Here is a 144,179-nt window from a genome sequence, read left to right as displayed (position 1 = left end):
CAACATTAACCTCTAAAACAACGTTTAAAATGTATCTTCAATGAATAAAATAAATATAAAAGCAAGTTTATACTATAGATTAATAACAATCTCTCAGCAACTGCTATCATCTGGGATATAAATATTTGGAAGAACTTTATCTTTCTTTAAGTAAGCTTTGGGCATTTTTTCCTAGTAGAGCATAATATTACCTGAGACATCCCAATACACTCTTCACCTAAAAGTTGCCATTTTAATGAGCTGTCAGGAGTAAACCTATTTGAAAACTTTTCTGTAGCATCACTTTAATGAAATAATGGGTTGGTACATCCACAGAGATGTTGCCATGACAACATCCTCATAGAAAACCAATGGAATTGAATACTTGTTGATAATCCAGTGTAACCAGCTAACTTTCTACCATCAAAGAGAGGATGATTAAGGCCAGATTATACAAGAACATCAGCAGTTTATTTTTCAGTTTGTTTCTAGATACATATTTCTCATTACATTTTCTTTACATAGTTTACATATTAATCTGATATTAGCAGATACCTTAAAATATATTTACACAGTAAGATTAATATACTTTGTTTTGTCTCTCTGATTATTTATAAGGAGGAAATAGAATGTCTATTAGGGTAAATAGCCTGAATAATCTAATTTTGTAATAAATGATAAAAGAATAGAGCACAAAATGGTTATTTGTATATTAATAGAAATATTATAAATATAACTATATATTACTCATATATTTATGATAGCATACAAAATAAAAGTTAAGCAGTTTTCTAATGATACTATATGTATTCATGGTGAAACTCTTTACACTAGAGAGTTACTACAAATACCCATGTTGCCTGAAGGTTGGACTTATCCTTTTGTCTTTCTTTCCATGTGCCGAAACATTTATCCATTTACTTCTAAGCAATTTCCTGATTTAATTACAATAAAATATTTGATGGAATGAATAATAAATGAAAATAGAGACTATCAGTAAATAAATGAAGACAATGAATATCTAGGTTTGTATATTAAATAAATATAACATGCTTTTCTCCCATAAGAATAAATATAATCACCGATGTAATTTGAAGCTCAAATTTCTGTAAATTTGATTATGTTTTTGGATTATAGAGATAACTAAAATATATAAAGAAGACAGTTTACAAATGTGTGAAAAAATAAAGAAAAGATGGTTACAGAATGGAAAAGAAGTCTGAATATATATATATATATATCTATCTTTCCATTTCCTCTAATAATAAATTTTTTAAAAATTGAATATTTCATCATAAGAATACACTTTAATAATCATTTTAGTTGGTTTTACAATCTGTTACCTTACATTATTATTTACATAAAAGTTGATGCCATTTGTCCAGCTAATCTGTGTATTTTCTATTAATAAAAGAATTATTACCTTGTCTATTAAAAATAATGCTTATGTTTTCTTACAAGGCTCTTCTTTACTTTATTTGCAATATTGCTGTACTACAATACTAGTGAATTTTCTACATCTCAGCATTTTAAATCAATTTAAATCTTTCATTTCATAATTTAGTTGTACACAGCATCCTAATACAACCTAAGAAGTTCTGTTTATTTTTTCAAAGGCTATAACTAAAGAATATGCTAGCGATTCTGTGATAAGTGATCAGGACACATATCCTGATAACTGCAGATGTTAAGAACATAGTTTCTGATCTATGTCAGTATTGGAGCTTGTTAAAATGTTTTAGAGAGGTGGTATGAAGGAAACTATTTTAGGAATTCTAATACTATTTTCTCCTTTTTGTCTCCAATGTGTCTTGATGTGAGCAGCATCTTCTTCATAAGCTCTTGATACAATGGACTGCCTTTTTTCTGTCATGAACTCTTGCCATGGTGATCTTACAGGACACAGACTCTAATACTGTTCTTTGATCACCAAGGTCTACAATCATCCAAGCTCAGTAAAAACAACACTTTCTTATTTGAAATCCAATAATTAAGGGAAATGTTCTAGTATTCGAATATTGGGTATTATTTCTAAGTTTTGATATGGAATACTTCATTCTCACGATCATAAGGTTGGTAGAACATTTATTTGCACTTAGAATACTGAAATATTTAGTTTTATTGAAGATCTTATGCTAAAAGTAAGCTTTGATTCTCAAGAGACTCACAGCTCATTTATATCCCATCAGAAAAATCAATCATGTTTTCAAATGATAAAAGAAATTCTAATTTGTCATGGATATCAATTTCTTGTTTAATACATCAAACCAAGTGAAATGGTTTTAGTCAAATTTATCCAGTGCAATATAAATAAATCTTTTCTACTCATATATGTTTGTATGTAAACATATCTAAGATAATTTAAAGTGTTAACATTGGCAAATGTATAAAGACTAAGAGAATTTTTTTAATAAGCAAATATTCTTCTATTATATAGGTTTGCTAATACAGCCTATATGAACAGTGCTCATCAGAAAAATATTAGATGTGTTTGAAATTAATATTCAGTGAATTCTTTACAAACTTTCCTTCACTTAATATTCCATATGTGAATAAGATAGAAAGTACATGTTGCAAATTGATATTTATGAATTTTGTGTTTGTTGTATAAAGCAGATATATCTGTATGCATGTACAAATTTTTAAAAATGGATACATTGTTTCTTTTATTTAAAAACTTATATTTTTAAAAACTTGATTGACTTTCACAAGTACTAAATTTGAGATGTTAGTCTTACTAAAGTAAATGTAAAAATCTGCAGAGAGAACTGAACCAAGTTTGGAGGAACTCATGAAATCTAGAACTACAGCTGTTTAGCCTCCATAGGACCAAACTAGTCCCTTTTTATACAAACTGGGAAACAGTTGTGTAGCTTGATCTAATTGAAGGGCCCCTAAGTAGGACCAGGATCTATCCCTGGTGCGTGAGCTAGCTTGTTGGAGCCCATTCACTGTGGTGGGATGCCATGCTCAATCTTATTGCAGAGGGGAGGAGCCTGGTGGTGCCTCAGATAACTGGGCCAGGCTTTCTTGACTCCCCATGGGAGGCCTTACCGTTTGGGAGGAGTGGATCATGGGAGAGCTGGGGGCGGGGGGACGTGGGAGGAGCAGAAGGTGAGCAGAAGGAGAACTGGGGTTGGAATGTAAAATTAAAAAATAAATATATAAAAAGTAAAAATAAATCTACTTAAAATTTATAACAATTATAAATTTTATATGAGCCAAAGGGAGAGTGAAATTTTCTGTGACAAAATAAAACATATCAAGAATGTTCTAAATATGTACAGGAAACATCTGTTTGAAAATTAAAATATTTCTAAATTTTGCAGCTTAGATTTATAATATATTTAAAGTAGGGTATCTGATGTTACATAAAATATTATTCTTTATTGCTAAAATGATGATGAAAACAATATTTTGAGAGAAGCTATTTGTTTAAATTGTAGTATAAGGGGCTAAAATATACCTCCTGATTTATGATAAGAGTCAATATGGTAAGTGTGACACCAAGTAGTCATTCATGAATAACAGAAATACTGTGTCCTGTAAGTACAATCTCACCTCTGAAATGGTATTCTTGAATGTCTTGGCCTCCAGCCAGTCAAACTCCTGTCAGGATAGTTTTGAATTATGCAACTAAATCTTAAATCTTAAATTAAACAATAAGATTGCAGGCAAACCTGAAGTGCATGCAGCATCATAAAAGCACCATAAACTGCCCAATATCCAAGCATAGTGCTCACAATTAGTATCTATTGAGAATGGATCTTGTGGATAGATTAGCATTAATCTTTTATTTCATTTTCCCAAGCCCCATATGTTATCTGGGGTTTGGTAATGCACAGAACGTGTGAGTGCTTTGAATACCTTATAAGTAATTCATTTCCTTAAGAGAACCCTGAGAAAATCTCTAAATGCTAATATAGACCATCTACAAGGGTTTTCTTCTCCGTAAAATAGGAAGTGTACAGCTTATAAATTAGTCATCACAAACACCAGGATAATTTAGACTGAGAAACATTCTCCATGTAACATTCCTCCTTTAATAGTTCATTTCTCTAGTGTGATTAGAAACTAGCTGAGAAAATATATACAGTCCATTTTACTTCCTGTATTTTTATGCCAAAAATAATTTAGCTTGTGTCACTTTGGGAGACAGGTGGATAGATTTGTCTTTAACCTATTAAATAATTACATACTTGATTTGTAGTAATGGACATGTAGGAATTAATCTTTTATGTATGCATACTTATGTATTATATGAGGAAATTTCATAACATTTGCTTGTACAAAACAATAATAAATTATTTTGGTTGCCTTATGCAATTGCAATATGAATTAAATAGAGAAAGAATATTAGATAACTATCAATGACATGGGATCATGTCACAGTACTCTTTAATCAAATTTCTAATGGATTTCAGCAACTTCTGAAGGAAAGTTTGAAGGATGTGAGCACAGAGCATGCAGCTGACACACTCCTTCCTTCAGGTTGTTCAGGATACATTGAGTTCTTTGATGATCACACGTCTGTGTCAAATTGCTGTGAGACACAAGAAGATTTCTGTAGGGATTTTTACATAACTGAATGTTGGGAACTGAGAACAGTGTAAAGGAAGTAGAAGAGTGTACCTGACAGAATTTCAGCTTCTCCATAGTTCTGCTTACCTCTCTCTGCTTACCTGATACTTGAACATTCAAATGTTTTCATTGAATACATTGTATACATTTGTATGTATGTATGTATGTATTTATGTATGCATGTATGATGCTAAAAATCAGAGGAAGTGTTTTTCAGGTGTCTTACTTTTTAAAATCAATGTATTAAAGTTTAATGATACAAGTATGTTCGTCATTTGTATATAGGAAGACTACTGATCATTGTGTACTATTATTATATCCTGCTACTTTGCTGAAAGATTTGTCAGCTATAGACATTTTCTGGGGGTTTATTTATGTTCCTTTTGTATAAATTTATATCATTTGAAAACACACATATTTTTGCTTCTTTTTTATTGGTATTTGTTCTTCTTTGTCTTTTTGCTCTAAACAAGACTTCAATGATTATATTTCTGGAAATTACTCTTTTTATATTCTTTGTGTGATATGTTTTGATTTCTCTCTCTTTAGGTTGAAGTTGGCTGTGCTACAGCTATATACCATCTTTATTATGTTGAGGTGTATCCCTTTCTCCTGGACTTTTATTATGAAGAATACTGAATAGGGCCAAAGACTTTTGGGGATATAATGAGATGATAACACAGTTTTTGTCTTCAGTATGTTTAGGTAATGATTTATATTTGGTGCTTTACTTACATTGCATTGTCCCTAAATCTCAGAGGTGGATAAACTGATCATAGTGAATTATCTTTTCATGTGTACTAGGGTTCAGTATATAAATATTTTATTCAGAATATTTATAGTCATAAAAAGAATTTTATGTAATCTTCTTTTCTTTTGTTTAGGTTGTTCTAATATCAGAATGGTAGTGACCTCACAAAAAGAATATGGAAATGTTCTATCAATGCATATTTGACAAAATTATTTCAGAAATACTGGTATTTGGTCTCTTTTGAAAGTCTGGAAATTTTGTTATAAAATCATCTGACCTAGGTTTTTTGAAGGAATTTTGTTATTTTTGCTATTACTTCTGATCCACAGTGAGTTAATAGCTTCCAATACTCATTCATAAGTAAAATTAATAGTTTGAAAATACCATCCTTTAGTGGCCCTCTACAGATTTAATGTAATCATCAAAATCTCAACATCACTATAGCATTTGAAAACATAACAACAAAAAACAAGATGGCTAAAAAAAAACCCCACATAGTAAGAGAACTTCTGGAGATACCATTATATCAGATTTCAAGTTGTAACATAGGGCTACAACATTTAAAAGACATGGTAGTGGCATGAAAACTGAAAACTTGATCAATAGAAGATAATGGAGGACCAAGGCATAGCTCCACACACCACATGCACTTGAATTCTCAATATCAAACGTATAATGAATACCTTTTAAAAAGAATCATATGCAGCAAATGGTTCTGCTCAAATTGGATCGCTTTGTGTAGAACCTACTTTCATACCTGTCATTCCACAAAAAAAAAAACTTAATGGATTAAATAAAGACCTCAGAATAAGACAAGAATCCCTGGATAAAATAAGAGAGAATATGAGGAAAGGTCTTGAATTAATCAGCATAAGAAAGCCTTTTCTGAATAGGATATTGAAAACATAGGAATTTATAAATGGTACCTCATGAACCTGAAAAGACTCTGTCCAGCCCAGGACACTGTTATTCAGGGAAAGTTGCAGTCTACAGATTGGGAAAACATCTTGACCAATTATGCATCTAACATAGGGTTACTATTTAGAACATACAACACTAAATATCAAAAAACAGTAATTTTAGTTAAAATTTGGTACAAAACTATGCAGAACTTTTACAAAAAAGAAGCCTAATTGGCTTAGAAACATTTTATGAAATACTCAGCATCTTTAGAAATCAGAGAAACAAAATTTAATTACTTTAGAATTTCATCTTATCCCAGTGAGAATAGCCAAGATAAATAAAATAAAAAACATCATATGCTGGCAGGAATGTATAAAAAGGGAAACACTTAATCTTTTCTGTTATGAGCGAAAACTTTACAGCCATTATGAAAATCGGTATGGAGTTTGCTCCAAAGCTGAGAATCAGTCCACCTCAGGGTTTCGATATACCACTCTTGAGCATAAAAGCAAAGGACTCTAAGCCTTACTGAAGAAGTGTAGTGGGGAGGCGAGCAGGCCTGCTTATCATCCTACCCGGTTCCTGCATAGCTAGCTTTACACCCAAAATAACACCACACATATTGTATTCATTTAAACACTGCTTGGCCCATTAGCTCTAGCCTCTTACTGGCCAATTCTCACATCTTGATTAACCCATTTCTAATAATGTGTGTAGCACCATGAGGTGGTGGTTTACCAGGAAAGATTCAGCATGTCTGACCTGGCAGCTAGCTCCATGGCGTCTGACCCAGAGAGGAGAGGCATGCAATTGCCTCACTTCCCTTCTTCCCAGCATTCTGTTCTGTCTACTCTGCCAAGCTAATTTTCTGTCCTATCAGGCCAAGCAGTTTTCTTTATTAATTAACCAATAGATAGAAGACCCTCTCACATCAAAGAAGCACATGCTTATACATGTTCAATGTAACTCTAGTCATTATAGCCAAAATAAAAGCCTAGGTGTCCTTCAGCTAATGAATAAGAAAAATCAAGTCATGAATTTCTAGGTAAGTTAATCAAATTGGAAAACAATATACATAGAAACTAGGGTAGTCCAGATAGATGCTTATGATGCCTTTGACAGGTCACATTCTAATGCTCTTTTAATACATTAAATATATTCTAACTCAAATAACATTATTATTTTAAATTTAAATACATGAATATGCAATATGTATCCCTCATAGTATTGCTGGTACAAATGATTCGTTTAAAAATGTGCATATTCTACAAGAACAATGTTAAACTATTTGACCTCTCTACACTAAAACATACTTGTTTTGAACTTGTTTTTATAATACAGCACCCTAATGATAGTGAAATATGCCTATGCAGGCTTTATAATATTTCATATTTGCTTAGCATCTTTGTTTCTGTAATAAGATGAACACAATTTTTTATTATTTAGTGAAAAGCATGATACAATTGTAATAAAAAACAGTAAATAAATTGGAGATCTCAAAATATACCTATGAATAATAAAAAATATTTTCTATAGAGTACGGTGGTATTTTGAATGAGGGATGTCACCTGTAATTTTAAGCATTTGAATACTTGTTTTTTAGTTTATGGCTCTGATAAAGAGGAGAAGTAGAAGGGAAAAAATTGTTGAAGATATTTTATCAGTGATAAAGATCTTACAGAGTATATTACATTGGCTCCTGGTTTGTTCATGATGCTTATGTCTTTGTTGATAATATGGTATCTCAGCTCCTGCTCTTGGCATCATTCCTGCCTGCTTTCATTACTACTTCCCATAATGGATTCTTGCCCCGAGAATGGTTAACACAAAATCTATAGGTTGTCTTGTTCATGGTGTTTATCACAGGAAGAGAAATATAACTAATACAAATATGCTATAATCCATATTTTGTCACTTTTGATTCCCTTTTTTCTCTCATTGGTCAGATTTATTGTTTAAAAAATAATAGGATCAATAGTTCTTCATCCAAATATGCGATATACCAACTTTTCTACAGTTTCACTTTTTACTTCTCCTGAAACATGACTTAAGAGAGATTTTATTTAAAGTAATAAGGTGTAATGACTATTTTTAATGAATAAACATTGTGGGAGGTGTTTAAATACTGACTACTAAGATGTTGAATTTAAGTTGAAATTAAAATTTCCACTTCCTTAGACTGACTTTCCATGGTAATATAATGAAATACATATGTAAGAAAATTGAAAACAATGCAAAAATTTGTCTATTATTATAACAAATGGACTTTGAAATTTATGAATCATAGCTTCCCCTGATCACAAAGTTTGAAATACAAACACATTTGTTCTTTTATTTGTCATTTTTTAAGAGAAAGAAAAAGATAGCAATATCCTGATCTTAAATTTGAGGATTACTTTTTACATTATTAATACCAATATAATGTGTACTTCATAACTCATTGACTCCAATGATACCCCAATTCTTCAGGAGGTAAGACTTTCTACTGGAGCACATTTGGCCTAGCTGGAACCACGCTGTTAAAGAAAAGACTCTTCTCCCTCAAAAGCCATATTTCCACAATCGGAATGCATAAGAACCGAGGACATGTTGGTTGTTTTTACTTTGTCTTTTTGGGGGGCTGCCAGTCAGCTCTTAAATAAATCACACACTGGGGTATGTTATTACTTAAAAATGCCCAGCCTAGCTTGGCTTGTTTCTTGCCTTCTTTTCCTAACTTAAATTATCCCACATACAATTTGCCTCTCAGCTTTTACCTTTCACTATTTCTGTATATCTCTTCACTCCTTCTTTTTTTATATTTTATATGGTTTATTTTTTATATTTAAAAATTTCCATCTCATCCCCTTCTCCTCCCCCTTCCATCCCCTCCCCTCCCCTCCACCCATACCCTCCCTCCCTCCCTCTCCAGGCCAAGGAGCCATCAGGGTTCCCTACTCTATGTTAAGACCAAGATCCTTCCAACTCCCAGCAGGTCCAGGAAGGTGATCGACCAAGCTGAGAAGGCTCCCACAGAGCCCATCCATGCAGAAGAATCAGAGCCCATCGCCATTGTCCTTGGCTGCTCAGTCAGCCTCCACCGTCGGCCACATTCAGAGAGTCCGGTTTGGTCCCCTGTTCCATCAGTCCCATTCCAACTGGAGTTGGTGATCTCCCGTTAGTTCTGTCCCACCGTCTCCATGGGTGAACGCACCCCTCATGGTCCTGACTTTCTTTCTCATGTTCTCCCTCCTTCTTCTCCTCATCAGGACCTGTTTTCACTCCTTCTTATGCCTGACTGTGTGGCTGTGTGGTTGGCCCCTTCTGCTCTCACCCCTTGAACTCTATTGCTCCTTGATTTTTCCGGCCCTCCCTATCCTTTGTCTTGCCTAACTACTGGCTGCTCAGCTCTTTATTAGAACAATTAGGTGTTTTAGACAGGCAAAATTCCACAGTTTCTCAGAGTTAAACAAACCGAACATAAAAGAATAGAACATATCTTTGCATCATCAATCAAATGTTCCACTGCATAAACGAATGTAAGAAGTCTTAGATAATATTCCACAGCAAAGACATATGAGGACATCTGGATCTAGAAGAATAAATAATATTCTCTATGATATGTAACCAAGTTTTTTCTAAGCACCTGTTGGTTAACTATCACTATAATCTGAACAACTTTTTTTTAGCTGTTTAATATTTGTTTTATTTTTTCTTTTTTAAAAAATTTTAATTGAAATAGAATTACATCACTTCTCAATTCCTTTTCTCCCTCCAGCCCCTCCGAACTACATTCTCTCAAACCTTTCCCTCTCATATCCCCCATACACTCTCAAATTATTCTCATTATATTTGTTACATGATGGAGGAGAGTCATCTGTCTATGTGTTACTTTCATTGGCTAATAAAAAAACTGCCTTGGCTCTTTAATGGAACATAAAATTAGGTAGGGGGAATAGACAAAACAAAATTCTGAGAGAGAGAAGGCAGTCGCCATGACTCTCCTCTCCGAGATGGACACTGGCTAAGATCTCTCCTGGTAAACGACCACCACAACTTTTTAAAGGATTAATAGAAAAACTCTCTAAATATTACATGCATAATTTGTGTCAAATAACCACAAATTAAAGATTTTTTCAATTGCTAGTCCACAATTTGGGTTTACATTTTTGAGGATAATTCCATTTTTATTGGAAATAAACCAAAAAGTATTATTAAATATAAGTGATGAAAAGTTTCTCTTGTAAGCACTGGTGTTAGTGTATTTAAAAAATTAGACAAATATTAATTTATTAGAGGATCATGATTCAAATATGAAACTTATCAGCTAGAAACTGACAAAGGAGGTCACTGTATTTCAATATCACATGTATATACAATATATAACAGATTCATAATTTGCATCTTATTTTTTATTGTCCCTTTTCAAAATTATCCCCATCTTTTTCAAAGTTTAAATCTCATGAGTTTTAATTGTTTATATATTTAGCTATAAGAGCTAAAACACAATGTCATTTATATTCTTAGCATGTACTATTGTTTGACTTAAAGTTAATACACAAAATGAAAATAGTTTCAAGAAAAAAATCATTTAATGATAATGTTGGATACAAGATTCACTTAATTTTATTGTCAAGCATGTGTATATTTTCTCTTAATATGGGACTCACATCTTAATAGATCACACCAAAGAAAAATGAGCAAAACATTTTTCTTTTCAAGATAATTTATAATGTCAAGTCATGCATAAGAGTAATGAGATTAATAATAGAAAGTATAGATTTATTCATCCTCGGGATGATAAATCATGACAAGTCATTAGAGTCGTTTAATTCTGATGCAGTGAAATCATGTGATGGCTGAGAGAATAGATGGTACTATTTAGAACAGTTCATGTCTAGTTGATGAGTTAAAATGAAACAAGAGTTGCTAGCAGTGTTCTTAAATTGTTTTACATTAATAGAAGTCTGACAACTTGGGTAGAATGCAAATCGTGTAAGAAAAGAATGCTCCGTTTAAAGATTTCAATGTGATACAGTCTAGGGGGAGCTAGTGCCTCTTATAATTCCTAACTCGGATTGATGGAATGCTGGCATGAAGCATATCACTTGTTTTAGCAAATTAAAATACCATAACCAATAAAAATAGGGTGAAGTTGTTTGCATGCAGAAACTATATCATATTTTTGCTCATTTATTTGTATTTTGAGACAGGGTCTCACTATGTCATCTTGACTGTCCTAAATCTCACTATGTTAATGATGTTGTCCTTGAACTCAAAGAGATCTACGCGCCTCTGACTCTTGAGTTTTGAGACTATCAATGCCATAGTAACTATCTGGTTATGAAGTTATTTAAGCCATAGGCTCACAACTCAAAAACATGCAAAGAGATGAATGATGTTTGTCGCTTCCATCAACATACTTGGTTCATTCTCTTGAAATTTTCAGGGTTGTGAGCTTGCAAAACGCCTTTCAGAAAATTTAACAAACATAAATTATATACATTTTCTATGTATTCATTTTTCCACTGTGCCTTTAAAACCATATATAGTATAAACAACATTAAATATAATTTGTATTAAATTTTATTTTATTTAGTAAATATGTAACACATTTCTCATAGTATATTAACAATACTTTCATTTCCTTAGTTTCTTCTTATATTTTTTTGGTGGAGATTACATTTTAGTAGCCACATTTATTAGGCAAGTGCTTTATAAGTGAACCATATTTTCATTCAGCTAAGGTTTTTAAATAATTTTTAAATAATTAACTATTTCTTAATTTTCTTGATAGCAGAAACATTGATCTAAACTGAGTGAATTTTTAGATATAAGCTGGAAGAGTATTGTTAGGGATGACCCAATGCCTGACCTAAAATAACATTATAGATCCGTAGTATGCACAGAGCTGCATAGTACCATCATTGAGAGACATGTTACAAATTAAATAGAACAAATGATGTTAAAATGTACACACACAGCTACTATGTTTGTGCATAATTTTTATTTATTCTTTGGAAATTTCATATTATATACCCCAATCCCACTCACCTCCCAGTCCCTTCTTTTCTACCTCACACCTTTGCAGGTACCCTTTTCCACAATTATTTAAAATCATACAAACAAATAAAAACACCACACCACTCGCCCATCCTTTTCTTCTTTTTTAAAAATTCTTTTCTCTTTTTTCTTCTTATTTTGTTAGTGAGATTAAGAACCTCAAAAAGGTAAATTCAATTTTGTATGGATTGTAATATTGAAATAGAGCCCAATAAAGATCTCAATAAAATATAATACTGCAGCATCTGAAGGAGATGAGGATAATGTCTTAACCCATACAGAGGGCATTTTTCTTGAGTTTAACTTGGAAAAAATATTATTAAGCTTTGCAATAGAACACTTTATACTGTATCTTCTAATAAATGTGTCCTTTAATATGGAAGAATGCATTCTAATAAAATGATAAAATGGCCTTTATTAATTTATTACACAGATTTGTTGCAAACAATTTAAGCACAAGAAACCCGCTGTTATTTCAATATATCTGAAGATTATATTTATGTTCATATAATAATGACTAAAAGAGTAATTTGTCCTAGGTAATTACATTATCTACCATGTGTCTGTATTACTTTCAATGTGTTTGTGATAATTCAACAATCATGTGCAAATAACATATTTTCCACAAAGCAATCCTTTAGCAAGATATTTTATTTTTATGAATACTAATAAAATCTCACTAACAGCAATGGTAAAATAATAGCAAGTCTTTTGTCTTTGCTTTTACATTGTCATAGGTAAATGTAGAAAGAACAGTGGTTTCCTTATATTTGTATAAATCCATTGTTTTTATGCATCTCCATTCTCTACTGCCCCCATGCAGGCCTTTTGCCCTTCCAGGTGGGATTACTCTTCCCTGTTAATAGCACAAATTGTTCATTTGTGTAGCATGTTCTCTATTATCTTCTTTTCATTTTGTTTTTCTAGACTCCCTGCTCCTTTTAGGACTCTTCATTTTTCATGATCCTTTTAAGTGGCTATGAAGAGCAGCTCTGTAAATTGTGACATTCCCTTAAATGGAGGGATACCACCGAGATACCCACTGGCTCTTAATCTGAATGCCCAGATGTTCTGCTCAACCATTTGTACTCAATTCTCCACTAACTGCACATAACCTGAAACTCTTGGGAGCACCATGAGTGTACTATGCCAGTAAAAGGGATGGTCATGCTTGTGTCTCCCAATGATTTTAAAAAGTATTGAAAAGGAATAAATTCACAAGATTGATATTTGAGCACAACAATTTGTCATATAATATCAGTTATATTGGTACCTGGCTAAGATTAATGAAGGTTTTTTCTATTGTAACATTAATTATTAATATTAATCTTGATATCACATATAATATGGCATATAGTAATCTCACTTTCTTTTCACATACATATACATGTAGTTTATAGAGTTGATATAAGTTTTAGACTACCACAGATCTCAGGAGATTTCATAGGTGGATTTATAGTTCTATATCCATAAGATAATGATCAAGACCATCGACATGAGGGAGTTGCAGTTGTAGATGCTAGTTAATATTTGAGAACAAATTTGCAGAATATAATTAAAAGATTTAAAGTTGAGTTAGAGCCTCACAACAAGAAACAACAAGTTCAGGTCCTAGTAAATATGAGCAATAAACCTATTTGAATTATTAGATCATGTCAAGTGTGGGAGAACCAGCAGGGAGGTTTTTCTGCTTGTCTGTCCTTGATCCAAACACAAGGTTTCAGGTAATAGTATTATTAAGCATATTGTCATCACAAAGTCAATTTTTCATCACTTTCTGGGATCCTGGAATTTATAAGGTGCTATGTCATTGCAAGGAATAATTTCTCATATGACATGCCTTAGATGCCAAGCCTTGTAATCAATTGTTTTATTATATTTCATTCTTATTGAAAATATAATCAGTTACACCCTATACTCTCATTGATTGAAAAAGTAAGAATATGGAAAAATATTTCTTACTTATCTCCTGACATACAACTTGAGATCCATAATAATCTTATATTTGAGTACTGCTCAGACACACAAGAAAACTTTCCATTGTTAATGCTACATCTACACTTAGGTGTGCCACATCCTTTCCTGGTGAATCTCTTTTTCTACTAATCTAAGTGTTCAAATATGCTAAAATGGGATTCATCTAATTTCTACAGTAAAATCAAGAATTCTGACTTTGGGACTAGAGGGGTAGTTAAATGATTGCTAGCAAATACTATTCTTCCAGAGGACAAGAATTTAGTTCCAAGCATCCATTTCAGGTTTCTTATAATCCATAAATTCCTGAAAATGCAGTTCCAGGAGATCTATCATGCTCTTTATCCTTCATGGGACCCATGCACATGTGATATACTATGGAGGGCTAGCTTTGAATGGCATAGAAACTATGTGCAGGAATGACTTGTAGCATTCTTGCTGACATGCTTGGCAGGCCAAGAAAGGAGGAGGCAAACCTCCCCTATCAATAGAATGCACTGCCAATAGTCAGTCCTTGAGTACACAGATGTGCACTGTAGTTGAAAGACTGTGATTAGGTTCTGGTTTGTCTCCTGAGGAAGTGCTCTGTATATTATATTATGGCAGAAATTATTCCCATAACAACACGCTTCTTGTTTAGATTAACAAAGGCACAAAGCTCTTGAAATAATTTGTAACAAAGTTAATAGTTTATGTAACTATTTCCAAGTATTGTGAGAACCTAGCTTGCATTGTGTTTTGAATGTTATAAAAGAGCACTGGCTTTGAAATAAAGTATGCAGTTGTGTCTCCTACTCTGCATTCCCTGTGTCCTGATTTCTGCGGCACTTTTCAGGGTCATCCATAACCGAGGTAGTTGGGGAAGTGTCCCCAACCATATACAACTATCATAGTAATAATAAAGAAGATGAGGAGGGGGGAGAGGAATAAGTAGAAGAAGAAGGAGAAGAAGAAATAGAAAAAGGAGGAGAAGAAAAAGGAGGAGGAGGAAGAGAAGAAGGAGGAGGAGGAGGAGAAGGAGTAAGAGGAAAGGGAGAAGGAGGAGGAGGGGGAGGAGGAGGAGAAGGAGACAACAAAATTAAAATTAATCCTGGCATCCTCTGAGTAAACCTTTCTAAGAAACACTCCCCAAGAGCCAGTTGCTGTTACTGTCTACTGCCCCTAATTACTTTTTGTTGCCTTTACCTTTTGATTTTTCTTGTGGTTTTTGTTGTTATTTAAACTCTGCAATGCTATTTTTAGTATAGCTTAATGCAGGACTTGGTAAAGGAGATGAGATTATCAGCTTATTCATTTTCTAGTTCTGATACTACATGCATGTTCCTCAATATATTATATAAGTATTTCAATCAATAGACACTGCATAAACATATATATCTATGCATCTGTATCAACTGGTAGATAGTGAATAATAGAAAGTATATACACAATAAATAGATAATAATACATAATACTAATAGATAATATTAGTGTATACTAATAGAAAGCATTGTACAAGCAAAGTGGATTCTTTGTGTCAAACAAGGTATATTGTCTTATTTGCTTCATGAAATAATCTTCTTAGCTACCAAAATTTTGAATGAAAACTACCTATCATCTGTTGAAATACATTTGCCCACACATTAAAACTAATACATGATGCTCATATTCTAGCATACCTAAATACTCTTAGGGTTGTTAAACCAAGAGTACAGAATGTTGATATTATTTCAAAAATTATATTTAAAAGTATTTAAAATATATGCATACAAAAAGCTTCTGGAAATAGTATATAAAACTTACTTCCTGTAGTAATACTAGACACCACACTTCATATTAATGCTGAGAAATGCAACCATTATGAGGATTAGGGTCCCAAAAGCAAGGAAAAAGTCAGAAATATGCCCTTTGTCCCACTGTTAGGAGTCCTATAAGAAGACCAAGCTACAAAACTGTCACATACATTTAGAGGACATAGATGAGTCCTATGCAGTCTTCCTGGGTCACCAGCCCAGTCTCAAGGAGATCCTAGGAGTCTAGGTTAGTTGAGTTTGTGGGGTTTTGTGATGCCATTGATCCCTCTAGCTCCTACAATATTTCCTCTCTTTCTTCAGTAGAATTCTTTGAGCTCGAATGAGCCCCTGACAACTCAAATAACTCATAGCACTTCTGTCTTCCATGCTCCTACTTTATGTTGTGCTTAAAGCATTTCACTACCTTCCTAACTTCAAAGTACCAGTGTCCAAATTCCATCAACTAAAAGCATATTTAGGCTTATGAAAACAATATCCCAGTCCTTGGTACCAGCTTCTGTCTTTGTTAGGGTTTCTATATCTGTGAAAAGTTAACATGACTATGGCAACTCTTAAAAAAGAAAACGTTTAAATGGGGTGGCTTCTTTACAGTTCAAATGTTCAATCCTTTATCATCATGGTGGGATGGGGAAGTGTACATTGCACTGGAGAAGAAGCTGAGGGTCCTACATCTTGCAGACAACAGGAAGTGGTCTGTGATGCTGGGAAGTATCTTCCTCCTTTCCAGAATTCTGCTGTTCTCATTGACCTGTCTCTACTTCTTGTCCGGTTGTCCCACCTATACTTCCTGCCTGGCTACTGGCCAATCAGAGTTTATTTAAAATATAATTAATAGAATATAGACAATTGTCCCACACCAGGTTTGCATTAAATAATCTGTTATTTCTTAATAATTCCACATAATTTATACTATATATTTTCTAAACATTGTATAGATCAAACTTTTTTCTCTGTAATTTTGTATTGGTGTATGTGTCTTCTGTATGCATATTTCTTCTTGTCTGTAGATTGGATTTCAAACTGTACTAACGATTTTGTTAATACAAACTTGAAAGAGAGCTTCCCTAATGAAAATACTATAAAGGATTCTTTGGAAGTTCATAAGATTTTACTCTTATATAAAGGCAGAATAGGAAACAGATCTAACCAAAACATTCCTAAATAATTTAGCATTTTAATCATGGCAGTTATGCTACCAATAATACATATTCCCTCATTATATAATTGTCTAATATTCACAAGATATTCTAAATTCCTATTTGAATAACTATTGGAAAGAAATTGTATGTGCTTGTGTATGTTAAATTTAGTATCTAATTTTTTAGAATAACTTCAAAATAATTTTGTTCACCAAATAATTAATTGTTATATGCTGTGTTAGCTTGAATTAAAATGGTTCCCATACACTCATATATTTGAATGCTTGCTCATGAACAACTGGCATACTTGGGAGAGATTAAGCAGTATGACCCTCTCAGAGTAGGAATGGTCTTGTTGGAGGAAGTCACTGATGATGAGCTTTGAAGTTTCAAGGTCCCAAACCAGGCTCAATGAGTTCCTCTTCTCCTACTGACAGTCAATTGGATGTAGAACTCTCTATATTCCAATACCATTCTGCCTACTTGTCACGATACTTCCTACCATAATGACAATGGACTAGACCCCAGAAATCTGTATGTAAGCCCCAATTAAATTCTTTCCCCTATAATAACTGGAATATTCATGATATGTCTTCAGAGCAATAGAACATTAACATTAACTAAGATAGAGTTGATATCAGGGATTAGGAAACTGTTACAAAAGGACTTACATTCTTCTTGTGGGCAGAATATGGATTTTGGGATATTGGATTAAGTGAGGCTTAATGGGCCACACTTGTAGGATCTTCAAAGACAGTGATGCTGATAAACACATTGACTGAATTGGCAAATAAGAGCCATTTCAATATAAGTTTTGAGTTGCTTTTAAATATTGTGATTAATTTTCCTAAAAAATTTTGAAAAGAAAATATATTTTAAATTCTTAAATAGAAAATAATATAATGTTTGTAATTTCAAAAGAAGGGTCCAAATATGTTGCAGCAGGCCACTTGTTGGTTCCCAGCCACTTAGCTCTGACATAATCATACAGAAACTGTATTATTTAAATTACTTCTTGGCCCATTAGCTCTAGTTTCTTATTGTCTAATTGTTACATATTAATTTAACCCATTTTGGATAATCTGTGTATTATCATGTGGTTGTGGCTTGGTGGCAAGATTTCAACTGGAATCTGTCTCCAGTGGCTCTATGGCTTCTCTCTGACTCTACCCTTCTTTCTCCCAGCATTCAGTTTAGTTCTCCCCAGCTAACTAAGTTTTGCCCTGCTATGGGTCCAAAGCAGTTTCTTTATTCATTAATGGTAGTCACAGCATACAGAGGGAAATCCCACATCACAGATATGAATATGCTCCAATAGAAAAACATTCTTCTATGAACTAGTATATATAAAATTAGTTTTAAAATTCTAATCTTAAAATATTTCATTTAATTTTACTCATATTTACCAATAATTACATGTTAATATATACTTACATATATGTAACAGTTACTTGTACATATGCTTATGTGTATGCATGTACACAGAAATGGGATTTGTGGATATATTCATAAATGTCTTCAGCTATCTCAGAAAATTTTCACAGTAAATTCTTAAAAATCAGCAAAATCAAAAAACTTTCCATCCTTATATCTATAAATATTTGGTGATTTTATAAGACAGACTTTTATTCTGCATCATACCTCTGAATAATTGTATGATTGCTCTCTTCATACAGCTAATACTTGATAGGATTTCACAAAGACAAATTTCAGTCATCTGAAATTCATCAGCAGTATTTCCCGCACATACATCAATAGTGCAGTGAAGCACTGAATTTATTCCGAAAGAAGTAATCATAAAATGATACCATAATGAAACTCATGTCACAAAATGTCATCACCATGCTTATGTTAATGCAAGCCCAGGCAGTTGTAACCATTAAGAGGGCAAATTTGGAAAGGCAGTTTAAATTCTAAAGCTGAGTAACCTCACATGCTTCCAGAGTTCAATTGCAAGGGCAAGATTGTGAATCAGTACATGCCTCAAAGTGCTAATGTCAAATAAAACTCAAAATAAGGAAAACTATATGATGATGGGGCAGAAGCCATAGGGATGGCTGGTTTGGTCAGCATTTTCAAAACACAGTCAGTTCTCTGGGCTGGACTCCCAGAGATGAAAAGGAAAAGAAAGAAAGTTTTCCCCCAAGGTGCTAAAATTGATGTCAGTTCTGTGGTAGATGCCTTTATTTCAACAGTTTTAAAATTTTTATTATGTTTTAACTGAAATAAAATGAATTCACTCTCTCTTCTCTGTTTCCTCTGTGCAGCCGCTCTAGGCTCCTTTGTGCAAGGAACAACAACAAAATATTTCCACAGTGCTTAGAATTATCTTTTAAAATTTCAAGAAACACAATTAGTAGAGATGAAATTCAGAAAAGGGACATCAAATGAAAGTAGAATATAGATTTGACTTGAAATATTTTCATGAATCTGAAAAAATAATGTCAGAGAGAATTAAAATACAATTCAAAAGCTGAAGAAATCTATTTTAAATAATATCGTTAATCAAGGTATGCTATCAAAAATCAATACAGAATTCCCCAAAGAGAAAGTTGAAATGATTTCTAATGCATACAGAAATTATTTTAAAATGCAAAGGGAAAGTACTCTTTATGCTCAACAGGAAAGCAGGAACACATTGACTCAGACACACCATACAGACAAAAGATTTTGGATATTTTCCTTCAATGCATTGATAAATATTCTAACGCAAAAGTTTTAAGAACTCTATTGGTGTAAAACAAAAACAGTATTATGATATACAGAGGCATGGACCATTATAAGGATTTTGAAGTCTGCTTTTTAATAAATAGCTTATTTTGTAAAGTCCTTTTTTGAAAGTATGTTATTGTAGTTTGCATTACTATAACCCATGTTAAGAGAAGCTCAGCATGTTGCTGTGTATTTCTATATTCTCATTATCAATAAGGTCAAAAAAATCCTCATGCTCACTGTTCTGCTGGTTTAGGCATTTTGCAAATTTATATCAGTTCGGGGATATGTAGTATATTCTTAAATATGCATAGATATATGCATGGATAATAAAAACATGAGTTTAGTGTGATATTTTGTTTGTGTTCTTACACATAATGCTTGCCTGGAGATCAGAGGAATGAGCTAGCCCGTAGATAAACATGGAAGTTGGGCACTGCTGGCACTCACTCACCTTTCATCCCAGCCCTTGTGCGGTGGAGGCAGGAAGTGATAAGTTCAGGTGAAGATAGCATCTGAATCGTTTGGATGCAGGAATGGACTGAGACAGATAGGACGCCCCAATATCTGACTCCTGTGTTTTATTGAATAAGATGAATTAGATTAGCAACTCACAAGAGGACATAAGCTTGAAGGAAAACAAGAAGGTGACTATGGGAGGATTTGGAGGCAAGAAAGGCCTCCAAAGTAATTAAAAGAATGCAAAATTATTTTTTATTTGAGGAAGTAATTGAAATTATGAAAAATGTATTTTAATGACACTGTATATGACCATATTTATTGAGAGAAAAGTGTAATACAAACATCCTGTTTAGTAATCAGTGCTCCAAAATCTGCGTGTTTCTAGTTGTAAATCTCTACATTAAGTTCCCATGTACTTCAAGGAGAATCTTCAAAAAGTGCTGAGTGAGGCACTGATTTATGAGCAGAGTATGATATCTTTAGGAACCAATTTATTATAGTTTCTTTATAAGACAATGTTAGCATATTTCCCCGAGGTCCACAAATAGTGACTATTTTGATCTCATCAACAATGTCAAGTATTGCTTCTACTTCCTGGTGATGGGCCTTAAATTTAACCAAAAGTGTTTAACCATCAAACATTTATGTTACTATTGAACCAGTAAGTATGTCTTGCAGTGGGCACAAGATGAGAACTCAAAATGTTTATAGGGTTTGTTTAAATCAATCTAGTACAACATGTGCTGCCTTTATATCCTTGGATGCATGGGCATCCAGCTGACTCTTCAAGGAAACACTGTGGAAACAAAATGAGGATGCTTTTTTTTTTCATTTTCTCTTTAAAAATCTTTTTATCTTTTTATTCATTCTAACCATCTGTGTGTGCATGTGTGTGTGTGTGTGTGTGCGTGTGTGTGTGTGTGTGTGTGTGTGTGTGTGTGTGTATGTGTATTAGTGGCTAAAGGTTTAGAAGAGTATTGATAATATTAACTAAATTCCCTTGCTGAAAAATAAGATTTCTTGAACATGTCACTTTTACACAAATATTCTTTATAGGTTTTATCACCATTTTGTCCCACATATTATATTTCAACCCCTGAAGTTTCAACTGTTTAAGAATCTCCTCTTGTAATATGAATCATACAAGACAGAAAGCCAAAAGTTGCATCAACAATTAAATAATCAAATGGTTTCCACTATATATCTGAGAATGGACAGTGGGCAGTTTCTTCAAAAAACAGAATTTGAAAAGCTACACATGAGCAGGAAAACAAATGAAATATATTTATCTTATGCAATTTGTAACATCAACTAATAAAATCAAAAGTAAATATGAGACCTGAAATCAGAAAACTCTAGTTGTCTTTGAATTTCTGTAGTTAAGTCAATTCACAACACATTTTGTACAATAAAAATCTACATTGTTTTCTATTAATTAAAATAGTGTATTGAATAGCACAATTAATTATAGGTAAATAAAAAAAACTTTTGGCAATTTAGTAAGAGCAAAACTTCTTGAAATATTGTTTTCTTTTAAATTCTAATCATCTTTAGCACAAGAAAATCGCCATTATGACATGATTATCAGTGCAATGTTTCTTTCTGATGTGTCTGTAATTTCTTAATAAATTCATATTCTCTAACTGTCTCTTAAATACATACTGTGTATTCGCTTTGACCTCTTAACAAGTGCAGAGGTATTCACAGCAAATCATATTTGAGAAGCTTGTAATTGTCTTTAGCAGTACTGGATGATTTACTTGTCAAAGATGAACATTTAGCTATACACCTTTTAGGGGTCTCCAGTGTAAGATGAATCACAGTGTTCTTTGTTGATCTTAGTAGGTACCTCTGCAGAGATTAGTGAAAAATTATTATCTTTTCTGACTTAAGAGCTCTTTCTTATGATAATGGTAAAGGAAAAGTAACATATTTCATGTGGGTTATAAAAAATGTTAACCTTTTTTATATTCTCAAAAATTATAGTCAGCTGTAAAATCAGTTAAAGAGATGAGATCATTCCTTTTTGTGAGTGAGACCCTTTCAAGAGAAGACATATGAAGACATGAAAACTTAATATCAAGGCTTTTTTTGAAAACCTAATGTCAAATTACAGACATTAAATGTAACTTTTATAATGCAGTTATAAATTTATTCAAGATGTTTATGCTGCTTTGAGCTTTTGAATTTTGGGATTACAGGCATACTCAGGCATCCTCATCTACCCTGGACCAAGAGATATAAAATGACCTACAACATATAATTTGTGATCCCTCAATATCCTTAATCACTATTTTAAAATTTAAACACTTTGGAAAACCTTTTAAAAACAAAGGAATTTGTTAAGAGAACAAACTTGAACTTACCAGTGCTGTAGACTGAATGTGGACTATTCCCCCATGGACTAGTGTAGTTAAATACATGAACTCCACCTGATCATGCTGTCGGAAGAGGAACCTTCTGAGTAAAAGAGAATTTCATCAAGTTAACCAATCAAGCAAACTACCTAGCTTACCAAGGCAAATGAAAACAGTCTATGAGACTGAGAAAAAGCCTTTTCAGATTCCATTTTTCATTCAGTGGTGGGACATGCAATAAAATAGTTAAAAATCTGTGTAAAGATAGAGCCCTCACTTTTATTAAGTTAATTGCTTCACTTTATGTACATTTGCCCCATTGGTCAGCACAGCTTCTCTTGATCCCATGAGCGTTTCTCCTTTAATGTCTTCAAGATGCCTAGAGGATTCTTTATGAAGATAAAGCTATTAGTTTGAATAATATTTAATTAAAAGGTATTTTTGGCTTTGTAATCATTCTCTGGAGTGTAAGTGTCAGAGACTGATAATAATTGTGTTGAGGGCAAATGTCAGTGAAGGAAAGAAGTGTGCATAGACACTGATAAGTTAGGAAATGGGCTTCATTGGTAGTACCTAACTTCTTAATTTAGTGACAATGAATGAAGTGAAGAAAAAATTGTAGAATCTGTTAAATAATGTAAAATGTAGAGTTGTATGTTAAAACTGCATTCGGAAATGAACTGAACACTAAAGAGAAAGCCATCACTAATTCAGAGTCACTTAAGTTTTTGCCAAAAGCACCATGCTATCCTATACTAGCATAAGGGGATCTTAAGAAAATAGGGATTACACTGTGCCCAGATGGACAGTTGTAAACCTTGTACATTAGCATGTACAGCCTGGATCACTAGTCCAAGTCAAATAAATGTAAAGATCAATAAAAGTATAAATATAGACACATAGTGCATTATATTATTGAATACACTGCATGAGTTAGTCTTATACTTTGCTTTCTGAGACTGTTGTTGACTATTTATGACTACTATAGTCATAAATGTTGGCAGAGATTTGTGTCCTACCTGGTCCCGCAGTTGTTCAGTCTACATTAATTATAAACTGGTTTGCCTAGTAACTTGAATTCTTATTAACTAATTCTTACATCTTAAATTAGCCTATAATTATTCTCTGTGTTAGCCACATGGCTTAGTATATTATATCAGCAAGGCACTCCCATCTTGCTTCCTCTGTGTCTGTGTGATGACTGCACATTGAGTCTTTCCTCTTCCCAGAATTCTTCTATCCTCATTGCCCACCTCTACTTCCTGCCTAGCTACTGGCCAATCAGCATTTATTAAAGCAATATAAGTGACAGGGTACAAGATCATTGTCCCACAACACTTTTCCCCCACTTTTTTTTTCCCAAAACTGGGCCTCTGAATCTAATCTCTTTTGTTTAGCTTTTTTCCTGACCATTATCCACAATTGTTGATAGAAGTTTCTTTCCCACCCAGTCCAACAATCATTCAGTCCCAGAGAAACGCACAAAGGCCTACATTAATTATAATCTGGTTGGTCTAGAAGCTCAGGCTTCCTATAAACTAACTCTTACATCTTAAATTAGTCTATAATTCTTGTCTGTTATAGCCACGTGGCTTTGTAACTTTTATCACTGAGGCCTTCTCACCTTGCTTCCCTGTGTCTGGATGATTACTGTAGAGTGAGCTTTTCCTCTTCCTCGAATTCTCTTCTTCTTGTCACCCTGCCTAGACTTCCTGCCTGGTTACTAGCCAATCAGCATTTATTAAAGCAATACAAGTGCCAATGCTTTACAGGTTATACGACTATTGTCCCACAGCAATTCCCCTCTCTTTTTTCAAAACAAAAACTCTGAATCTATCTTTTGTTTAGCTTTTTTCCTGACCATTATCCAGAATAACTTATAACCAACAGTATAAACAAAGACAAACATTCATAATCCATTTTGGGGAAATATAGGCATAGATTCCAAGGATATTTCCTGCTAATTGGGGACCCAAAGAAAATTTAGGATTATGGTCAAGTCCTCATTGGAAAATTCTGTAAGGCTTGATCATCTCAACCAGCAGTTATGAAGTTGTTGTGGATGTAGAACTCAGAGGGAACTCCAACTGAGGTCCTCCAAAATGGTGGATCATCTGGGTCATCTGCTCCTATTGGAAAGTCCTCAGGGGATCTAACCTGATCAAATCTGATTTTTCTTAAACCAGAATGAATCCATTGCCTCTCAGTTCCTGTGGAAATAATAGCAAAACCTTTTCTCCAATGTAACATATCTTTTGATTAAATTTTGAAATCAAGGCATTCTCAAAAATATATATGCTGGGATAATCCAGCAGCATTTATAATCAAATGTATTTTAGCAGCTGTTGCTTTTTCCTCAGCCATCAAACAATTCAAAGACAACACAATAACATACACTATCCCGATTCTCTGTCTATTTTTCATCTTTATATGCCTATGTTTTAACTTCTATTTCTTATATTTATATTTTTAATTTTTTTAGATACAAGGTTTCTCTGTGTATCTTTGGCTATCCTAAAAATCACCCTGAAGACCAGGCAGTCCTTGAACTCACAGCGATCCCCTTGCTTCTGCCATCCCAAGTGCTGCGATTAAAGGTGTGTGCCACCACAGCCAACTTCTCGCTACCTCTCTTTCTTTCTCTGTCTCTCTCTCTCTGTCTCTCTCTCTCTCTGTCTCTCTCTGTCTCTCCCCCTCCCTCCCTCCCTCCCTCCCTCCCTCCCTCCCTCCCTCCCTCCCTCTCTCTCTCTCTCTCTCTCTCTCTCTCTCTCTCTCTCTTTCTCTTTCCTTTTTAGGACTTTATCTTTTTTCTCCCAATCCTACATATATTTTTCAATACACTGTAATCTGTTTAGAGGTTTTCTTCGTCTGAATCTATCTTTACTGTGTATCTCTTTTCCAGATCACATGAGTCTTTAATTTACTAGGTGATATTGCTAGGATTAAAGCTGTGGCCTTAACAGCTGATTCACCCCATTAAGTAGCTATCTAAGAGTCTAACTTCATGTCAGAGGTAGTGCTGGGAGCCATGTTTATTGCCAGAACTATATGGAGTTTTAAAGTCTGTGCTGCCACCAAGAAGCATGCTGTCGGCTATTAAGAAACACCATTTAAATGTTTACTGGTGGGTCCTCTTAAAATAGCTGCAAGATTTCTATAGCTTAAACTGGGTTAGGAAGCCTCTCTTAAATGAGATGTGCTTGCCTCTAGCAAACACAGCCCACCTGAGACAATGTTGTTACTAAGAAGCAGTGCTTAACTCTGTTCTTTGGTGTCTTGAATTACTTCCAAAACACTCTCAGGTTTTAAGGGGATTTAGCTGTCCATGTTGGCATCATTTGCCAACACAGGTTTCTGTCCTGCCTGGGCCCACTGCTATTCAGTTCCAAAGAAACACACAGAGGCTTACATTAATTATAAACTGTTTGGACTGGTAGCTCAGTCTTTTTATTTACTAATTCTTATATCTTAAATTAGCCCATAATTCTTGTCTGTGTTAGCCACGCTTTTTTTTTTCAGTAAGGCCTTCTCATTTTGCTACCTCTGTTTCTAGATTACATCATCAGACTAAGCCTTTCCTCTTCCCAGAATTCTCATTTTTGGTTGCCCCACCTCTACTTCCATCCTGGCTACTGGCCAATCAGCATTTATTAAAACAATATAAGTGACAGAGTACAAGACCACTATTCCACAGCACAAAAGCAACTTGGAGAAGAAGAGGGTTATTGAACTTATCCTGCTAGGTAACAATTCATCAACAATGTAAATCAGGGTAGGAGTTTAAGCAAGAAATCAAAGAAAAAAATCTACTGATCAGCTGTTTGTGTATCAACCAATGATCGAGACAATTTTACACAGACATGGCCACAGCAATTCAGTGTAATCATTCAAGTGGTTCTCCTCTTTCCAGAGTATATCTCTTAATTGAATTGAGCATAAAATTTACTAGGACAATTTATATATTAATTTAAATGCTCATAGTGTGCTTTCCAAGTATAACAGAGAGGGGAGGAGGGTATTTGTGTGTTTGTGTGTGTGTGTGTGTGTGCGCAGGTATGTGCAAGTCAAGGACAAATTTGGGGTAATTTTATTCTTTATTTTGGAATTCTGGGGTGGAACAAGTTATCAGCATTTATGACAAAATCTTTTTTTATCAGCCTTCATTCATGTATTTATGAGGTATAGTATTGCTATATAAATCCAATCTGAACTCACATTTATATTTTTTATATTCCAGATTGTGTTCCAACACATCCACCTAAACATTAGGTAGTATATGCAAGATTGAAGGGAATGGAAACTCAATGATAGAAATTACTAACTGCTAATGAAGGCCTTCATAGAATGTGTGCATAACTTTTAGAAAAATAAAATTGGTGAATCTCATAAGATATTCACAAAATAAAATATTTGTGATAATAGAGAAATTTCAAAAATCTATATCCTTGACATAGAGGCAAGAAACAGAGAAATGAGAAGGTGAAGCAGTGTTTGTTGCCCTTTTGTGCACTGTGAATTTTTGTTGCTTTTTATTAGTTGATGAGTAAAGCTACTTTGACCTATGGCAGGGCAAAATATATAAAGGTGGGAAATCCAAGCAGAGAAATAAGTGAAGGAGGATAGGGTCAAGAAAGATGCCAGTTAGCCTCCAAAGCAGCAAAATGTATGAGAGAATAGGCACTGTCACTAAACCAGTTGCTGATACATGGATTAAAAGAAATAGGCTAATTTAAATGCAAGAGCTAGTCATTAATATGCCAATGACCAGATAATTATAATCTATATTGAGCCACTGAGTGATAATTTTTTAAGCAGCTGTAGAAACTAGTGGGTGGGAAGGAAACACATCTAGCAATACCAATTGGGACAGAGAAAAGCATGCAGCTTCACTTCATTGACTGTTATCTAGTGTGCAGAGCCACATAATCCACACCTATGTGCATGGGGAGATATATATTATAAAGGTCAAATTATGTTGAGAATAATTTGTTTGAAAAATAATTAAGAGAAAGATTAAAATTAGTATTTTTTTGTTTTTGGTTGGAAATAGGACTTTGTTGGTAGAGATCTTAAGGATCTTCCACAGGATTTCAGTTTGTTTTAGAATTGAATTAGAAACACCTAATTCCTATGGTAACAACTTCCTGTAACTCCAGCTCCAGGTATTATGACAGTTTTAGCTTTTATAGATGCTTACAACTGGTGGGCACCTACTTATACAAAGATAGAGCCATATATACGTAATTACAAAAAACAAAAGAAAACATTAGCTATTTGCCTAACTGTCCTTCATAACACACTCAAGTTTGACAGACAGAATGGTGTATAGAGACCTTGAACAAAAGATATGGGAAAACAAACTCCCTTTAATGTAATGAAAATAAGAAATATATAAATAAATCAGGCAATGGATACAGAACATTTTATTAATGATGTGTGAAGAAACAAAAATAATAGTACTTAATATTTTCTGATATCCCTCATATCTTCCCAGCCTTCATTATGAATATTTTAACAATATTCATTTTGCAAATTCTTAATATTTTCTCTATAATGATGGTTGTAAAGCATGTGTTAAGTGGATTTAAAAGAAGCACACAAAATGAGTTATGTACATAATTAATATCCAGCAAAAGAAAAAATTCAGGTTGACAGAAGTAAATTAACCCATATTGCTAATAAAACTTAAGAATTAACCTGGATTCATCAGGCTATGAATCAAGGTAAGAGTAAAGACTAGGTATGTAGAGTCAGTCGATCTAAGGGAGAGAGTACTAAGGTCTTGTAATACAAAGCATATCTTTCAAGACAACAGGATTAATCAATGGACTGCCCATTGACTAGCACTTTTTAGTCTGATGTTATATTTTCCACTAAATGTTACACAGCAAAAACGTACAGAAAGGAAACAGAAAAATATGTCAAAACTGCATTTTGCTTATACACATTTACCTTGACTTCATCATCCTTCTTTTTGCTATGTCATTTATTGTACTTGCTCTATTTGCATTAGTAGTTTTCAAAGTGTGAGTTGTGACTTGTTTGAAAGTCACATATAAGATTGCATCTGCATCGAGCGCAGACATGGGGGCGCGGTGCGTGGCATAAGATATCCTGAATATAAGGAATTTATATTACAATTCATAACAATAGAAAAATTACAGTTATGAAGTAGCAAACAAATAATTTTATGGTTGGGGATTACCACACCATAAGAAACTGTATTAAAGGGCCATAGAATTGGGAATGGGAACCACCAATTTACAAGTACATGTGCAGTGTTTATATTGACAATCTTAAGGTCTCTGCTTGAGTCTTAAATATGAAAAAGAAATTAGTCATTAATTGTTTGTTAGTAACTTAGAGTTTCAAAAATAAATATTGGAAATCACATATGTTGATATAAAAATACAAATACAATATTAGTGTATTTGAAACTTTCAATTTTTATCCATTTAGTTAATTTTGAACAGTTTAATTTTCAATATGAAATATCCCCTAACATTTTATTACATTTAATGCTACACCTTGTCGAATAAGCAAAATTTACCACAAGCAATAAAGCTACCTAGACTCATTTTTATGACTAACATAATAAGAAAAGCATTTCAAGGTATCTCTTTCATGTTATAATCCAAAATGAACAAATAAGCTATCTATGGTGATATTATTATTATTTAAAAGTTTCCTGGTGATTGGGACTAAAACTTTTATCAGTATAATATATAGTAAAATGTTAAAGAATTTTTTTTGCTTTAGAATGTTTAATTTTCTCAAGTGTAACATGATTATCACTGTGACTCACTACTTTGGGCTGTTTTTCTGGTTTGTGACTAATTTCTTCAGTCATAGAACTGGCCAACCCAGCACACAATATCCAGCTGTTCACCTAACAGAAATAGTGCCTGGAGGCACAAACCAGCTTGATGAAGTAAAGTAAATAAGAATGCACATCTGAATGTTTCTCTGGTGTCAGATGATTAATCAGTATGAATAAGTTAGTTAAAGATTTTATATAACACTTCTAGGATACTAAAATAGGTTTAAAAGACAATAGGATTCAATCAATATTCACTATATAAAATTCACAATTGTTGTTGAAATTGGCAACGAAATCTGATAAACATCTGTGTTCCCAACGCTCTTATAATCACTAAATTACTCTAAAAATGATTTGGAGAATTAGCTAAAATTTATGTCTAATGTATGCTAAAAACAGTTCCCATTACAAGAGATTCATTTCATGTGTCTTTGAGATAAAAAGGTATTCTCAGCATGTGAGACTTTACTGATTTTGAAAAATGGAAGAATTTATAAACAGAAAAAAATGAAAAAGTATACGTCTAATAAGAAAATTCAACGGAATAGAAAATGCCATGATGGAAAAATACTACTTTAAGAACATAGATGGAAAAAAAGGTATCACCTGGTGGTATGAAAAAAGGCAATAACTATACTGTCCTAGGGAGAAAACATTCTGTGACAGGAACAGTATGAAAGCGGCAGCAATTATTCAATCACAAAGTAACGAGAGGCTGAGGAAACAAATGAGAGCAAAACGGAGAAGGCAGATGTGAGAAATCCTGCATGTGATGCAGTTATAGTCTCCAAAATAGCCCACCAGTTAAACGTGCTGATAATACAAATTTATGGGAGGGGTAAACATGAAGTAATGTAAATGAGAATTTGAAAGGGCCTGGAATGTTTTGATAAACAAGTTAGTTGGCAAGCACGCTTAACTGACAGCTCTTGTGAAGAAAAAATATGTTCAATAATAATTAAGCACCATCAAGAATTAATGGATTGATTTATGTGAGAACAGTTCTTGACTTGAATCAAAAGAACCTATAGTTAGAGTTTTCCTCTGCTCAAAATAAACACTTATCCTATTTTACAGCTTATGAAACATTTCAAAATATGTCATCTATGTTAACATAGAAAGGCCACTGTAAGACAGATGTAAGTGCTATTGTAAAATGCAATTCAGAAATATAGTCACTCACAGATTTCACTTAGTGCATGTCTTGTACCGTGTGAGGATGTGTAGTTAGTGCATACTGTTTGCTGGGGATGCTGAATTAAACAGAGACAAAAATTTCAATTTCAAGTTAAAAAAGTTAGTTGCATTTGTTGTTACCCTGGAAACACAAACAAGATATTTGTGTGAGTTTGAAATTTTAATATATACAATGGCCTTAAAGACAGAGAGCAGTGGACTTTCATCTCAAAGTTAAGAAAGGAGACATTGCATAATTTTCCCCACAAAGGATGCCATTTAAAAGATAAATGGAGTCAGCCTGTGAGCACTCAGAAAGGAGTAAACTAGAAAATCAACACTCAAACCTGATCTATTTATAGCATATCTGCTATACATATCTGTAATTTTCTGTGTCTCCTAAGTACCCAGACACAACAGTAATCAATAGACAAATGAATGTGTCAGGTTAGGGTGTTTGATCAACTTCCCAGAGCTAAAGAAAAATAAAGCAATGCAGAAATTTTTGAAAAAGAATATAAAAGGAAAATAACCAGTGAAGACTCTGGGATGTGGACTTCTGGAAAGGAGTCAGAAGAACCAGAGTGAATCATATGAGAAGATATGCAGCTTCTCTCACCCATAGATTGAATTTAGCAAACTGACAAAATAATTTTCCCAAAGAAGATTGCTTACCTTTTTATATATTATGTTTGCGAAGTAAAAGTATGCTAGTCTGACTGAATTAGGAAATGTGTCCTGGCAGCACATATTGGTCTGGCTGAGTGGAGCTCTGCATTTCTGATAAGACCACATACTCAAATTACACAAAAATAAGAAATCAGGGTCATATAAAAGCACTATATGTTAGGTTTTGAATCGAAGTAAGTATTTGTTTTTATGGCCTTATTTTCACTTTCTTCTTCTTTGTATTATTGTAGACATACTAACACTTCATGATCCCTTCTGAGCATCTCAAATTTATTTCTAGAGATTTCTTAGTAATACATCACTCACAAATTAAATATTAATCAAAATAGAAATTTTCATAAATTACTTTGTCCACTATCCTATTTAATAAATAAATTATTCAACTTAAATATTGAAAAGTGTTTAACTCATGATAAAATTCTCGAAGGATCTGTAAGCATTGCTATATACATAGTTTGGGTTCTCACTCTGTTACTAACCCCACATCAAATGTGGTCCTCCACAAGATTGGCTTTGGCAATTTAAAAATGAAATGAATGATACCCATCCCTTCATAAGAGAAAGTGCACAATTATCTAGTTATCTTCATTCATTATGGTGAGGACTGGATTTCTGACACCAAACTTAATGATCTGAAGCATGAGAGAAGAAGCTTTCAGCTGAAATCCCGACTTGTAAAAGGTTTAAAATTTAAGATTTGATTTTTCAAGACGTGGAGATTCTTTGAATTGTTTTATACCACACTGAAAGTAGTGCCCATTTGCCTCATAATCTCTATATGGAGTAATCGATTAAAATTATTATGTACAGACTCATTAATTAAATACATATTTTCTAAAATTTGTGGTCTGTCAAAAAATAAACAGAACTTTTCTCACACATAGAATTGTGTCTATTCAATTGAAAGAGAAATATGTGTAGCAGAATATATTACTTCTACATGATATAGCTACCTTAATAAATCTATTATGTCCCTTGCTGTTTATTTCACTGACTTTATTGAAGGAAAGTATTGTAGTTTTACCAGCACAGGGCAGTCTAGGAAGGGAAAGTGTTAAATTTTCAGCAGCCTTAAAATTTAATTTTAAATACCCCAACACTGTACATAGACTATCTGTACAAATAAATTAAATTGTACTAAATAATAACAAATAAATTGTACTAAAACAGTAAATGCATATTAGATTTTGTGAGAAGGTACCTGTTTATTTGAGTTCTCCAGAGAGTGATACAGAATAATTGTGGTTGAGAGAAATATGGGTTACATATTGAAAATTTATATTAAAAGTATAACACTTTACTACTTTTTAGTTTTACTAATATTGTATTTTAGACAATTTTATTTCAAATTATATGCTGAAAACAGTATTATACATATTTGTGCTTCTTGTCCAACTTCAATGCCAATGATCTCAGATTAAGAGATTGAAATGAAGAAGAGTGTTAGCCATTCCATAACAAAAGAAAAGAGAGAATATAAAATCCAGGCTATGATTTATTCTCCTAAGAAATGAAGTGGTGAAAATATGTTAATAAAGTATTCTCCAGAATTAAATTCCTCTCATTAGCATGTGATCCTGGGCATTCACATTTACAGAATTGCCAGGAATATATCTATTTTGGTTAAACTCCATTTAAGCTATGTTTGTTATTATGGTTCACAGTTCCAGAGAGTTTCAGAGCATGGTAGTAAAATAAGTAATGCTGTCATTAAAATGTGGTAAATACAGTTCATATTACAGTAGATCAGACTTTAAATGGTAAGGACAGACTTCTCTCAACAGTGCCCATAGAAACTGTGATATTCCTCCCAACCCCTGAAGATTTTCTTCTTTTCTACATCAAAAGCCAAGATAGAATAGATGTCCATTGAATATTGTGATGCTTTTCTTAGATTCCATTCCTTCTTTAGAATAACATTATCAAATTACTTATTGTAGAAAAGGTTCTCTATCACCACCAGTACAAACAGCTGTTAAATACAGTTTTGGAAATGTAAAAGCTAGAAGTAACATTTGAATGAATTAGAAACTTCTTAGCCCTTATGATGATTATACTCTATGGTAGAGAGAAGAATATAATTGATAGAGGGAGCATGTGATCGAAAAACAAAGACAAAAGAAGCACTAGTTTAAGGATTCACCCTAAAGAGGGGGTTTTGTAAAGAGAAAGCATTGACTTAACTTTGAAATAAGCACCTTGTTTCCCTCCCAAATCTCAATTCTCTGCCTTCAAGAGTGACATATTTTCTCCCTAGCTATTGCAAGTGCCTGGCATGGACTTGCCAAGCCTGATTTTCCCTGTGAATCTTGACTTTAGCTGGAAGAAGACATCTCTTTAAATAAAATCTCTCTCCCTTGCTGGCAGCACATATCCAATGACTGAGAAATACATGTTTAAAGGGGCTTGGCTTAATTCTTTTAGTTTGAAGCAATCTGTAATGACTGCATCAGCGCCAATGTCCCATGTAAAATGCTGAAGCTTTTGTATCCCTCAATCAGCAATCAACTGTTCTTGTATGACTGCATCATCAGCAATCCATATTTCCCCCTGCCTGATACTGTTTCCTAATTCACTACAGCTGTTAATCTTGAAAGCAGAGTGCTAATATTTCTCCATGGAAATATATCTGCCTCCAACACTGTTTTCTGAGGACATCAAACAACAATAGTTTCCAAAAACAAGTAATTTAAATGCAAAGATGGTAAAATAATATTTATTTTTTTGTAGCGGGTGTGGTCGGTCGGCTTTGGAAATAACCAAACTAGCCTTATATAAAATACTCAGCTTTAATAAAAGAAGAAAATGGGAGAAACTTACAGAGACAGAGTTCCAACGAAGAGCAGGGAACCAAGAGGGCAAAACAAACAAACACGGATCTTTTAAAGGTACTTTATGCCCTGGAGGGGTCACGCCCCTCAGACAAGGGATTGGCTAGCTTCCCCATCAATTTTTACCTTTATCATCGTTTCTTTTTTTTTGATTATGTTACAATTTTATTAATTCACAAAATGCTTATCTTAACTTGGGTGAAGTAGGCTGTAAAGAATTTTGACTGGTGTGCTATTATTAAGAGTTCCATTAGTCCCGAGACGGTACTATATAACAGTGGAAGTAACGAAGAATTTGTCTAGAAAACCTAGGAATTTTTTGTTTGTTTATCAAGACGGGGTTTCTCTGTAGCTTTGGAGCCTGTCCTGGAATAAACTCTGGTATGCCAATCTCACCTCGAACTCAAAGAGTTCTGCCTGCTTCTGCCTCCTGACTGCTGGGATTAAAGGTGTGTGCCACCATTGCCCAGCCAGAAAATTTAGAAAGTTTTTAGTCTTCATAAAAGGAGAATTCTATGGTTGTGGCTGTAGAAAAGTGATGCCATGCAGTAAAACACTGCAAAAGGAGACTTTATACCATCAAATAAATAGAATTAATCTCTGATGACATGTAAGTATAAACAAAGATAAGCATCAGATATATGCTCTAATGTGTTATTTAAAAATTTTTGAGTAGGTTGAATATTTATTCCAATATATTTTCAGCAAATTATAGAAGAGAGTATGGACAAGTGTTTGAGATAACAGGAGAATGTGTCATACTGACCTACAAACAATGGTCCCATTCTAATCAACTAAATGGGAGAAATCACAGTTAACCTTGTTTGAAAAATGTTCCTAGTAGAATAACACATTCACTTTTTGGATGGACCAACAACTTACCTCCTTATGGCTAAAGCAAATTATCAGAAAGGAATAAAAGTAAAACTCTGATACATAGGAAGAATGCAAACAAATAAAATGTATAATATTCTCAAAGGACAACTCAATGTGCATCTCAATGAGGTGGAAGAATATGGTTGAAAGTAAATTGTGGGTGCTAGAGAGATTGATGGAATCTAAATATAATGTTAGAAAGGAAAAGATTAGCATTTTGAAAATATTCTCTTAGAATGCATTCCTTGATACTGTGGAGAGAGTAGTGTTGTTCATGATTAGACTTGTTCTTAGTGATATAAGAAAAGTCTTTTAAATAGGAATTACAAAATGGTTATTTTAACTGAAATAAGTATAGCTCAGAAAAATAATGCATGCATGCTGATTCAATGCAACAAATCCACTAAATACTGTTTCATGCCTAAAACAGCACTCCATTTGCCAAAGGAATCTCAAAAGATGCCATTTTGAAAGAAGCCTGGGTGTGACTGAAAATCAGCATGTTGTATGAGAAAGTAGAAAGTGTACATTAGAATGATAAGAATGATGCTCTCAAAGAAAGATGCTGGCACTTATCCATCACCACAAAATGAGACAAAGGAAGCACGGTAATTCTTCAGACGAGTAGTTCTTAGGTAAGAATTATATTCAGATTTTTGGGAATTTACCATTCTGGGTAGAGTTGGCATTGCTGTTCAGAGATTTTTCTTGTTTTAAAGAAAGGAAAGGACCTCAAATAATAAGCAATATTCTAGCGGAGCTTCATAGCAGAAAACTATTTGAACTGATTCCTACATGAGGCATATGTGAATATCACACTGTTTTATTATATTTGGGTAGTATGCTAATCAGAACAAATTAAAAGAAAGAGACATTACTCCCAATACTTTGGAGCCAGAGATCAACTTCATTATATAATGAGATTCATGTCAGCCAAAGTTAGAATAGAGAAATACTTGCTTAAAAAATAAAAAAGTGTGTGAGACAGAATCTGTTATGGTTCAGAAATCACAGAGCTTTCAAAGACTTTTTTTCTGGTTAAATCAGTTCCAGGTATTATAGAGGAGTATTCTTTAAGTATAGTAATCAGTGATCCTTAAACAGTGTTTGATAATTATGTTTAAAATTGCATAATTAAAGTCTGTAATATTCATTGATACAAGTTGCAGGGTGATATTTCAGAGTTCAGTTTATAAGTATGAAACAAAAGCAAAAGAAGAAATTTGAAAGTACAAAGTTTTGCAAAGTCTAACTTATATTTCATGCAACATAACTTAATACAATAGATTAAGGATACTCTCAAATTCTTTTATCTTCTTAAACTGTGGAAATATCATATACAATAAAATAAATACAATTTTGGAGAAGTATTTAGGATTAAACTGAATTCTGTGTTCTTGAAAATTCCTGTTATTCATAAATCCCAGTGGGGATAAGAAGGAATAATTGGAAAAATAAATTTGAAATACTGTATGCATGTAGAAAATTTGGAAACCCAAAGCTATATTCAATAGTATAGTTAAAGAACCTTACCAGGCTGTTATAGTTTTAAAGAAAAGAAACAACAGTTAGACCTCTGAATATCACAACAGTGTTTGCTGAAAAGACTGGGAACAGGAATGTAAAGACATTTTACAGACAGGAAGCTTAAAGCTAAAGGCAGTATTACAGTCCTGATAGTTGGTGATTGGAAATCATGAAGACAAGTACAATTTAATGTATGCTCAGCATGCTGAGCCTGCAATTGAAACAAAAATGTAAACGAAGTTTTGGTCATCAAAGTTTGATATTGTTGTTTTCACATTCATAGGAAAGGAAGGCAGATATAGACCCAGAGAAATGGACACAATTAAAGGAAGCTGAGGTGGAGCCAACAAACATATTTGGGAAAGATGTCTTCAATAAGAATGAAAAATGTCATGGGGATATTGAGATTGGAGATGACTTAAATGCCTATGAGGATAAATTTGCTTATTTCAACTAGGAAAAACAGCTCATGCTCACATCGAGTTAGCATCACTCAGTAAAGGATAGATTAATAAAAAATGTAAAAACATAGTTATAGAATAATTTCATTCTCAAAAGAAAAATTAAAAATGTGTCCCTCTTATCAAACCATGAGAAACAGTGTGCATATTAGTATTTCTAATTACACTTTATTTAAGTGTTAATAAATAACTCTACTGTGATATTATTTATTTGTACTGCAGCATTTTATTTTCTATCTTTAAATCTCACACTGAAGTGATTTAAGCAACTCATATTTCTTTAGTTTTCGTGTATTTTATTGCTTGCAATTATTTTAGCTAAGAAAACTCTGTTTCCCCTTGTATATTATATCAATATATTTATGGTCACCAGTAAAATGGATCATATATTAAATCTTGTTTTGTTTTTTTATTAATATTTTTATAGAAGGTATTTGATGAAATGTATTTTGTGAATCTCCCAACTCCTCCCAAATCCTCTATGTTGACTTATTAAAATGTTGCATGATTTTTGACTTATGATATTTCTTCTATGTTTTTTTGTTGTATTGCTTCCAATTGGGCTTCTCCTATTAGCATCTCTTCTCTGTTCTTATATTCAATCAAGTCACTAGAGAAGATAATTCCATTTAGGTGATTTCTGATTGAAACAATCTTCACATTACTGCAATGTTTCTATAATCTCATTGTGTGAAATCTTCCTTTTGCCTTCGTATTTCCTGTGGAAACATTAAAATCTCAAAATATTGTGTGCCCAGAAATATGTCAAATTTGTGGAGGTTTTACTCTTTTAAAAAAGCTGTCAATTTGTCAATTTTGTCAATGTTGTTTAGTCTACAGTGTAATCCAAAGACTATTCTCTAAGAATAGACAATAGTAAAGGAAGAACATTCTTATTTATGCTCTTTCTTTCCTGGATTGCAGTATCTCTCAAAAATATACATGCTTTCTAAAGGTAATTGATTTGGAAGTGAGTAAAGTGCTCCTTATTCTCATTATATTTTCAGGCCTTTAATAAGAAACTAAGTTCAATGTAAATAATAATCTTTTTTTTCTCAGTAAGAGACTTAAAAAATAAAGTATGGCCGGGTGGTGGGGGCACACGCCTTTAATCCCAGCACTCGGGAGGCAGAGGCAGGCGGATCTCTGTGAGTTCGAGACAAGCCTGGTCTACAAGAGCTAGCTCCAGGACAGGCTCTAAAGCTGCAGAGAAACCCTGTCTTGAAAAACAAAAACAAAAAAAACAACAACAAAAAAGTATGTATACAATTGAACTGCATTGTCCAAAATATTGAAAAATATAATAAGCAAGAGAAGCACAGTAAATATATCAAAGAATTTAGAAACAATTCATGTGGAACTGAAGAATCTGCTTGGCTTTTGAGAGTGTCCAGCTCTTGCAGAAGACTCAAGTCAATATAGCCCTATAACAAATAAAGAAGTAGAGAATGACACAAATAAATATACATAGTTACAAAAAGATGATTGGCTAACATTTTTGGAAAAAATACATATTAAAAATGTTCATCCACACAAGCCATCATGGAAGTTAAAATCAAAGCTCCCAATCAAGTAATAAAAATACTTAATACAATAAAAAAAAATTAACTGCATACCTAAACAGAGAACTCTCAACAGAAAATTCTAAAATGGCTGAAAGACACTTAAGGATATGTTCAACATACTTAGTCATCAGAGAAATGCAAATCAAAACAACTCTGAGATTCCATCTTACACTTATAAGAATGACCAAGATCAAAGGCACTGATGACAACTTATGCTGGAGGTATTGTGGGGTAAAGGGAACACTCCTGCATTGCTGGTAGGAATGCAAGCTGGTACAGCTTCTTTGGTTGTCAGTGTGGTGATTTCTCGGAAAATTAGGAAACAACCTTCCTCATGACCCAATAATATCACTTTTTGGTATATAGCCAATGAATGTTCAATCATGCCACAAAGACATGTGCTCAGCTGTGTTCACAAAAACATTGTTTTTCATAGCCAGAAACTGGAAACAATGAAAATGTCCTTCAACCAAAAATGGATAAGGAAAATGTGGTATATTTACACAATGGAGTACTACACAGCAGAAAAAATAATGACATCTTGAATTTTGCAGAAAAATGGACAGAGCAAGAAAATATCATTTTGAGTGAGGTAGCCGAGATACAGAAAGACAACTATCACATGTATTCACTCATAAATGGTTTTTAAACATACAGCAAGGAACACCAGCCCACAAATCACAACCCCAGAGAACCTAAACAACAATGAGGACCCTAAGAGAGACATACATAGATCTAATCCACATGGGCAGTAGAAAAAGAGAAGATCTCCTGAGTAAATTGGGAGCATGGGGACCTTGAGAAAGGGTTAAAGGTGAGGGAAGAGGTAGGGAGCAGAGCAGAGAAAAATGTAGAGCTCAATAAAAATTTAAAATAAGAAAAAGAATCTTAAGCTCTAATTTACTTAAACATTATTCAGTGTATATAAATTGGAAAGTCAGAGTACACCAATACAAAATTTTTATTTTTCATTTATTTTTATTTTAATATTTTTTCATTTATTTTCTTGTTTTTACATCCTAAACAAAACATCCTATCTCTTTTCTCTTCTCAGTCCATCCTACACACTTCCTTTTACTCCATCCTCTCCTTCTCCACTTTTAGTCTTCAGATACAGGCAGACATACCATGGATATCAACCAGTCATGGTTTATCATGCTTCAGTGAGACAAGTCACCACCGGTCACCTTCACCAAGTTAGGATAAGGCAATCTAGAAAGAGGAGTGGGTCCCCAAATCAGGCAAAAATATAATTTATGTTATGGAAACTTCCCTAGTTTGCTACCATGAAGGATCCCTGGTTGTTGGCTCAGTCTCTGTGAGGCCCTATGGGTCCAGATTCGTTGGTTCTGTGGGTTTTCTTGTGGTGGTCTTGACCCAGGGAATTCTACAATTCTCCCTCCCCTTCTTCTGAAAGATTCTATGAGCTCTACCTACTGTTTGGCTAAGAATCTCTCCATCTGTTCCCATTGGTTTCTTGGTGAAGCCTCTCTAATGACAATTAACCTAGGCACTAATTTATGAGTATAGCAGAGTAACACTAGGAGTCATATCTCTATTTGTCATCATCATCATCATCATCATCATCATCATCATTATCATTATTATTATTATTATTATTATTTGTGTTTGATTCTATACATCTCTGTTTAGGGTATCCTGGTTCTGAGTCCTGGCACACAATAGGAAGCTATCTTTTAGGGTATGGGTCCCCAGTCATTCTAGTTGTCTGGTAGATCACTTCATCTTTCTGTACCATCTTTATCACAGCTCATCTTGTAGGTAAGACAATTTGTAGGCTGAAGTGTTTACGGCTGATTTGGTGTCTCAGTCCATTTTTGGGAAATCTTGCCTGGTTACAGGAGATGACCAAATCAGGCTCTATATTCCCCATTATTATGAGCCTTAACTGGGGTCAAGTTAATATATTGCTTTGAATTTCCATTGCTCTAGGTTTCTAGCTCAGCCCGGAGATGCTCCAAGATTCCAGTTTTCTAAACTGGTACTCTTTCCCTCCGTTGTCCCCTACCTAAATCTTCCTGCCCCCATCAACATTTCCCCTTTCATGTCTCTCCCCATCCACCAGTAATGACCATCCTATTTCCCCTACACGTGGATATTCATCCACCTCCCTTAAGCCCTCCTTATTACTTTGCATCTCTGGGTCTGTGGGTTCTAGTTGGTCCTCCTTTGAGTGCCTGTCTAGTATTTATTTTTGCTTTTATTAGAAATAGAGTCTTCTTTCATAAGTATATCCAATCACATTTTCCCTCTCTCTACTCCTCCTAGTTTCATTTCCTTCTGTCCTCCCTATATCAGTTCCTCCTCTCTTTATGAATAGTGTATTAACATCATTTATATCTCTCTGTTTTCCCATTTAACTCCTCTCATGTCCCCAAATTCTGACTTAAAAAATACTAAATGTTTTTCTGTACTAAGTATCACTACACAAAACACACACACATTTATGATGACAAGTTATTGATTCCCTTTAGATTTCTTCATTTTAACATTTATATGAATTGAGGAAATGCCACAATATCCAACCTCTAAATAAAGAGCAATGGGCAATCCATAGTAGGTGGGAGGCAGATTCAGTGTTCTCTCTGCAATCCAGTCCAGAGTATTCAGGCTTGAAGACATTCAAAATCCTTATGTCTTATATAAGTGTTCATATTCAACTCCACTTCTGTTCATCCGTCTATTTTAGAATAAATTATCTAAGTTCTTAAATATTCTATTTTCTGTAACTATCAATGAAGTTTTATTACCTAGTCTTCTAGTTCTCATTTCTATTCCTCTATTTTCCTCCTGTCAATATATTTTCAATCCATTACCCCAAATACAGTCCTTCCAAACTTTCTCCAACCTAAATGCTTTCAGTTTTGCATTGCTACGCAAGACATAACTTACTGTAATTGCCTGTGGATCCTATTGTTATCTTGACTACTCTTATCTTTACTATACTTACTATTGCATCTCCATTTTCCTTTATTTCCATTCCAGCACTTAAGCAATATGGAACTACTTGCACTTTACCCTGTCTAGTAATTGGTTGTGGTTAAGGCCTGATATTTTGCTATTTTTGTGATGACTTCTTCCTGTACTTTTCGCTTTCATCTGACTAAAGGGCTCCTATTTTCCAAGGCTCATTTGTAGCTGTTATATTAATTTACCAGAATCCTTTCTAAAACAGGTTTAGATGTACAGGCAGAGCGACTCAGTATCTTTTTAAGAGAATCAAAAAGGAAGTTTGAAGTCTCAATGATACTTGTTCTCATTGTTTATATGTAATAGAGCTCTATATATTATTAACTGAATGGGCTATTTGAAACCTTTTATAAAGCATGAATATCACCCTTAAAACTTTCAAATAATTACTTTCATATTTCACAAGCATTCTATGAGGTAATGTGTCTTACTTACTGTTCTTTTTTAAGGACAAAACTCTGTGTCAAAGATAATTTATAAAATAAAGCATTTCATTGAGAGCTTGATTACTGTTTCAGAGAGTTATACTGTGATTATCATGGAAGAGAACTTTGTGGTAGCCAGGCAGGCATGGTGATGGAGCAACCTGTTATCATCTTGTAACTTAGTTCACAGAAAGCAGGTTGACAAAGTTAGAATTGGCTTGAGATTTGCTTTTGAAAACACAAAGCCCACCCTCAGTGACACACTTTTTATAACCAGGTCATATTTCTAATCCTTCAAAAACTGTTTGCCAATTGGGAAACAAGCATTCAAATATATGAGCATATGTTGGTGGACATTCTCACTGAAATAACAAAAAAAACTCTGTTTATTTATATCCTTTATGGGTTGATATGTTTATACTTTTCAGTCCACTGGGGAATACATGTAATCTCTAATTAATAATATTTTACTTTTAAAAGTTAATTTTTATATTCTGAAAAATTACTGATTCACATTATTTCTTATGCAAATCACAGTTTATTCTTCATAAAATTTCTCTTGTCAACATTTTATATTCCTTAAATATTTAAATAAAATTTTCAAAGTTTTAAATTAGATTGATTTATCAGTTTATATGTATGAGTGAAGGCATAAGTCACAAAACAATCCCACACCAGTTTAGAATTATGATTAATAAAAGGGTTATTTATTTAAGGAAAAAACTTACAGATCACTGTCGAAGACAACAGCCTTCTCCAGAACTAGGAACAGAGTCTAGCAGCTGGAATTTGGACCCGGAAGCAAGAGAGCGAGCACACAGCTACTGCTGCTTTTTAAAGCAAAAGAGACCACACCCTAATGTGCTTATATCTTAAAGGCTATTGTTTGAAACAGCAGAATGTGCTCTCACAACATATGAGTATTTTCCCTGACTATATATACATATATATATATGTGTGTGTGTGTGTGTGTGTGTGTGTGTGTGTGTGTGTATGTGTGTGTGTGTATTCACAATATGCATGTATTGTGTCTACAGAGGACAAAAGAGGACATCAGATTCCCCTGGAAATGGGGTTATGGATGTTAGGAACACTCCAGGGAACTAAGTCTATGCCCTTAGCAAGAGCAGCCTACACTTTAAACCACTGAGAAATCCTCTAAACCCTAAAGTTCCTTAGATTTTTAATGAATTCTTATATCTAGATATAACCTATAATTAAAATATGATCATTAAATTAAAAACACACGATAAAATGAACAATAGAAGTAGAGGTACAGTCTTTCCTCTGAAAATCATAATTTGTTTAACATAGTTTTAGATTAAATTAAATAAAAAAACATGACTTGGTGAGCTTTTGCTAATAGTGACATAATTATATGAAATGAAATATTAGTCAGTATTTTGTTCACTTTAGAGAAGAGGAAATGATAGAAGGTTTACCAGATACCAGAAGTTATAACATTAGTTTAATTTTAGCTATGGAATGCAATATGAGAACGGAATCCCAGTCATCAGAACTCTTTACAAGCCTGTTTCTCAAGGAGTCTCACTTGTCAGTCTTAGAACCAAAACCAAGATTTTATAGATTCTCTGTGTAATCATAAGGAGCTTTTACATGAAAAAATATGGAATTTCTTAAAATATAGATATAACCAGTCAACAAGTCTGGACTATTCTTGTTGTAGATTTTTGAAGATGTTATGTCATATGCTGCCTTCATTTGCCAGACACATTAAGTTTAAGCCCCACATTTCTGTATGTCAGTCAGCCTGCAGTAAAGGCTTTCGTTTAACTTCAAAGTTCAGAGAGACAATAGGATATTTTGAGCACAGTTGATCAAATAAATATGCTTGTTAATAAAAATATTAAAATGGATTTTTTTATCTGAGTTATTTATTTTTGCCAAAAATCCAATGAAACTTATATGGTATATCAAATTGTAATGGCACACAATGTTCACCTTGACATTTTATTAATTGTGATACCGCTGTGAAGCTGAGTAAACAGACTCAGAATTTGAAATCCAAACATGTATTTCTTCTAAATGGTCATTCTGCGCAACACAGTAAAGGAGCACATCCCCTCTTAGTCATACAGCATGAAGTGATAAAAAATGGAAAATGTCAATCATTCTCAAAAAATCATTAAGTATAAAGATATCTTTTTCAGTATTTTAGAATTTCTGTATTATTGTATTAGTAGCCATAAAATACATAAAATCTAGAGAGTTATTTTAAAAATATTGGATATGTCTCTACATACATACTCTCTTAAAACAAACCGCATTCATTCATTCATTCATTTGTGTGCACAGGTGCACATTTTCTGTGGTGCACATGTATAGAGCAGAAGACAAATTGTTTTTCTCCTTCCACATTGTGAGTTCCCTAGTATTAAGGATATCAGATTTTGAAGAAAGAAACTTTACTCACTGAGGCCTCTAGTCAACCCTCTACTCATTTTCTTAATTTTTACCACCATTTGGCCTTTTATTAAAATATATTCATTTCTCAGACAATATAGCCCAATTACCATCGTTTGTCCCATTGTTCCTCCTAGTTTCTTCCAATGTCCGTCCTTGTCCTGAAGCAATCACTTTCTGTCTCTCATTAGTAAAGTATAATCTTCTAAAGATAACAATTAAACATAACAACATAAAATACAATAGATAAAAAGAGCAACATGTCAAAATAAGACAAGGAAAGCAAGAGAAGAAAAAGATCCTAAGAGAAGGCATAAGTGTAAGTGACCTAATCATTTACACTCCAAATATTAATAAAGTGAAAACTTTAATTATATACACAGAAGACCTGATGCAGACCTGTCAGTCCTATGCTTGCTGCCTCTGTTTCTGTGAGTTCATAGGCTCTTTGCTGAGTTTAGACAGACTTCTCTTGCTATCCTTCATCAACTCAGACACTTATACACTTTCCACCTTCTCTTCTGCAGGGTTTAGTCATCTCTGTGGGGTGAATTTTGATAGAGACACCAGATTTAGAGCTGTATGTTTTAAGGTCTCACACTCTTCAAAATGCCTCATTATGGGTCTCTGTATTGGTTCCATCCTGCTGCAGGAGACAAAAATGAATCGTATTTGGTTTTGCCCTATGTCTCTGGGTTATCTATTCTCTGGTTCTTGATCGCTCACCGTTTACGGTCTGTGTTCCATCTCTAGGAGAATTCCTTAAGTCAAACCAGATATAGTTTGTTACTCTGACAAGAATTGTGCCACCTTTGCCATTTTGTGTGATATTTTAAAAACAAGAGAGATTGTACACCAAAGTTTCTTGGTTAGATTCATGTTTACAGTTATTTATTTATTTATTTATTTATTTTTGCTACCTTACGCAGTTCATCCTCCTCAATGAGTTGTCTTGGTGCTATCTTCAGCAATAGGATCTTGCTTTCATATCTGAGGAAGGAAACGACTGTCTTGTCAATAACCTGGGTTGTCTGGGAAATTGCATGGGATACTATTGTCCTATAACTCAATTGAAAGGAACCCAATACCAATATTCTAACTATTCTTGGTGAAAATAGATGGCCATTTGGGACTCTGTCTCCCTCACAATTTCAAGACTCCATTAAGATCACCTTTATATATTTTAGGAAGTATCTACTGTAGTAGGTATCCACACTGTCCCTAAAATGCCTCTCAGTTCTATGTGTCTTTCCCATAAGTACTTTCCTCAACTCTAACTCTCTTTCCCCCTTCCACATGTTCCTCCCATTCCTATTCCCCTTATGCCAATATGTACATATTATATCTTTAACAGTGATCAAAGAAGATTTATTTGTAGAACTATGCTAGAATAAAAACAGTTTTGTTAACTTAAATTTTGAAATATTGAAAGTTATTAAATATATATTCCTTGAACATTTCCCATCCCATTAGATAATTACTTTTTCATTTTTAATATCTAATCAATTCAAGTAATAATACAAAACTTTGTGTGACTTCCACATAGGCATTGTCACAGTTCCATACCCACTCTTCAATAACCCATGGAAAGTAAAACAGAAAAACAAACCAGCACATCATTGGTTCATTTTAGAAGCACATTACTACAATAATGCAATTTGATGCAGAAAGAGATTTTCAAGTATTTTAGATCATTGTTAAACATTAACTACTTTTTGGCTTATCATTTGCATTACTGTATTTCACTTGAGTAAATTTTAAGGCAGTTTGAAAATCAGCTTGGTTATTACATTCACTAATGGTAAACGCTATTTTGGTATGGCATTTTGTTTTCATTTTCTTAAATTAAAGTAGTGAAAACTAAAAATCAGAGCCCTTGATCTGTTGAAATTGCTTTAACGTGTGCATAGTGATTTATATCACTGCGAGGCTTTATATTTTATAGGTACTCTACAGTGGAATTTAGAGCACTTCAATAATTTTAAATTACTCCCCACTATACAAAGCAATTTAAATTTATTGGAAATGAAATCTGGAAGAGTTCAAATGCTGGGCAATGTTGTACATATTCCTTGAAAATTACAAAGAGCACTTAAATGCTTTTTATAAGCACTTAACTTAAAGGTGAGTCAAGCTTTTGTGTGGAATGATGTAGAAACATTTGAAGGTGTTGGATTCACTCCAACTTCAATTCTAATTCAGAAAATTACATTTAACCAATGTACTATTTAGTACTGCCTTTAAAACCATTATAAAAATATATTTAAATATAAATATTATATATATATGTATGTTCAAAATAATCACAATTCTTTTCAATTACATATGTCTATTTCTATGAATCAGCTTTTAATTCTCATAATTTAAAGCAAAAACTCAAGTAGAGTTAAAATGCAATAAGATTAGTGTGACCAGATCATTTCTCACTATATATTATGTGATATACATTTACAAAAGCTATGATATTATCATTTGTTTACGATCACATATCAAAATGTACAATATAATGCATACAAATCAATATCAGTGCAACATTCCTTTGGAATATACCTAAGACTTTATAAGCATGATAATAATTAAAAACTAAAAGATTCAAACATGAACAGGTTATTTTAACAATGGATATAATCTTGGGGAACTGGTTATGAAAATGTGGGTATTAAGTGTGTGTTTAAACTTTACAATATTTTGTCAGTTTGATTTTCATCTCTCTGATGTAGGATTTTATACCCCAAACAGCATGCTGACAAATAGCAATAGCTAAGCTATGTTTTTGCCCATATGCTACTCGATACAAACAGACATAGCTACTCACAGTATCTCCCTATCTTGAAAGAACAGGGGATTTTCTAGCTTTACCTAAGTGCAGAAGTGGGCCTTTAACACGCTTGCCAGTGTTTCCGGCATGATAAATAAGCTGGCTTGCAGGACTTCATGCATGCATTTTAATGATTAGAAGGGACTATAATTCTTCCTACTCTGCTCCAAGTTCCACAGGAGTGAAGTTCTGAGCCTGAACGTCCATTATCGAGTAAGCATTTTTATAAATGAATCTAGAGATGTTGTTCACAGTATTTGCCTATCTTGACAGTTATTCTAATTGAATTGTAAATGAAGCAGTCAGAGGATAAACTAACCTTAAGCCTTTTCCATCACTGAAATCCAGGAGAAACCCTTAAAGAGATCTTTCCTCAATGCTATTTGTACTAAAGTGACACTGGGAGCTGTCCATACATGGAGCTTTCATGGGAAGGTCGTCAGCTTGCAATGCCTGTCTCAAGACACTCTACACGACTCTCGAAACAAACGGACACTCACGTATACAAAGGTTCAGTGGAAAGACCAAGACTGTGATCTGTGTCCAAAATGCATGCCATCCAGAAAAGGATGGTCCTGTGCCTCTTTTTGCCTCTCCCTGCCTCCTCGTCATCTCTTTATGTGTTGCTGCAGAGAACCCCTCCTTTTTGGATGCTAGAGTCCACTGTAGAGCAGTGAGAGGATGGATCTGAATAATGGAGACTCTCCCTCAGAGATAAATTTCCTGCTCATTGTGCCACTGAACTGATGTAGATTCTTGTCTGAAACACCCTGATTACAATTTGTAACAGTGGCTCCAATATCTCTATTATAGTTAGCTACTCAGGTTAAATATGCCCCTTTGTACCATCAACTTCTGTCTCCTAGGCACTTTACAGAGGAATAATTAGTAAAGGCATTCATTATAGCAAGAGTAGCTTTATTAATAAACCGCAAGTTACATGCTTTAACAGAAAATGGAACATGGAAGTGGCTGTGATGAAGACATTAAAATTAGTCTTCCTTTGGATTCATACTGGAAGTTCTTAATATTTTTCCTATTAATCTTATAGAACTCTATTTAAAAGATAGGTGTATTTATAAAATGAATATATATTTATGTTAGATATTAAAATTGGCATCATTATGTGTTAGTGTTACAAAGAATTATTGAATCCACTGGTGATTTTCAGGTCCTTGGGATCTTATTTAAAGTATTTAAAATGGACAGGCAGATTGAAAACTGTGCAAATGGACTTTTTTCAGAAGTAAAATAATAACTTAGATTAAAATGATAGTACACAAGAACAACTGGCTAATACTTTTGGGTTATATCTGTGGGTTATAGGAGGATGAGGACCAGGTTATTAAGGGGCATAGAGTGAACAATACTCTGATTGACGATCTTGGATTATGAAATCTAGTTCACTAAGCATGATGTTCTTTTTGGTATATCTAATTTGAGTCCTTGTACATTCTTTTTGGTTGTTGTGGTTGTTTATTTGGTTTTGATTTTGCTTTTATCACTAAGAATTTCAGACAGTTTATTAGACAAGGATTCAACATTGTTTCAGAAAAAAAATGTTCCAATTCCTTCTGTACACAGATACGTTCCTGAATATATTTGAATGCATAGTGATCATGAAAGGAGAGTAATTAAATTTTCTAGGATGGTGTAATTCTATTGTTGATATGGAGTATGTGGAAGTGAGGATCATGTTTCTAGGAACATTAAAACAGAAGAATATAATCATAACCCAAGAAAAGTGTTGCTATCTGCCTATCTCAATAAGAATATTTTCTTGATGGGAAAGAGATGTCTGGTTTTAACAGGAACAACAGATTGAACCAATAAGAGTCCCTAGGGCACAGACACTGAGACAACAATCATGGAGCCTATATGGGTCATAGCTAGGTTTTCTGCATAGATCTTGTGGTTGTGTATCTTGGTGTTCTTACATTAGAAGTGTTTTCAGGGAAGTCTGACTATTTTGCCTGTGATTAGGAGCCTTCCCCTTATACTAGGTTGCTTCATCTAGCCTTGAAATAAGGATCTGTGTCTAGTCTTACTGTAAATTGTTATTCTATATTCAGTTGACATCTTTGAGAGGCATATTCCTTTTTGAAAAGAAATGGAATAATAGATCTGGGGAAGACTGCAGATGTGAAGGGTGGAGCAAAGACTAGTAGGAGTAAAGGGAGAGGAGACTGTGGTCGGGATATAATATAAAAACGATAAATAATTAATCATAAAATAAATTATCTACTGTGGATTTCAAAGAGAAACTACTGATGTTCAATCACAGTGAGTAGAAGAATCAGGCTGGTGGTCACTGGGTGCACCATTTAAAATTATAGACCTGTGGATCTCAAACCATGGCCCACAATCCCTTTGAGAGTTTCATATCAGATATCCTGCACACCAGATACTTACATTACTATGCACAACAGTAGCAAAATTAGTTGTTAAGTAGCAATGAAACAATTTTATGTTTGGAGTTCACCTCAGCAAGAAGAACTGTATTAAAGGGTGTCAGTCTTAGGATGTTTGACAAACAGTGCAATGGACAATCTAACTTTAAGATTCCTTTATTAGCTAAACTATAGCTATGGTTAACTAGAATTGATATCTGCCTTTAGGTTTATATGACTTAAACTCATTTTATGCCAGCAACAAGAACAAAACATACACAATTTCTCAATTCAAATTACAGATAAAAATGATACGTATCAAAGTTCATAATAAGAATATCATAGAATACATACAAGTGAGGACAGGAGAGAAGTACTTAGAACAAAGTTGTTTCAAACTTGTATTTTAAAGATTATCCCTTTGTGATACTATATTATATGCTGAGAAAATGCATTACTCAAAATTCCTTGCTAATTTCAAAATGTTTAAGAACAAAAGTTTAGTAAAAATACCCGGTGTCAATTTCTCAGAGTAAGCTGTTTGTGTCTGTGAGTTGAGAAGTCATGCTTCTTAGTGAAAATAATGCTTGGGAGTTGTGATGAGATGTGGTCAGTCATTCGCAAAGCTTGTGGTTCTATCATTGCTCTTCTCTAAATCGGGTCAACTGGCCCTTAGCGTACAGTGCAGAGATAGAAGGCAAAATAATATGTGTATACAATGCACATAATAAGGCATGAATATACTTTAATTAAAAATTGAATTAACATTATGAGCATGTGATAGTAGCACATCATGGAGTATTTATTAAAAGTGACTTTGTTATAGACTTAATTATTTCATTCAATCAATAAAATATTTTAAATTGGTTTCGGGGTTGTTCTCCCACAAAAAAAAAATTGGAAACAGGTCACATGGCTATTCTCCACGTCATCTTCTTAAAGCAAGAACTGCCAGAGCCACAGGAAGACTTCAGCTGTGAAGCCGTCCAGCAACCCCTTAGCAGAGCTCAGGGGAGACCTGCACTCTGGCCATGAACTTTCACCTCTATGATCCAAGTTCCTTTTCTTTAAAGGTCTCTCCTCTTGGACAATTGTTAAGGTAACCAAAAATATGAACGCACTTTTACACAGAACTATAAACAATGAGATTATGATAAAATAAAATGTGTGATGTTATGTCTCCCACTAATTTTAGGGATGTCCTTATTTTACATATAAATGTTGCTTGTTGAACTCCAAAATTTAATGAAACTTTTGTCTTCTTCTTTTTTTTTTTTAGAAAAGATAATGTTTATATAGAAGAAATTTCTTATAAAATAGGTTTGAGCTGAGTTTAAAATGTGCTTATTAAAAAAATCATTATAAATCAGGAATGTTGCATTTCTCTTATGATACTGCTGATTTAAGCTAAGCTAAAACTTTTACTCTATTTAAACAGTGAATTTAACCTTTCATATAGATATTAAGTGTTATATGAAAAGATAATTATAACTACTATTCAAGCGAAAGTATGGTGAAATACTAAGACATGTAAACATAATTAAGATTTAGATGTAATTAGAACAAAAATGTACAAATCATAGTGCATAACTCCTGTGAGGACGGCAGCTTTCATAACTTCTGAAGCATTTGAATGCTTCATTGTGTTCTTGGCTCTAAACTTCACTATTGACTGAGCAAAGCATTAATAATATGTTCCTGTTTCCTCTAATAGTTTCAGGAATGACTTAATAATTCCATCCAAGTATAGATTGCTGCAGAAGTGCCTTGGGATTGACAGAGGACTATAAAGATTTCACTGTATTATGACGCTTCCCTAGTGTACTCTGTGTCTTGGTTATTGCATGCATAGTGCTACTTGCCAGAAAAGTTTCTCTTCCTTCTAAATCTCTATAAGTTAAGAAGTAAAGAGAATCAAAATAAATACTACTTAAACATGAATATCATGAGAAAAATTATAGAATGAGGCCCAAAGAAAGAGAAAGAGAATTGTCTGAAATTTTATGTAATGTTTAGAGTTTTCAAAAATTTATCCCCTAATGGTATATTCTCATATTAGTTTATGGACTTTGAAAAGAATGTGAACTTTAGCTTGCATGAATTTCAATTGTTCTAAATAGACAATAGATGAACACTGTAGTTCCTAGTGCCTCATGTGTCTTTTCCATGTTTATCATCTGCTATGTTGAGATTTTATTTTCCATTGTTTAGAACATGAAGCTTTTTAAAATTTGACAACACACTACAAATAGAGTTCAATGTGTAAGGCACAAAGAGATTATTTGTCCATTTCTTGTTTCGTAGCCACATATAAAAAGATGTTTTTAGTATGGTGTGAACAACAGAAACTTTGTGTCAGGAAACTAGTTTAAAATATTGTATTCAACCATAAAGAACATAGTTGTAGAAAATAATGTGAAGTTTTTATGTTATTGATGAATTAAACATTTTACAATTTGGATATCATCATACTCCTATAATTAGTAATTTAAATAATATCTATTACCTACAATATTACTTGTATAAAGTGTTAGGTATATGAGAGGAATGTTAGGTTTCCCTGGAAGTTGTATATAAAATAATTTTATGCTATTTTTTGTCTAATGTAATGTAATGTAATAAAGGATTAATAGTAAAGAAGTAGAAAAAGACTTACTATTTATTCTCAGAAGTTTCATGTTATAGATACAATTAAATATTATTTAAAAAAAAACCTTATTTTTGTGAGTGGCAAAACAGCACCCCTGACGTGACTTTGTAGCCATAACAGCTCACTCGACATATGTGAACAAAGTATCAGAGAAGGACCCACCTATTTCAAGCTTTCTATCTTGTCCAAAGAGAAAAATTGGACTGTTCATTATTCCATATTAATTGTATAAGTTGTCAATTACAACATTTGTCTTGACCTATATTTAATGTTACACATTCCTGCCATTACTCCAAACGTCGGGTTGGTTGCCTTAGTGCCTGTACAACAGCATATGATCAAATTAATTAGATACACATTATGATTATATTGCAAGAGCAATAATATGATGGATATAATTCATTTCAACAAAATGAAGTCATACAAAATTACTGGATATATGTTACTTACAGTTATATATTTGTTTAAATAAATAAGAAAACTCAGCTTCTCACAGTGACATCTAGAACTTTTCATCTTTTCTACTTTATGTATGTCTGGACCCTTACCATACAAAAGGTTACTCAAATGTGCAAATTTCTTTTGCTAAATGAACTCTAGTATTTGAAATTTGGTGAACAGCATCAAATTGCCAGATGAAAAAAAAAACCAACATTGGTGAAAAGAAGTTTATTTCTTAACTCTTTATATCTTCGCATCTCTAAGTTAAAAGAGTTCTTCTATGGTTGCTACCAGTGTGAAATTCCCAAATCTGACCAGGAGAACATTTCAAATATCTCTCATAACAGATAACAGAGCTGTTTCTAGGCAATGTGAACCTAATCACATCTAGGCTGTCAAAAGGCAAATATATATTTGGGTAAGGAATAAATCCATGCTGAAAATTGGAACTGGCAAAGGTGCTACTGAAGGTGAGATAATGTGAAACCTGATTTCACTTGTGTGCTACGGTGATTCTATATTTATAACAAAATATTGTTTTTTTCCCGTAAAGCTATTTTAAAATACTTTGGATTTCATAATACTGAACCTCCTTATTTTTCAGCCTTATATCATGGAAATAAGCAAGTCATAATGATTTTAATCAGTATTTTATTAGCATTTTATAATGAAAAGTAGAGCATTCATTTATTTTCTTTAAACATGGGTCTGTGGTAGAGAATACCCTAGACTAACAATATATAAAGGAGACATACAAAAATCCTGTCATTTTCCAGCTTTCATGTGCACCATACACATGCGCGTTGCATATCACAGATACGAACAAATAAGAGAAAATAAAATAAAATGAAATATTTTAATAGCAAAAGAATTTGCCTTTCAACTTAGTTTTTGCAATACTTACTTCAATAGATGTAAAATTATTTGGCCTTTCTGTCTCTTGACAGCTTTACAAAGAAGCTTGATTTAAAATTTTTTTTTATCTCATAAAGGTTTTTCTTACAAAATAGCATAAGGTATTTCTGCTTGTTTTTATTGAATTATAAGGCACATTGTAACTTTTTAATAACTTTTTGTATATGCACTGAAACATTTTTCACAAAATATGGTTATTCAAGTATTAAATGATTATACTATATATTTAAAAGACAACAGAACTTTTTTAACTGTCAAATATATTTTATTCATCTGTTTCCTTATAAAAACAATTGTCAAAACCTGTGTCTTCACACTTATGGTTTCCTTTAAAGGTTGATGTGAGATATTGAAGATCTCAACTTTTTTATGGATATTTATTGAGCTCTATATTTTTCTCTGCTCCTCTCCCTGCCTCTCCTCTCCCAAGGCCCCCATGCTCCCAGTTTACTCAGGAGATCTTGTCTTCTTCTACTATCCATGTAGATTAGATCTACATATGTCTCTCTTCAGGTCCTCATTGTTGTCTAGGTTCTCTGGGATTATGATTTTTAGGCTGGATTTCTTTGCTTTATTTTTAAAAACCACTTAGGAGTGAGCACATGTGATAATTGTTCTTCTGGGTCTGTGTTACCTCACTCAAAATAATGTTTTCTAGCTCCATCCATTTGCCTCAAAACTCAAGATGTCGTTATTTTTCTGCTGTGTGGTACTCCATTGTGTAAATATGCCACATTTTCCTTATCCATTCTTTGGTTGAGGAGTATTTAGTTTGTTTCCAGGTTCTGGCTATGACAAAAAATTCTGCTTTGAACATAGTTGAGCACATGTCCTTGTGGCCTGGTTGAGTATCTTTTGGATGTATACCCAAAAGTGGTATTGCTCAATCTTGACAAAGGTTGTTTCCTAATTTACTGAGAAATCACCACATTGACATCCAAAGGGACTGTACCAGCTTGCATTCCATCCAGCAATGCAGGAGTGTTCCTTTTACCCCACAACCCCTCCAGCATAAGTTCTCATGAGTGTTATGATCTTGGCCATTCTTACAGGTGTAAGATGTAATCTCAGAGTTGTTTTGATTTGCATTTCTCTGATGACTAAGAATGTTGAACATTGCCTTAGAGTCTTTCAGCCATTTTAAATTCCTCTGTTTGCGTCTGTACTCCATTATTTTTATTTGATTATTTGTTCTTTTGATGACCAATTTCTTGAGTTCTTTGTATATTTTGGAGATCAGACCTCTCTCTGATGTGGGGTTAGTGAAGATCTTTTCCCATTCTGCAGGCAGTCATTTTGCCTTGTTGACCATGTTGTTCGCTTTACAGAATCATCTCAGTTTCAGGAGGTCCCATTTATTAATTGTTTCTCTCAGTGTCTGTGCTACTGGGGTTATATTTAGGAAGTGCTCTCCTGTACCAATGCATTCAAATTTACTTCCCACTTTCTCTTCTATGAAGTTCAGTGTAGCTGGCTTTATATTGAGGTCTTTAATCCATTTGGACTTGAGTTTTGTGCATGATGATAGATATGGATCTATTTTAATTATTATACATGTTGATATCCAGTTATGCCAGCACCATTTGCTAAACAAAGACAATAGATTTTTTTTTTTTTTGGTTTTTCGAGACAGGGTTTCTCTGTAGCTTTGGAGCCTGTCCTGGAACTAGCTCTTGTAGACCAGGCTGGTCTCGAACTCACAGAGATCCGCCTGCCTCTGCCTCCCGAGTGCTGGGATTAAAGGCGTGCGCCACCACCGCCCGGCCAAAGACAATAGATTTTTAAAATCAAGCTTAGTGCACTTTAACTCAGGGTGCTTACGCCACCTTCAGGACTGCTTTCCTTGCCTTAATGGTGTCAACCTAGCAATTTTCCTATATTTTATATATTTCTATTTTGTAGCTTCATATCACCTCCTTCAGAAGTATAAAAGTTTCTCAAGAAAAGCACTGGATTGTGTCATATTTTTTGAGGATAACATTTTATTTAGTACACTGACTTATGACAAAAAGGCTTGGAAATAAATAGAATAAAACCTATAACAAAGGATGTTTGGCTGTGTATCTGTATGGTGGTTATTTATCATTTTGTTACCATTTCCTTGTTGGGGACTTGAACTACAACAGGAAGCAATGATATATTGCATTAATTATAATATTGAATGAATGGGTGTATGAGATAATACTCATGCCAAACGACAAATGAAGGCTTCTTTCAAAAAAATAGTCAAAGTAATTTTGAAAGTTAAAATTGTAAAATTAAACTATTAATTGATCTTCTGGTGAAGATGCTTCCTTTAATTTAATACAAAAGCTGGTGTTACATATAGAAAATAATGGACTCCTTTCTTAGTATTATGGTGGGCGATGGAAAGAATCCTCATGAAGCTTATTTTTTTCCACTTCTCTCGTGTTTGCCCATCAGGCTAACACCTAAAGGGTCTATGATCCTATAGACCTTTTTGCCAACATTTCCTTGTCTAATCATCCTATCTTATCATGAACTCTAAGGACTAGATAATGGTCAATGAATCACTATATTTAATTTCAGGTACTATCATCTTGCTCTTTTTCTGTTTTTATGATGTTGAAACCTTCTCATTTTGGAAGAATTGCTTAGGGCAAAGCACCATTAACCTGCTGTGAAATAAAATGGTCTTTATAAGCATCCCTGACCTGGAAAACATCCCTGACTGTGCTCTGCTCTATCCCATGATGAATACTTGCTATTATCCTCTTTTAAAATCTTAAAATCCTGAACAATTGGCACAGTCTGGGAACCCATTTACAATGTCATCACTAAAAAATGATAGATCATGAAATAAGAAATGAAAGAAAGAAAGTGGAGGGAGGAGGAGAAGGAAGAAGGAAAATGAAAAAGAAAGAAAGAGATGGGGAGAAAGGAAGGAAGAATGAAAGTAAGGAAGGAAGGGAGGGAGGAAAGAAAAAAGGAAGGCAGGAAGGAAGGAAGGAAGGAAGGAAAGAAGGAAGGAAGGAAGGAAGGAAGGAAGGAAGGAAAGACACAGCAAGTTTCTGCTTGAAATGTATAGAATAAAATTCAAAATATTTAATGCTAGTTTAGAAATCATTTAAAAATTAATTTTAAGTCTCATGCTCAACAAAGTGGTACCTTGTTTGATATCTTGCTTAAAACAGACTTTTGGAACTTGATGTGCTCTATATCAGCCTACAGAAAATAATGACAATGTAACTTACTTCACTTCACTAATATTTTGTGTTTTCCATATCATGTGAGGCTTGATTTAAATGATGGTAATAGGAATTTGAACAAAATATACACATCCCTTCTTTAAACTTAGAACCAAACAGATGTAGAGCAAAATGAGACAATAGTAAGTGTTCTGTGAAACTGAGAATGTGGGTAGCTATAACAGTTTCGTCATGTTTTACATAAGATAGAGCTCAGAAATTTAACTATCAGAAAATTAAAGTGATATTCATAACTATACCTACAAAACTAAGAGAACAAGACGGACAGATATAAAGACATCACACCGGAAATATCATGCCTTTCCCTTTATTTGGAGAGGACAGGCAGGTAAGAGAATGCTAGTGAACAAAGATGGGACAATTGACAAGGGGGAAAAGTGGAATCATGAATAACAAGAGCTGCATTTTTCTTTCTCTTTGTTTTTGAGTCTCTCCCTTCCCTTCATCCTTGAATCATAATAGGAGGTTTTTCCCTAAGGGAAAGAGGTTATGAGCTCCCTACCCACAAACTGATTTCATTGAAAGTGTAAGGGATTGGTTCCATCTATTGGAGTAGGTTCCACACCTAATAAACATTGTTAGTTACTCATATAACAATCATACCGCTGCTATTCCACCTAACATGTATTGTCAGGCAGGTGGTTTTGTAGCTTTCAGGGCTCATGTAGTAGGGGTGAGGTTGATGATTCTTTTCCTCCTCTGGTAGAATGTATGGCACCTTCTACAACTATGGTTGCTAGTCATAAGGGATGAAAATTCTCATCAAGTATCTGCTAGACTTGCTCTGTTCTATGACTAAAGAAGATGCTACCTTAAGTAAGAGAGGATTTTCTGTACAAATTTTAAGGAGATACAACAGCATCAAAAATAATGTATAATATTTGGGTGGTGTGTATGGGATCTCTTTAACCAATAATCCTTCCCTGGTACTACTGGTTTCCACTGGTAACGTATAATGGAGTACCCCCCCCCCCCACCAATTTAAGTTAACTGCCTATGAATAACCTGTGTCATCTATTTATCTGCTTGTTCATCTGTCTATTTGTATATCCATCTATCTACCAACCTACCTATCTATATATCCCTATATCCATCATCTGTAGAAAATTATATAATAAATAGTATATTCCTATATTCATGGAAATGCTGTTTAAGGTAAGTTTTCCAGAGGTAAAAGACACCAAAAGCAGACTTCTTAGAGAGAACCAAAGATTACTAATCTGTGGATAGTTCAAATTAGGTTTGTTCCACTGTTGCAAATATAATTACCTTCTTCATAAAGTGTGGTTCAAATTTTGAATTTAGATATTTTCATGAGGTCATGATAGAGTACTGCCCTGTGACGTAAACAGTGTTACAAAGCCAAAGCACAGCTGTCTGTACAATCATAAGTGGAAACATGCAATACTCTACTATTCAGAGTGCTAGTAAACAATGACATTTGGTCATCTCAATATGTAAGGACATTTTTAATAATGGTATGTTCAAATGAATATGAATTGATGAAAATTAACCATCTTCCTGAGTCAAATATATCCGAAGTTGCACATTCCTATTCACTGGGTAATTACACATACATATTTTCTCTCATCTCATTTGTTTTGAGTTTTTTAGTGAAGAGTTTCCAGCAAGAAGATGCCTTACAGAGCTGGAGGGAATCTACAATACTTAATACTTAAGTGCTGATGAATTCCTATGAGCCATGCCCTATTTAGAAAACTTCAGGAGTCATTTTTAAATGAAAGTTCACATTTTAATTATGATATAAGATACATCCAAATACTAAATTGACACAGTATGTTTGCACCTTAATGTCACAAGGATGATTATTATCTGAGGGTAATGAAGAGTTGATTTATGTAGTTAACTTTTCCATTAGTAAGGAAATAGAATTCCCTCCTTAAAAACAAAAAGATGAAAAGCCACATAAAGACAAAAATAAAGTGTCCTCTTGAACACAGGCCATTAATTCACACATTAAGGCAAATACTAAGTATTAACATTTTCAAACTTAATGTTGCTATTTTATTTATCATATTCATATTATCAAGAACCAACAAAAACTTATAGCCATTTTAAATTTAATTTTAATTTAAGAAAGATATATCATTATTTCCTTGGTTTTTACTGTTATGGCTTATTCAGCCTTCAATAATGAGTAAGACATATATGTCATAAAACAGGATTTCAAAACCCAACAATTAAAAGCGATTGGATGATAACTAGGTTATTAATTGCACTAACTGATTAATGTAGGTGTATTGCTATTTTAGCTGAATTAAGTTAATTATAAGTAATAATATTTTACATGAAAATTATACAAGCATCTTCCTCTCAGAGCGGCAGCTTCGCTTCTGCCTCTCTCCCCACTTCTCTGCTTCCCCCTGGTCCCTTTCTCTCTCCAAAATCCTCTCTCGATCTTGGAGGGAGAGAGAGCGAGTCTGATGAGAGGGGCTCTGTCTGCTCGAGGGCGTCTAGACGTCTTCTCTCTCTCTCTTTTCTCTCTCTCTCTCTCTCTCTCTCTCTCTCTCTCTCTCTCTCTCTCTCTCTCTCTCTCTCTCTCTCTCTCTCTCTCCCTCTCCCTCTCTCCTTTAATAAATGTTTAGCTTTATGCCAAAAAAAAGAAATGTCAAATTTTTGAGATTTTGTTAATTTTTAATATATAGTGTCCAATTCCTCATTTTGATAAACTACAAACACAATATTATATTAGATGATGAATACAGTTTGGAAACACAAAAGTAAAATTCAAGTAAGTTTTTCCTTTCATCAGGAATAATGTATTTATATTATTTTAATTATGTGTTATGATAGTGTAAGGTCCTCAAACACAGAGGAACACAGCAGAGAGTGGATGGACTTTCTATTATGTGATAACATTCTGTCAACAAAGATTTATAGCCCTGTTAAGAAGTATTGGGACAAATATTTGTGTATAATTTTAAATATAACCAGTGCATATACATAGTGAAATATATCTTATTTAGACAACAAAAGGTATCATAAGAAAGCATCAACATTTTTAGATCAAGTTTTATCAAAGTGATTCTCATCTTTGGTATTTAAAAAAATCAGGCCACCTTGCTTGGATCAGAATTGATACATGCTTCACTTACAAAATATATAACCTGACTTATTGAAAGTCAAGTTTTACATTCATCCATGTTTTATCTTATAGAATATTTAATGAATAGTGTTTAATGATAGAAAATGCAATATGTATTATGGATTTAATTTGAATAACAACTATATATGCTAAAATTAATATTACTTTCATTTATTTTCATTTCCTTCCACTAAGTGTATAATTGCTAGACACTGTGACAAGAGCTGAATTTTCTGATTTTTAAAACTGAGCGCTTGTTTTTTAGAAGCAGATTATAGGTGATATTCTGAGAAGTATTTTGAGTAGAGGAAGTATTAACTCTTTATTGCTATATGCATCTATGGGTATTGGGTTGGGGTGAGGGTAACTGGAGATGGGGAGAGAAATTAAGAAGGGGAGGATGGGGAGAGCTTGGGGGAATGGGACGGTTGGGATGGAGGAAGGGTGGACATGGGAGCAGGGAAGTATATATCTTAATTAAGGGAGCCATTTTAGGGTTGGCAAGAGACTTGACTCTAGAGGGGTTCCCAGGTGTCCAAGGAGATGTCCCCAGCCAGTTCCTTGGGCAGCTGAGGAGATGGAGCCTGAAATGGCCTTATCCTATAGCCATACTGATGAATATCTTGCATATCACCATAGAACCTTCATCTGGTGATGGATGGAGGTAGAGACAGAGACCCACACTGGAGCACTGGACTGAGCTCCGAAGGTCCAAATGAGGAGCAGAAGGAGAGAGAACATGAGCAAGGAAGTCAGGACAGGTCGAGGGGTGCGCCCACTCACTGAGACAATTGGATTGATCTAATGGGAGCTCACCAAGGCCAGCTGAACTGGAACTGATGGAGCATGTGATCAAACTGGACTCTCTGAACATGGCAGACAATGTGGGCTGACTGAGAAGCCAAGGACAATGGCACTGGGTTTTGATCCTACTGCATGTACTGGCTTTGTGGGAGCCTAGTCTGTTTGGATGCTCACCTTCCTAGACCTGGATGGGGGGGGGGGGACCTTGGACTTCCCACAGGGCAGGGAACCCTGATTGCTGTTTGGACTGGAAAGGGAGGAGGAGGGGAATGGGGGAGGGGGAGGGAAATGGGAGGAGGGGAGGAGGTGGAAATTTTTAATAATAATAGTAAAAAGAAAAAAGAAAAAAAAGAAATTGAATGCTGGAAGGTTAGCAACCTTACCCTCATTAGTCTCATTGCAGGGCTCTCCTTCACTCAAGAAAAAATTATTTTCTCTGTTTATACAACTTGTCTTAATTTTATGGTGATAAACCATATGATTATAACAGATTAACCATATGATAACAACAGAACTCAAAAATCAAGCAAATAAGCAATATATTATGCTTCCACATATACTCTATCCTGGTTATAGTTTACAAAGCAGAGAAATAAATTTAAATACAGCTAAATTAACATATTGCTATTTGGCTAGGTTGGTGGTACTAGGTTAAACTGCCCAGAAGAAGGCTGTTGTGAATGCTGTTTAAATTTTGTTTCTGCTGCTGCGATGAAATGCCTTAGAAAAGCATCTTGAGGTAGCAAAAGTTTATATTGGCTTACAGTTGCAGAGTGGACAGAATTCATCATGGTGAAGAGGGAATAGCATAGCAGTATCTTTGCTAGTGTTTAAGAGCTGGAGTATGGGCATAGGCAGGCATGAAGGCATGCTGCTGGAGCAGTAGTGGACATTTCATATCCTGATCTATAGACAAAAGAGAGAAAGATACAGACAGATAGACAGACAGACAAAGACAGAGACAGAGTCTGGGCCTTCCCTCTCTACCCCCATTGACAAACCTCCTCCAGCAAGACTGCAGTTCATAATCTTCCCTAAACCTACAAAATGGAGAAACAATTGCACATATATGAGTCTAAGGATGACATCTTTTTCCAAACCATCATAAGAGGATAAGGAGTGAGGCAGTTAAACTTAAAAAGTTGGTCTCAGAGGTGTCCTTGCTTCAGCAAAGTTCTAGTTTCTAAACGTTATAGCACAACCAATGGGTATGTTTCATATTCAAAGGAAGGAAGAGTTTATGATTGCTTCCCATTTGCAGACACACCATGCCTGCTACAGAGCAGTGTCTACTCTGTTTCCAGCTTATGCAGTATACTTGCCTCTAAGTTCTGCTTTTGAATTCAAGTTGTGCTTGATTCAGATTGGTAACAATGACACAGCTATTGTGTAGTCCACAAGAGCAATGTCAAAGACATACTTGTTTTACCTATCCGCATATCTTTTGGGGATTCTTGTAATTTTAATTGTGTGCATTTAAACAATCTTTAGAACTTTTGTGTGTCTACAGTGATTTGCTTGTTTTCCTTTGCAATGCAGCTCAAGTTTAATTCCCATCTGCAAAATTAGATTGTATTCTCCACATTACACTAGCCTTTCTTTCTGTAGTTTATACATTAACTTTACCTTTTCAACTTGTTTCATGTTACTTTTTTAAAATCTTGTTTTGTACATGTTTCCTTCCTAACAGATAACCACAGGCTAAGGATAAATGTTTTTAAACAGAAATGTTGTTTTTTGGGTAAATTTTACTAATGTAAACTCAGGAGATTCATTAGTTTCCTATCTCAAAGAAAAATATTTTTTTTTTTTGCATAGCCGCCACATATATCCTACTGTCTCAAAGTGTCAGGAAATCAATAGAGCTTAGTATATTTAATAAGAGAATAGTACTGTAAGATATATAAACCATTATTTCCATATTGTTCCTTTGCCATAGAAGCATCCTTCCTAAGTAACTAGGTCATTTATAAACTAAAACCTGGTTAATAAATGAGAAATTATACTTTTCATATTCTTTCTGCTTCAAGGGCAGATTAGCTAGGAAATAAGCAATAAAGGGAGATGAGTGTCTCTTTCATCACAAATGTGGGTGGACATAAACCTAGCTACTAACCGTAGGAATAGGAGTCTTCTGTGTGTGTGTATGTGTGTGTGTGTAGATTACATTAATATATAACATACATTTATATATAATTATAAATATATGGCTCACAGATTTTATATATAATTATAATATAAATTTCATATTATTTGTGAGTGTTTGTATAAATAAACCAGGTATGTACAGGTGTGTTAGAGGTCAGATGAGTTTGTCTTACTCAATGAGCTTCCTAAAGTGTAGTATTTCTTATGATTTAATATATCCCACACTGGAGTGAAGCTTTTAACACACAGGAGATTCTGAAAGGACACACCTGAAGACTCAGGGAGTGAACAACTCAGAAGCTGTCAAGGCATCCCTGAAACTGATGATGACGTCAACACTTCTATAAGTAGTAACAACTTCAGAGAGGCATTGGTATCCAAGCAAACCTGTCTAGAAGAGGCATAGAACAGCCAAACTGACTGGAGGGTACTGAGCACATGAGTTGCCTGAAATATATGCAGCGAGCTACATATGTCTAGCCTTCCTGAGCAGTTACACCATTTCTGTGATGTAGCTGCCTTTCAGTCAGTTCCATGAGTGTAAGTAGCCTCTCACCTTTAAACATATAAATAGCAAAAGGAGCAACATCTTTTTTGTTGTCATTGGTACTGAGCCATCCCGAAAGAAGATAGTTACCAGACAGCAGCATTTGACTCCATTTTTGTGTGTTTAGAACCTTTTTTAAAACCTTTGTCAGGTCTTATGTAAAGTGTGTTCTCCACTTTGGGTGTCATTTGTAGGCTGTGAATTTTGTCAGGACTACTGGCTCCCCAATAACCCAATAGAGAATAAAGGCTCAGCTGATAGTTTAGGTTTGTTACTAACTAGCTCTTACAACTTAAGCCATATTTCTTATCTATGCTCTACCACATGGCGATACATTTTTTCATCATCACATATTCATCTCCCATATATTTTGTGTCTCGTTGTAACCATTAGATTCTTCAAAGAAAGCCCATCTTCTTCCCAGTGTCCGCTCTGCCCCCAAGTCCTGCCTACCTGGTGGTCAGTCAACTCTTTATTTACAAAAAGCAAAACATCTTCACAGTGTACAACAGGATTAATTCACAGCACACAACTGTTGACTAGGTAATAACAATATAATCTAAATGAAGGAAAGGCAAAAAGGTGATACAATTCATTGAAATTAAAAATTGATGTTGATTTTCTTTATTAGAAAAATAGATAGTAAGGAAAATGTGGAGGCACCTAGTCAGATTGTATCGAAACACAATACATCTGAAAATTAGGAAGGAAATATCAATATTTCCAACATTGAGGGCATATGGGAACATAAAAAACATTGCCATGGTATTGAAAAGCATGCTTCATGCTATTTATGGTTATATTTAAATAATATTAGTAACAATTAATATATGGAAATAGGCAAGAAATGGAATTTTTAGAACTTTACTACCTAGATTTTGACATCATACTATTTAGACCTTCAGAAAGTGTGTCAACACAGAGTGTGGATATCAACTTCAGTTTAGTTTCTTCAGGTGAGTTGACACAGATCAAGGCTACTGTTGTGCATTCTCTCCAGAGAAACCAGATGTTCACCCCTTATGCTCAATACTAAATGTTGTTCCTGGACAGAAAAGAGAACTCACAGTAGATTTGTTGGAGGGGAATTCATTTTCCTTTTGGCAATTAGCTGATTTAATTTTAACCTGCTTATTTTACTTCCATTCCATGCCTATTTCCATATATTAATTGTTACTAATATTATTTAAATACAACAGTTTCCTGCAAGGGGTAATTATGATTTATGAGGCAAGAATTCAAAAGAAAAACCTGGAAATTATATTTAGTAAGGTTTTCTAACTTTTTTTTACAATTAATCCTCAAATTAATTGCTACAGAATGGTATTTTGTTTGCTAAAAGTATTAATATTCTCAGTCATTTGATCTTATATTCCTTTGAGTAAATCTAGTGAGTCATGGTTAGGTGTGAAATCCACTTGTACTTCAGTCTCAGAAAATTTCCCATTGAGTAGTTTTTCTTCTGTGATTCAGAGTTTAGGTTCATCTGGAAAAAACTAGAAACATGCTGTCGATTTAAGTATGATAATAAAATTATTTAAAATAAAATTTAGGACTATGAAGTATAATAGCTATATCCAATATATTTACCCATTTTTTGAAACACTGAGTTACTAAATTAAAAGCTATATCTTGTAGTTGATATTCTGTTTTACCTGTTATAAAGTAAGTTAATCTAAAATTAATCATTTGTAATTTCTCGTACAGCATTTAAATTGCTAAAAATATAAATCTTTTGTTTAACATATATCTTTTCTGATGAATTACTTAGTCATGAATTAAGTATTTTTTCCCCTACACTATAACAAAAATAAATCTTAAATATTATCTGAAGCACAAACAGTACATGATAAATAAAATAATAAATGAGTATTAATTGTCTGTTTTCATGCAGTTTAAACTCCACAGAAGAAATTAGATGATTAATCAAGAAACAGTTTGGGACATACAAATTTAGAAATTTTATTTTCCCTTCTTAGTATTGGAAGTTATTTTGAGTAACACACGTCAAAGAAAACATGTACGTGAACTCTGAAGCTCTCCAGGTCAGTGAAGACTTTTTGGAAAAGCACAAATGACGTTATGAAGAACATATTCCGGGAACTAAAGCATTTACAAAGAAGTAATAAATAAGTAAATAAATGATGGGGTATATGAAAAAGCAAGGGACAATGAATCTCTCAGTAGGCCACTCATTGAATTTATCTTAACGTAGCTCGAGAGTAGGAAAATGGCAATAGAAAGGCAAGTGGAGCATGATGTAATGCTCAAAGATATGTTTACCTATACTTAAGAGATGAATTAAGGTAAAGGCTGTAAGGTATCAGTGGAGATATTTATCCACCTTTCATGTTATCATCCATCTATGCTTTTAATGGCCTTTAAGTCACTGCTTTAGTTTCACACGGTGTGTGTATGAATATAAATATTTATATGATAGCAAATAGCAAAGCTGTAGGAGATACATGAAAATGATTTACTAGCATGATGGAAAGAATACAAAGATATTAGAAAAATGTGTGATAGAAGGAGGAGCAGTGAAGCATTGACTGCGGTCTCATAAAAACAGCAACTACTCTTCATTAAATATTAAATAACAATGCCCATCGAGCTTATGAAGAGAAAACCCAAAATTCTGACAATTAAATCAAACAGAATGTCAAAGTAAACATTCTTCAGGTAAGTCAAATGGAACAGGTTCCATTACACTGGTATAATTAGATTAAGAAGAACCATTGACTTATCTTGCAAATACTACAGTTTGCATACTTAATTCAAAGTTCGCATAATTAAATTCAATATTGTGTTATAATAAATAGTCAAACATACATATAAGAAAAACCAGTTAAATGACGGCTTAACTTGTGAACATGTAACCTGCCAGAAGGGACCCAAGATTTATGAATGGGAAGAAGAAAAGGTAGTATTGGATTTTGTAAAATTCTGGACTTCTAAATCTTATCCTTATAACAACAGATAACTATGGCCACCATTCTTCATCAAAACAAAATAAATCAAAACAACACTGTCTCTTTGCAGCTAATGAAGATGATCACGGAAAACAACAAATCATCGAACTGCAGAGATCCCCAGATCATAAGGATGCCAGCCTCAGGGGGAACAGCTCCATCGCAGATCCTTCATCTCTAACTCAGGGAACGCTGCAGAAAAATTTCATGGTCCAGAAATCCAGGCACTCTCCTGAGAAACAGTCTTTCTTTGAACGCTTGCATAAAAGTACTTAACAAAGCACTATAAGTAAAGTTTTAACGTACATACTGAATGATGTAGTGAAATACCTTTAAATTCAAACACAGAATACCATACAGGCAAATAAAATAAATGTGTGTGTGTTTATGTGTGTGTTTGGTTTCAATTTTTTATTTTAAAATATCCACCTATGAAATCCATCCTTTCTTATTCTGATCATAATATCATAAGTACATTTTAGTGTGCCATGCATTTCATTTATATTTTGAGTCCATATCAAGTGTATAAAATATCACATAAATATCAAGTGAACAAATATTTACTTTTGAGAAAAGGCTAGATGTGTTACCTAAGCTATACTTGAATTCACAGTCCTCTTCCCTAACCCTCTTGAGTGCTTTGATTATAAACATAACTACTGTACCTGGCTCAGGCTTCTTAAAATAAAGTGTGTATAAAATTTGAAACTTCATTTGGAAATCTTAATAGTATAGTAATACATCTTGAACACTTTTAATTATGTTTACTAAATATAAAATGACTTAAATGATCATTACATAATATTTATATTAATTCTGAAAGATCCAACTTTCAAGGATGTGAGCTATATTCCACGCATATGATTACATTCTTTATGCTTACAGGGACTGCGTTCATATTAAAAGAACAATGGGTACCTGAAAAATTTCTCATTTCATCAGTAGGGCAAACATCAAATATAAACATTTATATCTGTAATCAGTGAACTCAAAGCACTAACTACCTACATAAAAAATGGAGAGATCTCATAGTAGCAAGTTAACAAGACACCTGAAAGCTTTAGAACAAAAAGTAAGCACATAGCAAAGAGGAGTAGATGGCGAGAAATATAAAAAATTTAGGGCTGAAATCAATTAAAAGAATCAGTTATAGAATATAATTGGTTTTTGGAGAAAATCAACGTAATAGACAAACCCTTATCTAAGGTAACTGAAGGACAGAGAAAGAATATGTAAATTACATTAGAAATGAAAAGGAATCATAGCAACGCACATTGAAGAAATAGAGAGAAACAAAGGTCATACTTTAAAATCTTGTACTCCAGAAAATGGGAAATTTTAACAGAAATGGATAATTTTTCTATGATAAGTACCACTTATCAGTATTAAATGATGATCAGATATCAGTTTAAATATACCTATCCCCTAGTGAATCAGAATCAGTCACAAAATCTAACAACCAAAACAAAACAAAAGAGACAAAAATAGTACTTTAGGCCTGATGATTATATAACATAATGCTACCAGATTTACAAAGAAGAGTTAATGCACATACTCCTCAAATCATTCCACAAAATAGAAAAAGGAGGAATGTTGTCCAATTCATTTATGAGGAAAAAGTTACCATGATCTAAAATAGTGTAAACACTCAATAAAAGAGATAATTACAGACCAGTTTCCCCCATGAAAATATATGCAAAGCTACTCATTAAATACTTGTAAACTAAATCCAAGATTACATCAAAAAGATCATCCATGATCAAGTATATTTTATTCCATAGATTCAAGGATGGTTCAGTTTTTGAATATCAGAAAATGTAAGTCACCTTGTATATAAACGGAAAATAAATAAAACAAAAAAAAATGATCATCTCATTAGATGGTGAAAAATCCTTTGACAAAATCCAAAACCCCTTCATGATAAAAGTCTCGGGAGGATTAGAAATACAAGGGACATGATTAAACATAATAAAACTAAGTATAGCAAACCTACAGCAAACATCAAATTAAATGAAGTGAAATGCCGAGAGCCTTGCTCTTAATAGGTCCGATGACCTAGGGTTGATGTGTGAAGTTAACAAAAGGATAAAGGTGACACCTGTTTCAAACAGGTTGCTCTTGTAGCCATTCCCTTCCACACAGTTTCAACAGTTTGCCCGAACAGCTCCACAATCACATTTTTTCCCCAAGTTTCCAAGAATAAGTACAAAAAAATCCAGCCTGTGCTTTCATCTCCCTCTCTTTTGGTCCCTCAGCTTCCCCACCAGCAATCACCACCTGCCCAATTTGCAGCCTTGACATTAGAAGCACAAGCAGTATAGCAAGCAACAAAGAAAGTTTTCCAACTAGGCACACCTACAGGTGGAACAGTGTGCCATCCGGCAGGCAGCATCAGCAGTCAATGCTTCAGGCAAAGAGAAAGAAAGAAAGAAAGAAAGAAAGAAAGAAAGAAAGAAAGAAAGAAAGAAAGAAAGAAAGAAAGAAAGAAAGAAAGGAAGGAAGGTCCAGCGTATTCACTTGCATGCAGGTGCACATAATCCCACTGTCAATCCATGACAGCTCCGTTCATAAATTAACCCTTTGTGATACAGCTAAATCAGAACTACAACTACGTATGTCAGCTTAAAGATTTAGTGACAGCAATGAATGCTATCCTAAAGAAAAGAACAATTCTCAACTTCATATGAACTCAATATTGAAAACCAGAGGTGAGTCAATTTTTTCTTTTTAATTTTATATTCAGATATATTAGGCATAATTAAAATAAGAAAGATGACAATACTAATTATAAATTGGAGAATTTTATTTATTACATTGTGTATAATGAGTTTGAAACTCTGTGGATTGTGTATCTAAATTATGCTTCAATCAAATCTATAATATTGGATATGTAACTATGGAAAATGAAACATCTGATTTTCTCAATTTGCAAACACAATTTAAATATAGATCGTATGCACAATGAAAAAGCTTATTTGCTTTTGTATTTTTGATGAATACCTGAATCCAATAAATTTTTTTTTTTTTTTTTGGTTTTTCGAGACAGAGTTTCTCTGTGGCTTTGGAGCCTGTCCTGGAACTAGCTCTTGTAGACCAGGCTGGCCTCGAACTCACAGAGATCCGCCTGCCTCTGCCTCCCGAGTGCTGGGATTAAAGGCGTGTGCCACCACCGCCCGGCCCAATAAATTTTTTTAAGCTTTATGCATAAATGTTTTTTTTACATAGCTCTTATTTCTCTTTTTGTAGATTGTTTAGAAGTTATTCCTATTAGTAGTATACTATGACCTTATTTTTTGAATATGTGTGTGTATGTGTGTGTCTGTGTTTGTGTGTTGTGTGTGTGTATACATGTTAAATTAAAACTTAAGAAACTAAAAGAAATAATAAATGAGTTTTGGTCTTAAATTTATTTGGTTTACTTGTGTTCAGATGTTCAGAATCTGAGATTTTAAAAGGAAAATTTAGAAGAAGAAACGTACTTTAACCAATGTTCTTTACAGTATAATTTCTTATATTAAGAAAGAAAGATTGAGTCTGGGTTACCTCATTCAGGATAGTGTTTACTAATTTCCTCCAATTGCATGCAAAATTCAAGATTTCATTGTTGAGTATTTTTTTATGCCACTGAGCAGTATTCTAATGTGTAAATGTGTCACATTTTCTTTATCCATTCTTCGGTTGAAGGGCATCTAGGTTGTTTCCAGGTTCTGGCTACTACAAATAATGGTGCTATGAACATAGGTGAACAAATGCTTTTGTAGTATGATTGATCATCTTTTGGGGATACACCCAAGAGTGGTATTGCTGAATCCTGAGGTAGGTAGATTCCCAATTTTCTGAGAAACTGCCATACTTATTTCCAAACCAATTGTACAAGTTTGCATGCCCACAAGCAATTAATAAGTGTTCCCCTTACTCCACTTCCTCTCCAGCATAAGCTATCTTGCTGTTTTTGATCTTAGCCATTCTTACAGGTGTAAAATGGTATCTCAGAGTTGTTTTGACTTGCATTTCCCTGATGGTTAAGGATGTTGAACATTTCCTTAAGTATCTTTCTGCCATTTGATATTCCTTTGTTTAGAATTCTCTGTTTAGTTTTGTACCCAATTTTTAATTGGGTTATTTAGAACTTTAATGTCTAATTTTATGTATTTTGGAGATCAGTACCTTGGTATGTACTCACTCATAAGTGGCTACTAGTTATAAACAAAGGTCTTTGAGCCTATAGTTCATGATCGAAGAGAAGCTAAGTAATAAGATGAGCACAAAGAAAAAATATATAGATTCACCTGGAAATATGAAACAGACAAGATCGCCAGACAAAATGGGAGAATGGGGGTGGAGGAAGGGTGGAAGGAAGGAAGGAAGGAAGGCTTCATGGAATGTTATTCTCTTTGGATGTAAACCTTGCTCAACCTAGACATAGTAGGGAGGGCCTTGAAATTTCCACAGGGCCGGGTGCATGGCCCTCCCTTAGGGTTGGAGAGGTGGGGGGAGGGTCTGTGGAGGGAGAAGGAAGGGACTGGGAAGAGGGGAGGAAGTGGGAATTTAGATTGGTATTTTTTTTTAGTAATAAAAAAAGGGAAACAAAAAGAAACAATAAATGTGTTTCTATCAAAGAGTAGTTTAATACTTTCCAAACTGACATGACATAATTTTGAGGAATATCTTATTCAGCTTAGGTATAGTACGGAGGGCCTTGGTCTTTCCTTAAAGTAATATTCTAGGTTTTTTACTGCCCATGGGAGGCCATGCCCTCTCTGAGGAGTAGATAGGGACTGGGGTGGTAGGAAGGTAGAGTGAATGGGAGGTATGGAGAGACTGGAAAATAGAATTGGTATATAAAAGAAGAAAAGAGAGCTTTTTTTTAAAATAATGCATAATAAATAGTATTTAGAGTAAAAAAATCAGCAATAAATTATTGTTTCATTCCACTCTTTTTCTAATAGGCATAAATGCAGTTTAGAATTCTTTCTTAGCTGCTGATGACTGAAGTAATATGATTAAAGTAATATGAAATCAATCAAGTTTTTCTTTCCTTAAAAGAGATAATTAACCAAATATGAATATTCAAGATACACCAGAAAACATTATAAATGCTCTTAACTTGTCTAGATTTCTTTTTAGTAATTTTTAAGTGAACAAAATTATTCTACTGCTTGGGGAAAGGAGAAAAAAATCAAAATAATGAAGACATAACTCCTTAAAGCATAGTGATCTTTTTATTTCCAAAATCTTGATATAATAACTGAAATGGAAATGAAAATTGAATATGGCAAGGAATGAAATTTTGTATGTAATAAGTTGTATATTTACATAATTATCTGACCAGTAGTAATGTCTAGTTTTGGGGGGCATTTGAGTAACAATTGTAGGGCTTCCATTATAACTATGACAAAATTAAAATAAAAACTATTTGAGTTAAATCTATTTAAATCCAACCACAATTAAAATAATTTTAATGATTATATTTTATATAGTATTTAAACTTTTAGAACTCACAAATGATTATTGTTAAATAAGGAAGCACTTTTATTTCTTTCCATGTAAAAAATTTCCTAGAAATACATGTTTACCTTATACTACAAATAAAACTTGGTACCTAAATTCAAAATTTACTGAAACAAAGTAGATTTTTCTATTTTCCTTAGGTTTCTTAATATAATTGAACTTTTTCACTTTTAATTTATCTCAAACTGCATTATAAACTATTTTTATCCCTTGGAAAGAATTAGGAAACACACTGCTCATTGATGACAGGAAAAGTCATAACACACTGACTAGCCTTTCATATAGAAGATAAGGAAGCCCCAGGTTTCTCTCTTCTCTATGCACATTCAATACAAAACATTGATTCATACTGTGATAAAACATGGGAGCTATTTTAATAATCTTGGCTTTATAGAACTGAGTCTTTTTTTTTCACTGTTTAAGGAATTTTTATTAAAGCAAGAATTTTATTTTTTTTTTTTTTTTTTTTTTTTTTTTTTTTTTTTTTTTTTTTTTAGGTTTTGATTATATATATATTTCTTTTTTTTTTTTCCTCATGGTTTATTTTTTTTATATTTAAAAATTTCCATCTCCTTCCCTCCTCCTCCCCCCTCCCTCCCCTCCTTCTCCCCCTTCTCTCCCCTCCTTCTCCCCCTTCCCCCCCCCTCCCCTCCACCCATACCTCCCCTCCCTCCCTCTCAAGGCCAAGGAGCCATCAGGGTTCCCCACTCTATGCTAAGACCAAGGTCCTCCCAACTCCCCCCAGGTCCAGGAAGGTGATCGACCAAGCTGAGAAGGCTCCCACAGAGCCCGTCCATGAAGAACAATCAGAGCCCAGAGCCATTGTCACCATAGAACCTCCACCTGACGTTAGATGAAGAAAATGACAGAGCCCCACCTTGGAGCACCGGACTGAGCTCCCAAGGTCCTGATGAGGAGCAGAAGGAGAGAGAACATGAGAAAGAAAGTCAGGACCGTGAGGGAACCTCCAGCTGGCGACAGATGGGGAAGGTGACTGAGCCCCACATTGGAGCACTGGACTGAGCTCCCAAGGTCCTGATGAGGAGCAGAAGGAGTGAGAACTTGAGGGAGAAAGTCAGGAACGAGAGGGGTGCGTTCACTCATGGAGACGGTGGGACAGAACTAATGGGAGATCACCAACTCCAGTTGGAATGGGACTGATGGATCATGCGACCAAACCCGTCTCTCTGAGTGTGGCCAACAGCGGGGGCTGACTGAGAAGTAAAGCAAGAATTTTATAATCCAAATTACGTTTCCTTGCTTAGTTATCAGTTCTGCTACTTAAAACAGAACTGACATCCCAAGCTATTCCACGGTAAAGAATTACAAAATTAAAGAAAAGAATGCTTTAAATTTTTGTACTTTGCTGAAAATTCTTTTCCCAGGGTCTATAAAACATTAATTTGTTTTTATATTTTACTATTTTTTTTTGTATTTTTTGTTGTTTTAAATCAAGTAATCTAGGACTAGCACTGTTTGCTAGACCTGGCATTTGCTCGGTACATAAGGTTCAAAGTTTCCTTTCCTTTTTTTATTTATTTTGTATTTTGCAATGTTTTTTCATAATATTTAAATTTTTCGATGTTTAGATATTTTTTCTTCGGTGAAGCACGAGTGTCTTTTCGTGGTCCCTGATCAATTCAAACGGCTGAGTCTTATAGAGCAATCATTGGTATGGGGCTTTGAACTGCAACATCTAGACTTGTTTCAATATTCTTGAGCTCAGCACTCTTGACAGATTATTTGATCATCTCATACTGGGCTCTTTCCCTGAAATAGATACAATTTTAGCTGAACATTCTAAAGGTAAAATTGTGAAGTGATTCATTATATTTTGAATAGTATCTTACCTATAAAAACTAGTCAGAGAGAAAGAGAGAGAGAGAGAGAGAGAGAGAGAGAGAGAGAGAGAGAGAGAGGAGAGAGAGAGAGAGAGAGAAGCAGAGACAGAGAGACAGAGAGAAAAAGAGACAGAGAGACAGAGGGATGCAAGGTTATTATTTTTTAATTAATTTTCTGTAAAATATAAAGTATGACCATTATAGCATTTAGAGAAGATTGTATCTTGGTAGACTATCAGGTGTTCTGGTATTTATCAACTTTCTGCCACCTCTTCTAGGCAGCTCCTAAAATCTTATGTGTCCTGGTTCTCTTGAAGAAGTATCCAGTTAGGTTTGAACTCCACTGTCAGTTCTTATCTGTATTTTGGTCAATATGGATTTCTCTAATTTTATTCTCTCCATCAGCTTCACAAAGAAGCTTATTTGAAAAGGAGTGAGAGCTACACTTGTCAGTTCATATAGGGACATATTGTTTTAATGCCGCTATAATTTTTTAAAGTTTAGGAAAATGGCAGAAGAATATTCTTTTTACCTCACTATCCATGGGTTGCTATCTGTATTACAAAACAATTATTTGACCATAAAACTACAGCCAGGTAGCAAGCTACTAAGCAGAATTCACCCATCTTTTCTGCCTCTAGATTCCTTACTATTGTTCCTTGCCTGAGCTCCCTCTATACTGGCTTATGACTTGAAGGTGTAAGTTTAAAAAAGCCTATTTAAAGTGTCAGTCCTTAATTGCTAACTTTTTTCCTATAGTTCAAACTAAAATTTCTGAGGTTGGACTTCATTTACGCTTACCGAACTTCTTAATGTAACATCAATCTGTAACCAGTAGCCAGAAACTATAAAATCCAGTAATACATTATAAGCATTTTCTACTCTTTCTTTGTCTTGTTGAGAGAGGGTTTCTCTGTGTATCTTTGGTGTCTGTCCTAGAACTTGCTCTATAAACCAAGCTGCTCTTGAACTCAGAGATCCTCCTGCCTCTGCCTCACAAGTGCTGGGATTAAAGGCATGTGCCAACACCATCTGGCTTGCTCCTCGATATTTTTTGAATTATGTAATTCACTTACTACTTATAGAATTTAGCATTTATTATTTGATGTGTTGCTCTTGCTTAAATGTTTAATGAATATGTACAGGTATGTTATGCAACCTCCTTGGATATAGTCTTCATAATAATAAAATACATTTTAAGATTATAAAATATATTTTAATTGTCCATGCAGATGTTATGAGAAACTCTGATATTATTTCTGTTCTTAGAGAACACAAAATATTAAAGACATACGAACTACTAAAATTATTTTATTTCTTGTTAATATTGACATTGGCTCTGTCATTTATATATGGTACATTTTTATTGAAATTTTTGATACAATTTTTCTTGATACTTTTTTCAAATTTATAGTTTTCTTAGAACTATTTTGTAGTTACAATTTTTTATGTGATAGATATTTTTGTGATTTTCCCAGACTCAATCCTGATTAGTGCCTATTTGTCTATTATCTGGTGTTTTAACTACAGTGTTTAGCACTATAGTGTCCTTGATCCTGTGTCTATTAACTGGGTCTAATTCAGTTAGAATAGTTACTCATCTAGCACACTCCTGTCAAATCATCCATGTTTGTAGTGTCTCTCTGACAAAGAAGATAGTTTTATGTACAGTCCTCTAAAATAAATTCTAAAAGCCTGAATTTCTGTGGTTTTTCTCATTGAGATGATCAGTGTTTATGATTTTCACATGTTAACTTTAAACATACCTCCTTTAAAAAAATGTGTCAGTTACCCATTTGACTGTGTGATAATCAATATTAGTCCTTTAAAATAAAAATCAAATCATAACAGTATAAAAAATCTAATCATAAATTGACCATAATACTGTTAATTTTGAGTATGCTTTGCCCCAAACGTGGATTAACATTAGTCTATAACATGTAATTTTTGTTAGAGTCCTCAAAATAATACATGTAATGTTAAACACAAAATTCAAAGTCACTAATTTGTAAATAGATCTATCACTCTTTCCTGCAATGTCTTTCCCACAATAATTTTTATAATTGTGGGATACAACATATCACTGCTATAAAATACTTGAGGAACTTTTATTCTGTTTCCATACCATATAATAACTCATTTGGTAGAAGAAATGGACATATGTTTGATGAGCTTTCATTATACTAGCAACTAAAGGACAGATGGTGAGCTTTTATTGTATGTATTAAAACAAAGATCAATATGAGGTTACATCTATACAGTGAAAATGCAGGGGTAGGAACTGCAGGATAAGTTTGAAAGTGACCCTGCTCATTACAGAACAATATAATCAGAAAATGCTTGCTTCCTGTTTCCATAATATTTGATTTAGTAGGTGAAATGTCATTGAGATTAAAGAAAGTATATATCCATTATTTTAAATTTGAACTTTAACTTAAGGTTATTCACTTTTGTTAGAAAATATGCAGAAATTTGGCTTACTTACAGATGGATCATGATTATCAAGAAGAGATATTTATTGACTGTATTCATAGCAAGAAGGACCATGTCTGCCACTAGGTTTATGGAGAAATAAAGTCTGTGAGAGTCATTAGTCTGTATGTATTGAAATAATTACAGAAATCCAGTAAACATAAACTATGAGATTTTCAGAAATTCAGATGGGAAGGATGTAAGGAACAATGGCAAAGAGGCAAGCTGTTGTTAACTTGAACCTTGTTCTGAAAACAGCTAAAGCTGTTCTTTTAAAGGGCTTGGATTTTCTTCATTTCTCTTCAGCAGATTACACAAAATTCAAAAATGGTGTAATTGGTGAATTACATACTTCAAGTTTAGTAGAGAGTAGGCTACTTAGATGTAACTACACATTATGATAGCTGAGTTAATTCTGTGTACGCGCCATATGAGACACAGAAAGTATATTTCACTAAAGCATGATGTTAAAATTTCCATTTTGTTGGATGATTTCCTTTTGATTTTTGTCATTTAATTTCACTCTTCTACTTATCCTTCTCAGTTTGTCTTCTAATATCATTAATGAGCTTCCCTATTTTCTAAATGTCAGATGGATTTGTTCATTAGAATTCTCAAAAGAAATGAAAACGATAACACTAAGTAGGGGCCAAGTAATTCTACAGTTCTATACAAACTATATCGATATGCACCAAGGAAAACAATTTCATCATGTCTTCAGATTTTTGTAGGTTTCTCCTCCCTAAATATATTTATATTTTTCTTTACTTAATACACAACTCCCTTAAAGAGCATACAAAATAATTGTAAAGTCTAAAAAAATTGTAAAATTAATTACAATGACATTTGGGATTTAATAGTGCATATTTGATAGTTCAGATGTTAGGAAACTCCATATATCTAGTTAACTGGGATGATGCTTTCATACATTTTGTCATTACTGATCTAAACAACTCAAATCAGACTTTAAATATAATGTTACCCTTACCTGAGGATTTGATCATAAAGAATAAAAAGGTATTTTTATTCATAGCAATGATACACATAAAATTTAATAAATGATAAGAAAAAGAAAAAAGAAAGTAAAAAAGATAGAGAGAAAGGAAGAATATGATTGCTTCTTGTAGGCACTACTGTATAGTTTCATAGCATGTACAACAAGATGAATTTTATATTAATACTGAAGATGATACAACAACATCATTTTCTATTTTATGTTTCACTTCATGTTATACTCAGGGATTTAACTAAAAATTATCAATAAGGTATAGAGTTACTCTCTGTGTAGCATTCCTTCATATTAAAATTGAAGATGCTAGGCAACCTGAATATGTTTTTCATAACATAAAAGACAAAACAGTAAAAGGGAGATCAATCTGCTATTACTTTATATTGGTGTGTTACACAGAAAGAGTTAAAATCTTTTTTAGTTAGGAAAAGAAGGAGTCAAACTGTTATGCATTTTTCTGAGAGGATGTTCAATATATATAATACAACTTAAATAAAGCCCAGCTTTTACTAAACCACTGGACTGAGCTCCCAAGGTCCTAATGAGGAGCAGAAGGAGAGAGAACATGAAAAAGAAAGTCAGGAACGTGAGGGGTGCGTTCACTCATGGAGACGGTGGGACAGAACTAATGGGAGATCACCAACTCCAGTTGGAATGGGACTGATGGATCATGCGACCAAACCCGTCTCTCTGAATGTGGCCAACAGTGTGAGCTGACTGAGAAGCAAAGGACAATGGTGCTGGGCTCTGATTCTTCTGCATGGACGGGCTCTGTGGGAGCCTTCTCAGCTTGGTCGATCACCTTCCTGGACCTAGGGGGAGTTGGGAGGACCTTGGTCTTAGCATAGAGTAGGGAACCCTGATGGCTCCTTGGCCTTGAGAGGGAAGGAGGGGAGGTATGGGTGGAGGGAAGGGGAGGGAAGAGGGAGAAGGACGGGAGGGATGGGGGAGGAGGAGGGGAGGGATGGGGGAGAAGGAGGGGAGGAGATGGAAATTTTTAAATATAAAAAAATAAACCATGAAAAAAAATTTCAATAAACTCTCCTACCTAGTATAATAATTTTCTGAAGTAAGTGCATTTAGAGTTATACAAATTTAGGTATGCCTTGGGCATTTGACTAAAGTCTTTGATCCAATTTTCTATGCAGTCTAATAATAGCTTGTGGCAATTAAGGAATATAAATTAAGAATGAGATCACATGTGTTAAATATTCAGTATTTTTGTCTAGAGCTCAAAAACAGTTCATTAAATGCTAATTTTTGTCTTTTTGTGGATTTAATATATGAGAAATTGAATTTTTCATCACTGGAAAACTTTCTGCTTCTCATTAGGTATTACAGGAACTAGATAACCAACAATGATATAATTTCTTCAGATGATTTGCTGGCTTATTGGAAGCTATTAACATCTGTATTTTGTGTCATTTGAACTTACATGACAAACTTCTGTAGAACAGATATGCACAATATCAATGTATCAGAGCTTGATTTCTTGGTCAGCTGATCCAATACAATGGAAATAGGCAGTACTGAATTTACAAGGTAGAAAAACTGACTTGACTAAATTCAACTTTTCTTTGACTCTTTAATAGATTGATGTTAAAGGGCACACTATGACCACAATATACAGTAATATAGGTAAATAGACATAATAACACCTAGAATATGCTTCTCTGGAACAGAATGTTTCTTCTGTAGCAGTATTTCTTCTGAGGGTAAAATCCTAGATCATGAAGGATATTGGATGGTAATTCATTTACAGTGAGTGGTTACAGATACAGCAGGTTGCCCAGGATGTGAAATACACCTGCATGGAGGCTCCATAATATAGGAAAAATATATCCTCAAAATAGTTTCAAGAATTCCCTTATGATTCAATCTGTAAGTCCCTCTTTCCCCCAAAAAATATATAATTAGCAAATATTGCTTGAGATTCATTATCAGAAAAGTCATTCTTGAGACCCCTGAAGCCAAGCTCCAAAAAGACACTTACACAATCCTAGCATCATTGATGATGCAGTGACCAGCCTAGACACCTGGACAAAGAAGAGACAGACAGAACAGTTAATAAAGACCAGAATAGATAACTGGAGGAAATGCGAGTGAAATCAGCTACCCTGAAAGGTCCTCCAACCTGTTGAGCTGTCTGCATTTATTCAATGTGCATTTTAGCGCTACCACGTATGCTATTAGCTCTACTCTTGTAGCTCATGTCATTACTACTTCTATGAATAACTCCTGATGTGTTTACTTGTAATCAGTCCCATCAAAACCCATTTGTCCAGCAAGTGAGGCTTTGGTTCTCCCCATGCAATGGTCTTTCACCACTTTCCTGACTAGATGGATAAACAGCTGTTCACATCTCCCAATGACTGGTGCCACAGACAATTTACTGAAACCTAAAACTGATAAGGACTCTTTGAATAGCAACTAATTAATTAATGAAGCTAAGCAGAGATTCTACTGCGCATAAGGATATCTGAATATTACATACTTAAGACCACATGATACTCCCACGAGTATTTCAGATGAATTTCTATTAGGAGGAGAAAGTTAACTCTACTTTCCTGGAACACTATTTAATGAGGACAATATATAAACAAATCATAGCTGAGTTCTAAATGACAAATTGTTAAACTCTAACTTCAAACAGACTTGCTTGATTACTTTTCATAAGAGCAGAAAAACATGGGAGTCAGGGAAATATATCTAGTCTATCTTAGCCATGATTAAGTATACACTATGTTCTACATTGGTATTTTTCACAACTCACTATGAATGCCAATATGCATTCAACTGCTAGGAATATAAGATACACACATAATTTAAGGGAAAAAAATTTAGAAACATAAAAGCAATGTCAGCACAAACACAAAAGCAACAGATAAATTTTTAACTCTGCCACATAGAATTTCACACAACAACAAAATACAAATAGACTATGAAAAAAGACTTTATCTACTCAGATTAACTTAAAACATTAAACCAGTGTCTCTAAAAACAGTTGCTATGAACAAGTGCATCAAGCCAGGCTGTTCAAGTTTTCCGTACAGATAAGGAAAATAACTTGATAAGAGAGGACAAGGTTGAGTTTATTTAACTAGTTTATTCAGCTTATACTTTCAAGTCACTGTCCAGCATTGTGTAGACATCAAAACAAGAGCTTGAAATAGAGAGTCACACCCATGCCGAATACTACTGAGAAAATGCTGAATATGTTTCTTCATGCTCAGCATCTTCTCTACACTTACATAGTCCAGAATTCTGTGCCTAAAAGTCAGCCAACCAGAGTAGGCTGTATCTTCCCACATCAATGAATGTATTCAAGGAATCTCCCCTTTAGACATGCTTGCAGACTAACTTGATCTATAAACCAGTTTTCTGAACTGTCTTCACACGTGGCACTGTATTAAGTCAAGTTGACAACATAAAATTGACCACCACATTAGCACTTAACACAAAAAATATAAAAACTCCAAAAATTATTAAATATTAGACTGATATATATATATATGTGTGTGTGTGTGTGTGTGTGTGTGTGTGTGTGTGTGTGAGAGAGAGAGAGAGAGAGAGAGAGAGAGAGATTTTTAAACTACTGTTTTCTAAGTCTGAACTCTTTTTTTTTTTTTTTTTTTTTTTTTTTTTTTTTTTGGTTTTTCGAGACAGGGTTTCCCTGTAGTTTCTTCTAGAGCCTATCCTGGATCTAGCTCTTGTAGACCAGGCTGGCCTCAAACTCAGAGATCCGCCTGCCTCTGCCTCCTGAGTGCTGGGATTAAAGGCATGCGCCACTGCCGCCCGTAAACTACTATTTTAAATAGACAAAGCATACTGACAATCCTAATGAAAAGTATATAATGTACACATATAAAGAATGTTTTTTGATAACAATTTTAAAATATGTAGAAGAATCTGTGCAAAAATCTTTGCAACCATAATTATGGTTGAAGTATGAAATCTAATAGCATCAATAGCAACACAGAGTAAGATTAAGTTTAATTTTATTCTTTATTCTGTAGTGGCTTTTCATTTATATTTAGAAAGTAAATTTTGTTTGAGGATCAGAAAAGTAAAACAGCCATACTATCTGGCTTTACAGATCAGGCAGCAATGACACACACCCTTAATCCCAGTAGCCACACTAGTTTGCCATAGAAACTGGTAGTAGTGGTGCACGCTTTTAATCCCAGAGCTAGAGATGATTATAAAATGGGAGGAGTCAGCTCTCATTTAGAGATTCCTGGAGGCAAGATCACCATTTTGGACTGAGGTAGTGGTAAGAGCAAGTGACTGGTTATTTTGATATTCTGACCTTCAGGTTGAACCCCCAAATTTGTCTCTGCATTTTTATTAATCATGTTACGTTATTCTTCTCTTCTTCCCTTCTTTTCTTGCTTGCTTGCATGCTTGTCCTTGCTTCCTTTCTACCTTTCTCTTCCTCCTACTTCTTCCACTTCAACTGTTTTTGTGTTATAGGGATTTGGTTTAACTCCTATCTCTCCGGCCGGGCGATGGTGGTGCATGCCCTTAATCCCAGCACTCGGGAGGCAGAGGCAGGCGGATCTCTGAGTTCGAGGCCAGCCTGGTCTACAAGAGCTAGTTCCAGGACAGGCTCTAGAAACTACAGGGAAACCCTGTCCCGAAAAACCAAAAAAAAAAAAAAAAAAAAAAAAAAAAAAAAAAAAAAAAAAAAAAAAAAAAAAAAAACCCAAAAAACTCCCCCCCCCCTCTATCTCTATCTCTCCCTCCTTCTTCATTTCTCTATGTGTGTCATATGTAATCCATGTACATTGTAGTTTAGAATTCAACATTTGGTTTCTTCTATAATCCTTCTTCTTACATCTTAAAAAAGGAATTCTTACTGAACCTAGAGCTCATCTATTGGCTGGATGTGTTGTTTTATGATTTTCTCAGAGGCCTGCAATCTCTACTGGGCCCCCTCATGTTATTACAGAAATTTCTTGGCTTTTTATATGGTTATTCCCAGAAATGCAACAAAAAGTCAGTAAATTCCTTAAGCCATCTGTACAATATTCATCAATACAATGTCATTACTTATCATCAGGAATTAAAGTCCTCAATTATTCCATAATGAATTTGGCAATTAAAATAAATTTAAGTTTTTCATATGTATAACTTAGCATTTTCCCTAGTATTTTAAAATTAATAAATATCATATGCAAATATCTTATAATATTTTACTCCTAATGCCACCAGCCTGGAGACAAAATTATGTTAATAAGTTAATAGATAATTTTAATATGGCATATCCATAAAACAAATACATTCAGTGTTGAAAAGAATTGAGCTGTGAACTTTGTAAAACTTAATTAATGTTCATTATATAGATTTTTTTTAAAAAGCCAGTAATCTGAAATTACAAACTATATAATTTACAATATATCACATCTCTAAAAGAGAAATTTGTAGAAAAAGTAAAACTAAGAGTAACTGTCAAGGAATTTCTGGAAGAGGAGGAGTTCACTATATAGGCACATTTTTAAGATGGTTAAATATACTTTTTAACATAGTATAATTGAGATTAATGGCACTATAGATTTGTCAAATTTCACAGTATGCTATAACATGGGTAGAAACTTTCATAAAATAGCAATAATGAAAAATTTTATGAAAGTGACCAAATTTATTATTTATCCTGCTAGTGCTTCAAATTTTGGGGGTGATAAAAAATATAAAGAAGGAAAAGTTTAATTTGACTCAAAATTTTGGGGCCCAAGCCATCATACAAGAAAATTTTGGTGGCCCATGTTTAAGGGTGCTGGTCATTTTTTGCTCATCACAGGAAGAAGCAAGAAATGAATGTTAATGTTCAACTAGCTTTGACCTTTCTTACAAATTTCAAAACACAAGTCTTTAGAATGGTACCATGAAGAGTTGCATGAAGAGTAGTCCACATCAGGCTACATATTTTATAATTAAAAAGCAAAAAGCTCTTCACACTGTTTTTGGAACGCTAACACTATCCTCAAATCTACAAAACAAAGAAAACAATGACTATGTCAAAATCACTGACTATTTCAAAAGTAAAAAACATAAATTAATTGAAAAATTCCCAGAGCTCAGAACATAAAACTATGAGTAGCTAAATTAATAAAATAACTATTGCAATGCAAGATACAGAATTAAATAAACATGCACTGGCTTATAATGTTATAAATGAATGACAAATTATGTGACAGGAATGCATGTGAGGAGGATAGAGTGTATGTGAGGACTTGAAGAAAAATAGATAAAATTTTTAACCAGAATATTTGTTTTAACATCCACAAAAAAGTTGCATTAACAATTCCTTATATCTGTAGCAAGTTACTTTCTTCAAAAGAGCAGAAGATTACAGATAAATAGTGATTTGAAAGTGGAGAAAGTTAAGGAATGCAGATGGTAGGATCAAGAGAAATAGTGGAAAATTTTACTCATAGTGGGTGCGCTTCATATTATTGATCTAATAGTACTTTATTTCTCTGTATATCCAACTGAATATCAATGGCTAATATCAGATCATGAGGAAAAAGAAAAACAACACATAATTTCCAAAAAAGAGAATACTTTACACATAATTGACTATCTTGGGCCATGAAAAATAAGAAAACACAGAAAAGGTCATATCTAAATATATAGATAAAGATAAGAGCTAAAGACTGGGGATTAAACTAAGAAAACCCGTCGATATGTAGCTTGTCCAAAGCACCATACTCTCTCATGAGTACTGAAAAACAATTTCAGAGCAAACAAAAACAAAACAACAAATTTTATATGATATGCTATTCCATGTAGGATAATAGAAGAGGCAAGCAATTATTAAATATCAGAAAATAAAAAATATAACAGCAAAACAAAAAAAATAGAAATATCTCTTGATTCAGCTACAGTATTCCTACATGTATACCAAATTGGTTCTAAGACCTAATTTTGCTGAGCTAATTTCTTCTTTCTGATTTTTGCTACAAAGCTCAGAAATGACAAGATACAGAGCTAAAATGGATTGTCAAAATATAATTTGACTGAGAAAATGCGGTGTTTGTACAAAATAGAGTTTCATGCATTTCTAAGGAATAAATAAATTAACTCATTTGCAATAAAGTTAATGAAACGATATTATTTTATGCAAAATAATCCAATTTAGAAAGTCAAATATATATATTATATGTTATATAATATAAATTATCTAATATATATGTATTTGTATATATAGTGTGTGTACATGTGTGTGTGTGTATGTCTGTATATATGTATAAGTTGAGTATATGGAATCAAGTTGGATAATTATTTGAGAATGTGAAAGTTAATGAAAGTCTATGAAAGGTTTCTAATGGGTGAAGAAATGGTTAAAACAAGAAAGATAAAACATAGGCTTTTTCCATCTATGAACTGTAGGTTTAGAGAGCAAGTAGAAAGGAGAAGAGAGAAATGAATGCTGAGGTGCATATGTGTAAAGTGCACTGATAATGCACAGCAATGTTGTAATAAACCTATTATTTAGCATGCTAAAAACAAATAAAGAGGATACTGTCAAAAGTGTTTTAAAGCAATATACTATATACAATTTGAGAAAAAAAGCTCATCAACTAAGGGCATAGAGAGGATTTTATAGCCTTCTGGAACCATAAACAGAAGAGGTCAAATCTCTGAATCACCGCATGAGCATTGTACAGTTGTAATTCTTCTGTAATACATATATTACATATATATATATATATATATATATATATATATATATATTCATTCTGGGAATGGTGTAGACTTTGGAAACCTCAAAGCCGACCCCCAGTGACACAGCTCCTCAAACAAGGCCACAACTCCTAAACCTTCCCAAATGCTTCTACCTGGGAACAGAGTATTCAACCAGAAGTGTCTACTGGGACCATTCACACTCAATCAACCAGAAGCATTAATATTATTTATTTAAATATGTTTAGCAGCTATTTGGTTAGATCTGGGGCCTCATAAATGTTAGGTAAGTATTCTAACACTGAGGTAGACCAAAAGAAATGGGTGATCCAAACAGATGAGAGACAGAGGCAGTGAAAGTGACTGATTAAGTGATTTTAGGCGTATTTTGGAACGCATTTTCTTATTGTCTAGGTCTCCTAAATAACTGCTATGACAGACATGAATTACTAGACCTACCTTGTAGTAATCATGGTTTAGAATCTGATTGCAGATTGAGTTAACATGGGAAACATTAATTTAATAATTAAAAGGATTAAAGTTTTTGAAAATGTGACAGATTATTGAGAATATCAATTTGTGACAAGTACATAAAATCACATTATTAATTAAAGAAAACCTGTAGAAATTTTATAAAATGTGTTAATCTGAGGTTAAAGTTAATTTTTCTATTTGGGTTTTCTTGTTTGAGATGTGGGAATAAAGCGTGACATGCTTATTTATTTAATTTAATAAATGACACCTTAGCATTAAGACCCTTAAAGGCAAGTAAACCATCCATGGAATAATCATAACTAAATATAGAAAATATCACCTTACATTTGGTGTTTTCACTGGTTTAAAATAAAATAACTAGTGATTTTTTTCTGTAATTTCTTTTATGGGCTCTAATACAGAGACTATATATGAATAAGTTCAGTTAAATTTCAAGAAAAAGAGAAGAATGACCCCACACAATCAAGAAAATGAATAATTTAAAAAATTTATAAGGTAAAATATGACAGTAATTTTCTCAAGCAGCCAGGCACATTGCCCTTTTATATTACCAGACCCAATGAATTATGAATGTTGGCTGAATAAAAAACCGGAGGGTGACAGTGGAGCCACATTTTGTCATTTGCACTTACAAAATAGTCTCTGTCCTAGTTGCATTTCCAAATTTCTCCATCAGCAGCAGTTGGTGAAGCTGTGAGGAAGCACAAGAGGAATATTTGCGAATGGTGGAGATGAGAGACCAATTGTGTCACAATAGCAAATCTAAGGCATGCAGAGGATTTCGTGTTTGAACTACACAAAGGTCAGCAAATTCACCGTATCCTAAACTACCTGAACACACGTGAGCAAAAATCAAAGCAAGAAAGGCAGTATTCAGATGCCTGCATCTCAGCTCTAGGAAATACAAGTGGGAAGAACAGGTGTTCCGTGAGATCTTAAATTGCTTCAGTTGCTAAGGCAACAACTTTTATCACTTAAGAAAGGCTGGTAACCTGGACTTCTGTGGCCAAACTGCTATCAACGAAGTTTGGAACTGAGATAAACATGCATACGCAAAGGAAATCGACATGGGTATCATTAAAAATAACTCCATAATAAAGTTGCAATGGGTGGTGACTGATAAATAGCATATTAAGTAATTATTGTTGTATGATTATTAAATAAAACAGACTCATGAAAATCTGACTGCAATTAAAGTGTAAAAATGGAAAAAGTTAATTTATTTAATTGATCTATTATTTCCACTGACACAGCATTAATGCAATTGATGACAATATGTACAATAAATACATATCAAGTTCTGATTAACAGTTCAGAATACCGTCAGTTATGCAACCATGGAGAGGGGTGAATACCAGATAACTTTTACCTGAATGCTGTTTTGTAGTGCTTCATAGGACGAAGAAGCATTTTTTGAATGAAGTAAATGAAATTTCAGGAAGCAAAATATGACTAATACAAAACATAATTTACTCATGGCTTTTATCCTGCATTCATTTTTAGGCCTGCAGTTCTTCTTATTAAACCACTAGAATAAATCCGGTTGAAGTAACTCTTGGTTGAGGTATTTGGTTTTTGTTTCCATTTTCTATTTAAAGGATAAACTGTAAAAAGAGAAGTAAATAGAAAGTTCTGTAGAAAAAACATTTCCCATGGTTTACGTGGTGTAGAACTAGGCATTTTGTGTGTGTGTGTTAATTAAAATTTATATATAACATTATCAATAAATAGCTAATGATTCACAAACAACTATGTGAAAAAGACTACTTAAAAAACTCAATATCTTAGAGGAAAAAAATTTAAAAATTATCTTTTCAAATCATTAGGAAAACACTTGACTGTGGTGGTGAACCCTTTTAATTCCAGCACTTGATAAACAGGCCAGTCAGCTCTACAGAGAGAGTTCCTGGACAGGCATGGATACACGGAGAAATCATGTCACAAAAAAACCAAACAAGATAAAATAAATAACTAGGAGTTCTATAGAAATTAATCATAGCAAAAATTATTAAATTGCTTGTAAATATTGTTTATAATTAAATGTTATCTAATGCATCGGAATTTTATTTGAATTGGAAGTAGATAGATCACATTTCTGCTCATAGTCATCTGTATTGACATTATAAAACTTTCAAAAAGTTTGATAGAACTGGCACATCTGCAGATAATGGCATAGCTTGATATTTATAAACTATCACATTTTTCTATAAATACATGGTTTCTGTTTCCATGGAAATTTATTAATCACTAGTTCTGCTTTTGTTTATTTTCTACTAGAAGGATTAAATAATGCAATTTAGGAAGCTAGATTTAAAGCTTTAAACAATTAACTATTTGACTCTCTCATTTATAATGTTGCTAGAGAATTTAATAATTATAAAGTGCACTAATAGGTTTCAAGATTGTAGCTTCCAGTGAGAATGGTAGATGTAAATGATCCAAAGTATTTTTAAATATTGTGACTACTTTCCAATTATCTGTATATGTATGGAAGGCAGTCATAATATATAGAGATATATAGTGAAGACAAATGACTATTTCTGTGATTACCTGCCAGGTAGTAGACATTTACTAATTTTTCAATCCATTATAATTAAAAGTTTTTCGGTTTTTCTCTATTTAAAAGATTTTGTAAGTAAATTTGAAAGAAACACTATGTTTTATATTATTATTCTTTATTTTTTAGTTTTCATTGACTCTTTAATTTTGAAAACAGTCTGTAACATAAGCATAGAGTGCTTTATACTTTAAAATGAGAACCTCATGAAACACAAAGTAATGAATGTGCATTCAGACTCATCACAGATTCAAATTCCCCATTGCAAAATGGCTCTCCATTTGCTAAGTTCTACAGTTTCCTACAACGCCATCCACATTTAAACCTGAGAATTTATTAAATTGAGAGGGATGTTTTCTAATGTTTCTTGAGGAGAATTTCATCTCATCTCTAGGACTCGTGCATCTTCCATTAAGGTGCCTCTTTCACCTAAAGTCAAACCTGAAGTCATATATAGTTTCCAATATGTATATTAGAATGGTTATTGCTAGAATAATTTCAAGGCTTACATATAATATATAATTATTGTACATATATGTTGTATTTTTATGTAGAAGACACACAAAGATTAATAATAAGTAAGTGAGAAAATTATGAAAGTCACATCCTGGTGCAGGAGAATTGTCTGTATTCTGTTAATTATATTTTAAATAAACACTGATTGGCCAGGAGGAAGTATAGGCAGGTCAACCAGACAGGAAGTAGAGGCAGAACAATGAGAACAAGAGAAATCTAGGAAGGAGGAAGCCCTTTCCTCCACTCCTGCCCAGACTCCAAAGAAGCAACATGTGATCTGCCCCGGCTGTGAAAGGTACTGAGCCACATGACTAACATAGATCAGAATGATGGGTTAATATAAGCTACAAGAGCTAATAAGTAGCCTGAGCTAATGAACCAATCAGTTTTATAACTTATGGAGATCTCTGTGTGATTTTCTTTGGGGCTTGCCGGCTGTGGGGTACCGGGCGGGACAGAAACCCCAACAAGCAAGCTGGCCCTCATGTTACAACATCCATAAAAGATATTCATATCAAGACAATGCTGAGGTTTCATTTCAGTTTATGCAGAATGACTGTCATCAAAAATTAAACAATAAATCCAAAGGAAATGCTATAAAAATGAATCCTTTTATACTATGGTGGAATACTGCACTGCTAGAATCACAGTGGCAATCAATATAAGTGAAGGCTCCTCCTAACATTAAAAATATATCTATTATATGACCCAGCTATACCACTCCTACAAATATCATAGTGTCTAGTCAGCATATCACTAGAATCTTTAATATATTTATTGTATCATTATCTACAATTATCATATAGAATAAGCTTTGGCATCCAACAATGGATGGATGGATGATGAAAATTTGATTTGTATATGAATTAGAATTTTTGTCAGCTGCAAATAAAGATGAAAATATATTATTTTATATGAAATACATGGTATTAGTTATACTCAATTTAGATAAAATAAATAAATATTTGAAAATAAGTAGAACAATTTCTCTCCTGGCATGAATCTAAATTTAAATTATAAAATGATAAAATACAAATTTTAAAATTCAAGTATTTAGAAGATGAATATGATTAAACAGATGGGTGATAGGAGCTAACAAACTGAATAATCACAGAATAATATATGTATCCTCTTGAAACACAATAGTTTGTAAAATTAACAAGAAGAGGAACAGGAGGAGGAGGAGGAGAAGGAGGAAGATGTATTCCATATTTTACAAATGCTGCTTTTTCCTTTTAAATTTGTCTGCCTTTGTTCATAGAAAGTCCTTCAGATTGTTGACTTAGTTGTTCAGTATGCTTCATTAGTTTACTTATAGACAATTTCATAAATATATACAATGTGCTCTGATTATATTTATCCACTATTGTTTTCTGGAATTCTCATTCTTTTCATTCTGAACCCTTGTTTTCCCTCCTAGTCTCCTAGTGGTTACCCTGTAAGAGTAAAATGATATTCTCCTCTTCCAATAACTATGAACATAAAAAAGTTTCTAATAATATTTTTACATATGATTCTGTAGTAATTATCAAGTCAGTGCAATGACATGCACGTTAGGTAGCAGAATGGAGAACGTGCACAGTTTCATGATAGGGAATGCATGGATTCTGTTCCTCAAGTTCTGGTGGGGAGTTTTGTGACAGATAACATTTTATTAGCATGTGAGAAGTAGAGAGGGAATAGAGTCAGAAACTGCTAACATTTATTTACTTTTTGTACTATCCAGGCCTTAATTCTTAAAGGCTCAACAGTATCTTAAAATAAGCTAGTACCTGACACAATATGTTCAATAACATAAGTCTGTGGGAGACATTCCATATTCATGCTGCTACTAATAATATTTAAATTGTACCGAGAACTCAGTAGGATGTTTACCTTCACATACCACAATACTTATTTTTTGTCCTTTTATAAATATACATGATTATGACTATCAAAGATGTATTACCTGAGCTAAGAACAATGAAAACTATTTGACATTAGTCAAGATGAACTGACTTTACCATGGTGGGGTTTTCTTACCTTCACAAAATGAAAGCATCTGGCAGATCTGAAGCAACCACTGAGAACACTGAAAAGAAATGAGAGAGCAATCGGAAAGGAGAATGGAAACAAATAATCCATTAAAAAGCCAGTGTCCCCATGGAGACGGTGGGACAGAACTAACGGGAGATCACCAACTCCAGTTGGAATGGGACTGATGGAACATGCGACCAAACCGGACTCTCTGAATGTGGCTGACGGTGGAGGCTGACTGAGAAGCCAAGGACAATGGCGCTGGGCTTTGATTCTTCTGCATGGACGGGCTCTGTGGGAGCCTTCTCAGCTTGGTTGATCACCTTCCTGGACCTGGGGGGAGTTGGGAGGACCTTGGTCTTAACATAGAGTAGGGAACCCCGATGGCTCCTTGGCCTGGAAGGGGGGGGGGGTTATGGGTAAAGGGGAGGGGAGAGAAGGGAGAGGAGGAGGGGAGGAGATGGGAATTTTTAAATATAAAAAAAAACATTAAAAAAAGCCAGTGTCCTACCCTTTTTCAATATTTGTCTTTTTCTCACTTATTTTAGTAAACAGATCATAGGATGAGTCACTAGCAGTGCCATCCTGTACAGTAAGAAACTCCAAAGTAAGCAACTTCCTCATTTTAGGAAAGAACTTGGGACTTTTCCTCCAAAATGTATACACTGTTTGAGGAGAAATCCACTTCTTTTTAAAAATAATAATGCTTATGATTCTTGCAAATATGGTCAGGTTAGTCAAGGACAACTTTTGTTCTTGTTTTTTAGTCATGAAATGAAACAGATAAGAAATAAATAAACTTATAAAATTGTAATAAAATATGTTGTGACATTCTTGTCATTTTACAAAGAATAAGATAAAATTGTGGCATGTTTAAATGACTCTAGCTTCAGGAATATAATGTGTCCAGGTAAGAGAATAATTCAAAGAGGTTGCTTAGATATCCGCAAAGCATATCTCTACAAGAAAGTGGTTTCATTAGTGAAAGGCAATCTATTTTGTGTAAGCTTGTCTAAAGCGCAGAGCTTCCAGCATTTGATTATTGTTTGTTCAAAGGCTGTTGACGTATCCTAAAGGCTTTTTAGGCATATAAGAATTTCTCTTATGATATGGTTTTATTTGTAACAAAACAGAGTAGCAGATACTCAGAAACAGTTCTATTTACAGCAAACTACATGTTATTCATGAATCTGTAATATGACATTTTAACCAGAGAAATAAAATATATCCTCAAACTCATGTACCAACGATGAGTTCATGTTTGTTCAAATCTAACATTAGTCAGTCACTGATGTCCTCAAAATTAATTTAACTTAGTTTATGATTCTTATTATTCAAGTTACTTTGTGTATTAGACCTAAATAAAGATATAAAACAACATCCTCAAATCAGTAGCTTATGAATGTGCAACAAAATGGAAAAAAGGAACAAAGTATTTGTTTCCGTTATTTTTTCAGATTTTAAAAGTACATTTTGAATACTGATACCTTAATTACATCACATTCTATTCAGGTTGTTTCAGTTCTACAAAGAAGAAAAAGGTGAGTGCACGTATTCACTCTTTGGAGTTTCATGGGACTACGTCTAAACAATTCAAATCATACATTAAGGAGAGCCTCACGGATTTACTTAGCCCCAATGGAACTTCAGATTTCTTTCTAGCAGTGACATTAGTGTGTTGTTGACATACATTTTAGGCAACAATCTAGGTTCCAAAATATTTTATCTAGCAATTTAATAAAAACAATGAATGGTGTAGCACCACAATTCCCCCACTGCTGCAGAGGAGGCAAAGAGTATCTCAAATTCAAGGGCATCCTTAATTTCTGAACTAGTTCAATGCTAGTGTGGGTCCTGGGGATATATTAAAATAATAATTATAAACAGATGTGTAAAAATGTGGCCTACGCTTGCACAAAAAGATTATTTTGCCCATCTGATTAATTTTATAACCAGAAATATATTTAAATTTTTTTAGAAAAGGATGTGTTGTATTTAAAGTAGGCGTTCTTTATACCAGTGTAGCTTAATTCAACGAACTATTTTTAGATGCTACCATTGAGCAAATACTGTGACAGACACTTGGTGCAGACAATATATATATATATATATATATATATACATATACATATATATATATATGTATATATATATATTTCAGACATTTGAATATGGAGATATTCAAATATAATTACGTGAGACTGTGAGACAATGAAAATGCAGTTGTTTAAGTTTTAAGAGAATGATCAAATAATGATACCCACATAAGACATTATTTTTTGTCTTCAGGAGCTGAAGCATTCATTTAATAAGGGTTCTTCTAGTCATTTTCTTTCTCACTGATGCCCACATTTTACTGTCACTATGTCTATTAATATTTTATTCTTACAATGAGATATGTTAATATTAAAAAGAGGTACTTTTTTCCATTTTCAAAATTGGAAATTTACAAAGTTGGGAAGCAGGTGTCATAGACTATATTCATCAAATCACACTTCACACAGATAGGTTTCCAGACCAAAATGTGGAATACTGGTTAGAGGTATGGTTCTCAACCTTTATAATCCTGTGTCCATTTCATAGAGTTCCTCACCTTGTGGTGATCCCCCATGGTAAAACTTTCATCGCTGCCTATCTCGTAACGGTACTTTTGCTATTGTTGTGAATGATAATATATCTATCTGTGTTTTCTGATGCTCTTAAGCGACCCCTGTGAAAGGGTTTTTCAACCCTAAGGGGTCTTGTCCCACAGGTTATAAACTACTGTGTTAGTGTATCATAGTAGTTTTGATATCCTAGATTTGTCAGAAGTCATGATTGTAGTGATGATCAAGTGTGCTCATAGGAAAGGAATCCAGGTATTAAATAACAGTCACGTTTAATGAATAGAGTACCATTGTCACTTATGTAGGAAATACAATTCTTATTTCTTTTCTCATTCAATTCTCATTATTTGAACAAGAGAGTATCCTAAGGATAATAAAATATCAAAATTTTTAATTGATGTAGCCAAACTATAGTGGTGATGGAATACAAAGAGGTTCTTATATATATGTTAAGAAACTTTATGTTTTATTGAAATAATAAGAAAAATAATAATAAATAATAATAAAATAATTAATAATAAATATTTAGTAGTAAATTAATATTACTGGTAGAAGTTCATAACAATTACCAGGAGAACATTTGATGTGTCATGAAACAGGTATATTTTATAGAATTTTGAATATGCCTTTTCACACATGTATAACTAAGCCCATCACTCCAAATCCTTTTTCATCAAAGTAAACATTTACGTTTACTTTATATCAAGATGTATGCAATTAGTAATAAATAGGAGTTAAATATTGAGAAAAATGTTTCTTCACAGAAATACCAATAATCAAAATCTGTTATGCTTGTGTTATTATGCAATTAAGTGAAATTAATTTTGAAAAATTTATTTAAAAGAGGATTATTTTAAGTAGACTATGTAACAGAAAATTCAACAACGATAATGAATTCTCAAATAAAACTAAGAATTGTAATTTTTTTAAAGCAGACAGCAGTTTTTAAACTTTTAAGGACAGGACTCATGTAACTCAACTTGGCTTCAGTTTCATGGTATATAGTGTAGAATACCTGATCTTCCTGTCTCCACATTCCAATATATTTTTTAAAAGAAGCTTGTGAAGTATATCCTTGTGTTTGGCTAATTTTATGTCAACTTGACACAAGCTATAGTCATCTGAGATGGAACCTCAATTAGGAAAATTCCTCTAAAAGAACTAAGTGTAGAAACAAGCCTCTAGGGTATTTTCTTGGTGATTAAAGACAAGAGGGGTAGAGCCCATTGGGGATGGAGAATACTCCTGGGCTGTTGGCTCTGAGTTTTAAGATAAAGCAGGCAGAGCAAGCCAATAATTTGAACCACACCAGGGCCTCTACAGCAGCAGCTGACTCCAGATTTCTGCTCTGACATTTCTCAATGATGTATTACAATGTCAAGTATAATCCAAATAAATTCTGTCCTTTCAGACTTGTTTCTTGTTGTGGTGTTTCATCATAGTAATAATAATTAAAAAATTTTAAACATTAAAATTGTAATAAATTACTAAAATTTTAATTTGAAAAAACTTAAGATATTCCATTTTGATTTCAAATATAACATCTATTACTAAAACCTCAGAATCAAAAGACCTGAAAATTGAGTTGAATTAGGTTTTTAACCAGGTGTCAACACTGACATCTTTACAGAGCACATCAAGATCTCACTGACAATAAGGTTCTGAAACTAAAGCTTCCTAATATTTTTTCACACTTACCACCAATGATCATCACAATGATACATATCTGAGGGAAAATCTAAGTTTTCAGTATTTTAAAACAAAGCATAATAACTGCTTTAATTTGATGATATCAATGTAAAACGATATGTATATTATTCAGTTTCTAAACCTCTAAAATGTTTACTTCATCAGTTTTCACCACTAAAGAATTTCATGCAGAAACTTTAAGTAGTTTTATTATGATCTCATTTTTCCCATGGCATTCTTTTGTTCTTAACGAAAATAATCAAATTAAATGTAATAAAAATCTTGGAATGATTTATCAGTTTATTATTCTTACATTTCCCAGAAAGAGCTGAAAAAATTATTAGCATTACTATATTTTATAGGCATTCAATGAACAATGAAAATACTTTTTTGTTTTTTCTATTTTTCATGTTTCCTAATTGTTAATTTTTTATTTTCAGGGAAGAAGCTAATTAAACTTGTGCCTCCACACAAAATAAGATGAAAAACAAGCAAGAGTATTAGCTGAGGAGGAGGAATATGAAAAGAAGGAAGAAAAAGATGAAAGAAGGGCCATAGATGGCGGAAATCAAGTAGAAGTCATGACATCAATGTATGAAGCTGTCAAACAATACGAAAGTTGGTGACAAATAATAATTTCAAATCTAATGGGATTTTGACACAAAACTGGCAAGTCAAGCCAACTATCAGCTCAAATTTAATACAGCAATAACTAATGTGGCATGCCAATACTTGCACTTTCATTGCATTGATTAAGTTCATACACAACAACATTTTTTTTCCAGAATCCCAGAAACAGTATTTAGGCTTTGGGAAAGAATTCTAACTCTACTTAAAGAATCTGAAAATTTATCTTAAATCAAACAAAGCCATGGAACTTTCTTCACATATGGAAATTTTCTATAATTACATATTTCCCTTCACAGGAATGTCATCACAATGGATTCTGAACACTTGACTTTTGATTAATATAACTGAGTATTTGAAAAATCTCAAGTTAATGATGGACATTATTTTCAAAGAGATCAATGACCCACAGCAAGCGGATTAGCACTAATGATAGACATTGAATCATAATTTTTTTCATTGCTCGCTCCATGAACTTAAGGTTCTGTGGGGGAAAAGTTGACAAGTTATTTGCAGATGTTTTTCACAAATTTTGTAATAAAAAGATGCCAATGTTCTATTTTACAATCATTCCATTCCTTCCAAGAATAAAAAGAATCAATATTTTTTGTGTTAATGTTGTCTAACTAAATAGAAACCTGGAATATACCTGTCTTACACTTAAAATTCTATTTATTCTTTCCTCATGGTTTTCTCAATATGAATTTCAGAGTAAGAAACAATATATAGTTATTATGTTGATCCTTGTAAGTCTCTTATTCTAATTTAGATATTCTGGATAGTCATTGAGAAAAATGACCCACAAAGGCCAGCAAACACTCAACTAGGGAGGACAGCATTTGGGGGTGATGAGAAACCAGGATCAGACACACACATACCACCCAAAGTGTTCTATTGCATTTGCCCCTTTTCAACACAGTGAGGTAGGTTTGCGGTGATCTCACAGCATGTAAACAAAACCCCCCTTTTTCTTTCTGTAGCAATCAAGCCTTATTACACTGCAGCAGGGCAGGACACTTGCCACAGAAGCCCACACACTCCTAGAGTCTCTCCGGAAGCCGAGATTGTGAAAGGCTAAGGATTCAAGCCCTTGTTTCATGTCCCCATCCCTAAAAAGCAGTGTGGGAATAAGGATGTTGGTCTTAACTTAACCAGAACTCAGTGGCAGGACACATCCTATCACAAATGAGGCCCCAGGTTCAATCCTAGTATCCAAAAAATCAATCAAACAACCAAACAAAAAAACCCTCATCCTTATAAATTTGCATTAAAAAAAACCGACACTCAATCATACATAGTCTCACCCTGCTGTGTATGGCCGGGTAGACTAATCTGGTGAAGGGTGGATTTGGGATGGAAAATTACTCTTGTGCCTTTCACCTGGCTCAGCCCTTTGAGATCTCTGTACCAGTCTTTCCTGTTTAGACTAATTTCCTATCTTTTGCCAAAATCTGAGACCAAGTCATATGCAGCTTAATTAAACCCTAGCCTCCTGCGGAACATCTTAAGAGGGACAGAGGTTTTAAGGACTATGTGGCAGAAAAGCCATCCATAATCGGCAAAAATGAGGTAGTTCAGTAGGCTGAGCATTCCAAATGGTTGGTCTCCATGGTGATCGAAACAAAAAGTATTCCTGCTGTGCAGAGCTGGAGCTGCCGGTGGACTTATCCCTGAGATTGCTCGTGTACCTGAGAACACAGTGCAGGAATGAGGGCCTTTATATGGAAAAAACAAGAAACCCAGCATAGCCAAAACAATCTTATACAATAAAGGTACTTCTGGAGGCATTTCCATCCCTGACTTCAAACTCTATTACAGAGCTACAGTATTGAAAACAGCTTGGTATTGGCATAAAAACAGATAAGTCGACCAATGGAATCGAATCGAAGACCCGGATCTTAACCCACAAACCTATGAACACCTGATTTTTGATAAAGGAGCTAAAAGTACACAATGGAAGAAAGAAAGCATCTTCAACAAATGGTGCTGGCATAACTGGATGTCAACCTGTAGAAGAATAAAAGTAGATTCATATCTATCACCATGCACAAAACTCAAGTCCAAATGGATTAAAAACCTCAATATTAATCTGAACACACTGAGCTTGATAGAGGAGAAAATGGGAAGTACTCTACAACAAATGGGTACAGGAGACCGCTTCCTACATATAACCCCAGCTGCACAGACATTAAGGACAACATTGAATAAATGGAACCTCCTGAAGCTGAGCAGCTTCTGTAAAGCAAATGACACTGTCACTAAGACACAAAGGCAACCTACTAACTGGGAAAAGATCTTCACCAACCCTGCAACTGACAAAGGTCTGATCTTTAAAATATATAAGGAACTCAAGAGACTAGACTTTAAAATGCTAATTAACCCATTTAAAAAATGGGGCTCTGAACTGAACAGAGAATTCTCAACAGAAGAAGTTCAAATGGCCAAAAGACACTTAAGGTCATTCTCAACCTCCTTAGCTATCAGGGAAATGCAAATCAAAACAACTTTGAGATAACATCTTACACCTGTCAGACTGGCTAAAATCAAAAACACCAATGATAGCCTTTGCTGAAGAGGTTGTGGGGTAAGGAGTACACTCATCCATTGCTGGTGGAAATGCAAACTTGTGCAACCACTTTGGAAAGTAGTGTGGTAGTTTCTCAGGAAACTCGGGATCAACCTACCTCAGGACCCAGCAATTCTCTACTCTTGGGAATTTACCCAAGAGATGCCCAATCATATTACAAAAGCATTTGTTCAACTATGTTCATAGCAGCATTATTTGTAATAGCCAGAACCTGGAAACAACCTAGATGCGCTTCAGTGGAAGAATGGATGAAGAAACTGTGGAATATATACATATTAGATTACTACTCAGTGATAAAAAACAATTACATCTTGAATTTTGCATGCAAATTGATGGAAATAGAAAACACTATTCTGAGTGAGGTAACCCAGACCCAAAAAGATGAACATGGGATGTACTCACCCATAATCAGTTTCTAGCTATAAATAAAGGACATCGAGCCTACAATTCATGATCCTAGAGAAGATAATAGAAGGTGAACCCAAAGAAAAACATATAGTTATCCTCCTGGATATTGGAAGTAGACAAGATTGCCAGGCAAAACTTGGGGTGGGGTGGGATGGGGCAAGGGAAGACGGGGAGAGAAAAGTGTGAAGGGGAGGATGGGGAGAGCTTGGGGGAATGGGATGGTTGGGATATAGGAAGGGTGGATATGGGAGCAGGGAAGCATATATCTTAATTAAGGGAGCCATCTGAGGGTTGTCAAGAGACTTGACTCTAGAGGAGCTCCCAGGTATCCAGGGAGATGCCCCCAGCTACTTCCTTGTGCAGCTGAGGAGAGGGAGCCATAAAAGGCCTGATCCTGTAGCCATACTGATGAATATTTTGCATATCACCATAGATCCTTCACCTGGCGATGGATGGAGATAGAGACAGAGCCCCACATTGGACCACCGCACTGAGCTCCCAAGGTCCTAATGAGGAGCAGAAGGAGGGAGAACATGAGCGAGAAAGTCAGGACCGTGAGGGGTGAGTTCACCCACTGAGACAGTGGGACAGACCTAATGGGAGATCACCAAGACCAGTTGGAATGGGACTGATGGAACATGCGATCAAACCGGACTCTCTGAATGAGGCTGACGGTGGAGGCTGACTGAAAAGCCAAGGACAATGGCGATAGGCTTTGATTCTACAGCATGGACGGGCTCACTGTGAGCCTTGTCAGTTTGGTTGCTCACCTTCCTGGACCTGGGGGGAGTTGGGAGGACCTTGGACTTAACATCGTGTAGGGAACCCTGAGTGGGGGTATGGGTGGAGGGGTGGGGAGGGAAGGGGGACGAGGGGAGGAGATGGGAAATTTTTAATAAAGAAATGAGGAAAAAAAAGGTCAAAACGAAAAATGACCCATCAGATTATTTGTAACTACATCTGTGCAGCATTTTACTGATTTTTGATTGACATAGAAGAACCCAGACCACTGGAGTGTAGGGTCGTTCAGGGCAGGTAGTCTTGTGTTATATAATAGGAACCTAGAATAAGAAATTCCTCAAAAGGCCAGACAATAAGCGGTGTCCCTCCCCTGGTCTCTGCTTCAGTTCCTTTATCTATGTTCCCTCCTTGAGCCCCTGACCTGCCTGCCCTATTGCTGCATCCTGGACTGTACACAGTGAGTAGTAAGCTCAAATGAACCATTTTTCTCCAGACTCCTTTTGGTCATTGTCTTTATCACAACAATAGGAAGCAAACTATGACAAGATAACATATTTTCTTCCTATCAGGAATTTTCACCATGTGGGCAAGTGAAGTGCTTTGACTATGAGAGAATCTGTAACTACTGTTTTGTTGTTGTTGTTGATTTTTACTTGTGGGTATCTGTTTGTGCCTGCACAGGTTGTGTATACCACCTGTGTTCATGTGTAAAGAGACCAGTGGGCACTGAATAAGTGAATCCTTCTGGAATAATAATCACATGACATTGTGAGTAAACAAACCTGATGGCAGTGAGAGAAATCTGGATTCTCTTGCAGAGCAGTCTGCCCTCCCATACACTGAGCCAGTTCTCCAGCACCTATGCTACTAATCTAAACACACATCCATATTCTGTATATTTTAACAATTTCTACCTCCATAAAGTTTGCCTCAAACCAATTGATGATAGAGAACAAAATCTTTTAAATTTACTATGATGCTACCGAGGTGAATTTTAAGAAATACAGTGGTCTTCTAAATTAGTTTGATTATTAAATGTTGGATGACCTAGAGAGTTAGGATTTGCTATTTGATAGTGTTTATCATTCACATTGTTCTCTGAAGGGAAAAAAAAAACCCAGAAATATCTCTGTTTATACCCAAACTCCTGAAATCTCACTATTGCCTTATCTTTCCAAAGAATAAAATGAGGATAATAAACATTTTAAAAATGTTTCATCATCTGTAGAGTTTCAAACTAATCAATAGAAAGTTAATTTATTTTTGTATAATTATATAGCATGTTCAGAATTACTTTGTATGGTTCTTAATCTGATGTATCTCAAATGTTGGTATTTTCCAGCTAAATTGTATTTGATAATTCTACAGAAAGCAAACTGACAAAACATTTAGCTTAGGTAATCTATGGTACTGGCCTAGGTAAATCCTCTAACATATACATTTCTTACTTGAATTTCCTTTTAGTTTTTAGTTTCACTTGTGATATATGAATTAATTGTACCCTCTGATTTCAGAAAAAAAAATTAGATTAAGCTAAGTGTGCCTTCAGGTACATACCTTATTATTACTTTTCTGAACTATTTTGAAAGTCAATCCTATACGTAATGATTATGACTGAAGATAGAAAATCATGCAGTAATATTAGTATTATAATAGAAAGAAAGGGATGAGAAGACTATTAAAATGTACAGGGCAGTGCAGTGGGTAAAATATAAAATTTAATACAAATAAACTCTACCAAATGGAAGTAATATGGTGATGAATACTTCAAACATCCAGAATCTATTGATGATAACATCACTAAGTTTACTGAAGACATGAGTCCTTTCAAAAATAATTATTGATATGTATTTTGAATCAACAATCTGTAAATTCTGTGCACAGATTTACTTATTAATATATAATGCAGAATTTTCTGAGTCAAAGACAAAGAAACCATATATGGACAAAAATCTTCAAAAACAGATTGAATCCTTAGACTTTTCTGATGATTTCTATTCTAGTATTCATTATTTTTGAAATTATATTTTTCCAGATTCAAATATAAACCATGACATTTTTCCAAACAGATCTTTATTATTTATAATCACAAGAAAATTTAGTCATCAAGATGCCTGCCAAATAAATACTGATAATAATTAGACTTCAGAACACAATCTATCTCTGGATGTGAGTCAAGTACATTACTTGCTAGCATCTTTGAACACCTGGATTCAATCTATAGTAGCTCAAAATTGAGACGATTTCTTCAGCATAAAACAAGGAAAATGTAACACATTTTTTATGAAATGGAAAGAAATACATTTCACATTCAGACAGCATATGCATCAAAGAACATTTAATTTGAAAAGTTAAAGATGAGAGGCCAGATATGCTATCAGAGACTATTATTCTTCAAATATCCATATATATCTTATTATATAAATCTTTTAGTTTATATTTTTAAACATTTATGACATTGGATATATCCAGGTAGTTATGTATATAATATAACAAATAGAAATAATAGGAATAATTTTTTTCTGAGAACCAATTTCCAAATTTACTTATAGTCCTCTTTAAACTATCTTTTCCAACCTCTAATTAATGATGTTATGTCAAAATTGATGTATAAAGTCAAAAAGGTAAAACCAAGATTCAGAATTTGAATGAATCCTAAGAAAAAAAAATATTACCTTGTACAAGTAATCCACATTAAGCCATTATATTAGTAAGGAAAACATTTTGTATAATTAAATAAGATTCCTAAATGTCATTTCATGTGAATATTGGTTCAACAAAGAATATGAAACCTATTTTATTGTGGCTTTCAGTTGTGAATTAGTACCTATATCCTACCCATACAGAAAAGTAAACAACCTAGACATGCTCACTAACACAGAGTCTTGCGTTTCTGATGTTAGAGAGTACCATACCACACACATAGTAACTTCTCCCTCCAAATGCATGAAATGAGGACTGATTAAAATAGAACTGGATATTACATAAAATTTCAATAATGAAATGTCTGTACTTTGTTCTGTAAGATGAATATGTATGCCCGCTATTATAGTATTCAGATTCTCATAGAGAGAGGTCTGCAGATAATACTACATTCCACTTCATGTAGAGGTCATCAGTGAAATGTGGAAAGAAAATGGAGACGTTATGGAATGAATATGTTAAAGGCTGGAACTGATGAACCATACTAAAAATGGTATATTTTAATTAACATATTCTGATTACAAAAAAATCCAAATTCAGCTTAATTGACACCAATAGCACATTCTTCAGGTCTCTGAATTAACTCCCTGGGAAACATAACTCCTGGAAAGTTTAACAGAAGAATCTGAAATGGATATGTCAGCTGTCTCACAAACGTTCTGGAGAGTGCATTTCGGTGTCATTGGAATATTTCAGCACCACTGGAGTTGAACAAATTACCCAGCTGCAATTCCTATAAAGTTTCACAAAAGAAGCTATTTTAAGTTTTTACGCACTTTGAGGAGAGATTTAGGAACAATGAATGAGATTAATGACTTAGACAGATAATGACAACAGAATTTATAATGCAAGAGACTCTAATGCTTATTCAACTATATTTGTCTATCAGGGAAAACTCCTTATCACCATAGAAACCCATAAAGATCTCATGAAGTCATTTTATGCTTGGGGATAATCTGTATAATAACAGGTGTTGGTAGCCAAGTCTAAATGTATGTGTTATTTTTGCTGCAGCAAAATATTTATTATTTATTATATATTTAGCACGTAAGTTAGAAAGGAAAAAGTAATGTAAAATGTTAAGAGAAGGGATGACAAATTATCTTAGCAGGTAAAGGCATTTTGCACCAATTCTGAGGATGATATTAGTTGGAGCTATTGCAAAGGCTGACATGCTTGAGGGAAATAATTGATGATGACAAGCCATCCTGTGATGTCATGTGCACTGTGCCATGACTCTGACCACACTCATAATCCAAAGGGAGACAAAAAATAAATATATGTAATTTTTTTGTATTTTGAGACAAGTTCCTCATTGTGACAATTCCTGTCTTAGAACTCACTTTGTACACCAAGCTGTCCTCTAACTGATGAAGATCCTCCTGCTTTTGCCTGCCACATGCTGAGATTTAAGGCTTGTGCCACTATCACCCGGTTGTAATATGTTTAAATTATCAGAATGTTCAGTAACTACAGATTAAAAGTTATTCCTCTGTAGAATTAATATTAGTCGTTTTAATCACTTCTAATTTTCAGTTGAAGGTTTTGGCTTTAAATTCAGATGAACTCAACTGATGAAATAGGCTCCCCGTCTTCCTGTGACATCATTAGACGCCTTCTCCGTTTGAAACCGTGACCTTGAGCTTGACTTATGCATAAGAAAAACAGAAAATCTGTGTACATACAAGCAATACAGAGTCCTTGATAATGATGGGGAATAGCAAACCTTAAGAGTATTTCACCTGGTAATTTAATTTATAAAGTTCCTCTTCGGGAAAGTAGAGAGAGGATACAATGTTAATTTGTGTGAGGAACCAGGGAATAGGTGGAATTGGAAAAGTGCAGGGGTTCTGAGGGGAATTACAGATCCCAGACCACTCCAGTAGACTGTAAGGGCATTGGCATGACATGGGGTTTAACAATTCACAACGGAGTATCTTTGCTCATCAAATGCTTTTTATTTTCTCTAGTAATACTAAGGTCCCCATATGGATTTCTACACTAATTGGGTGTTCTTCTTTTATAGAGCTCATTCTTCAGGATCCTAAAGTAGGTTCCCCATGTTTGTTGGTAGAAAAATGATTGAAAATTTATTTAAAGGACCAATATTTTTCTACAGGTAGTAAAATATCTATTTCAAAATAATTATTTTATCATTGTTTGATCAGAGTATATTTGTCATATCTTATTGGTCACAGAATAATTATATCCTTTCTTCCTGAACTGTGGATCATTTCTCTTATTCTTTTTCTATTTATGTATTTATTTTTCATGAATTTACAGGCATTTTTGTAAAGAGCAGTTATTTAACATAAGGCTGAAGATTTTGCCTGAAGAAAATGGTAGCAATTTACTATTTTTTACAGATCGAAATAATTTTTGACTTAATCTGTAAAGCTATTTAAGATTTGAAATAAAAATCTAACCATTATGCCTAGATGGACAATATTTTCATTGAGGTTAAATTTAATATTCCTCTACATGTCTGATTATTATGTCTCTAGTAATGTTTTTCTAAGCACAGATATGTTGGACACATGTAAAAGATACATTTTCCTCAAACGCAATTGAAAAAGAATATCATATTTTTAAATTTTTGTGGAAAATAGTCTTTTTATTCACATAATATCAGGGTTATGATTGTTCTTCTCAGCTCCTCTCTACCTCCTCTCCCATATGAATACACTGTTTAAATTTTTCTTGTGGGTTTTAAACTTTAGTAATTGCAATTCTATCTTAAAGGTGAGGGTTCCATAGTAAAAATGTTCAGACTCTGGACATGGACCTTTTGGAGCAGAAATCCATTTGAATTTGGGTGCATATAAATACAGTTTACTCCATCATTCTCATAATTTAAAGTGCACATCAGAAAAAATAAGCAAAAGACTTTGGAACCCAAATTGGGTCCTCATTTTTGTAAATAAAAAACTAAGCCGGGCGGTGGTGGCGCACGCCTTTAATCCCAGCACTCGGGAGGCAGAGGCAGGCGGATCTCTGAGTTCGAGGCCAGCCTGGTCTACAAGAGCTAGTTCCAGGATAGGCTCTAGAAACTACAGGGAAACCCTGTCTCGAAAAACCAAAAAAAAAAAAAAAAAACCTAAAAAGACTGATCATAAGGATAACTCCTGTAGTTTTGTTCTATGACATAGAGATAGTTATATAAATCATGCAAAAAATTCTTTAAATTGCCAAAGAAGGACTAATTTGTCTTTAAAAAAGGATAACTGACTCTCAGAAATTCTATTTAGAAAAGTTCTTGGAGTAAATAGTTGAAGCTTAAGTTTGCCTGGATAGTTTAAAAGTTTCAATAAACAAAATCATTTGAAAATGAGACTATTGGAAAACATAATTTCTTTGCTCCCTTTGTGTTTACAATCTATCAAAGGCCTGCTGTCAGTTGATGCAGTTATATCAAGAAGATAGATGACAAATTTTGTCTAACAATGCGTTCTCTGCATTTTGAAAGCTTTGAGTGAATATGTTACCAACAGTATAGAAGAATAAATACTCACCACGTAACTCTTGACCACTTCTTTTGTCAGTAAAGGTTATGTACAATGTAGACAATCAAATTATAAAAATACTAACCACCAAATATAATTTTACATTGATTTAAAATGCCCTTAAATCATTCAAAAAAATTAGAAAATATGTGAAAGTATATATGTCAATTTATTTGATATGCCATCAAAATACATAAATATCAGTGAGTGTCTGATATATTTGATATAAGCACAAGTATAGTTTAAAAAACATTGACCATATAAATGTCAATTTATTGATTATATGAATCTAGAGATTTACAAATTTTAGATACTTTCAGGAAAAATATTATTTATACCAAAGTTTGAACTGAAGACGTCTTTTCTTTGTTTTCTTTTTTTCTTTCTTTTTTTTTCACAAGGCTGACCTAAAACTCACAGAGATTGGCTTGTCTCTCCTTCCCAAGTGCTGGGATTAAAGGCATGCATCACCACTGCCCAGCCCTGAAGGTTTCTTTATATTTTGATTTTCATAAACTAAGTTTACTATACTAAATACATATAAGAAACTTCATGTCAAAGAATTATGTCATTTTACTGTAATTTTAATACAATGACTCACTATTTAAGCCAATTTTATATATTCATTATGGCTTCATTTAAAAGGGTGTCTTTGCAGCTTTGGTTTACCTTTCTCAGTTTCAACATCAGTTTGCACTTTCTAGATCAATTTCATTTACTCCAATTTCCTTGTCCATTTGCCAACAAAAATAGAGCAACATTGGTACTTTTTACCAAACTATACTTTCTGTGTCAAATGATTGGATTCAGGAGGATCATGTCAGGCCACACCATACACGTGATTAAAGAGATTGATTAGATCTGGTATATTGAAGTGATATTTTGGAGTTTACAACATACATTAAATAAACACAATTTTAAGCATTTTCATTTCAGCATAAATCACTATGTTTAAACTTACTATTTGTAAATAATACATGAATTTGTTTAATAATACATGATTTTAAAATGTCTTAAGGGCTGCTGCATTATTAGAAACAGAGACTATCGTTGTTTCTCTTGTTACTTGCTTTTTCTAGTAAGCTGTGTGAGAGTGAAGAAAGACCCCGCTCTACTTCCCCCACGTCCTCTTCCTATTTTCCTCTGTTCTGTAGTTACTTCAGGCTATGGTGTTCAAAACTAAAGATTCTGAACAGGATCATCAAATAAGAACAGAACATGTGTTGTTTTTCTTTCTGATATTGGTTACCTCACTAAATTGGATGTTTTCTAGTTCCGTCCATTTACCTGTAAACCTCATGATATCAGTTTTCTTTAGAGGTGACTAGTATTCCACAGTGTATAGATACCACATTTTCATTATCCATTCATCGGGTGAAGCACCTTTTGATTTTTCTCTTTCCTACTTATTGTGACTAAAGCAGTATCTGAGGAGTAGTATGGCCATTCCTTTGGACAAACACAAAAGAGTTGTATAGCATGGGCCACATGATAAAGATGCTTTTAGGTTTTTGGATATATGTGGGTAGGTTGCCTGAATTGCCAATGACACATAGCAACAATTTCATAATTTCATCACATTTTCTTCATCCACTTAACCACCTGTGGATACTTGAGCACACCTATATAAACACATTAACTTGAATATTCTTGAAGAGATATGGCAGTTCCCATGTTCATTGCACACATTATTTATAGCAGCAAAGAAATGGGAACAACTAAGTCAATAACAACAAGTTTGTATGACTCCGCTGGTAGTAGAGTATGTTATATGTTGTAGGATGCAGTAATTTTAAGTTATAAGATAGTCTAATTCATTTAACAGAAAATACAGTAGCAATTTAACATTTTGGTAATAATTATAATGGATACTTTTTTAATGGGCATACAATTGTATTTATGTTAAATTATTATTGAAGATTTCTTTAAATATAATAGTTATAGTTAGCAATAAAGTACAGCTGATATTTCATTGCACATTTCGAACCTTGTTAAGAGGATAGATTTTATATTGTGTTAATCCTCCTTGCCCCCCAAAAGAGCAAAATATATTTAACAACTGAAAATAACAAGAACAAGCTTGTGTCTCTTATGTTGATTTTAGTAATATCAGAAGGGATTCTATTCACTCCCATTCATTAAATTACACACATGAATTTCTAAAGTGCTATTTTATTTAGACCATAGATCTATAAATATTTACAAGTGTGTGCTTAATATACAATGTCCTAGAATGATTCATACTTCATTGACAATTATTTTTACAGCATGATTATTTGACTGAATGAGATAAAACTTTGATTTATTGTTAAAAAATTGCATAACTGAACTCATTTATTGAAGTTATCTACTTGAGAAATGTATATAAAGTATAAAAATGCTAAATGCTTTAATTATGAATCAATAAAGTACAGTCTATAAAAAACTCCATAAACCTCCAAATAATTTTATTATCTTATATTGTTGTTAAATATAATTTTTAAAATGTGCACTCTGGCTTCCTGATAATATAATATTTAATATGAATTATTATTTTGAAATGGTATTTTATACAAGTATTTTATGGTAGTAACATTTGTTTATTATGCCCTTAAATGTTTATACATATATGTTATATGTATACTAAACATGACACTACTTTTAAGTTTAAGAGATATCTTTCCATGTTTTCATATGAAATATATAATATACACCTCCATTAAGGCAAATACTCATATTTGTGTATATTAAACTATTTTTGATAATTTTATTGAACAATCACAGTCTCTTATTGTAGTTTTGTTCATATCTTTGTACATTAATTTTCATAAATATTTACCTTTTGAAATTGTATTTAAACCCAGTGTGTATTTTTGTGATAGTCTTTCCAAATTCTAATAGTAGAATCAAACATTTTCATTGATATTATTAGTATTTTATGCTAATTTCTGTTGTACATGACCAGAAAACATATTTTATGTATTCTTTACCTCCGTTAATATTAAAAATTATGTATTCCTGTCTGAATTTGATCATTTTTTCTTTTAGGCAGAATCTGTTGATACAACCTTTTTGTATGGTTAAAATAGTACCACATGGTTTAAAATACATGCATTTTAAATATAGCATACGATGTATGATATACCTGCATCTTTCATTGCCTAGGTTTCTAAGACTTTAGCCTTAGAGTAAAATAAAACTATTTGTTTTCTGAACCTTCAGATTCATGGCACACCTATCTGAGCCTGAGCTTCACATTCTTTGGCTGGCTAGTGTCCATAGCTATACCAATTTCTCTAACTTTTCTTCTTCTTCTTCTTCTTCTTCTTCTTCTTCTTCTTCTTCTTCTTCTTCTTCTTCTTCTTCTTCTTCTTCTTCTTCTTCTTCTTCTTCTTCTTCTTCTTCTTCTTCTTCTTCTTCTTCTTCTTCTTCTTCTTCTTCCTCCTCCTCCTCCTCCTCCTTCTTCTTACTCCTCCTCCTCCTCCTTCTTCTTTTTTCCCTCCTCTTCCTCCTCTTCCTCCTCTTCCTCCTCCTCCTCTTTCTCCTCCTCCTCCTTTTCCTCCTCCTCCTTCTCCTCCTCCTCCTCCTCCTCCTTCTTTTTGTTCTTCTCCCCTCTCTTTCCTCGTGCCTATCTACATCATCCTACTAGTTTTCATTTAGCAGAGTTTGGGTCGAACTTATTATATTCAGGCTTCTGCTTATATCAGCCAATTTTTGGTTTGTTTGCTTTGTTTGTCTTCTTTTAAGACAGAGTTTCTCTGTGTTGTGTAGCCATGTTTGTCCTTGAACTCACTCTGTACATGAGGCTGACTTTTTTACCCACAGAGACATCTGCATCCAATATGATAGGATTAAAGAAATGTACCACCACCGCTTGGTGGTCAGTTTCTTATATCTTTCTCTTTTGTGTTCTTATGCTTTTATTAATACATTTTTGTTATCTCAGTTCTCCATAGGAACATACCAATATTTTACCTTTTGGACATACATTATCAATTACATTAGTCTGCTTCCCTGGAGAATGTTGATTAGTACACTTGTTCTCATGAAAGAACAACTAGAAACGCAGTGAGAATGAAACACTAGATTTTATAGAGGTACCTATCTTTAGAGTCAGATGGTAAGATTAATCGAACTATATCATGAGTATAAAAATAATAAAATTCTATTAGTTCTAAAATATTCAAATGGGGCTGAAGATCAGAGAGATTTCAGATCAGTAGAGAAAACCAATCCTCCAACTAATTAGCTTCAATAAAGAGAAATCTATAGGTAGATAGGAAATACCCAAAGGAAATAAAGCACTTTAAATGTATCATTGATTAAAATATGCCACTTCATTTTTCATGTTAGTATGACACTTCATTAAAATTAAACTTGCCCAAGAATTAGTGTGAAAGGAACGTAGTTATGTTGCTTATTTTTATCTAGCTATTTGGCAGGTAATCAATCATAAAATATTTTCCAAATGCTAGATACTGTATGTAAGACAATATGCTAGACAAAGACCCAAACTTCAGCAGAATTAAAGTTTGATTAGAAAAGTTATGCTAAAAGTTCTAACTTTAAAACTGAAGGTAAAATATTTCATTAGGTTTAATCCCAAAATATCGTGATACGTGAAGCTTCAGTGTTAAGTCTGTCAGTCACGGAAAAACCTGGGGATCTTCAGCATGCGAAGCCTAAGTTTAATTACATGGAATCTAATGTAAAGGAGTGCATAACGGTTTTAAGGACAAAGCTGTCAGAGTACAGGACAGGACAAAAGGGATGAAATGAGAACATATGATGACCTGAAACAACAAGCTGGGTGTGGGTACAGTATTTCTTCAATATAACTGTATATACAATAGACAGAATTTGAATGCCTTGTACAAGGATGTGCCTACATATCAAGAAAATGGTGCCTCGGTTGTAGAAGGAAAAGTATACAGTTTTTCTTGTTTATAACAGACCTTTTTCTATACACTATCGATTTGGCATTCTATTTAATTTTATTCACTCAATAGACTGTAGATTTTTTTTCTCAGAGATAATTGTCTCTGTATCCCTATGACAGTGGATGTCACATCTCCCAATGAGCAATGTTTGGGGGAAAATATTGTCATATTGATCAAAAACATATAGAGGGTTTCTCTAAAATAATTTCAAAGAAAAAAATTGGTGCACTTAATTTAATGAAGCAAAATATTTTTGACTCATTCAAATTTAAACAACATATACTTCTAGATATTTTCTTTATTAGAAATTTTCTGAAATATCCAATTACCTTGAACAAACCTAGTAATAATTTGATATTTGTCAATTTGATAATTTTTCAAACCTGCTCATATAAAATAGAGTTTATTAGAAGAAATCCTCTGTTATCTATTTCTCCACTACATAATATTACCTTCATTTTATTTCTTTGACATAAGCCTTTAAGGAAATAAACTTGTTTTCTACCAGGCAAATACTCTTTGTAATTTAGAATTTGTGAGATAGAGGCACAAAGGTTAAAATTTAGAAGTCTTCCTTGGCTAATAATGAATAAACTTTAGCCTAGGCTACATGAGAGACTATCTCAGTAAAGAAAACGAAACTAACCAACTATGCAAACAAACAAATTCTCTGAATTTCCTATGCCTACACCACTAATATAGGTGTTTTTTTTCCAAAACAAGTAGTTTCCTGACAATAATAGATTGGGTTCATAAAAATAGATAACACTATGCTCTGGGAACAAACAGGGAAAAACCAGAGTGAGGTAACCCAGGCCCAAAAGATGAACATGGGATGTACTCACTCATAATTGGGTTCTAGCCATAAATAAAGGATATCGAGCCTATAATTCGTAAAAAATCCTAGAGAAGCTATATAAGAAGGTGAACCCAAAGAAAAACATATAGTTATCCTCCTGGATACTGGAAGTAGACAAGATTGCCGGACAAAATATGGGAACATAGGGGTGGGGTGGCATGGGGGGAGGGGGGATGGGGAGAGAAAAGTGAAAAAAAAGAAAAAATATAAAAAGAATAAAGAAAAAAAAGATGGATAAATGAACTCGTGTAATTGGCATGTCCTATCATGTGCCTTCCTCTGAGGGCCTGCAAATGTGTGGTAAGTATAATATTTAAAACCCTTTAGCTTCATCACATTTGATATTCAACAGAGGTACAAATAAGCATAAAGGAAATATCTACCTTACTCTGGGAGACTTTGCTCTCATTTCTAATCACATTTCATTAATCAGAAAGTTTCAGGAAACTGAGCCTGAAACTGTAATAGACCAGGAAACTCAGAACTGGTTGGAGAGTGCTTATCACTCTGATAAGGATATGTGTTTATATACCTTTAGAGACTAGGGAAGTTTTATATATTTTATTATTTTGTAAAACTAAGTATTTTTACATTTTTATATCTATTTTTATACAATTGATGACTATGTCCCATGTGTTATTTTGAGCATGTTAAATGAACATTTCATTAAACTTTAATTTATGTCATTTTTCAAACATTTATTTATTTCATTGTCATTTTATGGTTTAAGAATACTGTGTAGAATAATACAAGCAAAAATAAGTGCAGAAAAAGTTTCTGATTCCATTTTAAATTTATATAATAGAATTACAACACTATTTCTGAAGGCATTGTGTTTTGAGTGCATGTATCATACTGGGACATATGACTCAACTCTCCATCTGGCTGAATCTATAATGTTACCTCATTTATTCCCAATTTCTGTCTAGATAAATTTCAAAAAAATAGGAGACAGGGATTACTCAGCACTCAGGAATGCTGTTCACTCCAAAAATTTTCTTTTTCTGGGTTATTATCTTTCTTTACTGGACTATGTCGTTTTATATTGTAGGTAGCCTTCCTTGTCATAATGTTGTTTATTACTATAGAAATTTTAAAATGTATGCATAACTCCTAAAATGTATTTTTCAAGTGTACTATAACTTAGTATAGCTTCTATTAATGTTTACTAGCTTCACTTATTATTATTATTACTACTACTATTATTGGAATTTTTAAAAGTGCTCTTTTTCAAAACTTAGGTGTTCGTAGCTGGGAGAATTAATGTCAGTGTCTTCAATTCCATTCCATTGTTTCATGTGTCCTCTTTTATGCCAAGCTGTTTTTATTACTATAGCTCTACAGTAGAGCATGAAGTCAAGGATTGTGATGTCCCTGCAATTTCCTTTTTTGTATAGGATTCTTTTGACTATTTTGAGTTTTTGTTTTTCTAATGAAGTTGAGTATTTTTAAGATCTTTGAAAAATTGTGTTGGGATTTTGATGTCCATTTCTTTTGATAAGTTTGACATTTTTATTATATCAATCCTACCTATTCAATAGCAAGGGAGATCTTTCCATCTTTGTATATCTTCTTCAATTTCTTTATTCAAATGCTTAAAATTCTTGTTATACAGGTCTTTCACTTGTTTGGTTAGAGCAACCCCAAGATATTTAATATTTTTGGCTATTATGAAGGGTGATGTTTCTCTGATTTCTTTCTCACTCTGTTTATCATTTCTATATAGGAGGGCTGCTGAATATTTTGGTTAACCTTGTGCCCTGCCACATAACTGAAAGTGTTTATCAGCTTTCAAAGTTCCATGGTATAATTTTTGGGGTGCTTATGTACACATCATATCTTAATCTTGTCGATTATAGTATCTATCATATCATCTACAAATAGCGTTTTTGACTTCTTCCTTTCCAATTTGTATCCCCTAAAAAACAAAATAAAAAAAGTTCTCTATAAGTGTGAAGCCATATCTGATAACAGAAGCATTGTTAACTACTCAGGAATAAAGAATCTTGGACCTTGGAAAAGAACCGATGAACACTACTTTACTAAACCAGCATAATGTCAACTACATTATAAAACTTTGTCCTTATATATGAGTTTTGTCATACCTCCTCAGGGAACCATCTCTTTGCAACATAGACTAATGCAGAAAATCATAACTAATGAAATGCAGACTTCTGGATTCCAGTCCCAATGAAAACATCTACATAAAAAAAAATCTTGCCCTAAAGCTTGGGAACAATATAGAAGGAGGGGAGCATTATAATAGCCAACTGATCAATGAGTTTGCTGTGAGACTATGTCTCCTAGTATGTATCAGGAGCTACATCCTTAAATTCTCACCAACATAACCACTCTAATATGAACTGAACGAAGAAAACAATAATAGATATTAATAACTGAATAGAGAATAGCCCGTAAAACCTCATTGCTAAACAAAGAACTGTAGATAACTAAGGAACACTAAGAGCAGGAAATATAGTCTTACCTTGGAAAGAGCATACCAATTGGTTATCAATTGCCAAATAAGGAGCCATAAATACATATGATTAGAAATCATTACACAGACTGAGCAGGTTGTATTTATTTATGTCAGCCTATATATGCATATCCATATATTTAAGCAATTATATTTAATATTTAATATGCTTAATGTAATATTAAATATAATTTAACAACATTTAATAAAATGGATCTATTAGAACACACAGCTCTAAATAAGATGTCTCTATCAAATCCCTTCCCTGAGAGCTCAGGGAACCCCACAGAAGAGAAGGCAGTAAAAGAAAGGGAGAGAAAGGAGGAGACCACCACGAGAATAAGACCCTCTAAAACAACTGAGCAAAGCTCAGATGAAATATCATACTGAAGCAGCAAGTACAATGCCTACAAGGGTCTACAGCATGTTCTCTGTTTATATTCTTTATCTTTTATTTTAATACTTTTACGGGATTCCTGAATCTATAAATGAGTGGATCTCAGATTATTGTGCTATCTCTTGAGACTTTCTTATTTTTCTGTTAGCTTATCCAAATTCAGTATATCGGTTTTTGTGTTTTGTAGTATATTTTATTTTGTTATGTATTGCTTTTATCACTTACAGGCTAGTTCTTGTCTAGTGAGAGATAGAAAGAGAGTTTGTCCTAATGGAATAGGAGTTGGATAGGAACTAAGAGGAGTAGAGGGATTGGAAGCTATATTCATATTATATTGTATGAGAAAAAAAATCTTCATTTAGTAAAAAGGAAAAATTAATTACAAACTAATATAGAGGCTAATAATTTGATGGCAATAAAATAATATATGTGGGGTGAAAGAAGACATGAGAAGAAATGATATTATCATATTATTATCTCCAAAATAAAACAATATTTTTAAAAGAAAAAATGTTTTTCATTGATATAGAATTACATTACTTTCCTATTTCTATTCCCATTATAACCCAATCCAACTCTACCCTCCTTTTCCCTCTCTTCTCAAATTTATAGCATGTTTGTCTTTGATTATGTACATGTGTGCATAACTAAATATAAATGCTATCAACATACTGATTCCATTTTTGACTTTTGTATGTTTACAGTTTCAAGGGAACAATGTAAAAAGATGCAACTATAAAACAATTTTTAGAAATTAAATTTTTTAAGATTTTTTTTAAAACTATGTTTTAATTACATCTAAGGCTTATTCAATCAGAAAACAAATATTTTTTCAAAATTTATTCTAGAAACTGATTGTATTTTAGATTTTATATCAAGGACACTGACATATTTAGAATTTTATTTTTATGTCCGTCTGAATATCTAGTTGTTCTGTTTATTTCTTTTTTTATCTTCACAGAAATGACTCTTCCATTTTAAGGTTGGCAAGAGACTGAACTCTAGAGGGGTTCCCAGGTGTCCAAGGAGATGTCCCCAGATGTTACTTGGGCAGCAGGTGAGAGGGTGCCTGAACTGGCCTTTTCCCATAGCCACACTGATGAATATATTGCATAGAACCTTCATCCGGTGATGGATGGAGATAGAGACAGAGATCCACATTGGAGCACTGGACTGAGCTCCCAAGGTCCAAAGGAGGGAGAACATGAGCAAAGAAGTCAGGGCCATGAGGGATGCGCACACCCACTGTGACGGTGGGGTTGATCTAATGGGAACTCACCAAGGCCAGCTGGACTGGGACAGATGGAGCATGTGATCAAATCGGACTCTCTGAATGTGGCTGACAATGAGGGCTGACTGAGAAGCCAAGGACAATGGCAGTAGGTTTTGATTCTACTGCATGGACTGGCTTTGTGTGAGCCTAGTCTGTTTGGGTGCTCACCTTCCTAGACCTGGATGGAGTAGGGAGGACCTTGGACTTCCAACAGGTCAGGGAACCTTGACAGCTCTTAGGACTGGAGAGGGAGGGAGAGAGGGAGTGTGGGGAGTGGGAGGGAAACGGAAGGAGGGGAGGAGATGAAAATTTTTAATAAATAAAATAAATAAATAAATAAATAAATAAATAAATGACTCTTCCGAAGTGCCAATCAACGTTTGAGATACGAGATACAAGTAAACTGTCTCCTCTTTATTTCTGATGACTGTGCCAAGTTTTTTTTTTTATATTGTACTCATTTTACTTAATGAAACTTTGTAATATTTTGGATCATCTAACATGATCAGAAGACCGTTTTAATATTTTTCAGTATTGTTTTGGCTACACTAAAAATTTGTTAGTCTCAGTAATTTTTGTTTCAAAGAAATGATAGGAAGGAATGGTCTTCCTACCAGTAGTTTTAGTTTTTTGGGGGGTGGGTTTGATGTTGTTTTGTTTTTTTCTATGTTTGTATGTGGGTGTGGGTGTACTTGTGTGTCTGTCTGGATACACGTAAAATCACGCTGCCATCATATAAGTTTCTGAGAGAAGATTTTTATTCATGCTGGCTATAAGGCATTAAAATTCTCTATTATTTTTTCCTTGTCCTCATTTAATGATGATTAATGTTTGCTTTTTTTTCCCCTTGAATTCTTCTTGCTGACATTTATCACCACATGCCACTTCAACTAGAAACAGTGTCATGCTTTTGTTTGGAAATGCTTAACTGGTTTTGAGAAACTGTGTATTACCAGATTGTTCCGTGTTTTTCAGTCATGTTATTGTTCTTGTTAAAGTGGCAATAGTGCTTCAATCTTTCTTTGTACATTTTACATTACTGCATAAGTTATGTGCATAGATCTTTGCTTATACTTTAAAGAATTATTCAGAATGTAAATATTTGTCATTGCTTAATGCAGTTTTGCAAGTCTGCTCAATTTAATTTTGATCATCAACCAAGTTCATACTAAGATGTGTTGACAAGCTGTGATCTCTGAAAGTACCTCATGTCATTTGGTTATCTCTCTTGAAAAGGAAAATTGGGTTCACTTACATCGTTCACACTTTTTTCCCTTGTTGATTTGATTTTTCCCCAAATGTAGGTTGAGCACAATGAGCATACCCCCAAACCTCCCCTTTGCAAAATCATGCTTATCCTCCCAGTGCTATTTTTCTTTAGTTGCCCATTTCTACTTCTTCGTGAAATCATGAAGAATAGAGCAGTGTTAAATGACACCAAAGGTCACCTTGGCTAGACCAGTGAGGGAATACTTGGTCATTTTTCAGAATCATGGTCTATTTTCCCTGAATTTAAACAAGGTACAATTAACTAATGCTGTATGTTACTGAGCAGAATTCAATATTTACCTTTTATTTGGATATTTATACTACAAATAGTTAACATTATTGTTGCAAATAACATTGACAATTTAATATAACTAATATCTTAGAATTGTAAAACTGAGTAAAATTTTATTAATATGAATGTAACATTAATATTTCTACCATACACCTAATTAGTGATACTAAAGAAGCAATTCATCCCATGTTCTTTCCTATTAGATTTTATTGTCAAAATTAAGCTGCTCTTTCAAATCCATAAAAGTCCATCTGTCTTAAGTCTCTCTGCAGGCACATCTTTTCCTTAAGATCATTTTATGAATTGACAATTAACCTAAATATAAGTATCTCACAGTAAAGGTCTTTTTGACATATCAAATTAAAATAAAAACATTCATTTATAGATCCGAAGAGATGTGCCTTAAAATTATGTAATTACCATTTCGATTTTAATGCCGTTGCCATAGTTTTTCCCAAAGTAATTTGCTGACTAGAAGTGGAATTTTACTATTTTTATTTTATTTTTTTAAGTTTAAAAATTTTTTTCTTTGAAGTGAGGTTCCATTATTTGTCATTGGCTGACTTTTACAGATTGTGTTGTAGCGCAGACTGGACTTGTGTTCACAGAAATCTAGCTGGCTCTGCCTTCTGAGTGCTGGGGTTAAATTTAAGTGTTTAAAATCCTAAGCACATGCCGTGTCTAGAGATGACACTATATTCTTTGTATCAATATGTTTTACCAAGCGCCAGTAAACATGTGCTGTTTCACAAAGATTTTCTGGATCTAGAAATAAATATACAGTAATTTATTGTTTATAACAAAGAAAGGTCTTTACATTGAAAAAAAACAAGCTCTAGTATCCTAGGAATGGAAAGGGTTCAGTAAATATTGCAAACACTACAGCATAGAAAATGCATTTAAATGACCCTCCAGTGTACATCTCTCCTAATTCAAGACCTATAATGAATTAATGAATTCAGGGACTAAATAATCACTTTAAATATAGTTTTCCATTGGAAAAAATGTGATATTTAATTCTACATTTTATTCTTTATGCACCTTTCATTGTACCACATTTCTGATTCTCATACATAGTTTATTTTTCATTTGTTTTAGCTTCTTATAATTATAAGACTTAGTATGAAGCATCTTTTCATGAACTTTTCATTAAATATGATGAACTATATTCATGTTGTTAAAGCATTTATAATGGAAAACATTGCTGAATAATATTACATTTCATTGGATATTTTACAGTTTAGCTTCCTGCTTACCTGTTTATTAGCACCTGGGGCATTTCCAACTCAAGATTAATGTGGTTATGCACGCATACATATATAAATATGTATGTGTGTGTTGTGTAAATGCCCAAATAGATTTATTACTCACATGACATATATTTTAAACCTCATCAATAAATGTTAAATGTATTTCCCTAGATGTTTGATCAAATTATCATGCTGGATATTGAGAACCTCTAAATGTTCACATTTCTTTTGTACTATAGTATGTATACTATAATGTATATAACAAGACTGTAAATAATATATCATGAAATATACATGACTTTCATTTCAATGATATTCATGCTACTGTGTATGTTTACGCTACTTAGACATGCATTATGTGTAGTGTTTGAAATTCCACTTAAGTTTTTGTTTGTTTTGCTTACCACATTTATCTCTCTTCAGAATATTTAACCATAGCTTCACATAACCATGAAAAATGCTTTGTTATACTCAATTCCTTTGCAAGAGGGAATCGCTGTTTTCCATATCCAGCTATTAAAATTTGTCAATTTGACTCTCTCTTGAAATTTTGACCAACTGAAAATCAGATCCCCATGAAGGAAAAGGGCTTCATCAAGGAACTGTTTGATGTACTGATCGCTTGCACCTAGCTGTCCTACTTTATGGCAACTCTATGGGGCAGTCCTAGTTCCTGTGCCCCCCCGCCCCAGTCCCTAAAGGCTTGTGCTATAATTGCCTCATTGTTAGACTTTTCCCAAGGAAAATTCTGCTTTCTCTTCAACTTTAGAAATGTTCATTGCAATATTATTCAAGAATAAAATTTCAGCACACATGTGACTGACTTATCTACCCTCCATGGAAACATCCTTATGAGAACTGGTAGCAGGAGTGGTATGTGGAGCTCTGTTCTAAACCAATTAAGGAAGCTAAATTACTCACCGGTTAGCTAGGAAACAAGACTGTGTGTTATGATAGCAATTATAGTACACAGGTGGTTTCAAATAGCTAAGCATGAATCTAAAACCTTTTGGTAGTATCTAGTTCAAATGTGATATTGAAGGGTAAGTACTAATGGTTGTCATATATTGTATATCTGAGAAATATAGCTGCAAAATTAAAGACTTACACATTCTTTTCCTAAATATAAATAATGATGTTAAGAAAATGCTTTCTATAAGCCATATTGTTTTGAAAATTATGTGAAATCAAAGGTAAGCTTTGATAGAAAAAAATCTCAGCATAGAATATTGTTTTTCTTTTTTTTTTTCTTAAGCAAGTTTGGCTAAAAAAAAACTACAGTTTTTAAAATGTTTTCCAAGGAATGGATATGGAATATATTCACAGATGTAAAAATCTCCAACTATTATTTGTCTTATTAAACACAGGTTTGCAAATAACCCACCAATATTCACTTACCTAGATCAAAGACATGTTCCCCCTTTTCACATGTTAGGTACTTTGTTTTTGAAATCATAATTTCCAGAAGAGGAACGTTTTCAAGAGTGACACATCAGATTTAATTTTGCATCCACCAACAGACCAATACCAGCTGTTTGACTGCTTGAAGTAAGAACGCAGTAAGCACTGGGGAAGTCACCATCTGGATGGTAAATGACCCTGAACAGTTGGGATTAGCTTGGGCTACTGCTGCTCTGTGGGAGTAGAGAGTACAATAGATGCCTGCTGATCCCCTGCTCCGAAGTTAGCTTTACCTGATTGTTATGGAAAATGAACAAAAAGTCATGCCCTAAAATGAGACACAGGATTTCACTCAAAACACTCCAACAGTTAAATACGTGACTATTCTGAGCATAGATCCCTATTTTACAAGTCTTTATACATGAAGCTCTATGATGGTATATTTCAACGGAATGTTTTTATAATATTGCAAATGGTATCAGGTAAATTCTAACGGCCTTGCCTGGATGGAGGAAGTGTGTCACTGGAGGTGGGAGGGGCTAGAGGTCTATTTCGCTCCAGCTGCTCTCAGTGTCTAGCTGACTAGTGGACTTCCAGTTGCCTGCAAGATGTAGGATTTTCAGCTACTCCTGCAGCACCATGTCTGTCATCTTGCCACCGTTCTCCCCACCATGATGATAAAGGACTGTACCCCTGAAACTGTAAGCAAGCCCGCTCAACTAATTGTTTTCCTTTATAAGAGCTGCTGTGGTCATGGTGTCTCTTCATAGCAACAAAAACCTAACAAAAATTATAAGCAATCAAGCATACCTTTACTTTTTATGATATTTAAGGGTAAAATATTTGATAAAATGTAAGTCTTTTATTGCAAATCATTTTTAAATATATTTCATTTTCTTTTAATTACTCTACAAAATCAACTGACAATCAAATTATCAACAAATTCTTTGATTTATTCATTTTTTTCCTTCAATTCTTTTCACAGCTCAAAACTGAATATATATATATATATATATATATATATATATATGTAATGAAATTAAGCAATTTTGGTTAATTTATCTCCATAGACTATCTATAAAAATCCCAGCACTAGGCATGTTTAAAAATCTACTTTTGAGTTTTCTAATTGTCGATCAAAAAGACTCATTAAACCGTACCAGCTATTGCTCTTGTCTGTCTCCATTCAGTTTAAGGTAAATCTTATAGCTGAGGACATCGTGTACTTCAGAGAGAGGACTTGGATTATTCAAGGTCAGCCTGACTTGAAAGCCTCATCCCTGAGTACTCTGTATCAGAGTAGCAGGAGGTGCTATGAAAGCTACACATGGAGAAGAACAAGCACTAGTCCTACTAGCTCTAACACCTAGGAACAAAACAATGATCAGTATGGCTAGATATTCTTAAAGGTGCAATAAAGGCATTTTGTTACATAGCATAAGTTTTCCTGGGAGACGCTATACGTACATCTACTCTTCCCACATAGGGATTTCACAACAGACGCTCAACTTCCTGAGACAATGGGTTGTGATAGGGTTACTCACGGGAAAATGAATGAGGGATTGCTTACAAGAGTAGAAATTACTTAAAGACAGTTGGTTTTTTTTTTGTTGTTGTTGTTTGTTTGTTTTTTGATTTTTTTTTTTTATTTAAAAAGTTTCCATCTCGCCGGGCGGTGGTGGCGCACGCCTTTAATCCCAGCACTCGGGAGGCAGAGGCAGGCGGATCTCTGTGAGTTCGAGGCCAGCCTGGTCTATAAGAGCTAGTTCCAGGACAGGCTCTAAAAAAGCTGCAGAGAAACCCTGTCTCGAAAAACCAAAAAAAAAAAAAAAGTTTCCATCTCCTCCCCTCTTCCTCCCCCTTCCCTTTCCTCCCCTCCCCCCATGCCCTCCCTCCCTCCCTTTTCAGGCCAAGGAGCCATTGCGGTTCCCTACTCTATGTTAAGACCAAGGTCCTCCCAACTCCCCCCAGGTCCAGGAAGGTGATCAACCAAGCTGAGAAGGCTCCCACAGAGCCTGTCCATGCAGAAGAGTCAAAGATCAGCGCCTTTGTCCTTGCCTTCTCTGTCAGACAGTTGTTTTATCAGAACCTACCTCAGCATGAGTGACAGCTCACTAAGTTAGGTCATTGGAGCACAGTTCACAGCTTGCAGGTGAAAAGGCTTAAGGCAGGGATGGGGCAGCAGACCAGAGCCCTGACAGAAATCACACCTTAGTTTCACTTCAATAAAATGGGACAGAGCTGAGCAAGCAGGTTTTGTGAAAACCACAACTTGTGGGTGACCATCAGCAAGCATCCCCACAAGCCCTTCTGTTAGCTCACCTGGCCCCCAAAGCCCCGCTGCTAGCTCAGCAGACAACTCCCAGACTTCTGCAGACTAAAGATAGCTTTCCTTACCCTGCCTCTGGAAGCTCCCTAACCACTAGGATCTTCCACCAATCAGCCCCCACACTAATCTTTCCTCCATCAATCAGTACCTGATTAATCCTCCTCTCTGGAATTTCTATAACTCTGCTTAAAAGAAGCTTGTGACCTTCTCTGGGGATCACCAATTGCCACCCCAACATTGGAATTAATAAAACACTCCTGTAATTGCTTAAGCGATTGTTGGTCTTCTATGGGAGCTTCTCTTGAACCCTAACCGCAGGCAGCTCAGCAGTAGAGAGTGCACTTTCCAAATGATTCATTTGGTATAAAACTCTTTTAGGTAACTCAGCTTGTTTTTGCTTCAGTGATCCAGTTAACTGGTCTGGCCTCAGCATCTTCGTAGCAAATTGTTTTAAATGAGTCTTTTGAAGCCTCTCTTGTCTGAAAGGGATTCTCAGCTTATTTATCGCTTATTCTGGCAGGGAGGGGCATAGTGAATATGGCCAATTTCAGGGATTTCCTGAAACTATTCTGAATTCTTTACCAACTCTTTAAGGAACTTCCCTACAGGACTGAATGTTCTATTCTTAGAGGAAACTGTTACACCATATATCATATTGTCTAAGGTAAAGTTGTTTTTGCTTTGACAAAACATCACTTCCCAAATCACCTGAGACACAAATTCATTTATTTTATCTTACACTTCAAGGTGATAGTACATTACTAAGGCAAGTCATAACAGGAACAGAGAGGCAGAAACTGAAGCGTAAGCCATAGAAGAATATTGCATGTTGTCCTTCTTCTCTTGGCTTGTTCCCCCATTTATTCTATAACTCAGCACCACCTGCGCAGGGTTGGCATCAACTACAATGGACTGAGTCCTTGAGCACCATTAGTAAACACATATGCCTGACAGACCAGCCTATATCTCGCCCAGTTATTTTCTCAACTGTGATTCCTTATTCCTAAATTACTCTAGCTTGACACACATATAAAGAAACCGCCTTGGCCTTTTGAGAGGGCAGAACAGCTTTAGGAATATAACCTAATGGTTTCTAGCAACACAAAGGAAATGGGAGAAAAGCAACGCCTACCAGAGCCATGTTTACCCTGCCCAGGCTGGCTATAGTCTCTTTAGCTATGATAACAAGAAAGACAAAAAAGCTCACTTGGGACTAAATCCTTAGAAAACGAAATACTAGTAATTAATGACTGCTGAGAGAGTGAGAATTAGTTTTCCCCAGCGATTTATCTGCTAATTAGTTACCTAATACCAAGTGGGCATTCCTGAAATCACATACTATAGCAATACTAACAAACGCCTGTATTTTACATATCTATCTACTTATATATATATATGTATATATATGTGTGTATATATGTATGGATCAATAAATCTAGATCTATCTAGAGCACACACACACACATGAGATAATTAAAGAAATAAAGGTGATGAATTTGAGAGAGTAAGAGCAAGTCCTACAGTAATGGGAGATACCACTGGGATATTATATTATTATATTTTAATTTAATAAATAAAAATGTAGATTTGGTGTGAATGAGACAGATTATTAACAATTTAAAATTTAAAAAACATCATAACTTACATATAATATTTATTGATACAAAATTGATATTTTGATTTATAAAGTACAGAAGGAATAAAAGAATCATACTTTGACTATACCATTTAAATTTTTGCCATGTATTACCTAAAACCATATACCCCAAAGTGACGTAATACCCGCTACTTTTTATACAATTTATTATTAACCAGAAAGTAACTTTCAAAATCTAAAAACAAGAGTAATTTTTTTCTGTCTGTGTATTTTTCAAAAGACTGCTATGTGCACAGGGTTTGTGCATGGTTACTGCAGAGGTCATAGGAGGATATCAGATCCACTGAAACTAGAGTAAAGTATGGTTTTATGAATGGCCAGTGAATATGTGTCTTCTGCAAGAGGATCAAGTGGTTTCAATTGCTGAGTCATTGTTCAAGCCCTGTGTTTTATGTTTAAGTAAATGAATAATGAGGGCATTTTATTTCTGAGTACACATAGTTGAAAGCATGTTGCTGACTATTATAATATGTTTTTCCTCATTGAGTTAAGTAATGAAATGGAGGTATTAATCATGAAGGGAAGAATTTTTTTTGAAAAAATAATGTTTATAGTATAAATTGCTATTCTAAAGAAAGTCGCAAACCTGATAAATTTACCTTTAATGTAAAAGAATGAATGGTAAGGAATCTCTGGTTCTGAGAAGACTAGATTGCAAAATTGCAAAGCTTGGTTTGAAAACACATGTTCAATTATTGTAGCTTAAATCCCATTATATAACATGAGGATGTGTTTGGAAGATTGGATATGAAACATAGGAATGATAGAACACATGTTTGAGGCTACATGCTATACTACACTGTATTTATGTATGTTTTGATCATTGTTTTGAAATATTTATAATTTTCTTACTACCTTCAGATGTATCAAGTTGTAATAGGCTAACCCAACAAATTAATTTATATATGACTGAGACTACTCATCTCAAGTACTATGAATGGAGCTCAGAAGTGCTCAACAACCAAAAACTTTGTGACTCTTATTATCTAAGATATAAGCAGAAATATGTAAAAACAACAGAACTAAAATATTGAAATGAATATAATTTGTAAAACATATTGTTCTTATGTCCAGGAAAATTAATAGGGGCTTGTCCACACAAGAATGAAGGAATGCATCTCATCATAGATCAATACACCTCAAAAACATGTTAATGGCATATAAATAAATCATCCAAATTTAGGATGATGTCAAAGTATTAAGTATACACTAAATTTTAATATATTTATTACTATTTTATAAGTAGAAACATACAGGTTTAAGGTTGCATTACTTTGTATACATTTAACTCCTTCTTGTAGGAATGACACGGTACTATTCTGATAAAAAAACAAATTACTATTTGTATTAATTTGCAAAACCTTAAATTTCTTGTTGAGAATATTTAAAAATATTCTTGTAATTTTCAAACAATGAAGGATTGTTTGGAATAACGAATTACTAATTTCTTCTCTCTGGAAGCAAGATTAGATGTGAAATAAGAGATTAATCCATTCAAAAGATATAAAATGAGCGCATATGAATGTGCTACTGTTGATGCTTTGTCCCCTGGGTATTTGCATGTATTTAAGAGTACACATAATCAATCTAACTAGCACAAATATGAATATTCAAAAGTAGTTTTACTAAGGAATCTGGGGCACAGTGTTAGATAATAAACAGTGGCCACATAGTACTCTTTATCGTACCTGTTCTCTTTAGAACACAATAAGCAAAGGAAAATGGAGTCGGGCTGTCTTTGCCGCTATTAATAGCGTTGAGAGCCTGTTCTTCATAATTTCCCTTGTTCTGGTCTATATACTTATTTTTACATTCTATCTCACTGTCCTGTGAACGCCTTAGATAATGCGTTTTAACATTAAAATCAGACAATGCTATTGATATCTGAAGTCATTCTTGTATGTGAATGCCTTTCCATGTTATAAAAATAACAATGACTCCAACAATTTTATCGCCAGCTGAACATTAAAGAATAAGAAAAAAGGAATTAATTGTGTAATGAGGTTGAGACTCTTAAAGCCTGCCTCCGGTGACAGACTTCCTCCAACAAGGCTACCCCTTCATTATCTCTCACCTTTTTTTACCGATGCATTAAGCTACCCTTTTAAATGCCTTCATGTTCCAACTCTTTAATAAACTACCTAGCAAATCTTAGTCAATGGCTTTTCAAGAATGTGTGCCTAGTCATTTAAGTCTCCTCAAAATGTACAATGACTTCCATTTATGGATGACTCCTGAATAGATTAGATTTTGTTAAGATGACAGCTGATAAGGCCTTCCCGTTCAGATCCTGTCTGTTGCTCTCAAATAATTTATCAACATTTTTTTTTCCTCATGGTTTATTTTTTTTATATTTAAAAAATTTCCATCTCCTTCCCTCCTCCTCCCCCCTCCCTCCCCTCCTCCTCCCCCTTCCCTCCCCTCCTTCTCCCCCTTCCCTCCCCTCCTTCTCCCCATTCCCTCCCCTCCCCTCCACCCATACCTCCCCTCCCTCCCTCTCAAGGCCAAGGAGCCATCAGGGTTCCCCACTCTATGCTAAGACCAAGGTCCTCCCAACTCCCCCCAGGTCCAGGAAGGTGATCGACCATATTTTTATTCTTAGATATTATCAGCAGCCATAGCAAGCTATTCAATATTCTTTTTATGCTCTGCCAGGATTAATTGTCTTGGCACATACTTTTATCCTGATGTACTAGTTGGAAGAAACGAAGTACTAAGTTCAATTCAAAATCAATTTATCATATAACTCACCCAATTGTTAGACTTTAAGCAAATTTTGATAAGCAAACAGCTAAAAACCCATTTGTTTACTTCCCTTTGCTTTATTCAGATTCTTACTGAATCATTTTCCTAGAAAGATTACATATGCCTTTCCAGGATCTTGTATTTCAGAAAATTAAGTGCTATTTTCAAATATTTTTTCCTTCCATTGTTTTCATTTAATATGTGTGCATTATTTTTTAGCTACATGCATTTTGATTTGAAAATGTCATATGTCAAACACAGTGACAATATGTAAAAAGCTGGAATTTCTTGTTTAGATTCAGAAGCAAGATGTCACCTATTTTTCTGTAATTTCATTTTTATCTAAATGCAAACTAAAATATAGCACTTCCTTTTCAATAACAATTTTAAAATGTTGGCATTTCATTTAAAGCTAAAATTAAATTTACTGTAGTTTCTGTCTAACTTTCATGCAAATTATACTAGATTCCTAGATGTATTTCCATACATAATCCCAATTGTAACATAAAAATATTTTGTAATGTTATTTTTTTTTCTTTTTTCTTTTTAACCTAATGATAATCTAAAGTGTCTGGGACTTTGTATATTTAAGTATGGAAATATCCCACATGTTACCCACACATTCACATACACAAAATACAACCAGACCAACACATACATATGCATGTAAGCACATAAAACAAACCAGGCATATACACAGAGACACACACAGACATCTATACATACACACACAAGCATAAAACGTGCATGCATATACATGCACATACATACATACAGACATGCACATATATTCAAAGACACGACCTCAAATACAGAGACACAGACACATGTATATACATACACACACATGCACACAGAAACAGAGACATTCAGAGATATATAAGCAAAAACATAAATGCACACACGCACACACACTACTGATTCACAACATTAAATATAGGGCTTAAGAGATAGTTTAGAGAAGAAAAGATTATATCCTCTTACATTATTCTAAAATAATGATAAATAGGTGTGTTTTAAATAGTGTCTTGAGTGTAATGTAAGAATATTATGTAAAGTAGAGTCAATGCACTGCCAACTAATGAAAAAAGAGGACAAGAATAGAAGAGAGGTATATGAGAAGGGAGAAACGTGAGAAATGTTTTAATTATATTATAACCTCAAAAAAAAAAAAAAAACAGTTCCCAAGATTGTGGCATATAGATTGTCACCTCCAGTATTTTAGGGAATAACAGAACAATTCAGAAAGTCTGGATCACATATTCCAAATAACCTCAAAAATCTGTATTATAAACAGTTACCCTTGTCCACAGAAAACTTTTCAATGTATGTGAAGTAATTTTTCATGTCTATTGAATCAAAGACCACTAATATCTTTTCTAACTGATAAAATGCCAAATCATTTTCACAATTTAGAAAAGAAAAATATCACTGAGGGAAGTCATCAGGGACTTAGCATGGACATTAAACCCTGTAATTACTTTTCTGACATTGGATGAAAAGCAGATACCCCTTTGTATTATTGCCGCTATTTCCTGGATACTTTTCAAATAATACTACACTTCAGATAATATTTTATTAGAAAGGTAATATAGTTTCAAGAACAATAACTGCTATTGATCATAATACTTTCTCTAGAGACCGGTAGAGAAATAATAATAAAAGCAACCCAACACCTTCTGCTGTATTCTGCCATTAAACCTTCTTTAATAACAATAAAAGGGTGGTATGGAAGAATTTGGGATATATGATCTTCATCTTATATTACATAAGGAAACCATCTTTTTTGAATATAATATTAACATGTTTATTTGTTGCATGATAGGTAACAGAAATAGTGCATCTTTTGAAATTTTTTACTGGAGAATTTCATAAATGACATATTTACATAACAGACAACCTTCTGCCTCCTTTTATAAATTGTCTTTTGTCCCGCCCATTCCCTCCCAAATTCATGACCTTTTCTTTTTTCTTCTTATTGTTACATCTGCATGTATTTATATGCACACACACACGCACATGCACACACACATACACACATATAGTTTGATAAGTACTTTTAATGTAGCACTTATACATATATACGTGATTGGCAACCTATCAGAATTCTTATACTTGGGGAAAATTAAGTCTCTCTCCCTGCAGAGCAAATAATTGTCTGTTTCTCTTCACCTAATGGTGGGGGCCTCATGACATTTCACACATATATATGTGTGTGTGTGTGTGTGTGTGTGTGTGTGTGTGTGTGTGTGTGTGCGTGTGTGTGTCTCAGGCATACTTTGGGAAAAATGCTCTTGCAAATTGTTGGGAATGACTTCCTTGCCATATATAGAAAATACTATTCTCAAGCAGCAATAGGGTTCTCTAGCTCTTCCAATCATCTTTAACCCTCCCACACAATATTCTCTGATGCTTAGGTATACATCATAGATCTACCACTTGAGCTTAGTCACTTCAGAGTCAACTATTTTCTGCACCTTGAGTTAGTGTAATAGTCTTTTGTAAAGAGAAACATTTTTGATGAGGGATGAGGGCTACATTGATATTTATTAATATGGATAAATATTTAGAATGCAACAAAAATTATACCAATTTAAGAAAACAGCAGTATGAGTTTGATCCTTAGGGCCTATACTCTCACCAGTAATGGGTAGTTGACTAGGTTTACAGTACCAGGAAAGAAATATCTCTACTGAGTGAGCTCTAATTACAATATGATGGTCATTGGTTATCAGAAAGATGTAAATGATATTATTATGCTTATGAGAATATCTTTCTGTACTAGCAATAGGGTACCTGTGGCTATCTTGATTATGCAGAATATAGGCAACATCTACAGGGAATTGCGAAGATGACAGTATCTTTAATTTTAGCTTAAGGAACTTACAGCAATATTGCTAGAGTCATTACATATTTTTAAAATATAGTAATCTATTAAGTAAATTTAAAATAAAAGAACAAGATTGTAACTAATGTAAAGGGGTTGGTCCAAAGAAATATGACTCAGTGACACCTACTCACGTGTTTGTCTGCTTCACCTTTGCAATAATTTCTTTCATCAAATGTATTAACAAGAATATAACAGCCTTCTCTTCCCCCTTCTTGCGATACCAATTTGTTCAACTAAGAATTCTGTTTTACATAACCTATCAGAATTAAAAGTGCAGAATCAAAATATGATTGTTAGTATTAAATATTACATTAAACATTTTAAAATTATTATTTGGGGGTTTTTCAAGACAGCTTGGAACCTGTCCTGAAACTATCTCTTGTAGACCAGGCTGGCCTTGAACTCACAGAGATCCACCCGCCTCTACCTCCCAAGTGCTTGGATTAGAGGCCTGCGCCACCACCACCCAGCTTATAAAATTATTCTTATTCACAGTGTTAATATTTTGTTGCAGATCTGATTATGAGTCACAACTACATGATTACAACATGTATTTTAAAAATCCATCCACATGTTCCTCTCATTGTACTAGCTCATAGATTTTTCAAAACCTTGGAACTCTATTGCTTTAACCAACTTCTCAACTTTTTCTCACTCTCAGCATTTGCATTAATTTCCAGTTTTCATCAAAAAATCTTAAAGATACAAATAGACATATTTTCTTGCCAATAAGTTAACGCTACTCCGAGCCTCATTTCCTTCTAGGTGCAGTACCTAATTACATACAAATAGTTTTCAATTACTGATTTCCAGAAGTCTCTGAGTTTCAGCTTTCCTAATTTGAACCTCTACATTAAATTTTAGTAATTTATATACCTTCTTATTTATTATTGGTAAAACTTAGTATATGTGTTTTAAAGACAGATTCTGCACAAAATAATCTAGTACAAAATCATTCTAGCATAGGAAAATCATTTTATCTATCTTTTCAGTTATTATAATTTATAATGGGGAAAAGTAGAATTATTTTTTTGTAAAGCACTCTGAAAAACAAAATGCTGATTTTTAATATAGAACATTGAATGCAGGGTAATGTGAACAATAGGCAAGAACTTTCTTGTGTTTCCTTACATTGCCAGTCACACACTAGTGTTTCTATGGGCATTGTAAAAATTAGCACATATAATGAGTGTGCCATTCTTTACACCAATTAAAATAATGGTTAAGTAAATTGTTGCAGCACTGTTTAAGGAACTAGCTATTCTTGAGACGATGTGTGCTTGAATGGGAAGTTTTTCTCTTTGTCACACATTTCAGAAAGTAAGTGATATGGGTAGGATTAAAGACACATCGATCATAAATACATCCATCACATACATATGGTGTCAGATATTGTCTTATATATATGATAAATATACACGTGTGTGTATGGTAGGTGAATAAATAGATATTTATAACATGTATATGATGGATATGTGGATAGACAGGAGGTAGATACATTGGCAGACAGACAGATAGATATAGATAAAGACAGAGAGGGAGAGAGAGAGAGAGAGAGAGAGAGAGAGAGAGAGAGAGAGAGAGAGAGAGAGAGAGAGAGAGAGAGAGAGAGAGAGAGAGAGAGAGAGAGAGAGAGGAGAGAGAGGAGAGGGAGAGAGGGAGAGAGAGGGAGAGAGGGAGAGAGGGAGAGAGGGAGGGAAGGAGGGAGGGAGGGAGGGAGGGAGGGAAGGAGGGAGGGAGGGAGAGAGATAGAGAGGGAGGGAGGGAGGGAGGGAGGGAGAGAAACATACAAGACAAACAGGGACAGAGATCGAGTAAAACAAAATTCTGTCTTGCTAATGTCCACATTTCAGGTTTTTACACAGGCCCCTAACATGTTTATCTTCTGGATTGTCTATGATTAATTTGGGCAAAGTTTTTGAAAATAACATTTCTGCTAAACATAAAAAATTAATTATTTAAAATACCATAGAAGCAGCTGATCTGAGCTAGTGGGACATCCCTGACACTGGACTGATAGTGGGGGAAATCTGCATAGGACCAAACTAGGCCCTTTAAATGTGACAGATGCGTGGTTGGGGCAGTCTTTACCACAACTAAGAGTGGAACCAGGATTTATCTATATATAGTGCTTGAACTGTTTTTCTGGAACCCATTTGGGGGAGGGGGAGTGTTACCTAAGTCAGCCGAAATATAGAGGGGAGGGCCTTGGTACTCCTCAAAGTGATGTGTCAGACCTTCCCCCTGGGAAGCCTTACCCTCTCTGAGGAATGGATGAAGGTTTGGGTGGGGGGCAGGTGGGATGAGTGAGTAGAGAGGAGGGAGTGGGAGTGGAATAGTTATGTAAAATGAGAAAATATAATAAAAAATTAATTTAATAAAAAATTGTCTATAACTGTGTTTAAAAAATTAAAATAAATAAATATAAGTAATATACATATGTTCATGGGAAATTGGGATAGTAGTCAAGGTACAAAACTTTCAATGTCTTAAGCAGTTACAACAAAATATGTGTGTATAAGCCCATTTCAGAGCGATATCCTTTGGCACATATGAGAACCTTTACTTTTGCTTGATGCAAACAAGGAGCAATAATTTGTGGAAGTCCCTTATTTTTTAAAATGTAATTATTTTAATAAGGATTGTTTTTTTCATGTGTAGGTGTTCAGAGTCTGCTTCCCTGATGGTGGGGCCTGTTTCGTTCATTTACTCTATAAAATGCCTTGCTATATTGCCTTCACCTAGCTGTCTCTAAGATGGCAATTCTGAGAAAGTTCCTTTAACCTATTTACCCTAACCTATATGACAGGTATGTTCATAAACTTTTCCAAGTTGACTTTGGATGATACGCATAATTTTTAATTAGTCTGTTTATTTGAACTCTATGATGTTCAACCTACAATTTTGAGTTATATTTTTGCATTAATCAGTAATGCAAAATCCATTGAGTTTTAGACTTGGACGCTGTTGTATGTAAATATACATACAACAATATGATAGGAATATAAGAGCCAAGTTGATCGTTGTTTTAAAATTCATTTTTAAATGGATCTAAACAAATAATAAGAATCACTAAGACATAAATAAAATTAAACATTAAATTTACAGAAGATTCTTTTGCCATTTTGTTTTATAAGTATGTAGGTCATCAATTTGGATTCAGTGTAACATTGCATACACAACCTTTTATTCTATATCACCCTGAGTCTCGCGTAAAATAAAATAAGCTATTTTGATATTCCATAAAGCATTCTATTGAGACTGCTTCAATCTTACTATACTTATTTGTTGGGCATATTTATCATCTATTTACAGATGCTTCTCTCTCCAATTCAACTAGGTGTATTAAGAAGATAATTTTCCTATACGCCCACTTTTTTGAGGTTCATAAATTAAAACTAGGAAATCTTCAATTAGAGAAATAAGATAGTGGATTAGGTCATTCATTCGTTGGTACCAGGAAAAAATTATCCTATATTATACAAATGGTACAAATGTGGTCAAGTGATCCTCAGACAGGGAAGAGTAGTATGTGAGAGACAAGATTAAAGCACAGAGAATCAGACTTTTCCTTGATTTTGTTGTTAGAAGAATTAAATCATAAAAAGCAAAATGCAACTGTTACTAGCTTTCAAGAAAATGAAACAATGAATTATCTACTCAAATATCTAGAAGGCATGCAAACCTTCAACCTCAAATTTAACCTTGACAGGTTAATTTTAGACTTGTGACATCTATAAACTTAAGATGATCAATTTCTGTAATTCTAAATTGCGACACCAGCAATTTAATGCAAAACAAATAATTCATTTTGTGTGTATAAAATCATATACAATAAACATCAATAAGTACATAAAACCATTAAGGATTCTAGACATATTAGGTAAAGACCAATAAAGATTGATGAAAAGCATTGTGAATATACTTGACATATTACAGCTAAAACTATTGACTAAGTATTAAGGGATTAAAATGGTCTATTGTTACCTCATGATGTCAGATAAAATTGAATTTTGCTTGATTTGACAAAACTGCTTAATTTTCATATTTCATTGTTTTTACATATATTTCAATGCTTACATATAGAAATAGCACTTGGCTACTTTAAAAAAATCATATATATTTTGCAGTCATATAAGTAATTTACCATTGATGCAAGTTGTCAACATCATCTAGAAAGAAAAAAATCAGGATGATTTAAAGGATGTCAGAGATAGGACATGTGTGGGACTCATCAACAGGGAGCAACCACAGAACACTGTTGCTCATTTTTGACAGAACAATTCTTTTCCTCATGCAGATCCTAATTTCAGTGCTATTTCTCACAGAGATCTAATCATAGCACTCCAAAATATAGCTCCTCCCCAGTCCATATCACAACTAATACCTCAGCATTTCTTCATAGCATCAATTGCTACATGAATTTACATTATGAATGTCTGTTTTCTATTTGTGCTACACCTCTGAAAAACTTTTGCTTGTTATCTAGTATCTACATCCATTGGCCTTGATTAATGATAATTGATAGGTATTAATTCGATAACTGAGAAGATGTTTCTGAGCTAAAAATAGATGTATAGCCTGGTGCACTCATGGTAATTCAAAAACTTTCTAATTGTAAGATGCGTAATACTCCCTACCTAGTGATTAATATAGCTCAGAAATATACTGTAACAGGAAACACCAGTTGGTTTCTCTGATGAACTTCAAACTGAAGAGGATATAAAACAACATTTAAGTGTCCAGTATTTTACATGATTTATTTATTCTAGTTTAATTTCTCAAAAGTTAAAAAATCTAATTATTAACATGACACTATCTTATCTAATAACCATACTGAGTCATTAAGCTAAACTTATTGAATTACCAAAATCATAAAATGTCCATTTTACATATAATAAGTTCTTATGCACACAAATATATATAATCAAATCAGATGTAATCTTGGGTCATTGTTTACTTTTTAAAAACCCAAAGAATTCTTATTTATATAAAAACATTTGAAAAATGAAACAGTTGATATTCATAGGTATAAGTCACTTTAATACAGTGTCAGAAAAATTATAGTTCTTACTATAGGGCTACCAAGATACATGTGTTGATATAGGTGTATATTACTGTCAATATTATTTAATTTAGCAATAAAAGTTAAAAGATTATTAAGCTCTTTAAAATTTGAAAAAATGATAAAAGTAGTTAAAACATGGAAATAAGCCAGTATAATATTTAAAGATATGATTAATTAGCATTATCTTAAAAGTTATTAGTAACCACTGTGCACAGTCGTAAAATACTATATATCCTTAAAAATTACAGATACTAAGAATTATAGGTAAATGAACACTCTTCATGTCATTATTTGTGTTCTAAAATATGCCAACTTTTTTTTTTGCTTAAAACAAAGCATTTTATCATGGTGTCTTTAATATGTAGATAATATTGCTAGTCATAAAGTAAAATATAAATTAAAATTAGTTTGGAGAAATCATCTTTAGAAAGACCATCAATGATCAGAAGCATAAAAATCAAAGTTTATACAATTCTTTGAGCATTCCGACTTACTCTGACATACACATCAAAAAAATTTTCCTTCAAGAATAAGATATATGAGGATTGAGACTAGAACTTTTCAATTTTTCTAAGATATGTTTTATCTCTTTCATAGAACAAAAGCAATATTACCTGTACTTACAACTTTGCAAATACATTCTACAGCACAGGATAATTCTTGTAGGATCCTGAAGCTCAAGTCATAAGCCTTAACAGCGTATAGGAGAATTGGATAGATTTATCTTTAGTAAGTGAGATAGAAGAAAATGTAATGAGTAACAAGGGAGGATTTTATCTAGCTCCCTTTTTACTCTGTTATATAACAGAATTTTGTTGATACTGAAATCTATAGAGTAGTTCGTATGAGAATTTCTAGCTTAGGTTTATTTTAGTTCCGATAATATATTCACAAATAAGAAAATTCTATTAAAGACAACAAAACAATAACAAATCATTAGACAGTTTAGAATGAGTGGGGCATTTTCTTATGACACAAAAATGGTAAATGGGAGAACATGGGGGAACAGAATGTTCGAGGGGAGAGAGGGACAGAGTGAGAGAGCAATAAAAGAGAGATCTTAATTAAGAGAGCCACTATGGTGTTAAGAAGAAACCTGGTGCTAGGGACATTCCCAAGAATCCACAAGGATGTCCCCAGCTATGACTCCTGACAATAGTGGAGAGGGAGCCTGAACTGGTCTTCCCCTGTAATCAGATTCATGAATACCCTAATTGTCATATAGCGTGTTCATTCAGCAACTGAGGGAACCAGATGCAGAGATCTGCAACCAAGAGCCAGGCCAGGGTCTGGGAATACAATCAAAGGAAGGAAGGAAAGAATATATATGAGCAAGGGAGGTCAAGATCATGATGACGAAATCTACAGAGAGAGCAGAACTAAGATCGTGGAAACTCAAGCACTCTAGACCTACACTGTGGAGTCTTCATGGGACTGAACTAGGCAATCCATATGTGGGAGACAGTGGTGAAGCTTGGACTACCTGTAAGGCACCTGACAATGGGACCATTACCTGTCCCTGGTGCATGAGCTAGCATGTTGGAACAGATTCCCTATGGTGGGATGCCATGCTCAGCCTTAATGCAGGGGTGAGGGGCTTGGACCTGTGACAACTTAATGTGACAGATTATTTCTCATGGGAGCCCTTACCTGTTGGAAGGATTGGATGTGATGGAAGGCGGGATGGTGGGTGAGGCGGTGGTGGGGAGTACAGTGGATAGAAAGTAAAATGAAGTTTAAAAAATAAATAAGTTAAAAAAGAAAGTAGTTGCTATTTTGCAATTCATGATCAATAAGAACAAAGTATTGTCTTTAAATATCTTGTTACAACAGTCTTTTTTTTTCTCTTTTGCCTACCATTTTCTCATGGTGACAAATCCCTTGAAACTAAAATCCAGCAAACTTGGGTAAGTAACATTTGGGTTCATGTCTCAGTAACTGTTAAGGAAGTAAATTCATAGACAAAGTGGGTGAATTTTAGTAAGAAGTTTATTGAAAATTTATTGTAGGGACTTTACACACACACAACATACACCACACACACACACACACAGAGAGAGAGAGAGAGAGACAGAGACAGAGAGAAAGAGAGACAGAGACAGAAAGAGTCTATATAGTAGGAAGTGCTTCAGAAACTTGTCTGACATATGGGGAGACAGATGTGAGACAGATGTCATGTTCTGTTCACTTGGGACCCCCCAGGTATCAATGTGCTTCCTCTCTGTTTCAGGCACTCAGTAACATACATTCCTTAGGCTGAGGATCTCATTTAGAGAATAACAAAGAAAATAAAATCATAACTGCACCACAACAAACATCTTAATCACTCTTTTTATTTAGTAAGAATCCCATTATTTTTTATTTGAACAATATTACATAGATAATTGAGTTCCATCACACAGTAAGAAAAATAAACAGACAGAATTATGAAGTAAAGAAGTTTTAACAAAAAGTCAAAACTCAGATATTATTCAAAGACAGTGTAATAGGGAAAGGAAAATGTGAATGGACAAGGACCTTGCAGAAGTTTGTTTTGCTCTAGGAGCATACCTATATCATAAAAGCCTCAAAGTGAGGGAGATTGCTATGAGATCCTGTCTTGTGGAAACAACATTGCCATTACAATTATGAGTTATGTGGAAATCCGTATAAAACCGCAAAATATGAAATGATGTTAAAGTAGGGTGAGGGCAACTTGGCGAAACAAAAAGCAAATCAATTAGAATGGAAGAAAGCGAAAAAGGTAACATGGAGTAAATATCATCGTTATGCATTGTATACATTTAAGAAGTAGGAGAAATAAAGTTAGAAAGAAGTTCTACACAATAATAAAAAAATTTAAATAGAGCCGCTAAGTCAGAATCCAGAATGAAAAGATTTCCTGTCTTATTCTGAAAGTAGTGTTTGCTCCCATGGTTGGCTGAATTATCTTTGTCAAACCTTTTAATACTCCAAGCACAATATCTGAATTTAAAATGTCTTCTCCAAGTGGCTTGAATTATCAGAGCCTGTAACTTTTGTCCCTATATATGCCGAATAAGAAAAGGGCAGCTTTCATTTGCTTTAAAGATGAATGATTCGTTGATGAGAAAAAGAGTGTATCTGAACTTGAAATGAAGCAAAATAGGAATTTTTGACAATTCTAAGAGAATTTTAATAAAGTTGTTTCACTTCATTAATATCTTTTTAATTATTAAACTTAAATTGATTAAATGTGTTTACAATATCATTAATTCACATGTACTTCTACTGTGAAATACCATACACCTTAAAAAAGATATGAAACTGCTTAACTTTACTACAAAAGTTCACTTTCTATGTTGTAATAAGCTACTCACGTATGAATATTATATTAACATGTATAGTGTCATGTAAGTTAACATTTTTAAAATGTCTAACTGTTTCAGATTTTCTAGGAAAAATGTAAATATTATGCATAAAGAAATTCGCTTGAAATAAAGGCAATTATAAAACCGTCTCTATTTAAAAAAATTGGTTCAACTAAGGTATTTTTCGATGGAATAATATAAATATGATGGGAACAGAATAATGAAGGATCATAAAATGTATAATAACTATTGAAGCTGTCTATAACTTAAATATAGAGTATTTCAAAAGGCAAATGATGGAACAAGTTATTTAATCACACCACTCATGAGCCAGAGGTAGGTGGATTTCTGTGAGGAAAGTTTGGTAGAGATTTAGTGGAGAATTTTAGGCTCTCCTTCGTACACAGTGATCATCTGTCAGAAAACGAAGAGCAAAATACCATGTCAGATGTTGTCCCTAAGAACTACCTCACTGCCATAGAGAGGCACTTTTTCAAATTTCTCTCTCCTATGATTAGTTATCCTTTTATACTTAAAAGAAATTCTTGGAGGCTGTGCATAACTCAGGGAAACTGAGAGCTTTTAGACAGTAATATGGTATGGAGTGGCCAGGGTAACAATTTTCCACAAAAAAATTTAATAACAGTAACTCACCAGGTCTAGAAAATATTTTGTTGTCAAACCCTTGACCAGAAGTTCCTGTTCTCTCTTATGTTTAGTGATTTTAGAAGGACCATTTCACTAGGGCTTTAATATTTTACACTGTGTACAAATGAAAAGATGTACATTAATACTTCTTTATTATTTATTTAATTATTATTGTATTCTACTTTTTCAAATGACTTCCTCCACTGTTACTCAATTTTCTTTCTAAAGTGCTGAGAGACAGTCTGTATATAAATTGGACATTACAACTATCTCAGTGGTGTGTCTATAACGTATTTTGTATCTTAACATGCATACATATTAATATGTCTTTCAGTTGTTCTTAAAGTCTTCACACAGGGCCTGACAATAGAGTAGTGGATGGCTGCAGCAAGCTATATACTCCCAGCTGATGCAGAATTGTTCATTTGCCTTTGGCAGACATCAGATTATTGGGATTTCAAGAGTGTGTCCATATACTCTTTATCATTGTCACACTGTTGATGATCGACATTGATCAATAATGTCTTAATATAGTCACAATTAATGTCATGACCAAGTGCAGTTGAGTCATGTTTATAAAATTGGTATATGCTTCAAATTCAGAATATTTTCCAATTTTAACTTATGAATAATTTATATCTCCTCAACTTCAGATATAGCATTAGTTATTAAGATTGTTTTCTCCTGAAACCTCTTGAGCTGGACTCTCAGATTTTATATAGCTTTTAGCATTAGTGCCTTCCAAAGTTTTCCTAGAAAGACCCATTATACTCTCCTTACAGTATTCAACCACATTTTTTCCGAAGTTCCAAAATCTTCCGCATTGCTCATATACATGCATACATTCATAAATACATACATGCATACATATGAGAGAGGGAGAGAGAGAAAAGAGGGGGTCAGAAAATATTTATTGAGATCACCATGGCTGTCTCCCGATGGGAATATTATAATCTAGCAGCTGTTAAGAACAGTCCAAGAAGCAGATGGTCTCTGCAGTAATACCCAACTGATACTGGATATCAGAAGGATTCTTAGAGAGCTGCTGTGTTTTGGTCTGTTAAAATCCTGAAAAAGTTGCCTTTGGTACCAGCCATGGCAACAAGGTAGAGAAGCAGGCAAGTGAGAATAAAGGCAAGCAGAAAGAAATCAATTTTTTCATATCCTTTTATGTGGCTTGTCATCAGGTATTGTGGCCCAGATAATGATAGTTTTCCTTCAAATAATCTGATTAAGTAAATTCCTCATAGGAATGCCAGGAGCTTGGATTTTAGATAATTCAAATACAGTCACATGAAATCGAGATTGTCCATCACATATTTATTACATACAATTAACACGGGCATTTTAGGGTGTCCCTTAGAAAGGTACTTCCAATGTCTAATTCTGAAAATTTTATTGTCTCTAGAAAGAAATAGTCACCTATCATTTTCTCATTTTCTTCCCCCTCCAGCCTTTAGAAATCACCTGTGTGATTCCTTCCTATCTGGATTAGTCCATTGTGAATACTTCATACAAAGTATACACATGTGCATTATCTATGCTGGGGCCTTTTTCCTTTCTTTTATTAAGCAATATCTATGTTGCAATTGCCTTCTTTTCACAATGGAAACTATTCCATTACAGATAAAGCATATTTAACTATTTAAGAACTACTGAATCCCTGGATGGATAGGTAGACTTCAAATCATTCAAAGACATACAGGAAATGACACTTAAAAGATTTTAAGAACTTATACATTTCTCAACAGTAAGATATGTCTGCTTCTAGCAGCACCAATCATTTAAAGATGATGACAGGCATGGAATAGGCTCCTTAAGAAATTTGCTAGTCATTTTATAAGAAACTACTCTTTTCTGTACTGCTTAGTGGTATGCTGTTTGAACTGGACATTCAGGACCCACAGCAAAATGACTGCTGAACTTGCCAAAAGAAGATGAGACAGCCCTTCAGGGTTCCTGCTTCATGAAAGAGTCTGGCAGGACTTGCAGCAGAAACAGAATAAAGCAACTAATGAACTTTGCCATAACAAGGTAAAACATCTTCAAATTTTCTTCATCATGGAATAACTTCCAGGTAATATGGGCATGTAGGCTGAAGATGGATTCCCCAACATTACAAAAAAACTTTGGGTGACTGTTCAGGCAGCAAATTGCTTCCTTCAATTCTAGAACTTTGAAAGTTGCTTACAATGCACTCCTTTTTTACTTCAGTAATATATCCTTCTGGGGTCTTAAAAGAGTCGAAGACTAGATATAGTTATAGTTTTCCTTAGTTGTGATAAAAGATAAATTAGATAAAAATATTATAACTAATTATTGTTTGATACCTACTTTGTCATATGTAATATTACTATGTTAAAGTTAAAACCTTTCTTTTTATTTAGACAGAAAAGGGAGATGATGTGGGTTTACCCTCTGTATACTGTGAATGTTTATTACCATTGTTTAATTAAAAGCTTTTTCAGCCTATGGCAGTGTTGTATAAATCCAGGCAGGAAATCCAAACAGAGATATATAGAGATGATAGGCAGACTCAAAGAGACACCATGTAGCTGCAGAAGGAAACAGACACCCAGAACTTTTACCAGTAAGTCGCAACCTCTTACTGATACACAGATTAATAGAAATTGTTTAATTCAAGATGTAAGAGCTAACCAAAAGCTCTTTACGCTGTGACCAAAGATTGATGTTCTTCACAGAAGAAAGCAGGCACTTGATAGTGTTGTGTTTTTCTGAGAAGATAACATGCGTTCCCCAAGTCAGAAGCTGTGAGAGCCTAACTTAATTCTTTGTTAACTCCCTTCAGAAACCTGGAAACCATGTGACTCAGGATGGAGAGCAATGCAATCAAATCCCTTAAATAAAAATTTATTTACCATAAAAAAGATATAAGAGCTATCTAGAAATATGTCTCTGTCATTGACCAACCAGTGTTGAAATTAATATAGCTTCTTTGTGATAATTTGGGTCTGGGTGGCTGGAAACAAAAGAGCAGTCTCCAATTATATATGATATGTAGTCAGTTAATACACCATTTAAACACTTACCATCTTAAAATAAACTGACTTTTAATTTAGTGGCATGTTCCTAAATATTTCTCCAATTTGGTTATGTTATTATCTGTAAACTTCATGAAAAATATTTCCAAGTGTTCATAAAATAATTTAATTTAGCAATAATACATGAGGATTATAATTTACATATATCCATTATTCCTCTATTCTTGAATATCATAGATTTTTTACTATATTATTGAAAGTCAGAAACTAACAAATAAGCAACTATATTTGACAAATAAGCACCTGCTCTTGACATTGTTGATAGCACTGAATCATTTCTTCCAACATAGTGCTTGTGAATAAAATAGTTGATGTGAGTTCATAGTATTTAAAGACTATCCATGTAAGTCTATAGATAAATGAAAAAACCTGATGATTGCATTCATTATTTAGTGAACACAAAATGAGATATCATAGACATTTTGTTTATTTATCTTATCTTTAAAAGGGAAGGCAGTCAATCATCTTTTCAAAATGCTTAATTTTCACCCATTACCATGTGAAAAAATGTATTTCTGTAGTATTTAGACTTTTGCTTCTAACATTTTAATATTTGTAAACTTATGTTTACTTGTTTCTTTTACTTTTTAATCTCATAATACAATTTTGCCATTCTTCCTCTCCCTTCATTATGCAAACCATTCCATACATTAACCCTTTCTATTTTGCAATTCATGTTTTCCATTTTCATTAATTGCTTCATAAATAAATAAGTACAAAATGCTCAGTATATACAATTTTACTTGAATGTATGTTTTCATGGCTGACCATTTAGTATCGGATAAATAATTGCTTTCTTCTTTTTTTTTTTTTTTTTTTTTTGGTTTTTCGAGACAGGGTTTCTCTGTGGCTTTGGAGCCTGTCCTGGAACTAGCTCTTGTAGACCAGGCTGGTCTCGAACTCACAGAGATCCGCCTGCCTCTGCCTCCCGAGTGCTGGGATTAAAGGCGTGCGCCACCAAATTGCTCTCTTCTTCACCGAGGAGACTAATTATATAATTTCGGCATTCCTTATTTACGTGTACATCTATATTTAGGGTTGAGGTTGCCTTTCCCTTACACATAAGCATGATCTTGAAGAACCTACAGCCCCCAATTTACTCATCCAGCATTAATCCCTAAATGCATTCTAAGCATTTGACCTTTTAATGACAAAAGTAGTCCTCACTCCTAATCAAGGAAATTTTTTTGCAACAGTCAAGACACCATTGCAGTAATATACAAACAATAAAGATACAGTGTTTTGGTGATCAGGCCCAATGAATACAACTGAATTGTAATTTCTTCACCTAAGTCTCAGAGATCATTATGGAAGAGGATGCCAAAAGACTATAAAATCCTGAAGAGCAGATCTCTGTCTCAAATGTTAGCCATTCCACTGACAAAGTCTCACCAATATTACTGCCTAAAAATTTATGTGAACAGAGACAATGATAGACTAACACATTTTATAAGAATACATTTTATAGCCGGGCGGTGGTGGCACACGCCTGTAGTCCCAGCACTCGGGAGGCAGAGGCAGGAGGATCTCTGCGAGTTCGAGGCCAGCCTGGTCTACAAGAGCTAGTTCCAGGACAGGCTCTAGAAACTACAGGGAAACCCTGTCTCGAAAAACCAAAAAAAAAAAAGATACATTTTATGAAAAATTAAATTTATGATATTGTTTACCTCGTAGATATATTTGTTCTAGTTTATCAGACAGCAGATAGCTAAATTATCATAGGCTCACATCTCTCCTGGTAAAAGTTTTGACAATAATAGCTATTGAAAAGTTTTCTTTCTTAATCTGCCACCCATCTGGATTGAATACAGTCTCTGGAAAGTACTGCCCTGGTTTCAGACACTCATCCCAGGACCCACATATCAAGTGTGAGAAATACTTTTATTTGGGTACACGCTGGGGCAAGAAAGACCATTTAGCTTGCATGAGCAAAGGTCAGTGCTATTCTGTGATTAACTGTCTTGTAACACATGAAAGTTGAAATTTTATTGACAGCATAGACCTTCTTTATTCCAATTAGTTGCCAAGGAATGTAGGCTCCAGTTCCCTCCTACTAAATACCCATCTATTAAAGACAGTCAAGGGAAGTATCTGTAACATTTTTCTTCAACATTGCCTGTTTACTACCACTTCCAGATAATCTGAGCTCTATTTAGTGATTCAGACAATCACAAAACAAGCAACTGTAAAATTCCATGCTTTATTTGGGCAAGGAAACATCCTTGCCAAAATAATTGTAGGTGTTCATTTATATTTTACATGACTATGTCATTAAAAGCAACAACACTATTATTTATGACAAGCTTGTAATGGGAAAATTTCTACTGAAAAGAACTCTTTTTGTCTTGTTTTTTTTTAAATGGGGATTGTTTATGTCCCTGCACAAAGAATGAATTTAATTTCATATCATGGGCTATGCCTGGTATTACATACACTATGTTTCACCGTTCTGCCTTCATATTGTAAGCTTACTGAAATAAATAAAATTGCAACAGAAATTTTATACTAAAATAAGACCCTTGTCTAAAGTATATTTTATTTTTCTGTTCATATTAAAATAGCTCGTGATATGTGTTTGGAGAGGGAAAGTATAATTTGATATTGTCCGCAGATGTCACTGAACAAAATAATATTGCTGTGATAGACTTCATTATTTATACCCAGTATTTGATTCAAGCATATCCAACTTGCTTCTCACAGGCTGAATTTAGCTGTGAGTATGCATTCTATCCCAAAATAAGTTTATTTAACAAATTATGACTTTTTGTGAAACTTGATTATGAAGTTTTCAAGGATGAAATTTTAGACTGCAACATGGTATCACCATGACAAGAAGCATGAAAATTAACTG

Source organism: Arvicola amphibius, chromosome 3 (assembly GCF_903992535.2).
Source record: "Arvicola amphibius chromosome 3, mArvAmp1.2, whole genome shotgun sequence".
Taxonomy (NCBI): Eukaryota; Metazoa; Chordata; class Mammalia; order Rodentia; family Cricetidae; genus Arvicola; species Arvicola amphibius.
This window is presented reverse-complemented; position numbering follows the sequence as displayed.